This window comes from Leptidea sinapis, chromosome 29, assembly GCF_905404315.1.
Source record: "Leptidea sinapis chromosome 29, ilLepSina1.1, whole genome shotgun sequence".
In the NCBI taxonomy this organism is placed as follows: Eukaryota; Metazoa; Arthropoda; class Insecta; order Lepidoptera; family Pieridae; genus Leptidea; species Leptidea sinapis.
The window spans coordinates 4,987,408-5,131,586 of record NC_066293.1 but is presented as its reverse complement, the minus strand read 5'-3'; the positions used below and the strand labels follow the sequence as shown (position 1 = coordinate 5,131,586).

The window sequence follows — 144,179 nt, the reverse complement described above, 5'->3', positions numbered from 1 at the left end:
TCTATTTTGAATAGTCTGTCTATTTTGAATAGTCTGATTGCTTAATATCACACAAACAAGGTTCAAAAGCACTAATTTAATTAAATGTTATGTAATTGCTACTTTTGCGTGTTAGCATACGCTTAGCCTAAGAGCCGTCAAAATCTGCATGCTGCGCTCAAGTTACTCGTCCGAAACACATAGGTTCTGGGCATTGTCAAATGCTACTCTTGGTAACTTGGTAACTAGCATTCCTGCCGCCACTGCATATGAATGACATCCTGGCTCCTAAAGCTAGGAAGACAACCGAACACTGACAGATATCATATTTTTTAAATTCATAATACCTATGTAGGTACTGTATGTATGTTGATTCGACGATTCCTTTTATTTATCTTCGCATATTGTTACGTAGTCTTGTATGTTTGAATTATTAATTGTTCGAAACAGTTTAATATTAATGGGAATAATTCCGTAATACATTGTTCTTATATAACTTCATTGGAGATTACGCGGCGAACGCTAGTGTAAAGATCCCAGATGACATAATGTTTTCTTTTATAATTTTTTTCAACCGCTATTTATTTAAATATTTTAACCATACTACAGAAAAACCTTCTACGCCTGTCTAAGGCTTTGTCATCGTTGTAAGCCTTCGTAAGACTACAAATAAGATAAAGTGTTCCCTTCTTTTTCACTCGTCTGTATATACATCCTCTTTTTCTTTCGTTGCGTAGCTTTCTTTTGTTCTCGTTCGATATATGTGGATCCGATTTACAAGTAATCTTATAGGCAATTATTATGTAAACTATTCAAAGAATTTACAAAATTAAAGAAACAATACAAAGCAGGTAAGTATCAAAATTTTAACTTGGAGTATAGTGCACGTTCACCTGTCATTAAGCAGCTATTTCAAATAGAAACCACTTTAATGACAAAAATCATGGAGTCGCCAATACCAAATAATATTTATTCATGCTTTACATGAAAAGAAGAAAGATTTATTCTGGATTAAAAAAAGTTTTCTTTTTTCCCTTTGTTATTCAGATTTATAAATTTAAGATGAACCAAACATCTTTTAGTTCCATTTTCAGCCTCTCCATAATATATATTTATTGTATTGACCGAGCATTAAAAATTATGACTTTAGCACTTTATCACTTTCGGGAGGATAAACAGGGCTTCCCGAAATATTTGGAGGCATATGTGAAAAAACTAGAGAATTGTAAGCTTTCCCAAATTTTTAAACAAACTCAGTTTGATATAGTTCATAAATCTGATCTCATATTTAAATAATAGGATACAGAGGGTCGATGTGAATGGCAGGAGATCTCCTGGGACTCCTCTCGGTATGGGGGTACCACAAGGGTCTATTCTTGGACCCTTCCTCTTCCTAAAAAACAAGGTGGTATTGTTTGCGGATGACACTTCTCTTATATTCAAAGTGAGACGAAGCCAAGTTTTATATGACGAAGTAACCAATGCTCTATCTGACATCGTGTACTGGTTTAGCGCCAATAACTTATTGTTAAATAGTCATAAAACCAAATATATTAAATTTACCGCGCCAGATGTCAAAAATGTAGATGCGGATTTTTTATTAAATGGAGAGGTGCTAAAACCAGTAGAATCTGCTGTATTTCTTGGCATTACTCTTGATTCCAAATTGCAATGGGGCCCCCATATAATCCTGCAGATTGGCGAATAGGCTTAGTTCTGCATCATATGCGGTTAAGAAAATTAGACGGTTAACTGACATAGATACGGCCCGATTAGTATACTTTAGTTATATTCATAGTATTATGTCCTATGGTATATTGTTATGGGGCAGTGCGGCCGATATTAATACAATCTTTGTGCTGCAGAAGAGGGCTGTAATAAATCATTTTTTGATAATGTAACTGTGACATTCATAACGTTAACATGAGGAACAAACATAAACTTGTTATGCCTACTACTCGGTTGGGTCGAGTTAGTAAGTCTTTTGTTGGGCGATGTATATGCTTCAACAATATGATCCCAGAAAATGTACAAAACAAATGTGTTACGAAATTTAAATGAATTGTTAAAAAACGTCTGTGTTGGAAAGGTTACTGTAATCATAAACGATTTCCTTAATGACACCACGGACTGAGAATACAGCGAACACCCTCAGGCTCTTTAATTATAAATGTTTATTGTACGATATCACATTGTAATCCATATTTTTATATAAAAAAGCCCGCTGAGTTTCTTGCGCCCATTCTTCTCAGATCTGAGGCAGTCTCTTTTGAATGGGTGTTAGTTTTTGACGTTCAATAAGTGATTTTGAATTCTATTTTGAATAAAAATATTTGAATTTGAATTTGAAAAAAATAGTTGATCATTTATATAATTTTATGATTATAGTGTCCAGACTTTTATATACTATATTAGCAATTATATAAATACCTACATCAAGAATCCAAAAGGCCCTAGAAATAAATATAACATATTACGGAAGTAAAGCTTATCGTTCACACTAAGAAAATACAATATTACATTAAATATTCATCAGTGTTCGCTAATCCTCCAGTCCGGGAGACTCCTTTGCAAAGGATGCCGACATGGGTACTACAACGGTTGTGTTTCAGTCTGAAGATCGCCACAGCTAGTGAAATTTCTGGACAAATAAGACTTAACATCTTATGTCTCAAGGTGACGAGCACAATTGTAGTGCCGATCAGAATTTTTGGGATTTTCAAGAATCCTCAGCGGCACTACATTGTAATGGGCAGAGCGTATCAATCACCATCAGCTGGACGTCCTGCTCGTCTGGTCCCTTGTCATAAAAAAATTCCTAGTCAAGGAAGAACTGACCGTGTCAACACATGGCCACACTGATGAGCTATAGCATCTCATTGGTCATTACAAAGCACAACTAAAATGATCTAAGGCTTAGTGTAATGTGATATGACCCCGAACATTAAATTCGCGCCATCTTGATACTTATGGTAAAACGTCTAATTTGCCTGTAATGGCAATAGCGTGTTTATTATAACCCTTCAAACTGTGACATTAGTTCATTGCAAACAAAAGAAAGATTTGGATATTTTTTTAAAGATCCGCGCCTCTCGGGCTCCGTTTGAGCCAACCGTCCGAGTGAAGACGTGTCGTGAGAGTTGAGCAAGACATACCAATATTTTTGTCCTCTCGCGGCGCTGCGATGTGAGTCGGTCGGGTGCTTGTGCATCGTAATTCGTAAACATTAAATCTAAGTACGATGTCTAATTACCAAGGACTAAAATTGAACGAATTTCTTACTTTTGTTCAAAATAAGATTGATGTGCTTGATGAGTTAAGCATAGTGCAAATATGTTGTTCAAACTATAGTGATAAAGAAATCGAATCCGGCAAGTCCATATTGTATGAAACGATTTCTGATGGATCGCGATGCGTGGTAAGAAAGGGCGAAGACAAGAATAAAAAGAACATAAGGGACGTTATAAAGCTTTTAAAAGAAGTGGACCCTGACAAGGTGCCAGTGTGTGTCGCCAAAGATTTAAACCGTCTGCCGCCGGTCACATTTGACCACGTGGATGTGACCCGCCTCTTGAAGGATATAACTTTGCTCAAACACGAGTTGCAGAACTTACGTAATGACACTATTTCCAAAACGGAATTAAATAATTTTAAAAACGAAATTGTGTAAACAATTGACAGAATTACGTTATGATAAAACTAAAATTAACAAAGTCAGTTCCCATCATCACTCTGACCGCATCCCAAACGTCAAAATGACGAGCAATCAACATTGCGTAAATACTCAAGGAAGCGATGCTACGACGGCCGGCACAGCGGAACGCCTGTATCATACTGATAGCACGCTCGCGTCGCACGCGCCAGCTGCAATCGTACATACCTACAGGGATATTGTATCGCATGACTCACGCATACTTACTCAAACTTCAGACTTAGAAACGCGAAGCATTATTGACGAAACTGAACCATTCACGTTAGTGACAAAAAAAAAGCGCAGTAATAATAGAATGAGAATTAATATGCGTGGTATTTCGACAGGTAATTGTAATATAGAAGTGGCTGAGTCATATGGTGCAATATATGTATCACGTTTAAAGAAACACATAACCGCCGATAATATATCAGCGTATATCCAAACTCAAGGTCAAACATGCACTAACGTGGAGCTTTTAACTCCTAGCAGAGAGACACTGTTTAACTCTTTTAAGATTACTGTGCTACGTACACGTACGTACCTATATTTTTGGATAAGGATTTCTGGCCAGTAGGTTCTGTATTCCGCCGTTATTGGGAGCGTAAAAGGACAATTAGCGTCCCCACGAAACCTAATAAACATAGAACATGAACAGTACAAACAAAGATAATACTGCTATAATGGCTTCGTTTAACTGTAAGTCTATAAAAAGAACGATTCAACACATAAGATCACTCTGTAAGAGGGCTGACGTCATAGCCATTCAGGAAACGTGGCTGCTTCCGCATGATCTTAATTTCCTAAATGAAATTGACGATGATTTTGGGTGCACGTGAAAATCATCGGTTGACACGAGTGTAGGAATCCTGAGAGGGCGTCCCTACGGCGGGCTGGCCATCATGTGGCGCAAGTCCAAGTTCTCCAGAGTGACTATAGTGGAATGTAGTAGTGATCGTTTATGTGCTGTCCGTGTTAATACAGGTGCCAGTGAATTTCTAGTCATTAATGTGTATATGCCAGTGGATTGTTTAGACAATCTTCCTGAGTATACTGATGTGTTAGCTAGCATGTATTTCATAGTGGAAGACAGTGGTCTGGAAGTGTCTTACGTACTAGGAGACTTCAACTCACATCCCGGTACCAGATTCGCTGATGAAATGTTATCATTTTGTACGGAACAGCAGTTGCTGTGTGCGGATATGGAGTTTCTAGGATCTAACTCTGATACCTTCACGTTTATGAGTGACGCCCATGGCTCACGACGCTGGCTAGACCACTGTCTAACTACTTATGCTGCGTGGGACACTGTAACTAAAGTACAAGTAGACTACAATGTTAATTGGTCAGATCATTTCCCACTATTGATGTATTGTAATAAGAATGTAATCATATCAAAATCTAGAGTGACCGATGTGCCAAATATTATTAATACTAAGATAAAATTGGGTAAAAGAAATAATGAACAAATTGATTAGTATAATAAAACATGTAATTATAATTTTATGACTATGTCTCTGAACTGTGATAATTTATCTAGTGATATATGTTTTAATACGTGTATTGACACTTTTTATGCTAAAATTATAAATGTACTTTACACTGCATCCATTTTAACTAGTGGTACTCGCTGTGATCGTCAGAAAAACAAAAAAGTAGTGGGCTGGAACTACCACGTTCAACAAAGTCATGCAAAAGCACGCCAAGACTTCACATGTTGGCTTAATAACGGTAAGCCTAGAATCGGTTTTATATTTGAAAGAATGTGCAATAGCCGTAAAATTTTAAAGAAAAAGTTAAGGTGGTGTCAGGATAACGAAGAATCTATTAAAATGAATATTTCAGCCGAAAGCAGAAAGAATAAAAATTTTGTAAAATTTTGGAAAGATACTAGAGGATTAAATGGTAAATCTAGTGCGCCAATTACAGTTGAAAATTTGGAAAATCGGAAGGATATTGCAGACCTGTTCTCTAAGCATTTCAAGGTTGAGTCATCAGCTCCCACCCACACTGCTTTGTCTGTGACTGAGGCAGCCACCGACGGGGCTGTTCATATACCTCCGACTTTTTCACCTGACGACGTCGCGACTGTAGTGCGTCAAATGAAGCGGGGAAAGTCACCTGGCTTCGACCACCTCAGTATCGAACATATACAGTGTGCGGGTGTTGAAATATTTAGAGTTCTTTCTGAACTATTTAATGCATGCCTAAAATATGGATACCTGCCGTGCAACCTTATGAGAACCGTGGTGGTTCCAGTCCCTAAAAATAAAACTGGTGATTTATCTAAATTAAATAATTATCGCCCTATTTCACTTGGAACTATTATTGGTAAGATACTCGAGAGACTGCTACAACCCGCACTGGTAAGGGAGATCGAGATAGATGATGCTCAATTTGGTTTTCGTACTGGTCTCGGGACAGATTCCGCAATATTTAGCTTGAAGCATACCGTTAATTATTACGTTGCTCGAGAAACCTCTGTATATGCATGTTTCCTAGATCTTAGCCGTGCTTTCGATCTTGTAAACTATGATTTACTTTGGTCGAAACTTGCTAAAACGGATGTTGATGGCAGTATTGTGGATCTGTTGCGGTACTGGTACGAGAACCAAATTAACAATGTTAGATGGGCCGACACGCTCTCTAGTGATTATAGGCTAGCTTGCGGTGTGCGGCAGGGGGGGTTGACCTCTCCCGACCTTTTCAATTTGTATATAAATGACCTGATCTCTGAACTGAGGAGGACCGGAGTCGGATGTCATATCGGGGATTTGTGTGTAAATAACCTGAATTACGCTGACGATATGGTCCTCCTCAGTCCATCGATCAGAGGTCTCCGAAAACTTCTTGGTGTATGTGTTAAATATGCTGAATCACATGGTCTTAAATACAACGCCAAGAAGACAGAAATGGTGATATTTAAATGGAAAAGAGGCCCGGAGAGGATACCGGAAGTTTGTTTAGATGGCACGCCAGTGCGAGTTGTAGGGTCCTTTAAATACTTGGGGCACATACTTACCGATGATTTGAAGGACGACCAGGACATGGAACGGGAAAGGCGAGCCCTGTCAGTACGGTGCAACATGCTCGCGCGGAGGTTCGCCAAATGTAACGATCAGGTTAAACTTACTTTGTTTACAACTTTTTGTCAAAATTTTTACACCTGTCAACTTTGGTCATCATATAACAGAAAATCATATAGCTCACTCAGAATACAGTACAATAACGCTTTTCGAATATTAATGAAAAAACCTCCCTACTGTAGCGCATCGGGCATGTTCGCCGAGGCAGGAATTGCCGATTTTTTTGCGATAATGCGTCTCCGCATCGAGTCGTTCTGGAGTCGTCTGCGCGGCGCTCAGAATCGTATCCTTCGAACCATCGGTGATTGCCCGGATAGTCATTTCTTCAGGCATTGGTTGTCCGTGTACCACAGCGAGATGCAAATATGACCGTGTGTAATTTTATTATTTTTAATTGTACACTTTTGTTTTATATTTTATATCTTATGTTTTAAACTTCACTTATATTTAAGTACATATATCTTATTTGTAATTTTATTTTGTGATATGGACTTGCTCTGAAATAAATGATTTATTATTATTATTATATTATTATTTGTCGATGGTTGACTCAGTTGGTAAGAGTGCTAGGACCGAACCCGAGAGGCGAGGGTACGAGTCCCGCATCGTCTATGAATTTTGGTACAAATTAAAATTGTATATTAAATCCCAGATGAATCCCTGATTTGAATATATAAACTGATTATCTTTTCAAAGATTTATATTATCTTAACAGGATTACAATAGTTTATTGTGTAGAGCAGGTGTTGTGTGCAAGTAGTTAAAGTAGAATGTAATCAATGAATGTTGTATTTCACAGTAAGATGAAGAATGAAGTATACCTAGTATATGACATAATGGGTGATAAAGTGTTATTTAAGTCATTTTATCCACACCCATGCCTTAAAAGTTTAAATCCTCTACTAAAGATTCTAAAACAGTTAGCTTATTGCCAACATTAAAACACGCAATGTCCTAATAACCATTACATCATCCAAATGAGTGTTGTAATGAAATTCAGTACAACATTATATATTCATAATAACACTCCCATTACTAGGACTGGCTGTTTTAATGTTAGCTAACTGTTTTAGAATCTTTTATAGAGGATTCATATTATGGATAAAGTCTTGTATGCAACTGTTGATAAATAGGTATTAAAACACTCATGTGATACTATTATCACCCACATTCGTGTTTTAATACTCCTTATTACACAACAGTTGCATAACTATGATTGGTCAAATGTATTGCTCAATATAATAATATAATAACTCCTTATGTTAAAGGTCGACGATGTGCAATCTGGCGTTGATATTCGTTCTTTTACAGCTGAAAAATGTGTTTAACCAGTACAGCTCAGTGATGTCGAATGCAGCCAACCTCTGCAACAAAACAGTGAATACACAAGAGCACTCGACAGTAGCGACAACTTCATCAAGATGGGGTTAATTATACGAGATACAACTAAACATTTATGTTTTATTTTCATGAAATAATAACACTAACAGAAATAATTGTTTGTAAATGATTCTCGTAAGTTTAGCTCTCAGTATTGGCTGGAATCTAAAGTGTAAGTAAGGAGTACCAGTGGGAGGCTCCTTTGCACAGGATGCCGGCTAGATTATGGATACCACAACGGTGCCGTAGTAGTGCCGTGCCGGTGTAGCAATAATGTGTAAACATTACTGTTTCCGTCTGAAGGGCAGCTAGAGAAATTACTAGGCAAATGAGACAACATCTTATATCTCCGGGTGACGAGCGCAATTGCAGTGCCGCTCAGAATTATTGGGTTTTTCAAGAACTGCGGTACTGCATTGTAATGAGCAAGGCGTCTGAATTACTATCAGTTAAACGTCCTGCTCGTCTTGTCCCTTATTTTCATAAAAAAATTACATTATACACTTAGTTTAAACTAGCGTATAAAAGACATGACAGTCCGATAATGCGTTAGCAATTTTGATTTGTCAATGTGTTTGTTAACTAGTCTAATTTTCTAAATACTAATGAGCTGATTTCATCATGCAAGAGAGAAAAACTCCCTAACGGAGGTACAGCAAGATAAAGAAAGGAAAGCGAATCTTTTGTTACTACTACTACTAACCAATTTCGATTGGCAAGTCGTAAACAGTCCGCCACGCTAAGTAGTAGTATTAGCTCATGAGTGTTTTGAATATTAAACTAATTGAAAATAAGTAAAACTAAGTAAGCGACACTGAAGTGGCAGTGAGGAGGGCACATAGTTCGACGGGCAGATGGCCGGTGGGGCAGAAAAGTACTCGAATGGCGACCACGTACAGGAAGACGCAGTGTTGGTAGGCGGGGGCCTACCAGATCGTCGGAATACATTGGATGAGCGCAGCGAAGGACCAGTGACCAGTGGACGTCTTCCGGCTGATGATGAAAACTAATTAAGTTCAAACCCACAAAATAAACCCTACAGCGCAGCATAAACTTTTCATTTAAAAACGCTCAAAAATTAAATTAAAATTTGAAGAAACAGTCGTCTCCATGGTTTTGACGATCAAAATTACTCTGTCGCTCATAACCCGATCCAATTCACGTCACTAAGCGCCAATCATATCACACGGCCATACTTCTTTCTACACTAGTTTTTGCGCACGTATATGTTTGACTGAAATGTGGCTGCATACATTACGGAAATCCTTTGGAATACGAAAATAGCCACATTTATCTAGGAAAATTACTGTCATTTAGAGAAAACAGCGAGGAGGAAGAAGTTTAACGAAGGGTGAATAGAAGCTGGAATAAATTCTGGAGCTTAAAAAAAATTTTAAAAGGGTCATTCCCTCTGCATCTCAAAAAGATTGCTATGGACACCTGCGTTCTACCGACTCTCAAATACGGCTGTCAAACGTGGACATACAATACAAAAATAAAAACAAAACTAGCGAAACCTGTCAGAAAGCGATGGCAAGGAGTATGTTGAAAATCAGAAAAATTCAAAAGATTAGTAGTGACAGCATTAGGAAAAGGACAAATTTGATAGATGCTCTGGAGTACGATGTAACACAAAAGTGGCGCTGAACAGGTCATGTGGCGAGATTCATAGACAAAATATGGACAGTAGAAACGACAATTTGGGAAGGTCTATCTTGCAAAAGAAAAAGAGGCCGCCCAAGAAACAGATGGGTAGATGACATGATAAAAATAGCAGGAAAAGAATGGAGAGGAAAAGCACAGAGGAGGGATACATGGAATAAGCTGGAGGAGGCATATACCCGCAGTGGGGTTCCAATAACATAACTTTTATATTTTATATTATACGCGTAGTGTTAAGATTATATTATTATGTATTTTAACGTTGTTGGAATTAATTTACGTCTTATTATTATTATTATATATTACGTCAAACAGTCAAAATATTACAGCCAGATCTTGAAATCGGTTTAGTTCATTTTATAAATACTTCATCATCATTTCAGTCAGAAGACGTCCAGTGCTGGACCTTTGTCATGGAGATCTTTGGGGGAGGCAAAGACCTCCCCCAAAGATCTCCATGACGATCGGTCCTATTCAACCTATTCGTACCAACCTACCATTTTGACCAGATCGTAGGTCCATCTTGTGGGGAGGCCTACCAACACTACGTCTGCCGGTACGTGGTCGCCATTCGATGACTTTATTACCCAAACAAACATTTAATAAAAGCTGATACACCACTAATTTCTTATAACAGCGAAAACTACAATTTATATACTTATCATAGAATAATAGCCCTTATACGACTATACCTGATTCGGTATAGGTAAATAATAAATTAATAATTATTAATGCTACCTACATCTGAAGTAGAAAAACAAAAGACGACTATTAGACACCACTAAACCTAATTGTGCCAATTTTATTTAATTATGATCTCTCTCTAGTCTTTCAGTCTCTCTCTCTCTCAATATTGGGAAACCCAACCTCTAGCAAATTCGAATTAGCAAAATTTCCAAAGGATTCTAGCTATCCAACGCGGAATGATTCCAGTATTCTTGGTACACTTTTTCTTAGGAATAGTTTTTACTTTATGTTATCATATTGTTGAAGCATTGGCTAACAGACTAAAAGCGAGGAGGTCCCAGCTTGATTTCAGAACGTTTATTAGCTGTCTTTTATTGTGCACGGGTTGGTTTGTGCTTCGAACACTGCGTTTCAGTAAATCCCACATGTGTTCAATGGGATTTAGATCCGGACTGTTTGCAGGCCAGGCCAACACCTGTATACCAGCCTCCTCTAGGGCTTCTCTCACCAGAGAGCCCTAGCTGTATGAGCGCGAGCATTATCGTGCATCAGATGGAATCTTGCGCCGATTCTCTGTACATATGAGACCACATGGGGTCTTATGACCTCGTCGATGTAACGTTGAGCTGTTATTGTGCCTTCGTATAGAATTACCAGCTCGACATAGAGATTCCTCCCCATACCATAATATTGGGGCCCCCAAATCTGTCACTTTTATGGATGCAAGCATCCGAAAATCGCTCACCTTCACGCCTCCACACCCTAATGCGACGGTCATCACTAAAAAATTTAACTTTGCACTCATCCGTAAACAATACTGTGCTCCAATCATTCATATCCCACGCCAGATGCTGCCTTGCGAATGATAATCGGTTTGCACGATGAGCACTTGTTAATGGTATCCGCACCACACTCTCCTGGAGAACTGCTGGTCCTCGTGTAAACGATTTCTAATAGTTTGATCACTAACACGTGTACCGGTCGCCTGCTGCAAACGGTTTTGTAACGAACGGGCTGTTATACAGCGTTCACTACGCGCAGTCAAGCGCACGTAGCGGTCCTCCTGTGCTGTAGTTGCTCGAACTCTGCCAGATCCCCGTCTCCTGGTTAGTCTCCCAGTCCCTTGAAAACAATTCCAAGCATTCTGGATCACTCGCCGGGAAAAACCAGCTGCAACGCCACAGAATGCTGCCAATGACTTCGAATTCTCGGCATAACTTTTTTAAAATGTTAATTCAGTCACTAGTCAAACGAAACTAACAGTGTTCCTGAGAGAATCGTCAATTTGACTGAGTTGAAATCCGTCTTAAAATCGGGTAGAATCAAGTGGTTACAATAAATTATCTAAAACTACCCACTTTAAACAATTATGCGGGTGGAAAGAAAAAAAGTGTGTAAACAAATAAGGTAAAACCACAATAAAGTATCAGCTACTTGAGAATGCATAAAAAATAAATTATCGCTAGCGAGGCCAAAAAAATCAAGTGGCCCTTATTTTGTTTTGACTAGTATATATGCTTAACTTGGGGCAAGATAATTTGTGTAAAAAGTGTGTCAATATTATATTATATTGTCAATCTAATATATAAAATTCTCGTGTCATGGTGTTAAACTTTGAACTCCTCCGAAACGGCTTGACCGATTCTCATGAAATTTTGAGTGCATATTGGGTAGGTCTGAGAATCGGACTTGCAGTTTATTGTGCTTGCAAATAAAAGTTTTTTTTAATGGAAATAAGGGACGAGACGAGTAGGACGTTCAGCTGACGGTAATTGATACACTATGACCATTACAATGCAGTGCCGCTCAGGATTTTTGAACAACCCAAAAATTCTGAGCGGCACTACGGTTGCACTCGACACCTTGAGACAATAGATGTTAAGTCTCTTTTGACCAGTAATTTCACTAGCTACGGCGCCCATCAGACCGAAACACAGTAATGTTTAAACATTACTGCTTCACGGTAGAAATAGGCGCCGTTGTGGTACTTATAATCTAGCCGGCATCCTATACAAGTTGTCAGGTTAAAAAGGTTGAACACGGGATAAAACAGTGCGGCTCATAGAGAAGTAGGGGAGGGTTGGGCACTTATTCACAATTTAATGCATAAAAAATCAGATTTTATAGATAACCAATATTTATTGCTAATTCTTATTGCACCACACATTTGGCTAGATATCTTAGAAAGAACTATCTTAAAATTATAATCAGTCTCAACATTACAACATAATTTCTGATATAAGTCAAAAATGCCCAATGGTCGCTATGGCAGGGAGGTTTGCACACACCCTATCCAGGGAAGCTTGGGCATGACCTACAAATCACTAAATATGTATGATAGAATCCAAAAATAAATGTTAACATCAAATAAAAAACATCTTAAATAGTATCTTAACTTATCTTAGATTAGGTATAACCCATAAAGATTTATCCGATGTGTACTTAGAATAATACAGAGAGTTATGGAGATATGAAATGAAACGATTACCAAAATGAAATAATAAATGATATATTTCTATTTATTTCTATTTTACCGTTTCTTTTTACTACTGCCTAATAACACTATAGCATCAGAACGTATTTCAACTCTAATTTGAATCCTGGATGACTTGCATGAAATAAATATTGCTGGTAATAGTGTAATAAAAAGCGCGTACACCTTCCTTAAAGGCCGGCAACGCTCCTGTTATTCCTCTGGTGTTGCAAGAGAAAGTGGGTGGCGGTGATCGAACTGAACACCAGGTGACCCGTACACTCGATTGTACTTCTTTTCCATAAAAAAATAATAGGTTACTAGTATTCTTCGGTCTTTTACTTCTTCCACAAGTTATTTTGCAGGCCACTTGCTGAAGGACATTGAAGAAAGCAACAACGGACGAAAGCAAGTACTTGTGGAATAACTTGGCAGTAACTCTTGCTAATCTAAGCCCCGCTTTAGTTCTGCAGCATATACCTACGGTTAAAAAGATTAGACAATTGACTGACATAGATACCGCGCGACTAGTATACTTTAGTTATTTTAATAGTATTATGTCCTATTATTTCTATGGGGCAGTGTAACCGAGGGGGCTATTCGCGGTATTTATAACTTAGGCCCTAAAGAGAGTTTACCTGTGGGAGGCATCCTTTGGACTGGATTCCGGCTAGATATGGGTACCAAACCGGCGCCTATTTCTGCCGTGAAGCAGTAATGTGTACGCATTAGTGTGTTTCGGTCTAGAGGGCGCCGTAACTAATGTAGGTACTGGACAAATGAGACTTAACCTCTATCGTCTCAAGGTAACGAGCGCAACTGTAGTGCCGCTCAGAATTTTTGGGTTTTTCAGCGGCACTGCATTGTAATGGGCATTGGCAAGGTGACTTTCCCAATGGCCTTTGACAAATTAATAAAAACAGCATGTTTTGAGCAGAATAAAGGCTGTCCGGTAGTTAGTAGTTTATATAATTTAGACTTATAAGTAGACAGAAAAAAAATTCAAATTCGCATATTTATTCCCAAGGATCCCAACGAATAACTGTGAAATTCTTACACAGCATGAGACGTACCTACGCGCATTTTTTTTTAATTAAATATCTATACCATTATATAAATTTAACGTTCATTTCTTCAAAATTTTAATTCTGCTAAAGTTCGCTAGATCAATTTGAAACTTTAAAACAAAGTATTATCCTAATTTATTGAAGTAGGCGTTACTTTGCGGAAATCCATAATTATATAAATGATTTGAGTTTTCTTTAGTGTTTATTCCGCCAATATTTGTTTTTAAACAATTCGGCACGTGTTTCGCCTCTACACGATGCATCCTCAGGACGTGTTGTCTCGCCAAAATCTTAAAAATACTTTTTAAAGGACAGTAGTGTTTGATTTTTGAGAAATATTTAAATTTTGATTATTATTTCATTTATCTCTTTTTCAACTTTTACACAACATCAGGGTCAAATATTGAAAATAGTTTTTTATATGTCCGTTTAGATATAGAGGACCCACAGTAAAGAGGCCTTGTTTATGTAGTCTTTTGTTATATATATCTACCCCCTTATTCATAATAGTCTGCTAACTTAAAGCATTGCTAATTCTCACTCTGTCTCCTTCTATTGACCTAAGTCAGAATGAGAAAAAACACTCCTAAGCGGCTGTTTTAAGTTAGCGGACCATTATGAATAAGGGGGTTATTATATAAAATTCTCATGTCGCGGTGTTTGTAGTTAAACTCCTTCGAAACGGCTTGATCGATTCTAATGAAATTTTGAGTGCAAACCTACCCAATGGTATGTTTGAGAATCGGACATCATCTATTTTTCATCCCCCTAAATGTTAAGGGTGGTCCACGCCAATTTTTTTTATTTTTTTTTAAATTTGTTTGATTATGAGTCGGCATTAAAAAATACATACAACTTCAAATTTTCACCCATCTATGATAAACAGTTACTTTTGTATCGCGATTTTATTATCGGCAATACAACGTTTGCTGGGTCAGCTAGTATATATAATATATTAGAGTCCCACAATTACTTATATTTTTGGAAGACCAGTGCCATTAAGTATTGTTTTTTTTCTTTTTTGCTTTTTTATTTAAGATTAAGCTAATATTTATTTAATTACTTATTATTAGTTACAGTTTTTCATCCGAAATAAATTCATTTTCATTTCATTTTCATACACATACATACATACACACACTCACGCCTTGTTCCCGTCGGGGTAGGCAAAGACAATAGAATGCCATTTGCTTCTATCCTTACAAACCTCACGCGCTTCCTCTACATTCATTACTCTTTTCATACATGCTCGCTGGTTGCGGGTGCTTCGGACCTCTCCTTTTCTCAAAACGTCCCCAATTTAGTCGACGAATGTTCTACGAGGTCTCCCGCGACCGACTTGCCCACACACACTTGCCTTATATATTTGATGCGTCATTATTTCTTCACTCATTCGCTCCACGTGTCCAAACCATTTCAGCATTCCTTTTTCAGTCCGTGTCACAATATCCTCTTTCAAACCACAGCGCGCTCGTATTACCGCATTCGGAATTCTATCAGTCAGTCTTACCCCACACATACTACGCAGTGATCGCATCTCAACTGCGTTAATTCTGCTTTTGTGCTTCTTCTGCCATACCCAACTCTCACTTCCATACATTAACGTGGCGACAAGCACTCCATTATGTACAGCCATTCGCGCTTCTATTGGCACTCATTTTCATATTATTCTTATATTACGTTTCAGTCTAAATCACCGATCATACCATGGCCTCAAAAGAATGCCGGCAATTACAAAAGTCATTACTAATTCAAAACTGCTATTAGAAGTAAGGACAGTGAAAATTAGGGGCGGGGCGTATCGACCAATCAGCACCGTGAAAATTACCTAACGGTTACCCAACTACCAATCAGAACCCGTGGAAACTTACATAAGTTTTCTACTATTTGTATAACAGTAATGTTAGTGTTGGAGACGCGACGCGGTAAAAAACTCGTGTAAAGAACGAGTGGACGCGGTGAAATTTGATTTTGAATATTTTTTTTTGAGTAATTTTTTTTCTTTAGAAATATAAAATTACTAGTGGACTTCGCTTCACCTGAAAAAAATTTATTTAAACAAAACTTCATATCAAAATTTTTAATCTGTTTTGTTTATTAGGAAATTTATAGTACCTAGTTCTATCCTAACAATAATTATTTGGTTGTTACGTTTCCATGTCACAGCAGAACTGTTTATTTATTAAAAAAATAATCTAATAATCTTTAAAGAACCAAACATCAAAATTCCAGATATTTTATATATTATAAATTCCGGCGCCAATTTCTGCCGTGAAGCAGTACGTAAGCATTACTGTGTTTCGGTCTGAATGGCGCCGTAGCTAGTGAAATTACTGCAAATGAGACTTTACATCTTATGTCTCAAGGTAACGAGCGCAATTGTAGAGCCGCTCAGAATTTTTGGTTTATCAAGAATCCTCAGCGGCAATGCATTGTAATGGGCAGGGCGTATCAATTACCATCAGCTGAACGTCCTGCTCGTCTGGTCCCTTATTTTCATTAAAAAAAATACTGCGCTTGATGGCTTAGTGCCGCGCTCATCTATATCAAACAATTTTATTTTTGTTTTACCATAATATGTATCCTCCTACGGCCGTTCCCAATATACTATCTTTTTTTTTATGGAATAAATGGTCACCTGGTGTTAAGTGATCACCGCCGCCCACACTCTCCTGGAACACCAGAGGCATCACAGGAGCGGTGCCGGCCTTTAAGGAAGGTGTACGCGCTTTTCTTGAAGGTACCCATGTCGTATCGTCCCGGAAACACCGCACAAGGAAGCACAGGAAGCTCATTCCACAGCTTCGTAGTACGTGGAAGAAAGCTCCTTGAAAACCGCACTGTGAAGGACCGCCACACATCCAGATGGTGGGGATGATATCGTAACTTGTGGCGTGTCGTGCGAAGGTGAAATTCGGCGGCAGGAATCAGGTTGAACAGCTTCAGAACACTCCCCGTGATAAATGCGGTAGAAGACACACAATGAAGCGGATATCTACGGATAGAGATAAATTACTACCTTCTACTGTCAGTAATTAGCTGGCAATAATCTGAAGCTGTTGCAATATACCCGATAAGTCATTCTTATCGCCTTATATTGGGACATGTGAATTGCAATTTCCATACAAACTTCTATCGCTCGTAAGCCAGACGTCGTCCCATTGACAGACAGCGTGTACGGATAAGGTGAGTTACCGTCGATAAGTTTATTGGGAAGAACAGTCAACGATAGTTACGATTTTTATCTCAGGTAAGAGATAGACTGAATATTGGGAACGGCCGTTAGAGATTTCGTATCTTATGTAGACAAGAATTAGTAATAAACAATTCCTTATTTTTTGTGTTATAGTCACAGTTAAATAAACTTTTATTCAATTAGGCTTAAACTAAGCACTTTTGAATCATCACTATAAATATTTCTCTAAAACTACTGGCCCCCTTATTCATAATAGTCTGCTAACTTAAAGCATTGCTAATTCTCAATCTGTCTTCTTCTATTGACCTAAGTCAGAATGAGAAAAAACACTCCTAATCGGCTGTTTTAAGTTAGCGGACCATTATGAATAAGGGGGTTATTATATAAAATTCTCATGTCGCGGTGTTTGTAGTTAAACTCCTTCGAAACGGCTTGACCGATTCTCATGAAATTTTGAGTGTATATTGGGTAGGTCTGAGAATCGGACAACATCTATTCTTCATCCCCCTAAATGTTATTAAGGCTGGCCCACGCCAATTTCTTTTTTAATTTTATTGACTTTTTTTTTTAAATTGTTTGATTTGAGTCAGCATTAAAAAGTGCAAACAACTTCAAATTTTCAACCATCTACGATCAACAGTTACTTTTGTATCGCGATTTTTATATTGGCAATACAACGTTTGCTGGGTCAGCTAGTCTAATATAATATTTTATTGGCTGTAATATACTTACAAAACAAATTAGTTTGTAAGGTGATGCATTCAATATATGAATCGTGTTTATTTCATTCATCTTACATCTTTAAACGAACTATTCTTGTATATAACTATATATATGATCGGAATCTCGGAAACGGCTCCAACGATTTTAATGAAATTTAGTATAAAGGTAATTTCGGGGGTGAGAAATCGATCTTGCTAGTTTCAATTTTAAAAAAATGTAGTTTTATCCGTGTTTTAGTGAGAAACTGCTACAATAACATTAGAATACAAAAGTAAATTTCGCCACCATATATACAAGACTATAATAGCTCAGATGGGACATTGGGTGATCCGGTAAGCAGATGACGCCGGTTCAAACCCAGGAGTCCTTCAAGATTTTTTTGTACAAGTTTTGCAACAGAGCAAGGCTCGGTCACCCAGGTACTAATAAAAAAGAATAATCTGTATAATTATAAATAATTGTCCTTTATTGACGACCTATATAGCCGAGTGGTTAGCGATCCTACCTACAAAGCTAGAGGTCCCGGGTTCGAATCCGGGTAGGTGCAAGCATTTATATGATGGATGTTTGTTTCCGAGTCATGGATGTTTAAATGTATTTATGTATGTTTATATGAATTTATGTATGTTTAAGTAAGTATATTGTATTAAATATATCATTGTCTTGTAACCCATAACACAGGCTATATATATCCTTAACTTGGGGCAAGATAATATGTGTAAAAAGTGTGTCAATATTATTATTATTATTGCATGCATCAACCATTGATAATGAAAATCAAATAAAAAGATCGATTTATGTGAACGTATACATTCTAACAAAGCGACCATCTCCCTTTCGCTCAGTTGGCAAATTCGAGAGTGTGGCCCGGTATCCACCAAAGTGGAGAGGAGAGGAGAGGTGATGTATTTTGATAACCAATCATTGGGTCGGCCTGCGCTCGCCCACTTTGCCACCGTCTTCTCCCCGCGTCTCGCACACCTGAAAGCATTGTTATAAGCACAGCTCACATCTCCTCTCCGCTTTCGTGGAAATAATCTGAAAGCTTCGTGGCTTATCTCCTCTCGTCTCCTCTTTGGTGGATACCGGGCCTGATTGGACGGTGGTTGAACCGGCTCACCGACTTTTCACGCTTCGCTCAAATGGCGAGGTGGCCGCGACGTATAAGCGGAATCATAAAAAAAATCTAATAATTAAAGTAAATAATTGAAATTTGAAATCAAACATGCAATTGTTCATTATAAAACAATATTTTAGTCATCCTTACGTGGGAGTTCTGAACACCCACCGCGCGGCGTAGAAGAAGCAAGCGTCATGCCTATAAGATCTATTTGTACATCTCGCTCTAAAAAGCGTACTTAAACTTTGCTAAGACTTTACTTCCGTAATAGCTGAGTGTGATTTCTTTGATTTAGTTTTTGTAGTTATTTGACAGCTGAAGCTAACACAGCCCAATACAAGAGTCACGTTCGCATTTTATCATACTCAGCTATGTCTAAATAAACTCTATAGACCTCAGCTTAGTACCAATAGCGCGCGGCTACCACATAACAGGTTGTTCCGAAATGAAGATATGGCATTTTTTATGTGCCTTCCCAAAAACTATTTTCATTATCCCTAAGGGGTCATACTTCTTACATGAAATCAGATAATAAAATGCCGTACGTCATGATGCTGTTCAAACTGGTCGTGGCAACATAAAGTACCAACTGCTGTATAGAAATGTAAAGGTAATGAATTAATTAATAACTAGTGTTTAATTTACTACATACGCGCCTCATAGGGCTACTGGAAACCCAAGCGCTGGCAATTATTTCGGTCAACGGATCAGCATAGCTTTTAATTAGCTTAGCATATTTTCTTCGTAATGATAGTTTTAATTTAATGTTATCATAGTCTTCTCTTCTTAGTGGTTTCTTCACTGCATCGTGAATCGCATTAAATTCGTCAACGAGCTGTCGCCTGATGGAGTGCGGCGCTCATAGGGATCTTCAGATTTTCGGAGATTTTATTTTTTTCCAGTCTCCATCAAACCCTCAAGGTTTTCGGCTCCTCTGCGTGCATAATGGTGATCAACAACAACTCTCTAGTGAATGCCGACAATCTACCTCTGCCCCCATCACACCACAACTTCCCACTTCTGTCGCCTAACTATATAAATAAAATGATAGAGGTTTTCATTTGTCTTCATCACGGACTAACTACTGGATTAAATTTTTATGACAATAGGGGATGAGACGAGCAGGTCGTTCAGCTGATGGTAATTGAAACGCGCTGCCAATGCAGAACCGCTCATGATTCTTGAAAGACCAAAAACTTCTGAGCGGCACAAGAATTGCGCTCGTCACCTTGAGACGTAAGATGTTAAGTCTCATTTGCCCTGTTATTTCACTAGCTACGGCGCCCTTTAGACCGAAACACAAGAATGCTTACACATTACTGCTTCACGGCAGAAATAGGCGCCGTTGTGGTATCCATAATCTAGCCGACATCCTGTGCAAAGGAGCCTCCCACTGGTAAAGTTTTCTAAGTTTTATAACATACACACTTGGCCCTTATCTAACAAAAAATATTGCGAAATCTTCATTTAATATAAAGTTATTCAAGTTTTAAGAGAAAACTAACCACTTATACCAGCTGTTTTAGAGCCAAATGGCAAGCGTCCTGAAGGAATGACCCTGGTGACACTCTGGCTCCTTCTCATGTCCAAGTTACGTCCGTTGGTGCTGGGGCTGTTGCTTCGACTGCCGAAGACGGCAAACGTCGCAAATATGGTGGTCTCAATGAGTCTTACATATTTTTGCCGTTTGGTGTCGAGACACTTGGCCCGTGGGGCCCAGAGGCGCGGAGAAGGTACAAAGTACTATCTTCGCCTCCAATAATGCTACGGTTCCCCGTACTGGCACCCCAAGCACTGGCAGCTATTTCAGTCAACGGATCAGCCTAGCTATCCAACGCGGAAATGCTGCCAGTATTCTTGGTACGCTTCCACGTAATGATAGTTTTAATTTTATGTAGTCATAGTATTGTAAATATAGTTAGAGCATTCGTTTTGTTTGAATAAATACTAACTACTTTTATAACCAGCGATAAATTGTGGTTTTGGATGGGGCTTCATCACCAAATGCAGAAATCATCCGGTCAACACACTGTTTTTGTGTTAAACCACTTCGAAAGTCATAATAAATCATCGCTCTAGAATTTTCTCGAGTCAATTCCATTTTCTCAACGACTACACAAGTTTGACAAGACCTTGTGACAAGGCCGAGAATCTTTTTTTAAATAAATAAATGGTATTCGATTTTTAAAACCAAGGAGTTTTCAATTAAAAATATTTTAATATGACAGGAACAGTGGAAATATTCCATTCCCGATACTTTTAGTGCAGCCTATGTAATATGATAAAATTAATCCATTTTTCAATTTGCAAAATAAGATTTTTGTTAATTTATATAATTTTTCCATCTTTTGTCGATAGGGCAGGAATTGATGTCCATTATAAATTTCAACCAAAACATGTTCTTAAGTTTTTTAAAGTATTTCTTTTATTGAATTTCAAATTTTATTTCTGTATCAAATAATTCCATGAAATAAATTTTTAATGCAATTTGACAGTTCTGTTGTGAGATTATACATTACTCGCAGACCGAATAGACATTGTCCTGTATTTCGATTAAGCTGTAATAGTTTGGACCGTTTTGATGTTTTTTTTTTTATAAAAACGTAATTTCAATATCAACCTTACAATGTTATATTTATTTTCGCCGCGGCTACTATCGGGACACACACAAATTAAAATTAAATATCTTTGAATATTTAACACTGAGATCGGCAGCGCTTTCTGCCGGATCCAATATGAAACATTCCGAGATCAACAACAATTTATAAAAAAATAATAATTAAATAAACATTTTCCCGTAGACTGGAACGTGAACCGGAAAAAATCATCAAAATCGGTCCAGCTGCTTAGGAGGAGTTCACTTACATCGGCATAAGAATTTTATATTATGGGCTGAACTGTGATCTAAGCCATTCTCGAATTCTCTCCAACACACCAAAAAATTTCATCGAAATCGGTCCAGCCGTTTAGGAGGAGTTCAGTGACAAACACACACACAGAAGAAATATATATATTCCTTTATATATAAAGATAAAGTTAAGAACAGGGAATACCGAAATATATTTTGTCATTTTGTAATTAAAAAAAGATTTCCAATTTTGATATGAACTTTTGTATATTTTTGTTATTTTGTTTAAGTGAAGCAAATCGGTTAACACCTAGTTATATAGTATATTATGAAAGTATCATAGATTTTATTAAATATATTATAGTTTCTTTGAGTTATAAAATGTGTATATCTACAAAAGTACCGTGTAATCCAACATGATAATGAAGAAAGTTAAAGTGCAAAGTTATAAACATTTCCCCGTTCTTGAGAAATAAAGACTTGACCTCGAGGATCATAAGGTGTGAGGAATGGACCAAACTCCATCTTTCTATGACCTGGAGCCTGTGAGCAGTGGCCAGCACACCAGCGCCATTGCAGCTCTGCGGTTATTACGGAGCTACAACCACTTTGTGGTACCACCAGGTAAAGTGTAAAAAGCATTTTTGTGTTACTTATTTAACTACAATACTAAATGTAGTGTAGATTTTTAAAGTGATAACTTCCTATGGGTAACCGCTTCTCTAAAGCATATGACAGCGGTAGGCAGGCTTATCCATATTCATCTTAAAAATATTTGCACCGGGATTCGAATCCGGGACCTCTAAGTGGGTAGGGTCACTAGCCACTGGGCTAAATGTGTCGTCATATTTGAAACAAATATTTCTCTTACACGCTAATAGTAAGTGATAACATATTAAGATAAAAATGTTATTAATATTTATTTATAGGTTAAATGTGACCAGTTGATTCTTCCGTAACTATTGCAGACATCAAAAAACTTAAACGGGCGTTTTCAATAACCTATCTATCCTTAGTTTAACTTACTAGAGGTAGGCAAATCTATCCTTTTACGCTTACTTACATTTCAATAACCTATCGACTTAAAGCATTGGACTATAACTATATAGGACATAACTAAGAATAGATAAGATCTTGTCATTAACAAATTCAATTATCAAGAGGCTCACGGGATGGGGAGAGGTGAGGCATCCGCCCATGGACATCCGCAACAACAGGTGTGTCAAGAAATGCGTTGCCGGCCTTTAAGGTGGGAGTATGCTTTTTTCTTAAAGGTCCCTAAGTCGTATCTGTTCGGGAAGACCGCTGCCGGTAGTTGATTCCACAAAGTGCCTGTGCGAGGCAAGAAATTACGAAGAAAACGCGCGGTTGTGGAATGCCAGACGTCTACGTGATGCGGATGGTACTTTGCACGTAATGTCTGATGGTGGAATTCGGCCGCTGGAATCAACCCGAACAGCTCCTCAGCACTCCCCGTGATAAATGCGGTAGAAGATGCAGAGAGAACCCACATCTCTACGCAATGCTAGAGAATCAAGCCGATCGGAGATGACTTGATCGTCGATGATTCGAGCCGCTCTTCGTTGTATGCGCTCAAATGGAAGAAGCTGGTACTGGGGAGCACTCACCCAGAGGTGAGAACAGTACTCCATGTGAGGCCGAATTTGCGCCTTATAAAGTTGCAGGCGGTGGCTTTTAGTGAAGTACTGTCTCCTTGCCTTACTGAGTACACCAAGCTTTTTAGAGGCCAGTTTGGCCTTCTCTTCCAAGTAACCACGGAACTGAACGTCTCTCGATATATCGACGCCAAGTATGCCAATACAGGCTGTGGCAGTTAGAGGAGTGATCTCGAATCGAGGGGATACGACAAAGGGAGACTTTTTAGTGGTGAACGCATAAACTTGTGTCTTCTTGGGGTTGAATTGGACTAAATTTTGTCGGCCCCATTCCGAGACTTTGCAAAGCATAGTCTCGATTTCAGACACAAGTTTGATCCGGTTCTCGTCGACGCTATCCCGGGACATGTTGGCACGGCCGGTGTAGGAAGCATACCCCTGCTGTCGTCTGCATAGCAATGAATATTGCTGATTTGCAGCATATCATTGATATGCAGAAGAAACAGCGTAGGGGATAGCACACAGCCTTGCGGGACACCAGAGGGTTTTAAGTCGGAGCATGAACCGTTGATAACAACCTTGATGCTCCGATCAGCCAAAAAGCTAGTGACCCATTTGCACAACTTCTCGGGAAGTCCATAGGATGGCAGTTTCGCTATAAGCGCTTTATGCCACACCCGATCAAAGGCCTTCGCTATGTCCAAACTCACCGCCAACGCCTCTCCCTTCGACTCAACCGCTTGCGCCCATTTATGGGTGAGGTACGCAAGAAGATCACCAGCTGAGCGACCCTGACGGAAACCGTACTGGCAGTCGATCAGCTGGTGCCCCTCTAGGTATCCCAAGAGCTGACGGTTGATGATCGACTCCATTACTTTGGAGAAAATGGAGGTAATGGCAATGGGGCGGTAGTTGGACGGATCTGAGCGTACACCTTTCTTAGGGATCGGGTGCACTAAAGCCGCCTTCCATAATTTCGGGACTACGCCTGATGAGTAGGAGAGCCGGAAAAGACGGGTAAGGACCGGCGCCAGTTCCGGAGCACATGTCCGCAGCACTATCGGGGGAATGCCATCGGGCCCGCTCGATTTGTGAATGTCCAAGGTGAGAAGCGCCTTAAGCACGGCACCATGCCGGATTTTTACCTTCGGCATATATGAATCGCACCGCGGAATATGCGGTGGTGGTGCACCTTGGTCATCCAGAGTCGAGTTGGACGTGAAGAGGGAGCCCAGGAGATCAGCTTTCTCTTTCACGTCATGGGCCAGCGAGTCATCATCCCTGTGCAGTGGCGGAATGGCTGGCTGGCAGAAGTTTCCTTGGACAGCCTTGGCGAGCGACCAGAACGCACGAGTTCCCGAGGGAAGGCGTGCAAGTCTCTCGCCAATTCTGCCAATGTGCTTCGACTTCGCGTCAGCAATAACTCTTTTGAAGGACCTGGAGGTATAGTAGCGGCGCCTTCCACTCGGATCCGAGCAAGCGTTCCGTTTATTTTATATAGTCAGTAAATTGCCGGCGTTTGAGACGAGTTAATGTTGCTCTGTGCGGCAACTCTGGCAATATAGTCGACTTACGAAAACGAGTATACATTTATCCATACGTATTTTCAAACATTCATATGTACGAAAAAATGTAATCAAAATTCGCCTATAGAAGTATTTGCCATAAGTAGGTATTATTTTTATTTATTTTGTTGGCAGTGAATGTTTAAACGGTGATAGCAATATATCCCCAGAGATACCTACGTCATTGAAAACGGCCGTTAATTAATATCGAAAGTACGTTACATAATCAGCAATATGTCATCAATAACTTTTTAAGGTCACTGTATCGGCCAACCAGTACGTCACTTCGAATACAAAATTTTGTATTTACTAAGAAATAAATAGTATTCAATCAAAATATAGTTTTATTACTTTGTAAGGTTAGTAAAGAGTTTCCTTTAATATCAGTACTAATCTAAAATAACCTTTTAAAATAAGGAAACTAAAAAAATTCTACTAATCCCACGCGGGAATGTTTAATATAATAATAATGTTGGAAACTTTTACGATACGTTTGATTTAAAAAAAGTTCATGTTGTCATTTTACTGATTAAGTAACGTAGGTACCTACTTTTGATATCAGTTCAAAGTTTTTTTAATATTTCTAATAGTTTGTGTAACTGACCTGTTCATACTTAACGATTACATATAAGGAATAATATATTACATAAACTATAAGTATATAATTTTTTTATGAACGTTGCGGGACTCGAACCGACGACCTCCGGCGTTCCGTACCGGTGCTCTAACCAACTGAGCCAACCGTTCGAGTAATGTATCGTTATAAAATCTTGTTTGCTTTGTTCAACTCTCAGGTTGTGTGTATTAATACTAGAAGTGAGGGTTATCACTTTAGAAATATAACATCCTATTAATATTATAAATGTGAAAGTTTGTATGTCTGGATGTATGTTTGAACTTCTTTAACGCAAACACTACTGAATGGATTTTGATGAAACTTTGCAATAATATAGCTTACACACCAGAATAACATATAGGCTATAATTTATAGAAAATATTGTGTGAATTATCTATACATTGAAATAAAATTGGAGTGTCTGTTTGTAATATTGAAATAACCGTTTTTTACTAAATGTATATTATGAATACATATACGTACCGTATATGCACTAAAATAACAATTTTTAAAATTTTTGTCTGTATGCCTGTCTGTTTGTTCCGTCTAATCCGGCGACTTTTATTGGCAGGTAGCTGATGTAATAAGAAGTAACTTAGGCTACTGTTATTTTAGAAAAATAAAGCAATGTCCAAGAAACGGTCTAACTCTAAAAATAATTTAAATGGCAAAATAACGTTTGCCGGATCAGCTAGTATTACATAAAGTTCTTTATTAACATCAATAATTTTATGTTAACAATAAAATTAATTTTACAGTTGATATAGAATTAGTCCTTAAAACATAATAAATAAATATTTCTAAGCATTACAACATTAAAGTTATGTCTGAGCATAAACCAAGAATAAGCAAAATGTTTACAAATAGACATTTTGTTTATTATTTTCGGACGTATAACGTTTCCCGCGTTTATTTGCAAGGTTGCTTGACATTCGGAAAACTTCGGAATTATTATCATTGTTTTGACAGTGTTATCAGCGATAAAGTAAACATTCTGCATATTGTTGGTTTATTTTCAGGTATAACTTAATACCAAGTTCATTTGTAAGGCCGTATCACTATTTCGTCAAAACCGTCACAAGTCAGGATGGCCGAGCGGTCTAAGGCGCCAGACTCAAGGGTAACCTTGCCTACATTGTAGGTCTGAGCTGTTCTGGTCCTCTCTGAGGGCGTGGGTTCGAATCCCACTTCTGACAGTTTTTTTTTTTATTTTTTGAAGTTATACTTCTTTAGGCGCGTTATGAAAAAATTATGAGTGAAATTTTAAGATGCGCGCGCATCACTGTAACACAAAAGTAACATGTTGAAGTTGGTTCCTAAAATTTTCTGACGTTTGCGTCATTCATTGTTTTTTTTTATTCCTTCGTCCATTATTAGGACAGGCAAAGGGTTCAAGCCCATACAGCCGTAATCATTATTCAATAATTAATTGTCAAAGCCATCTTTGCAAGATATTTACAAAATTGTTGTTTCTAAAAACGTAGAATAGCACGAGGAATAAATTATTTTTATGATTTTTGCTTCATTAGGCCATAGAAGTATAACTTCTTGCGTGCATACATAAGTACACACACACTCTTTTTTTACAAACAAGCGTATGGATGACCTCATGTTAAGTGATCACCGCCACCCACATTCTTTGACACCACAACACAACTAACACCAATCACAGGAGCGTTCTCGGCGTTTCAGAAAGGCGTATGCAATTTTTTGAAGGAACCCATGCCGTAACGTCCTGTACAGTACAAATTAGGACATTCATCAGCTTGTTATCACTAGAACTAACTCCGACTGCAGATAAAGTGCCAGAGATGCCGTAAACACGGGCCATGAAAGTCTCCCTAGGGAAATCTTCAACCAGTGCCGCAAGAAACTCGGGAATCACCGCTCTTCAACAATACTCTCATAAATGCCGCGCTTAGTACTGGAGTATTACGTCTCGGAAGCTCAAGCTATAGCCAATGCCGCGGCCACCAGGAAGTTAAAGCCAAATTGGTTTCGAAAATGGGGGCCATATATTTATTGAGTAAGGCAAAACTTCAACTCGGCCCACATTCTAGTGCACAACGCGCAGTCCGGTCACATATGGAGTATTGCTGTCATCTCTGGTCTAGCGCACCCCAGTATCAGCTCGATTCATTTGACCGCGTGCAACGCAGACCTGCTTGAGTCATTGCGGTATGATAGGTTGGGTCCATTTTGTGTGCAGTATAGAAGCTCGGAACATTTCTGGGGCGTGGTTGTCTCGGTACTTCTTCAGTATTTATCACAAGGAATGTTCCAAACAGCTTTAAAACGTGAAACCTGCCACTGAATTCCCTGCGAAGCAGGACGCTACAATCTTTTTTTAACATAATCCTGCCAACTGAATGTATGGCGTTCTGCGGTTTGCAAGGAACTTTCTGTCACAATCGAACTGTGCAATGAGGTTTCTTGCACGGTGCTACCAGGATGACACAACAAAAGTCTTACTACACAACTAACAGCACAAATATTACAAATGAGTCTTAAAAATAAGTGTACATAAAATAGCCAATTACATAAACAAAAATTCAACTAATAAGTTTTCAACTTAAATTACTTTAACTTATAAACAAAAAAAAACAACTTTTGAATTTCAACTTAATCTACTTTAACATAATAATATGTATAGTTTAAACATTATAAGAACAATATCATGCGTATGAATGCGAATATATATTATTTTTATATTATGTTATAATCGTTTATAGTGTTTATTTTATGTTTGGATGTGTATGTGTGCGTGTAGTGTGTGTTAGTGTATATGTGCGTGTGTGTATGTACCTATTTGTTCGTCTTAAATTGCTCCAGTAACATTTTTCGTATCGTGTGTATTCATTAATATTTTAATGATTTCTTTTTTGAAGATATTTTTACTGCGATTATGAATGTCGACATTCGAATATACTTCGTTGTAATGCTTACAAATTCTGTTAATGGGAGAATTTTTATCATAGTTCGTAGTGTAAAATGATAATGAAAAAAGAGGCGTATTTCTCGTTCGTTTGAGTGGTACATTGAAGTTGATATCGAGTCGAGTTTGGCCACCCAGGTACCATTTTATAATGTAAATATGATTGTTATTAGCTGTTGTTCATACGACCCCGATAAACTTCCCATTTCGCAGTTTGACCTGTCTCGCGTGCCGCGCAGTGTCTGACTAATTAAGTGCAATTATCGAACCCCTGTTACAAACCCCCTATTTTGACGCATCTCTTTAACAGCTGATATAAGTTCTAAACAAATTACTTATTACAAAATGACGACTCGTAGTTTTTGAAGTAGAAACTTCTTTAGCTGCGTAGGCACTTTTTTGGTAGGGGAAAATCTCATGGGTCCGCGTCGCAGACATACTCATGAGTGGCACACGCGTTAAAAAAATAATTAAAAATATACAGGGTGGACCAAAAGTCCGTTTACATTTGAATTGGTTGCCGCGTCTAGCAGCGGCGGCGCAGGAAGGTGGAGGGGTTACGCATTGCAAGAGCGGCCAATGGGAATTTAGTACCATGGCGTCGTTTAGCGGTAGTCAACGTGCATTTTGCGTACGCGAGTACTATCAAAACAACGATTCTGCGACCTTAGCTCAACGAAAGTTTTCCTATCATTACAAGATACGACACAAAAATCAAGCTCCATCAGGTGTGTTAATTAAAAAATGGGTGCTCAAGTTTGAGAAGACGGGTTCAACAATGGTTTTACCTCGATCTGGCTGGCCTAGAACGTCGAGGGACCCCGAAAACGTGGAGCGAGTAAAATCGTCTGTTCGTGACCAACCTGGACTATCAACTCGAAAGCGGTCTGCTGTCCTTAACGTGCCAAGATAATGATGTATTAAACCGCATTCTCAAGAAAGATTTAAGTCTACATTCCTATAAAATCCAAATGGTGCAGGAATTAAGGCCTCAGGACCATGCCACTAGGTTGCAGTTTGCGAACGAAATGGTAGAGCGATTCACCAGTTTTACAAACATTTTTTCTCAACAAGGCACACTTCCCCTTAATGGGCATGTTAATAGACAAAATTGTTGTTATTGGAGTGACACTATGTCATGGTGATCAAAAACCCCTGCATTCCAGCCAACCAACCCAGTAACTCTTAACGAATTAAAGGATCGTATTCGCACAGAAATCCAAAACATCTCAACAGAAACATGTAAAGCTGTTATCGAAAATTTCCGCTCTAGATTGCAGCAATGCCAGAATAATGAAGGATTGCATATGGATGATGTGATTTTTCAAGAAATAAATTCCCCTTTTGTTTACTATCGAAAACAATAAACAATTTTGATCTACCATAATTAGTTTTTTTAATCATTATTCCAATTATAAACGGACTTTTGGTCCACCCTATATAGCTTAATATATATAAAGTACGTGATACGTTGTTTAACTGCGATGGACTCCTAAACTAATGAACGGATTATGATGAGAGATAGGATAGTTTTTATTTCGATTTGGGACCCATAATTGTTTTTATATTCAATATTTGTTTTGTATGGACATATTTTCTTTGAGAGAATTAATTGAGGCACGGTTTGACAGTTCCGCTGTGAAACAATTTCATTATAACAAAAGGTAGCGTTTTTACGAAATAATTCTTAGTGTTTCGAAATATTATTGGTAAATTCTTATAAAACAGTATTTTTTTTATTATCTACAGAACAACGTCTGTCGGGGCAGCTTAGTATATATATTATATTTAATAAGATACTTTTGTGATGGGTGAAATCTCATGAGATCGCGTCACCGAAATACTTATAGCAGTGTATCTGTAGCTATACAGCTGACGTATTGTGCAACAATAGTGCTGTATATATCATATATGTAATTAAGTGAAATTGAATTTATTTAGTGAAAAGTTCAAAGTTACTGTGTATTGTTGAAATAGTGTTTATTCACCAGTGGGAGGCTCCTTTGCACAGGATGCCGGCTAGATTATGGATACCACAACGGCGCCTATTTCTGCCGTGAAGCAGTAATATGTAAGCATTACTGTGTTTCGGTCTGAAGGGCGCCGTAGCTAGTGAAATTACTGGGAGAATGAATCTTGTCTCAAGGTGACGAGCGCAGTTGTAGTGCCGCTCAGAATTTATGGGGTTTTTCAAGAATCCAGAGCGGCACTGCATTGTAATGGGCAGGGCGTATCAATTACCATCAGCGGAACGCCTTGCTCGTCTTGTCCCTATCCTTGTTTGATAAATATATTATTATTGAAAATAAGTTTTAAAAATAAATTGTAATTAATGTTTTAATTGTTTTATAAAATATCAAAGTTTAATACTAAAAGTTACGAGTTTTCATTTCTGTCGGTAATCTCTACAACTGCCAATATTTTTGGCAAAAGTGGAATCATTCGGTTAAATGAATGAATTCATTGCTGCATTTTTCTTTCATTCCATCAATAATAATGTAGTTTATACGCCAACAATATAACTTTAGTGTGCGTGACAAGCTGCGTCTTACACTAGCGATTTTGTATGACACTTCGTGTTAGTGTGCGGGCATTTCTCAAAATAGAGGTCAACAGTCAACCTCAATTTTTATAGTCGTTCTTTCAGCTGTCACAGTCTATCTAGACGTATTAATGATCTGAGGTAGCACCGTTTCTCGCTTAGTTTCGTTTGACCCTTTCGTCCCTAGTGTTAATCAAACATTAAAATATAAAATCATTTGCAATCAACCCCTAGTAAGGAAGGTTTAATCATTAGCCCGTGTGAATAGCCATCTGCACCAACTAAAACACGTATGACGTGAACAATTTTACGATCATATCGAAATTGCTGTTAGGGTTATGTCGGAGCATAGATTATAGACTTAATAGTGACACTTGATCGAACGTTACGGTGAAAAGCGAGGTGGAAGGATTTCGTGATTGTAAGAAATCACAATTGTATACATTAGAAAAATCACGTCATAGGCAAAAAAAAATTTTATTGAATTAGGCGTTACTTTGCGGAAATCCATAATTATACAAATGATTTAAGTTTTCTTTAGTGTTAATTCCGCCAAGAGTCTCGTGCCAGATTTTGGCGAGACCACACGTCCTGAGGATGCCTCGTGTAGAGGCGAAACACGTGTCGAATTGTTTTAAAAACAAATATTGGCGGAATTAACACTAAAGAAAACATAAATCATTTGTACGTCATAGGCATTTATTTTCTCCATATTGATTCCTTTACCTTACCTTTATTTTGGATGCCATTTCTAATACTACTACCGCTTCGGAAACAAATGGCGCTCTGAGAGAGAAGAAGTGGCGCAAGAAACTCTTACAGCATTATTTTTACGCTCTATCTAATCAAATATACAAAATTATATTGTCATTGCTATTGCTATAAAATAATCATAATCTAGTCCCAGGCTGTCGGTTCACTTATACAGTCATAATATTTATTTCATTAAATTTTTTTTTGAGAGACTGTCTATAACCAAGCTGATATATAGCACGAACAGCTCTCTTTTGCAGGGCAAACACTATATCAATGTCAGCAGCATGACCCCATAGTAAAATACCGTACGTCATGATGCTGTGAAAATAACTGAAGTACACTAATCTAGCGGTCGCAACATTAGTGTACTCTCTAATGTTATTAACGGCGTATGCTGCCGGCCGCAGTGCTGAGTTATCTGCTACTATCTGCTAGTTTTGCAATATGTAGACCACACTAAAGCTTTTTACGTAACGTAACACAAACAAGAAGACCTATAAAAACTATGCCAAAATATGGAACATGCCACAAATAACACCACACTAAGTATCGACAGCTATATCTATACATTTCCGCATTTGCTCCAGTGGTTTACAATATTCTTGATCAATAAGCAGCAATGTAATATATTTATTCAGTTCAGATTTGAGATTGTTTTGATCAGGTGACAGTGACAGTTGACACTCGACTAAGGAGAAAAGTGTGCTGACAGTTGACACAGACTGCGAATGATATGTCCTTAAAGGTCCGTGTGGAACGTCATTGGTTTCGTGTCAAGACTACGGGCTCGGGTAACACCAGCATAATCCTGAAAATAATTACACGTGGCAGAAGTAAGTGATATACTACTCACCTTACCAATAAAATTAATAGTGACCAACAATAACAAACTAGCCTGTAAGTTGTAATATTTCAAGGTATTGTTAATTATTATTATTATTATTAAGCTAAGAATAAAACGTTTTCATTACATCCAAACTAGTTTTATTTGTAGAAACATAGAACAACAAAGCAGACATTATAAGAGTTCTTAAAGTAGGTACTTAAGGATTCTTTCAAGGGAGCGTTCTAGAAAAAAGTATTTGGGTGCGTTCAGAAACGATAATACAAATATACCTACAGTTATAAATTATAAAAACTTACTGATTGTTCAATATGTCGCTCAGATACTGAATGACTCAATGAATCCATCGCGTCTCTCATCTTTTAAAAGACGCGACATAGTTCTAGGTGCTAACTTCATCTCCCGAGACAAAATCTTTTGGTTTCGGACAGGATTTCTTCGATGGAGAGGATTCTTTCCTTTACTTGCTTTGACCACCTTTTTCGTTCGAACACTACGTGGACGGCCAGATATTTTTCTATCACAAACAAAGGAGGTCTCATTGTACCTATTAATGGCACGGTATACAAACATTTTACTAATACCAAGCGTATGGAGAGTTTTAAAAAATTGCATTTTGCTCCATACCTACTTTGTGTAATGCAATCACAGCGATTCGGTTCTCTTTATCACCCCACCTCATTTTAATATTGTACAATGTATTGGCGCCAAAATGAGACTAAGTACCTATATTAAAGCTTCTTTGACAAAGAAGGCTTATCAAAGAAGACTACTAGTTGATCAGACGTTGTTCTGTAGGTATATAATAAATAAAATAATGTTTTTATGAATTTGTCAATAATATATCAAAACATCAAAAATTATTTCGTACAATATGCTCCCAGTTGTTGTAATGAAATTGTTTGATAGCAGAACTGTCAAACCGTGCGTCAATAAATTCTCTCATAGAAAATATGTCCATACAAAACAAATATCGGGGACAAATCAAAGGAAAAACAAAATTGTTGTTTTTATTTAATTCCGAACACTTTCATATATATTAACCTTTTAAGCCTTCCCTGGACTTCCACAAATAATTCAAGACCAAAATTAGCCAAATCGGTCCAGCCGTTCTCGAGTTTTAGCCTAACGAACAGCAATTCATTTTAATATATATAGATAGATAATGATGCATGGTTCTTGTCTGGTTGTGCGCAGGCCACCTAAAATTGTATATTAACATTTAAAGTAGGCGAATTTATTTTATGATTTAAAAGTTGGGCTGGGAGTTTCTTATCAGTTCTTCTCCCCATGTCAAAGCCCTTTACTAACCGATATAGCTTAATGACGTTTACCAAGTTCTGGTGCTATTGCTAGTACCAGTGGTGGCCCTTTTGCACAGGAAGCCGGCTAGATTATGGGTACCACAACGGCGCCTATTTCTTCAGTGAAGCCGTAATGTGTAAACATTACTGTGTTTCGGTCTAAAGGGCGCCGTAGCTAGTGAAATTACTGGGCAAATGAGACTTAACATCTTATGTCTCAAGGTGACGAGCGCAATTGTAGTGCCACTCAGAATTTTTGGATTTTTCAAGAATCCTGAGCGGCACTGCATTGTAATGGGTAGGGCGTATCAATTACCATGAGCTAAACGTCCTGCTCGTCTGGTCCCTTATTTTCTTATAAAAAAAACTCACTGTGATAAATAAATATATTACTATTTCTATATAATTACATTAGCCATTCATAAATCACTGGGGTTTTTGCATACCTAATCACTTTAGTCGCGAGACTTTTTAATTTAATATTTTTTTTAAATGTTTTGTACGAATTGGTTATGTGTGTGTAGGAATCGATAGTGTTCACAGACCGCTGTAGCGAGTTGTTATTATTGGTATAAGTAATTATAGTAGCATCACCGACAGGTGTACACTCCCCCTTGCAATTAGTACCGTGCGCATAACAAGTCACAAAATGTTACGTATTTTTTTAATGCATCTACTCACACAGTCGTGCCTCTTATATACCGTTGTATTTACTAATAGACTATATTCGACCTAGTAGCATAATCAGATAATAGTCTGTCGTCTTTCAATAAAACAGGTTTTATCAAGAAAAGCCATGCCAGAAAAAAAAATTTTGCTGGACAAAACTCCATAGAATAGAAAACTTTGTAGTTACATGTAAATATATTATTGAATTAAAAAGTAAAACACTTCGTCCGATTACGATCATTCATATATCTTGGTATTTTTTTATATATAAAGCGTGCCGCTACAATGACGACGTTAAATAAACAAATACTTAACCGTAATTATAAAAAAATAAATTCAAATCTAGTAGCCGCGAGCTAGCGTAGTCACTGATACCCACTTCTTCCACGCTACGCCATAGCTGTCGGAACTCAAATTCTATCCCATAAAAATACTGTACTCTGTATATTCAACTAAGATAATTTATTTCATCGGATTTGAATATGCCGTCGGTACGCTATTAATAATGAACGCAGTGTCACGAGCGGTTGATCGCGGCCACGCGGCGTAGAGGGCAACCCCAAACGATCGCCGCTAATCGCGACAATATTTGTTTACAGGCAACACTTCTATTTGAGGACTATTTAGTCTCGTTAGAGGTTCATAGAACGGTTTGTCGTCATGGGTAAAGTGGAAGGCATTAGGCCGCGCGGAAAGTCACCTATGCGATAGACTGACCAGATTAATCTGCTGTGGGCGGCCCCGTAACTCAGTGGTCTCTTTGAAATGTATACCTACTTCAGGGCGGAGCGCTAGGATTGATACATACAAAAAGATTGACGAAGTGAACAGCCGGTCTCGGCGGCGTTCGGCGTGACACTAAATAGTATTGTCTTTCCAAGAATGCTTAGCGGTCGTGTATATCGTGTGTATGTGTGCGTGCGTCGGGCGCTCTAGTATGATGTTAAAGTACTGTTCTATTACTGTATTGTGGCATGAGTGCACTCGAATGACGTGTTAGAACAGAGAGAGCTCATTACATCTGCACCTTTTCAATCTTCTTGACAAACAGCTCTGAGTGTATCCACCGAGAAGGAGAATAGAAGCCATATCGAGTTGACATTATGTATTTACGGCCGTTTTCAATAACGTATCTCTAGTTACGGATACATTGCTGTCAACCAACTATCGTAGGTCACTAGTCGGCGTATATTCGGCAAAAAAACCCCGAAAATCCGGCTTTCTGACCTTTTATATATTTGTCAATAAAAATGTGAGCCGTCACGGGACGCCTGGCAGATGTGAAACATCGACATTATTTTGTAAAAGTAATATGCAGAAAAGAACATATTGTGATAGGAACTAAATATGTCATAATGATAAAATAAAATATTACGATTTTTTTCCAGATAAGATTAGATACTGTGGGATCCTACAAAAAAGTGTTATATATTTTATTTATTGCTTAGATTCTCTCATGAGTCTCTTAAAGAGAAAAGTTTCAATAAAGAATTCTAAAGGTGTGACAAGACACAACCAGACACGCAGTGATTGGACAACCGCCGCTCGCAAACTGTGTTATTATTAGTTTACTGACTAAAAAGGCGTTGTTATGATACCCAAAATCTAGTCGACATCCTGTGCAAAGAAGCCTACTGCTTGCCCCCTTCTTCCTGCCTTAATCCTTTTCTCCCCGTATTAATATTAGTATAACTCCCAACAGATCAGCATTCAATGGTACCACTACTGGCAACATTACCACCTCCGTGCCTACCAACCTACTGTCAACACCTCCCTGTACGACCTTCAAGTAAGTTTATTTATTTTTTTTGTAACGCGAGTGTTACACATTTAAAAATTATAACTTTTTAAAGGATTAAAAGGCGTACAATTGTAACTGCTCAAAAGTTACATTTTTATTATTATTTTTGTCAACCCGACATTTCAAGACCTTTTATCCCGTTTTCAGGGGTACCGCATGAACGTAGTGTTTAAATTCTCTTTGGTACTGCAGATGAATTATGTCAAGAAAGTATTTGTCATGGACAGTTGTCATCATGAAGTTTTGCGCCAATTTGGCAATTGTTTTTGGCAATATTTACTAAAAGCTTCCTCTAATTTATTTTACCTCGGTAAGAATCATAAAATTTAACTTTTACGCAATAACGAATGAAAACAACACAATTAAAATTTATTATAAAGGTTTTAATCCTTTAAAACGTTATTTTATTTAAAACTTATTTTTATATTTTATTGGAATCCAGTAGGTACTCTGTGGCAAGAGGGGACTTAGCTTTCTATTATAGTTAGAGGGGTCACACAGTACGACAACAACTTTGTAGTTTATGTACACCATAAACTTACAATATACTCTCGTTTATTTATTAATACGGCTTTTCTCACGTTTTATCGGTGTGGGTACCGACTAGTATAGTAGTAATAAGCACTATTGGTGTCCATCGGTGCACAGAATGTACTCGCAATGTCCACTACGTGATAGACCCACATAGCTGTGCACCCGTGGACGCCAATAGTGACACAGCGTCAATGATTCCGTGCTCGTCATCACATTGCACCCCCCGCCCTGTCCAGCCGCGCACTATGGGTCCAAGTCCGCAGTAAGAGGTGGGACGTTATCGCTTACCCACCACACTCACCCTGATACGAAACTAGTCGGTACCGACAATGATAAAATATGAGTAAAGCCGTATTAATAAATATGTTTTAATAATTTAATATACTATCGTACCGACAAAAAAAGTGTGCGAGAGAGAAGAACCTTGTATCTTGCATACAGCAAGATAGAAAAGAAAAGCTAATCTTTTGGTACTGTAACCGATTTTGATTGACAAGTCTTAAAAAAATTGTTTAACTAGTAATTTATTTATTTACTAAAGAGCAAGCGAACGCACACATTGTCAAATATAAATTGGTCACGCATCATCGGGCTGTCAGATCGTCTATACTCTAGTATATTATAAGTATTTACACACTATTATATCTATAAAAAAAATAGTTAATTAGGCGTTAGTTCGCTGTAATCAAGAATCCTCCGAAAATAATAACAACTCGCCGCCCACACGGCCTAGAGCAGGGGTGCTCAAGCTTGAACTGCTGGCGATCTACCTCAAAATTGTTAGATTACGAAAGATCGGCTCTGAAAGGCTTCAAGTATGTGTGATGAAGGATTGTCGTCTAGGCAGAGTGTCACGATGAAATAGATATTAGTTTTGCGCAAAATATACATTTTTTTAGTCAAGGTAAGTGTAGGTCTGCTCTTAAATGACAATGAAAAAACTCATAAATATTATTCAGAATTGCGAGTTTATTGGTTCTAACAAAACAAACGCGTTCTAAAGTTCTAAGCTTAACTAAAGAGCGACTTTGGATGTTGAAACGTGACACTCCATGTCCTGAGCATACTTTTCGTAAGATGGTACGTAATTACCGATTTTAGTTTATCATACTGGATTTTTTTCTCGAGATCAACTCAAAAAGCACTCGCGATCGACCTGTCGATCCCGATCGACCGTTTGAACACCCCTGGCCTAGAGTTTAGGGTGCAACTCGAAAATGGTGAAATACCTACCTGACATCCACAGTTTATCTGTTTGTAATTGGAAATCTAGTTTGTATAAATTCCTTTAATAGTTTAAATTATTTTAAAAACTCTTAATATAATAATAATAAGCCTTTAATTAATTTCAACAACCTTCAAATACATAATATAATCTTAAAACTACGCGAATAATATAAAAATATAAAAGTTATGTTATTGGAACCCCACTGCGGGTATATGCCTCCTCCAGCTTACTCCATGTATACCTCTTCTGTGCTTTTCCTCTCCATTCGTTTACTGCAATTTTTATTATATCATCTACGCATCTTTTTCTTGGGTGGCCTCTTTTTCCTTTTGCAAGATTTGCCTTCCCAAATTGTCGTTTCAAACGTCCATCTTTTGTCCATGAATCTCGCCACATGACCTGCCCAGCGCCACTTTTGTGTTACAGCGTACCCTCTTGAGTCTGCATCTGTCAGTTTTCTCCTCTTCCTAATGCTGCCACTTCTAATCTTTTGAATTTTTCTGATTTTCAACATACTCCTTTCCATCGCTTTCTGGCAGGTCGCTAGTTTTGTCTAAAGTCTTAATATTCCCTCACCATAACTATTCATGTCTATTTGTCCCAATATATATTTCTTGTCTTTTTCTTAATATTACATTACCTAAAGCTAGTTTTAAATCGCTATTATTATGGTATTTTAAAAGTTATTCATTTATACTAAACATGCTGTGTACACACTCTCGAGTAGTTGCAGCCTATCTTGTATTTAGCTGATAGTTTTTTGTTATGTATCTGTTGTAATTTTGTTGTGTGTACCTATCCAAAACAACGCGATCTACGCCGAAGAATCGGCTCCCGCTGAACTCAAGACTGGGACGGATCAGGTTACCAACTAACCCTTATCTATAGACTATAACATATAAGAAAATCTTTTATTGTGGTTATAAAAATATTGTAGTTGTTTTTCTAATAGATACATTATTTATCTGTCCTTATATCAATGCGTATTTTATTTATGGACTTAAAAATATTTCAGTCGTACCCGCAACTCAGATCACATCTCTATGTGATGAGGCTCGGCGCCGCGGTGAGAAACGACCCATTCCCAGCGAGCTGAAAGATGAGAAGTACTTCGAGAGGAGAAGACGTAACAATCAGGCTGCTAAGAAGTCTAGAGACGCCAGGAGAATGAGAGAGGATCAGGTACAACATACATACATACACTCACGCCTTGTTTCCGTGGGGTTGGCAGAAACAATAGAATGCCACTTGCTTCTATCCTTACAAACTTCACACGCATCCTCTACATTCATAACTCTTTTCATACATACTCGCCGGTTGCGGGTGCTTCAGACCTTTCCTTTTCTCAAAACGTCCCCAATTTGGTCGAGGAATGTTCTACGACGTCTCCCGCGCCCGACTTGCCCACACACACTTGCCTTATATATTTGATGCGTCATTTTTTCTTCACTCATTCGCTCCACGTGTCCAAATCATTTCAGCATTCCATCAGGTACAACTATAGTAATAATAATAATAAAACTTAATAACAAAACAAAATAAGTAATTATCTAAACTAAAGTAAACTATACTAAATCGTTTAAGTGTTTGAACTTCTTAGACTCTAGAATGTCAAAGAACGAAAGCCAACGAAAGGAAGTAAGAGTTTTTCTCTTCTCTTTTAGCGGAATCGCTAAAAGAGAACGTAGTTCACGTTTAAAAAAACCTAACCTAACCTAATAGAGATCTAATTTAATACGCCTCTTATGCAAATCTTATACCTTTAATATTAATAAAATATTATTATTTGTATGTGCTACCCATTGATAGGGCATAAGTCGGTGCGTGCCCGCTTGGGTTATTTGGTTCTAGACAAAGCTATCCCGCTCAAAGTCACGCGTGGCGAGTGTCGGTACCTACAAGTAATAGTAGCTCATCAAAGCAATAAAACGAGCCTTACAGTAGTCGCATATTATGATGACATATGATGATATGACATGTTATTATAGAAAATTGAGATTAAATATTATATTATGTGACGTTGTTGAAGTTGATCTGCTGATTGGCCAATCGTAAGTGACCATTTATCCTCGGTAAGGCATCCTCTGCACTCAGGACTGTCCGTTACGCCGATTGTGAAAAGGTGCCTATTTAGTTATGCGTGACCCGTTAGGGTTCCCACCATGATTCGAATGTCTGTGTAGGCTGATATCACGACGTGTCAGTTTGAGCGATAGTGAGCCGAAATCGCTTCTTTCGATTGTCTACAGCTTATCCTTTGGGTGTTGTGTAGATTATTTGTGAGAGAGCGTATTCATGAACGCATTTGGCTGAAGGGCAGCGGCAGGAGTGGAAATGGGCCAGACACTTTGGTCACTTATTGCCTTGCAAGATAATCCACTGCATCATTCCCTAACGAACTACTGTATCCCTTGATCTATTGCAGAGTTCCCCTTTTGAGGCAACTCGTTCCAGGATTTGTTGACACTTGCATATACATATATATATATACAAGTACCGCCATAGATTCTTCATTTGGGCTATATACATTCAATGTTTCATCTACCCATATGTTAATTTAACATACATATTACTGGGACGAAATAAAGAATATTATGTGTTTTTACTTTATAGAAGTCAAAATGAGGAAGGAAATTATTCTGAATTTTAACGACATTATTGCCATCGGTACTAATAATATCTCGATGATTAATATACATAGATTAACAATTTTGAAAGTTGAACTAGCCAAAAAAGATAACATCCCGTGACATGGTACTTTTACCTTAATAACAGAGAAATATTTGTACATTAGCAGAACTTTATGTTTTACAATAATTTATCTTTTTTTGTGGAAAAGGAGGACGAACGAGCATACGAGTCACCTGGTGTTAAGTGATCACCACCGCCCACATTCTCTTGCAACACCAGAGGAATCACAAGAGCGTTGCTGGCCTTTAAAGAAGGTGTACGCGCTTTTTTTGAAAGTACCCATGTCGTATCGTCCCGGAAACACCGCATATGGAAACTCATTCCACAGCCTTGATGTACATGAAAGAAAGGTCTATGGTCGTTGGGTGGCTATCAGTAGTGATATGGTGGTATTGATGGCGATTTAATAAAACTAATTCAATTCTAACACTATGACAGTTTAATATACTTTAACAATTCACACACACATTAAGTAGACTGATACACATGAAGTTAAACCATTACAATATAGAAAGAAGGAGAAAACACAGTAATTAGAGGTACAGATATTACGACACGACAGTTGCAAAGTAGGTAAATCTTATAGACAAGCGACACGGGCTTCGCGGAGAATGATCAAGACACGACTGCTGTACCGGCGCGGGCGCGGGTCGTTGAACGATATTCGTTCTGCGCAGGCGCAATATTCACCGGTTACAAGCGGTGGATTTCCACTGCACAATACTGAATATTTTATGTGGGATTATTGTTAATATTAATCTGTATGTTTGTGTATAAGTGTGTTTTAATTAATATAGTTAAGTGTGAATATTAATATTGTAGTTATTGTAGTGTAAGACAATATATATTATAGATAATAATAAATAGTAAATAGATAGTAATAACAGTTATGTGTTGTGTAAATGTATGTAGGTATAGTGTACGTGTTACTGTATGTATCGGCCACATCACTCCCCCCCAGAGACCGTCACTACGGGCGATAATAATCTGGAAATCGGACTGTGCGGCCTGAACGAGTCCTTTTGATGTCACCCTGAGCTGAGGCACTCTGCTCTATAGGGTCAGGGTGAAGTACAGGGCTAGGTTGGTGGTTGTTGATAGGAGTGGGAATAGGAAGAGGTTCGTTAGAGGGGTTCATCAGTATATAGGCCGGTTTGAGTCGGTCTATGGATACCGTAACGTTCCCTTTGACTTGTATTTTATAGGTCTTTTCACCCCGTTCCAGAACTTCATAAGGCCCGGTGTAAGGCGGCTGTAAAGCACCACGTACTGTGTCGTCTCTTAAAAATACATGACTACACGAAATAAGGTCTTTGTAGACGAAAATTTTGTCTTTACAGTGACGAGAAGCTGGAATCGGTGTTAACTTTGCTGTAAATTGGCGAAGACGAGAGGTGAAATCCGAAATATCCGTGCTGTTAAAAGAACCAGCCTGGAAAAATTCTCCAGGAAGGCGTAGTGGCTCACCATACACTAGTTCGGCAGAAGATGACTTAAGATCGTCTTTGAATGCACTCCTTATCCCAAGCAGGACTAAAGGTAATGTGTCTACCCAATTACAATCAGCGTGACACATTATAGCTGCTTTGAGTTGGCGGTGGAATCTTTCGACTAGCCCGTTACAGGCTGGGTGATACGCGGTTGTTCTGCGATGCTTGAATCCGATCATTTTTCCAAGATATTGGAAAAGTGACGATTCAAACTGTCGACCACGATCAGTGACAATATCAGTAGGACATCCAAACCTGGATATCCACGATATTAATGCCTTCCCAACCGTTTCAGCGGTAATATCCACCATAGGTGTTACTTCAGGCCAGCGAGTGAAACGATCCACCGCTGTTAGGCAGTACCGATACCCCTGTGAAATGGGCAGAGGGCCTATGATGTCGACATGCACAAAAGCAAATCGAGCGCGGGGAAGATCAAAATTGCCCAATGGAGAAGTAACGTGGCGATGCACCTTTGCCCGTTGACATGGCACACATTGACGAGACCATTCACGACAGTCTTTGCGTACTCCAGGCCAAACGAATCGCTCGGAAACAAGTTTAGCCGTTGCGATAGCGCCTGGATGGCTGAGACTATGAAGACTATCGAAAATTTGTCTCCGCAAGTCTTTAGTGACAAAGGGCCTAGGCGTTGTGGTGCTGATGTCACAATAAATCTCCATGTGAGAGTTTGGAAGCTTCAACTTTTTCAGACGAAGTGAAGAATCTTTCAAAAGTTGAGTCAATTCCACGTCTGACTCTTGCGATGAGGCCAAAACATTTAAATCTACTGGCATCTGTAGTTCTTCGACACGCGACAGTGGGTCAGCGACGACATTGTCGTTGCCTGATATGTGTCTGATATCGGTCGTGAACTGTGAGATGTAGTCGAGGTGACGATATTGCCTTGGTGAGCAGTTAGCTTTCCTTTCATTGAAAGCGTAACTGAGCGGCTTATGGTCAGTAAACACTGTGAAATGCCTTGCCTCTAGCATATGACGAAAGTATTTAATGCTGTCATATATAGCTAATAGCTCCCGGTCATATGGCGAGTACTTTTGTTGAGAAGGACTCAGCTTTCTCGAAAAGAATGCGAGAGGTTCCCATATGTCATTTTTGTATTGTTGCAACACTGCACCCATCGCCTGGTCGGAAGCATCTGTTACTAGAGCAAGATCCGCCTGACAGTCGGGGTGCGCTAGCAATGCTGCATTGGCCAGACTTTGCTTGCACTCATTGAAAGCTAATAGAGCTTCTCCTGTAATGTCGACAGAATGCGAATTTTTGACGTTGCCAGTAAGTAAAGCGTTTAAAGGGGCTTGTATGGCAGCTGACTTGGGTAAAAATCTTCTATAGAAGTTGAGCATCCCTAAAAATCGCCTGAGTTGTCTGACTGTCGCAGGTATGGGGAAGTCTATTATAGCCTGAACCTTAGAATCTAACGGCTTAATGCCAGATGCAGATATTCGATAACCTAAAAACGTTACCTCTGGTGCACCGAAGACGCATTTTGACGTGTTGACGAGGACGCCGTACTCCTTCATGCGGTTGAAAAGCTGATGAAGGTGGGCTTCGTGCTCAGCTTCGCTCCTTGAAAAGACTAAGTAATCATCAAGGAAACAGTAGCAAAAGTCGAAGCCTCTCGTCATTTCATCAACAAACCTTTGGAAAGTTTGACCAGCATTCCTTAGACCAAAGGTCATAAAGGGAAATTCATACAAGCCAAAGGGAGTAGTGATCGCGGTTTTCGGTATATCCTCCTTAAAAACGGGAATCTGATTATAGGCCTTCATTAAGTCAATTGTCGAGAAGACAGTACATCCAGAAATAGCGTGGGTGAAGTCATGGATGTGCTTAATAGGATAACGGTCAGGTATGGTCCGTGAATTAAGCATCCTATAATCACCACAAGGTCGCCAGCCGTTTTCCTTCTTGGGTGCAAGGTGTAAGGGAGAAGACCAGGGACTATCAGAGGGACGCGCTGTACCATTGCTAAGCATGAGTTCAAACTCCTGCCTGGCGATTTTAAGTTTATCCGGTGCCAGTCTGCGAGGGGTACATGAAATAGGAGGGCCGGGTGTGGTCCTAATGTGGTGTACCGTATTGTGCTTTGGAGACGCAGGCGTACCTGCGGGACGTGTGATTTCCGGATACTTACTCAAAATAGCGTGAAAGCGCGTGTCGCCTGTTGGAACCTTAACAGAAAATACATTATTTTTAGCAATACAAGCATTTGCTGACAAGGTTGTAGTATTGTCTAGTAAGCGTTGATGTCGGCAATCTACTATTAAATTATAAAAACCAAGAAAATCAACGCCTATAATTGGCTTGGTTACATTAGCTACAATAAATCTCCACGGAAAATTGCGCCGTAAGCCTAGATTTAAGTTGAGCTCAATAAAACCAAATGTATCTATAACAGACCCGTTGGCCGCGGTGAGCTCGAAGTTACTTTTGGCTCGACGTTCACGAAGCGCAGAGAGAGGGTAGACACAAAGATCACTGCCGGTGTCCACCAGAAACTTGACATTCATACTGCGGTCGGTGATGAAGAGGCGACCCTTATACGATGGACAGTCGTTTGTCGCCACTACCGACTGCCGGCGGCGTTTCCCGCCTTGTTGTAGTCGCATGGTTTCAGGCACTTATGCGCCTGTGCTCCGAACTTGCTATGGTACCAGCACACAGGGAACTTGCGATAGCTGGATTCTGACCGGTTCCGGTGTCGCGATGATGAGCGGCGACGGTCACGTGGTCTCGAGCGGTCCATAGAATAGCAAGAAGTCTTAGTGTGCTCTTCCAGCTTAAGAGTCAGGTGCTGAACCATCTTCTTTAACTCCGCAATCTCATCTGACTGGTTCGATGTATATGCCCTGCTTGAGGAAGCAGCAGCGACGTTACATGGTGACGTGAGCTCATGGATACGGTCTGCCAGGTCTGCCAGCTGCTCCAGAGATTGGGTTTGTTGTGACGCCAGTACTGTTTGGATATTGTGCGGGAGTCGGTTGGACCAAATGGATTTGAGAAAGTCATCAGGTACAGAAGGGCCAGCCAAGTCTTGCAAATGTCGCAGAAATTGTGAAGGTTTTCTATCACCGAGCTCCTCGTGCGTCAACAATTGCTTAACCTTTTTCTCGTGCGAAGCGGATAAGCGCTTAATAAGCTCTGTCTTAATCTTGTCGTACTTATTGTTAGGTGGAGGGTTAATAATTACATCCTTCACATGTTTTGCAAACTGCACGTCTAAATTATTAGTCACATTATAAAATTTTGTGACGTCATCAGTAATAAAGTGGCTTAGAAACTGACCTTCTAGAAGTGCAAACCATAATTCCGGATCCTCGGGTGAAAACGGGGTAACTTTAATTTTTATAATCTGCATTCCTTTATTTTCACGCTCAGTGGAAACGCGCACTCGTCGAGTTCGTCGCGTTGTCACGTTGGCGTTCTTACGCGAACCAACAGTTGTTACAGATTCACTGCTATCACTCATAATGGTACCTGTATTATCTGGTATACTCGTGTTCTTCAGGGGTCACCAGTTATGGTCGTTGGGTGGCTATCAGTAGTGATATGGTGGTATTGATGGCGATTTAATAAAACTAATTCAATTCTAACACTATGACAGTTTAATATACTTTAACAATTCACACACACATTAAGTAGACTGATACACATGAAGTTAAACCATTACAATATAGAAAGAAGGAGAAAACACAGTAATTAGAGGTACAGATATTACGACACGACAGTTGCAAAGTAGGTAAATCTTATAGACAAGCGACACGGGCTTCGCGGAGAATGATCAAGACACGACTGCTGTACCGGCGCGGGCGCGGGTCGTTGAACGATATTCGTTCTGCGCAGGCGCAATATTCACCGGTTACAAGCGGTGGATTTCCACTGCACAATACTGAATATTTTATGTGGGATTATTGTTAATATTAATCTGTATGTTTGTGTATAAGTGTGTTTTAATTAATATAGTTAAGTGTGAATATTAATATTGTAGTTATTGTAGTGTAAGACAATATATATTATAGATAATAATAAATAGTAAATAGATAGTAATAACAGTTATGTGTTGTGTAAATGTATGTAGGTATAGTGTACGTGTTACTGTATGTATCGGCCACAGGTCCTTGAAAACTGTGGCAGTATGCCACTCGTCCAGATGGTTTTGGCGTATGGTGCGATACTGGAATTCGGCAACAGGAATCAGGTGAAACAGCTCTTCGGAACACTCTCCGTAATATATGCGATAGAAGACACACAATGATGCGACGTCTCTACGCAGAGACACAGAGCACTGAGTTTACAACAATTCCAGCAGCTCTGCATATCATCACACAGTAATGAAAATAAGGGTAATGTACCTACTTTCTGGTTCCAGATAGCGTGGCGCGCGTGTTTGTTAGAACAAGAGAACGCGTCGCTTCGTGCGCACGTGGCAGCCCTGCGGCAGGAAACAATAGCGCTGCGGGCGTTATTGGCGGCTCGAGACGACGTACAAGCACCACTTCCGTCTTCTACCACAGATTAATTTTGGACATTTTAATTTTTTTTTTCGGGGCTCAATGTCGGGGTCGGGTGTTAATACTGACTAAAATCCTCCTTTGTGATGTTAGCCCTTTTACAGCGAAGCCAGGGGCAGGGAAGGAGGAAGGAGGCTCGAACCTCGGACTGCCTGCTCACTCACTAGGCTGGATGGAGAGAAGATCACTAACGATCTAATATATCTGTTAGTCTAATGGACTCTACGTTTGAAGATACTAGACATTTTATGTTGGGCGATGTATATGCTTCTACAATATGATCCCAGAAACTGTACAAAACAAAGCGTTACGAAATTTAAAAGAATTGTTAAAAAACGTTTGTGTGGGAAAGGTTACTATAGCATAAACGATTTTCTTAATGACACTACGGACTGGGAATAAAGCGAACACCCTCAGGCTCTTTAATTATAAATGTTTATAGTACGATATTACATTGTAATCCATATTTTTATATAAAAAAAAGCCCGCTGAGTTTCTCGCGCCCATTCTTCTCAGGTCTGAGGCAGTCTCTTTTGAATGGGTGGTGCTTTAGACGTTCAATAAGTGATTTTGAATCCTATTTTGAATAAAAATATTTGAATTTGAATATGCTCTCAAATTGTCAGAATGCTTACATCGCGGACGTGTCAACCAAAACCGGTTAAACTAATATAAATTCGCTTTCCTTTTCCATCTTGCTGTATCTCCGTTAGATATGTTCTTCTCTCTCTCTAGCAATCTCTGTTTATCTATACGCTGATATATATAAGTCTATAATATATAGTATGTCACAGCCGATTGTTCCGCCTAATTTTACAATTCTTTCTATCTTGCATATGTTATAGTATACTAGCTGACCCAGCAAACGTTGTATTGCCGATATTAAAATCGCGATACAAAAGTAACTGTTGATCATAGATGGGTGAAAATTTGAAGTTGTATGTATTTTTTAATGCAGACTCATAATCAAACAAATTTAAAAAAAATATTTCGTGTGGACCACCCTTAACATTTTGGGGGATGAAAAATAGATGTTGTCCGATTCTCAGACCTACCCAATATGCACTCAAAAATTTCGGAGGAGTTCAAAGTTTAACACCATGACACGAGAATTTTATATATTAGAAAGAAAATTAGGATATATATCAAAGGAAGGTGATATGTTTCAATAGATGATTCCCTCGATTTTTTCAGTAAATATTAATTTCAGATATTAAGACAGTAGCACTCGTCGAACAATCTATGTAAGTAAACGTGTTAATTCTTGATAAAACTTCTAAAAATATGAGCGATGGTCAGTTTACAGAACGTCATTGGTAATGGCTAATTCGATTCGGAATGACATCTAGAAAAATGTATCAAAAGTACTACACGGCCTGTCTCTGGACCTCGCTAGAACTTGAAGCCCCTCCCGTTCCCCTCTCACACCCTCGCGCTCGTCCTGTTGCGTCAGTACGGTTTGCAGTTTCATTATCGTTCGGTACATGTCGTGATATTTTCGTGCTATTTATTTATTTTATTTTATTCGGAAAACTTACAGTTTACACCGATACAGTTTTCACATATTAACAAGAGCAATTATAACTTACAAGTTAAATACAACAAGAATTACCTATATAATACTAGGTAAATCTATTCAAGGATCAATTAAATTAAATAGGGTTTCTTACTCTAAACTACTAAAGAATATAAATTAAGGACATGAACATAAAATAATATTAATAGTCAGAACATTGGGTCAGAGTTATAGTTAATTCAAACTTACATTATAATTTGCTAAACCAATATTTTGAAAGTAACGATTTAATAGTGTTAGGCTTAGAGTTAAATATATCAAACGTGTTGAAGTCAGGAAAGTCAATTAAATTGTTAAAGACACTTGCAGATCGTATAAAGAATGAGTTATTTCTATAATTAGATGAGAACTATCACCGCTTTATTTTTGAAGTATTCATTGTTATATTTTGACTTTTATTGTTAATAGTTCTGTAGTTTATGTTGTTCTTTGTCGCTATAATAGTAGGTACCTTACAGAAAAATAAATACTTTTTTACTTAACCCAGGTTCTTTCATTGATTTTTCATCATTAAAATAATACTTATAATCAGTATCACAACACAGCACCTTTAAATCAATCTATAATACTGAAAAATTTAATCGTTCTTAATAACAACTGACCCGACAGACGTTGTTCTATACATCTAAAAGGCATAAAAGGCATAAAAGGCATAAAAGGCATTTATTTTCTCAAAATTGATTCCTTTAGAATTCTTTTTGATGTCATTTCTTATACTACTAGATACTACTACCGCTTCGGAAACAAATGGCGCTCTGAGAGAGAAGAAGCGGCGCAAGAAACTCTCCCAGCATTCTTTTTTTTGCGCTCTTTTCAATAAAAATAAACAATATTGTACAGTTGCTATAAAATAATCACAATCTAGTCCCAGGCTGTCCGATCATTTAGATATTCAGCAGTGGAGTAATAGGATTTACGACAGAGCCATTTTTTTATAAAACATTTAAATTTATTTATAGACAATGCCTGAACAGTGGCTGGGACTTTATTGTAGAAGTGTATACATTTACCCTTAAAGCTATTATGTATCTTATGAAGCCTACTAGAATTAGTTACAAGCAATCCCTTATTTCTAGTGTTATAATAATGAAAATCACTATTAAGAGCAAAAAGGTGACGATTTTTGTGAACTTATATTAAATTTTCATAAATGTACTGACAATAAACAGTCATAATATTTATTTCTTTAAATTTTTCTTTGAGAGACTGTCTATAACCAAGCTGATATATAGCACGAACAGCTCTCTTTTGCAGAGCAAACACTATATCAATGTCAGCAGCATGACCCCATAGTAATATACCGTACGTCATGATGCTGTGAAAATAACTAAAGTACACTAATCTAGCGGTCGCAACATTCGTGTACTCTCTAATCTTTCTAACTGCATATGCCGCAGAGCTGAGTCTATCTGCTAGATGGGTAATATGTGGACCCCACTGAAGCTTTTTATCTAACGTGATACCCAGGAAGACCGTAGTGTCCACAAGTTCCAATCTCTGGTCATTTATAAGTACGTTGGTTTGTATATTTACATACATATAAATAAAATTGGAGTGTCTGTTTGTAATATTGAAATAACCGTTTTTTACTACATGTATATAATGTAGTACGGTACGGTACATACACCAAAATAACATTATTTACAATTTTTGTCTGTCTGTCTGCTCCGGCTAATCTCTGAAATGGCTGGACCGATTTTGACGGGACTTTTATTAGCAGGTAGCTGATGTAATAAGGAGTAACTTAAGCTACGTTTATTTTAGAAAAAAAAATTTTAGAAAAATAAAGTAATGTTAAAATGTCCAAGAAACGGTCTAACTGTAAAAATAATTTATATGGCAATACAACGTTTGCCGGGTCAGCTAGTAATAAATAAAATACTGTTTTTTATGAATTTAATATCTTAAAATTTATCAATCTACATATAGTTGGTTGTCAAATGTAAAATATTATGGTTGCGAAATTTAATATGTGACAAAACTTAAGATTTAGCAATATACATAAAAATAATCTGATAGATAGTTAACATCTGTAGTTAATCTACCAACTATAGTTAGCTAAAATTAAGTTTAAGTTTATTTTTTACCTCCTGAAAAACTCAGAATGATATAAAAATTCTAATAAGTATTTAAAACTATTCTTTCAAATTGATTTCTGGACGACAGGGGACAAATCAAAGGAAAAACAAAATTGTTGTTTTTATTTAATTCCGAACACTTTCATATTTACTCACCTTTCCTGGACTTCCACAAATAATTCAAGACCAAAATTAGCCAAATCGATCTAGCGGTTCTCGAGTTTTAGCGAGACTAACGAACAGCAATTCATTTTTATATAGTACATACTAGTGGACCCAACAGACGTTGTCCTATACACACGTCTTAAATTTGAAAAATCTGTCCAGCCGTTAGGAGGAGTTTACTAACATACACATGAGCAGGAGAATTATATTATATGGACGTAATTGAGAATCTAAACCAATCTCAAATTCACTGAAACAAACAAAAAGTCATCAAAATCGGTTCAGCCGTTTAGGAGGTAGTTCAATTGGGAATCTAAACCATTCTTGAATCCACCCGAAGACACACATCAATCTCAAATTCACTGGAACACACAAAAATCTCATCAAAATCGGTCCAGCCGTTCAGGAGGTAGTTCAATTGTGAATCTAAACCATCCTCGAATCCCCTTGAACTCACACAAAAAATTTCATCCAAATCGGTCCAGCCGTCTAGGAGGAGTTCAGTGACACACACACTCACACAAGAATTATATATATTTTTATATTATATATATATATATATATATATATATATATATATATAATATAAAAATATATATATATATCCTAGTGATGATTGTTGTGCACACCGTAACAAAGCGAAGATGTGTTTTCAGTGTTTAATGTAAATGTTGTTACTTATTAAAGTGAAACTTTTATTCAATATTTTTAACCAGGGCTAAGACACAGAGTTCAATAAAAATATTAATTGGAGACTTAGTCTACTTTTATTATTTCCCATTATCATTCCAATTTTTCAAGTATAAAATTAAGATTGATTAAGCGATTTTTATACCCTTAATGGAATATTATTCCAAAAATTTTTAGTTAAAAAAAAGTATCACTTTTACCGAGGTTTCATAAAACCACACAATCTATTTTTCATTATTATCTCAAAAACTTTTAATATTAATTAAGCAATGTTGAAGCATTGATCCTTAAAGAGCAAAAAAATTCCAATACAAAAGTTCAAATTTTCGGGAGTTTATCTCTATTACTAATAATTTTAATTCAACGCCGAAAATGCGGCTGAGCCCCGCCTTAAATGACATGGACGCACTACCGCTAAAGACAGTGCCAAAATTTAATTTTGTTTTGGTAATTGAAAAAAATTTGATTCAAAAACATAAATTTTAATTTACTTTTATCTCGTGATCTTGTGAAGTATGTGTATAACTAGCTGATGAGTCAAAAGGACATATATTTAGGATTTCGGCTAGTTGGGGTTAGATAGCGGTGCCGTTTTGTACCATGAAGATACTGCTTCTGCTACTGTTAATAATGCTTGCTTGAAGGGCGCCGTAGCTAGTGATCATGGTAAAATTATTATGGAGGTAGATGTAGGGAGAATACTAATGAACCATGAAAATATTGATATCTTATGTCTTACAGAACACTGGATTAGGAAATATGAGTTCATTTTTAACTCCAGTGGTCATCAGGTGGCAAGTGTGTTTAGCAGAGAAAAGGCTACACGTGGCGGCTCTCTTTAACTTATAAGTAAATCATTTAAATTCAAAGACCGTAAAGATATTGTTTGCCTCTGTGTTGAAAGTACCATTGAAATAGCCGGTTTCTTACGCCTGTTCTTCTCACGTCTAAGGCAGTCTTTATTGAATGAGTGATCTTTAAACTATCAGATTGATTGAAAATCTTACCACACACATTGCACGAGTAAAGTTTATCACCGGTATGTATTCTACTATGTGCCTTCAAATGACCAGATTCAGTGAAGCTACCATACATATCGCACGGGTAGTAGTTTTTGAAGTTCAATATGTGATTTTGATATCTGTGTATATGAAACAAAAAAGGATTGTGTGGTTCTATGAAACCACGGTAAAAGTGGAACTTTTTTGCACATTTTAGACATTAAACTAAACATTTTTGGAAAAATATTCCATTATGGGTATAAAAATCGCTTTATCATTCTTAATTTTATACTTGGAAAATTGGAATGATAATGGGAAATAATAAAAGTAGACAAAGTCTCCAACTATTATTTTTATTGAACTCTGTGTCGTGGACCTGGTTAAAAATATTGATCGAAAAGGACTAAAAATGAGGAAATTTGAATACATTCAATTCTTTTTCATGTATTTATAGATGTAATTCAGATTACATGGGGTGACTGATTCCCAATACTTTTCAATCAATATTTTTAATCAGGGAGAGTACGACATACATAATACATAACAATTATTTAGATTATATACACATATTTTATTTATTTATTCAAGGTCCACCAACACAGAATACGCAAGACAGTTAATAAGATTGTAACATAAAGTTTAAAAAATCGTGTTCCTGCAATTACAGGTGAACACATCATTAATAAATCATATCATCATATTAAAAAACAAACAAAATAGCGTGGAGCACTGGCGCAAATGAGTAATAGTCTATACACTTCACGGTCAGCTGCTACGAACTATAGGCGCCGCCCGACAGTCACGCGACATTCAACATACAGACGAATAAGTTTGAGATGATGTAATAAAAGTTTCACTATTAAAGTGTCCCTCAAAATGCATTAAATTTGGGTAGCGCCACAATAGCATCAGGGTGAATCTTAAAAGAAGCATCTTTCCCTATAATATTTCTTTAAAGTTATATTCAATTTTGTACAACGTAAGTTGTTGAAAATTTACAATAAGTCACTACTTTAGTCCAGATTGTCACGGATTTAGCTCGATTCAATCGAGCGATTGGTCTTGATATCGAGACCCAGTATTCCGATCCAAGGCGAGGCTGTGGAAGTGTTGTCGAAGAGTGGTGATAAAACAAATGGAGTTTTACTGTGGTAAACGCGCAAACTTGAGTCTTCTGGGGGTTACATTGGACAAGGTTCAATTTACTCCATTTCACGACCTTCTCAAGAAAGGATTCGATAGAAGACACAAGTTTCTCCCGGCACTGGTCGACGATTTCCCGAAGGAGACCTGCATGGCCCGTGTATATGGCATCTCCAGTGCTGTCGTCTGCATAGCAATGTATGTTAGAGGTGTCCAACATTTCATTGATATGCAGAAGAAACAGTGTGGGAGATAGCACACAATCTTAGGGTACTCCAGCGTTCACGGGTTTCGGGTTTCAGCAATAACCGTCGACAACGACCTGTATGCTGTGCCAAGTGAGCAAGCTGGTGAAGGTCCACTTGCATAAGCGCTCGGGAAGCTCAAATTAGGGAAGTGTAGCTGTACCTAAAACCAATAATATCAATTAATACAAATGTCTAATATCTAACTTGTAACGTAATACCTTCGTAGCATTATAGATCGTAGAAATATAAATCGTGCATATTAACTGTAATAAGCGTATGCCGAAAGATTCGTTCTGAAAAGAACATTTTATTTTATATAACGTAATATTAGCTCTGATAAGAACCATTTCATAATGCTGTACATCAACTCATAGAATCATAAAGATCACCAGTAGTCACCTCATTGAAGTACAAGCATCGTCACGTTCTCTCGACGACCGCAGATATACTCACGTGATGAGTCACATGCTCCGCGTTACACAACCGCACAGCAAGGCCGAACGTACTCGACTGACGCGTCGGGGTCGTCGAGTTTTCTTCTCACCCCCTGTGTGAGGGCGTCAGGAGGGTGTCAGGGCGGGGCCCTATACCCTGGCACTTCTTCTCCCAAGACGTTGGAAGAGTCAGTTGGTTATAGTTGGAGTCGTCGCTACTTGCTTGGGGCACAAAGATTTTTTTTTTTGGTTTTTTTTTTTTTTTATTGATTTTTTTTTGTGCCTTAGCTCGTAGCTTAGTCGGTCAGTCTGTCAGTTTTCGAATTTTCCGGGGTCTTGTGGAGTTTTCATCCTCCTCTTCATTCACGCAGTCCCTTGAGTACGCCTTCATTTGTCGTCTACCCTCCTCGTCTGGGGGTCTTGCATGTAGCGGGGCAATTCCGACCAGATGAGGGTGTGACGAGGCGTCTGTTCGCCGGAACATGTCTGTTGTAATACTTCTTACGAAGGCGTCTAGATGTTCAATTTTCAAGTCTTTGGAGATTGTTGCGTTTCGTACGTATCGCGGTGCCCCCACTATGGCACGCAACGCGAGGTTTTCTTGTGCTTGCAGGCGATCCCGGTTCCACGCTGTGAGATACGGGTACCAAGCTGCTGCTGCATAGGTCAGTCTGGACCGTATGTATGTTTTGTATATCATCAATTTAGTTCCTAGTGGCAGCTTGGACCGCAGGATGGGCTGGAGCTTGGCGCGAGCACCCCTCGCCATCCCGATGGTGTTGTCAATGTGCTTCTTGAAGCTGAGTCTCCGGTCAATGGTAACTCCCAGGTATTTGACGTCCGGCCTCCATGGGAGTTCCTCCGACATCAGCTTCAAGGGTGAGGGTAGTTTTGTATTTCCGGTGATGATCGACTGCGTTTTCGTTACGTTCACAACTAATCGCCATTTCTTCAACCATTCTGGTAGCGCTTCTAGTGTTGGTTGGAGTCTTTTCACTGTAAACTCAGGTCTGTAGGAGGATGCGTAGAAAGCTGCATCATGCGTGTATAGTGCTAGCTTAGCCTGCCCAACGACCGGGATATCGTCAGTATACCAGGCATAGCAGTGCGGAGAGAGACAGCTTCCTTGAGGTACTCCGGCTCTCACTGGCCTAACACTCGATTGGCAATCCTCCACACAGACAAGGAATCTTCTGTTTGTGAGAAATGCACCTAATATTTTGATTATTTGCACTGGCATCTCAGTTTTGATCATCTTGTACAGCAACCCCTCGTGCCATACGCGATCGAAGGCCTTCTCCATATCTAGCAGTACGGCTGCGACATATTCCTTCTTGTTGTGGCTCACGGCCATCTCGTTTAGCATTCGTGTGATTTGCAAGGTGGTGGAGTGTTCCATGTTTCAGTAAGACTCTCTCGAAAAGTTTGGAGAGAGTGCTTAGCAATGTGATGGGTCTGTAACTTTCCGGTTTGCGGGCGTCCTTCCCTGGTTTTAGAAGCATCACCACCTTGCCTGTTTTCCAGGCGTCTGGAAAATGGCCGGAGCGGAATATGCCGTTCAAGATGCGAGTGAGCGCGACCACACTCTTCCCTGGCATGTTGCTCAGTGCTTTGGTAATTTGATTGGTAATTTGGTCCAGACCAGGTGCTTTTCTTGTAGGTAGGCGTTTGATAAGCCTCGACACCTGGCCTGGAGTCACGAACAACTGGTCTTGGTCGTTTGTGGTCTCTCTTCCTGCTAGATATGCCTCCACAAGTTCCTCCACCCTTCTGGTGTGCTGGGGATCCAAGTCTGGATTTGGTGCGAACTGTCGCTCCAGACTGTCGGCCAGGATTTCCGCCCTGTCTGCCGCTGCGAACTTCAGAAGGCCTTCGCGATCCAAAAGTGGTTGGACTGGTTTGGGGCTCTCCAGCAGGAGAGCTTGCATAGCTTGTGGACTGAGGGTACTTCTTCATTTATTTTTAGAATGTGACTTTCCCACCCCTCGGCTGCGTACTCATCCAAAGCTATGCGTACTTGCTCTATGAGATGGTTGAGGTGGCGTTTGGTTTTAGGACATCTTGAATTTTGCCACAGTTTCCTTGTCTCTCTCTTATCGTTTATTAGTGTCCGTATCTTCGCCGGGAGCTGTTCTTGCTTTTTGCCCCGGCTTAGAGGTGCGCGTTGCTTACTTGAGAGAGAGCTGGATGGCGTTCGTGAGTGCCTCGGTTTCATTTTCTACGTCTTTGCTTGTAGTTACAGGCCCTGTTGTGCTTCTTGTATGCAATTCGTTTCGGAACACTTCCCAGTTGATTTTCCGTCTCGCAGGGGGATGTGAGACCCTACTGGGAAGGAATTCCAGAGTGAGCAGTACCGGTCTGTGGTCAGAGTCGAGTTCGTGCAGTACGCTCAACTCTGGAATTGCGGTGTCGAGTCCTTTGTGTAGCACCAGGTCGATCACGTCACCGCTTCCGTCAGGCATATAGTGGGTCCACGATGTAGGGCCTGTGACATCATAGCGCTCCTCAACCATCTCCTTGTACAGAATGCGCCCCGTCGTGCATATCTTGCTTGAGTGCCAGGCGGTGTGTTTGGAGTTAAGGTCGCCTGCCACTATCGTTGGAATGTTCCCGTCGAATAATGACCTTAACTCCATCTTATCTAGGCTTGTTCCGGGTGGCCTGTAAATTGAATAAATACGCATTATTTTACCCGCCACATTGATAAGAATTCCCAATGCTTGGAATGTTCCGTTTTCTGCGACGGGTATCAACTGGTGTATCACTCTTCGCTGAACTAATACTGCTAGTCCTCGGTACACCTGTCCCGACGGCGAAACCTCATCTTTTCTATATATGTGATAGTTAGGTATTTTAAATATATCACTAGGCCGCAGGTGTATTTCGCTGACTAGCAGTATGTCAGCTCGATAATCTTGTAAGAAGGTATTCACCCGACGCACTTTACCTCTGAGGGTACTTGCGTTCCAATATATTATTTTTAGTTTACCCTCCATTTCCATTTCAATGAATCAGCTGGCTCAAGCCCTTAAGGGTGTTCCTGTCCTCGTCAGTTAGCGACTGAAGCAGCTTCATCATGTTTTTCAAGACATTGACGTTCTGCCCCATCTCCGCCGATTTTGTTCCGGAATGTCACGAATAATGCTCGCATAGTGTACGGACCTATTGTTAAGTCGCGAATCGCTTTTGTGTTCAAGTTTTCTAAGAAAATCTCTGCATAGAAGCACCCGTTGTTGAGGCAACGGAGGGGAGTGTCTGCGCAAGCCGAAGCCGGACCTAACATCACGCATGGTTAGGCACCCAAGGTCACACGCATACGTCGAAAGAAGAAGCTACGATGGATCCTCTCGAGGAACCACCACCTGGCCCGTCACAAAGCCTAACAACAGAAGATAAGGACGCAAAACGATGATGAGGGTACTTCACAAAAAGTGCCCCCCCCCCAGCACACCCGCCGCTGACATCCGCGCCGAGAACGCCATACCGCACCAATTATCGCCGACAGCACTTTATGAGCGTGATATCCTCACGCTCTCTCAGTTAATGCTAACTGAGGTGCTGTCGGACGGTATGCTGAGGTGGATGGCCATATATCTGCGCATCCAGAAGGCCGAACAAGAAGGTACGGAGCTTTCAGTAGACGACCAGGTCACACTTGAGTTCGCGCAGAAGTCTATTCTTACACTGCCGCCAGTAGCTGCCAAAATGTCGCCGATGCAAATAATCGACGACAACAACCATACGTCTCGCAAGCGACCTCTGCGACGCTCGATATCACCAGCGCAGCCAACCCGCGGGAAGCAGACAAAAACCGACGTGTCTCCGGTTTCGTCTCGACCGTACACAGAAACACCGAAACCACAGAGGGTGACTTTCGCCAAGGCGACCGCTGCACGCCCCACGCAACCCTACGTTGCCCGTCCAGCGCCGCCAAGCGCCGCTCGTCCGGCACCGCTCAATGTCGCCAGACTTGCGCCATCCAAGGGCGCCGGGCAAGCACCGATAGCCGCAACCCGCCCATCGCAGCCCAACGCTGCGCTTCCTACGCCACCCGCTCTAGAAACGCAACCCAAGAAGCCTCGGTACCCGCCAGTAGTGATCGAAAGGCTGGAAAACTGGTCTAGCCACTTCAAGATACTAGCGGGAAAACTGAATCGACCGCCAAACGGCCGCCCGTATAAAAACAGATTCCGATTCCTGCCGGACGACGAGACTGAGTACAGAATGCTGCAGGCCTATTTCTCGGATCTCGAGAAAGAGACAGGGCTCGAGTGGCATTCATACTCACCACCCGAAGAGAGAAATGTAAAGGTGGCTATCCGAGGGCTGCCAACGGAGACTTCTACCGAAGAGATCACTGAAGCCTTAAATGCAAAGCAGTTTGACGTTGAGCATATTAAGAACATTAAAGGCAGACAAGGACGTCCCGGCAGTATATTTTACGTGTCACTTAGAAAGACACAAAATATACAATCGATATACGGGGTGACTGAATTACTAAATATGCCGGGGATCACCATTGAAGCTTGGCGAGGCAAGAAGGGCCCTTCGCAATGTCACAGATGCCAAAAGTTTCGCCACAGCTCCCACAACTGCCACCGACAGCAGGCGTGTGTGCGCTGTGGAGAGCCTCACAGGGCCATCGAATGCCCTCGCCCAAAGGACGAGGCCGCCACGTGCAGGAACTGTGCCGGACCGCACCCGGCAAACTATAAAGCCTGCCCGGTATTTGTAAAAGAGATGAAAAACAAGCACGGTGGTACGGTACCCGAAACAAGTCAACCTCGGGGGAGAAAGGGCACTGTACTGACCGTGCTATCGACGGTGGAAGAAACGGCTCCGACCTCCCTAATGGCCCCAGCAAACCCATACGGCGGTTCAGTTGATAAGAAGAAGCGGGGCAAAAAGACAAAGTCAAAACCAAACGCAGAGGTACCAGCAAAATCGCGTCGGGGCGTCGATCACTATTCATGCAATGTTAATCAGTGAGCGACAGAGTAGGTGCTAAATGCTCATTAACATCGAATGATCGAGGTTGGACGCGAGTTTACACAAGCCCGCGCTCGCTGGCCGGTTTTGTGCGATAGCATTAGTTTTAGAGCGAGATAGAACACATAATATTATTCTCAATTCTTATTGAATGAAACGTTTTACTATTGGTCAAAATGTAAGCTTTCGTATTGGTGTGTATTTTCTAAACTTGTAAATATTTTTTAAGTAACAATAATTGTAATTGGCTAACTAGTTTTAAAGATTTTGTATATATATCATGTAACTTTCTAATAAATCATCTTCCACATATTCCTCACAGTCAAGCAGTTGTTTTATTTAATCTCCAAACGCTCAGTTTCTAAAGAAGTTTTGAGAGAAGTGCCTTGTGCCATACACGATCAAAGGCCTTATCTTATGATTAATGGCTATATCCAGGCTAACTGCCAGGCTTTCCCGCTTGGCTTTCCAAGGCCGCTGCATATCTAGGCGTTAGGTATACCAGAAGATTGCCTGCCTACCGACCATGGCGGAAGCCGTACTGTCGGTCGTTGATCAACTGATGACCTTCTAGGTATACCAAGAGCTGGCGATTAGTTATGCTCTCGATGATTTTCGAGAGCAGTGAGGTAATGGCGCCTGTGGTATGCCTGATCCGAACTGTCTCCTATTTTTGGATCGGTTGGACAGGGACTGACTTCAAGTTTCAACTCAGGGGCACACGTTCTGAGCACGATTGGAGAAATGCCATCCGGCCCGCTCGACTTCCTAACGTCCAACGAAAACAAAGCTCGCCGAACAGTTTTCTGTATGAACTGTACTTCAGGCATAGACCTCTGACACCGAGGGATGGTCGGTGGTGAAAAACACCACCGACCTTGTCTCCAAGAGTTTAGATGGAGGCAGAACGATCGGCCTTCTCTTTTGCCGTATAGGCCAGGGTGTCAGTCCTCATGAGGGACGGCGCCAGGGACGGCTGGTTGAAGTTACCAAAAGCAGCTTACGACAACGACCATAAATTGCGTGTTCAAGTCGGGTAACTGGAAAGATTATTATCGGTTTTGTCAACGTACTTCGATTTCGCATGGGCATTTTGCCGCTGAAATTTTAGATGTGGCAATATTGTTTTACAATGTCTTCATGAGTGGGTCTAATAGGCTTGTAGTCTGTGACATTAATAAAAAAAAACCCTTATGTCAACAATCAGAATTATTCAGAATGTCGGAGAAGAATTAAAAAAAAACACTTTCGAGTTTCGCGAAGTTGCGTCATCCACATGGTTTCAATCTGAAGAGATATAAATCTTAAATTTATTATAAGTTCGTTTATAACAAAGCTAGAATGCTGTCCGCGACGCGAGTGATCAGCCGAAAGGCTTTGGAATACACAGGAATTGGAACAGACTTTTACACACATAGAAATTTCTCGACCATCCTAAAAAGTGTAAGTAACCATTTTTTTTATTCATAGCGATTGAAAGCCGATTGTCAAATTTTCAGAGAATAATACATAATTATATAATACAAAAGCAGTGAGTGATTATTATTCAATAAGGGTAATCTATTAAGAATATAATTATCAAACGAATATATATAATATTTTGCCGAACGGCACGTGTGGGTGTCATTTTGTGTCCAAATCTCGACGATATATCGGTTTTCTTTGAATTTCAGACTGCAGCACCTACAGTCCCTATCTATCAGCGACATGGAGTACAATATAGGCATAAGTAAGTGTCTTTTATTCCTTTATCTTTTCAACATAACCTATCACCGACCTTTGCATATTTCCATAATCCCAATAGGATACATAAATATCATAAATAAATTCAAAGTCCGAACAGTGTTCCTTTATTATACGCAGTTAATAATTGAACTCATATCCATTTTATATAAAGTCTTTGTTTTTAATTATTGTGCAACATTAAGTCACTTATTTTTATCATCATTTTTAGGTAATTCTTGTGTATTATTTAAATAAAAAGGTTGCTATGTATTCACTATGATTAACCTTATCTTACAATATTACAACAATTATTGTGATGTAATCTAAGCACCTTGTGAACCTTGAACATAAATTTTTCCTTGTCTTATACACATACACACAATACCATGTAGAATGATGTAAAATATGAGTAGGTGATCACCCCTGCTGGTTATATCCTTAATAATGTGGTGCAAGATATTTTTCTGTCTGGATGGATACTACACCAGATTTTGCAGCCATAAATCATGGTAGAATATGCAGTACCCAGCTCTTTAGTGAATTGCAATTCATCTTTCAGTTAAGAATGATATGCAGACATTTAGAAAATGCTAGAAAAGTTAATGATAAAAGAAATTATAGAATGCAATTTTATCATATGAGAAGGAAATTTTGTAACTATTTCAATAATCACAATTAACATACACCACTGTTAAAGGTTTGAAAATAAATAAGATTTTATTCATCAGGTCTGATGGAGTACGTGGTGCAGTCATCGGTATTGATCTGGGAACTACAAACTCATGTGTGGCTGTTATGGAAGGAAAGACACCAAAGGTAATTACTATACATCTCTATTTTGTTTTTTTATCTACAACATATTTTTTTCAGTACCAAAATTTTATTTTTTATTTATGCAAATGGGCAAAGGGTTATGTTTTGGGTCACTACAATGCAACCACATAAGGAGATCTGCACACATGATGCCATCCTTAAAGGTTAATGGAATATGATCTCAGCTTGAAAGTAAGTAAGTAAGTATATCTTTATTTGGAACAAACACTACAAATACACGTGAACATTTATGAAATAATATGAAAAAACTTATCTAAAAAATTACTATAATATGCCTAATCTAATTAAAACTAACATACATTAAAAACTAAAGTAAGGCTTATTCTATATCAACATAATAAGGTGGTGTTTGCAGTGTTTTGTCCCAAAAAGGTTTGCTACTCAGCATATTAGTTGGGTATCACAACACTGATTTTCAGTAGCTACCTTCAATAAGGCAGCTGTCCTTAATCATATTGGTTTTTGGAACTGTTGCCGGTAATTGAATCCACAAAGTGACTTTCTGAGGCAAGAATTTCTCTCAAAATACATATAGGTCAAATACCAGACCTCAACATGATGCAAATTTAATAAAGATTGTCTTTATTTGTGAAAAATTAAATAAAAAATGTTAATAAATTAACAGGATGAAAATAGCAAATCATTCAGAAATTTCTTTGACTGTTATTGTGTGTACAGTTTATAAATTGTAGTAATGCCCAACCCTATCCTGGCTGCATTATGACTCCCCCCCCCCCCCCCCCCCCGACCCTCCACAGGCAGGATTCTTAAATTGATACACTTCATTATTTAAAAAAACATCTATTCTTCCTACTGTGACTTTTGTGGAAGGGGTACCACAATTCAGCCAATGCCATATATGAGTTTTTTTCATGTTATACCTGAAACAAGTCTACATACTGTTAGATTATATTAAACAAACACAGATAATGTTAGTGATATTAAATATTTAGGGTGTTATGATTAAACTTGGTATAAATTTATACCTGAGAATATACCAAGAATATATAAAATTTTTACTGTACAGCTGAGAACTTTATCAATACAATGATAATTCCAAAGTTTTACGAACATCAAGCAGCTTTGCAAATAAAAGCGGGAAACATCATACATCCGAATAAACCAATCATAAGCAAAATGTCTTTTATAAACATTTTGTGTATTCTATATCCAGTTTATATGTAACGCTAAACCTCTGTTAGATATAACTTTACATTAATTTATTTAATATAAGTAAACTTCTATTTAACTCACCACAAGTTGATGTCTACGATTATCTTCTGCAAATATTTAAAAATGTATAACCTAGGTCCTCAAGAACCATTAAGAGAAAAATTTAAAGAAATAAACAATTTCACTGTTGCTACTCAATATATTCCTGATAATCTTCTATACAATTCATAAGCACATTGAGGAATTTGCTAGAAACTGTGACAATCATAATGTTAAATAATAACAAACTTGTTATGCCTACTACTCGGCTACATAGAGTTAGTCTTTTGTTGGGCGATGTATATGCTTTTACAACATGATCCCAGAAAATGTTCAAATCAAAAGTATTACAATATTCAAGAGAATTGTTAAAAAACGTTTGTGTGGTAAAGGTTACTATAACATAAATGGCTTTCTAATAATTCCACAGATTGTGAATGAAGCGACCACCCTAAGTAAATATTAAGTTAATTGTACAATGTTACTTTGTAAACATATTTATTGATGAATAAAAATCAGCTGTTTTTTCTCAGATCTGAGGCATTCTCTTGGGAATGGGTGGTAGTTTTTGACTTTCAATAAGTGATGTCACATCCTATTTTGAATTAAAATATTTGAATTTGAATATATATACTGTTGGTATACACAGAGTGTAATACAAATATATCCTAAAAGTGTGGTGTTGAAATTGCACCATGATTCTGAATATATTACGTACTGAAAATTTTCATGATAAAAGAGATTTTGGTGCGGATTTTTTTTTTTGGAATAAATATTCAGTGGAGGCCATTTTTTAATCTCGTTAGGAATATATTGCATCGTCGATCACTGTGTGCGCTATTGCGTATTCGGTTTTGCATCGATGCTAGAGTGAGACGCAGAACCAGCTAGTCTAGACATTGTTGTTGTCTATGGCTTTCCTAGATACTGCGTGACATTTTTTGTGCACATTGTATTTTCATTGACTTACACATTGATTTACACAAGATCATAATATTCAAATAAAATACTTTGATAGGGTTAAGATTGCAGTATTGTAATGCAATGTAGAATATGTAGGTATGTAATTAGTGTTAATGTCGCTTGACACTTTGAATGCTGTCAGCTTGCGGCGAAATAAATTACTGCTTTTTAGTTTTTTAAAGTTTTAGGGACTAATAATAAAGATAATTAAATACCTACGGTGGCGAAACGGATAGTAGTCCATTTATATTGTAAAGAAAAAATATATTCTGCATCACATAATTTTTTCATTTTGGAATTTTTCAGTGACAATATTTTCAGAATCATAGTCCAATTTCAACCACTCACTTTTAGGATGTACCTAGTAAAATTATTAAAACTTTCGTCATTATTAAATTATTAATTAGTACGGCTTTACTCACGTTTTTGTCGGTGTCGGTACCGACTAGTTTCGGACCATTCGGAGGTCTTTCACCAGGGGTGAGTGTGGTGGGTTCGCGATAACGAACATATTATTTGCAGTCAGATAGCGAACAAAAGTGTGCTTAAAGACAATGTAAGCACACTTTTCTCATTGGTTGTGTGTCAACTGTCACAGACCGAATCACATCTGAACCAACCAAGTATTATGTTTTATGTAAATATGTGAAATATAATAATATTAAGCTGTAAATATGCAATGTAGAGTGTTTTTTTTTATAATATTGTGTTGCTCCAGGCTAGAAACTAACCATATAAAATAACGCTATACTCAAAGAACCTGCCACTTTTAAATTATCCAAATTAGATTCATACAAAATTTCCATTCATAATTTGTCTCTTTAATTCCACTCGACATTGGCGGAATAATTTGCGCCCGAATGGTGCACCATATCACAAAAATTCAATTGAACCAAGTATTTATACTTAAGTTTTACATTGATGCTTATTGACCAAGAATATTACTGTATTATAATATAAATATCCGGACGACCGAGCCTTGCTCGGATTTTTAAGAATGTACAAAACTTGAACAAAAAAAAAACTAATAAGACATCTGGATTCGAACCGGGGTCTTCTGCTTTCCGGATCACCCAATGTCCCATCTGAGCTATAATAGTCTTGTATATAGTGGCGAAATTTACCTTTGTATTCTAATGTTATTGTAGCTGTTTCTCATTCAAACATGGATAAAACCATTTTTTTTAAATTGAAACCTAGCTAGATCGATTTACCAACCCCGAAATCCCCTGCATACTTAATTTTATGAAAATCGTTGGAGCCGTTTCCGAGATTCAGATTATATATATATATATATATACAAGAATTGCTCGTTTAAAGATATAAGATATTGACACACTTTTTACACAAATTATCTTGCCCCAAGTTAAGCATATATAGCTTGTATTATGGGTTACAAGACAATTATATATTTAATACAATATACTTAATAAAACATACATAAATTCATATAAACATACATAAATACATTTAATCACACATCCATGACTCGGAAACAAACATCCATATTCATCATATAAATGCTTGCACCTACCGGGATTCGAACCCGGGACCTCTAGCTCAGTAGGTAGGATCGCCAACCACTCGGCTATGCAGGTCGTCATTATATTATTACTGATTTTTTTTTAAGCACTGCGTGCTACTGTTTGTTGACCCGAATAAATAAAATATTTTAAACGACTGGAGTGAATGTGGCATTGTATGGATATATCAGCCCAAGACCCAATTAAGCGGTCTAATTGCGGAAACAGGAGCCCTTTACCTATACCAATATCAATGGATATATCAGTGGAAGCTTGTTACGGTGACGTGATTTGTCTATCGCCCTGTATAGTACATATTTGTGCTGCAGAAGAGCATTTCGAGCAGTCTATAAAATGCGTTCAAGGGATTCATTGAGAGAAAAGTTTAGTGAAATAAATATTATGACAGTACACCGCCAGTACATATACGAGAACCTCCTATACGCCCATAAAAATATTAGCCAATTTAAAAAGAATAGTGATGTACACAGTGTCAATACTCGAAACAAACATAAACTCACAATTCCATCTACTAGGCTCCGTAAAATTGCTAAATCTTTTAAAGTGGATTGTGTTATATTTTATAATAAACTCCCAAATGAAATTAAAATGTTACCTATTAAAAAATTTAAATGTATCGTAAAAAATGAATTGACATCTAAGGCCTATTATAATGTGAAAGATTATTTGAATGATAAAGATAGTTGGAATTAATGTTCTAAATTTTGTTAATGAATATTGTTGTACTCATTCGAATGCTATTGTAACTTTTGTACTTCATCCTGACTTGCACTAAATAACTTTAAAGTTTTACAGTGAATAAAGATTTTTTTGACTTTGTCTTTGACTAATTAATCAAAGTTTACAATCAACTCCCTTATTCAGGTGGTTGAGAACAGCGAGGGCTCCCGCACCACACCTTCACACGTGGCCTTCTCAAAGGATGGAGAGCGTCTGGTCGGCATGCCAGCGAAGCGACAGGCAGTCACCAACAGTGGCAACACGTTCTACGCGACCAAACGTCTCATCGGAAGACGGTTCGATGACCCAGAGGTCCAGAAGGATATGAAGAACCTGTCATATAAAGTTGTGAAAGCTTCCAATGGAGACGCTTGGGTGCAAGGTAAGCGCTTTTGGTGATTTTATTTCTTTTATCCCAAGTTGGACATGGGCTGTAACAAAAGCTTTCCTCTTAACATTCAATCCTTCAATCCTCATGGCATAAAAAGAATAGGGAAATCCCAGACCCAATGGGCATTTACCAGTCCATGCCTGCTAGATTATAGGTATCACAACAGCACTATTTTGTGCCGTGAAGCAGTAATGTGTAAGCATTATTGTGTTTCGGTCTGAAGGGCGCCGTAGCTGGTGAAATTATTGGGCAAATGAGACTTAACATCTTATTAAGGTGAGACTCCAGAAGTTTTTAGTTTTTCAAAAAGTTTAGATTTAGATTATTGGTGTTGAAATGGTATACGAGTGTGCTCATTGTGTCACAAGTGTGTGGCATTGATATAGTGTTTGCTCTGCAAAAGAGAGCTGTTCGTGATATATATCAGCTTGGTTATAGACAGTCTCTCAAAGAAAAATTTAAAGAAATAAATATTATGACTGTCATTGTCAGTACATTTATGAAAATTTAATATAATCACAAAAATCGTCACCTTTTTGCTCTTAATAGTGATTATCATTATTATAACACTTGAAATAAGGGATTGCTTGTAACTAATTCTAGTAGGTTTCATAAGATACATACTTACTGGTACTTTAAGGGTCAATGTATACACTTCTATAATAAAGTCCCATCCACATTTAAGTGATCCGACAGTCTGGGACTAGATTATGATTATTTTATAACAATAGCAATGATAGTACAACATTGTATATAACTGTTCAAAAGAGCGCAAAAAAAGAATGCTGGGAGAGTTTCTTGCGCCGCTTCTTCTCCCTCAGAGCGCCATTTGTTTCCGAAGCGGTAGTAGTGTCTAGTATATTAGAAATGGCATCAAAAAGAATTCTAAAGGAATCAATTTTGAGAAAATAAATGCCTTTTATGCATTTTTTTATGCTCCACTGCATAATGCTATTCACAGAATCGTGCTATGAACGTAATAGGAACGGAAACGATACTGAGTATTATTGCCACTAGTGGGCCACACAACATTAATGGTGGGTGATTCAATATTAATTGTTTTATATGAACATAAGGGATGAGACGAGCAGGATATTCAGCTGATGGTAATTGATACGCCCTGCTCTCATAAAGCATTGCTGCTCATGTTTATTGAAAAACCCAATAACTCTGAGCGGCACTTGAGACATAAGATGTTAGGTCTCATGGGCCCAGTAATTTCACTAGCTACGGCGCCCTTCAGAACGAAACACAATAATTCTTACACATTACTGCTTCAAGGTAGAAATAGGCGCCGTTGTGGTACCTATAATCTAGCCGGCATCCGGTGCAAAAGAGCCTTCCACTGGTAAATGATTGAATGGTATAGTGGGTTTATATTTTTCAATACAAATAATCTTTTATACTTAGATCATTTATACGTCTAGATAGACTTGTTACACCTGTGAATACGGCGAAAAAAATTGAGGTTGGCAGTTGTTAACCTCTATTTTGAACAATGTACGCACACTAACAAAGTGTCATACAAATCGCGAGTTAAGACGTAGCTTGTCACTCACACTAAAGTAATAGATCTGGCCTGTATTCATCAGTTGTCTAGCAGCAAGACGCTATATCTAGATTCAAATTACTTTAAAGGGTAGGGTACAAAGGATCTGTTATTCATTTTGCCTATATTCATATAATATTGCATCGTCGATCACTGTGTGCGCTATTGCGTATTCGGTTTTGCAACGATGCTAGAGTGAGACGCAGAACCAGCTAGTCTAGACATTGTTGTTGTCTATGGCTTTCCTAGATACTGCGTGACATTTTTATGCTAAAGATATAATTGTATTAATAATAGCCCTATGCTTCCCCGGGGCATAAAAAGAATAGGGAAGTCCCAGGCCCAAGGGGGCACATTATCTCTGGTCCTTGCTGGAATGTGAAGCCCCTGTTCCCTTTTCTCCCCCTCACGCTCGTCCTGTTGCGTCAGTACGGTTTGCAGTTTCATTACTGTTAGCTACATGATATTTTCATACATTTGACTTTTGTTGTTAATAGTTCTGTTGTCCTGTGTTGCTATAATAGTTCTGTCAGAAAAATAGATACTCTTTGTACTTAACCTAGATGCTTTCATTGATAGTGATCAACATCACAACACAGCACCTTTTCATGAATCAATTTAGAAAAAAAAAATTGTAGTTTATTTATTAATCATAATATTAGATACTAGCTGACCCAGCAAACCTTGTATTGCCATATAAAGTAATAAGAAAAAAATAATAATTAAAATTTTTGGGGATTAAAAATAAATGACGACTGATTCTCAGGCCTACCAAATATTAAATCGTACATTAAATCTAACAACTACAGGTAGCTAAAATTAAGTTTGTTTTTTACCTCCTGAGAAAAATATAAAGATTCTAATTAGTTATTAATTATAAACTATTCTTTCAATTTGATTTTTTCACGACGGGGGATATATCAAAGGAAAAACAAAATTGTTGTTTTTATTTAATTCAATCGAGCATTTTCATATTTATTCACCTAAACCTCTGGACTTCCACGAATAATTAAAGACCAAAATTGGCCAAATCGGTCCAGCCGTTCTCGAGTTTTAGCGAGACTGACGAACAGCAATTCATTTTTATATATATACTAGCTGACCCGGCAAACGTTGTTTTGCCATATAAAGTATAATTCACGCGATAGTTTTATAAGTAATAAAATATTGCCTGTATAATAAATAGCCTGTACATCATTTTGTTCTATTGTCAATAGTTTTTGCAGCGCACGCAAAAATAGGTTTTCGATTTTACACCTTGTGTTACAAAATAGCAATTTATTACGGATCCCTAATTTTGAAAAAAAAAACATAGCCTTCCTCGATAAATGGACTACCCAACACTGAAAGAATCATTCATATCGGACCAGTAGTACCAAAGATTAGCGCGTTCAAACAAACAAACACTGCAGCTTTATAATATTAGTATAGATATATATATAGATTATCTAGTGATGCTTGTTTTGCACACAGTAACAGAGCGACGATATTGTGACGTCATCGACGTCAAGTCCAGAATATCTCTGGAACTCTCTGTAACTGGGTATTACAAAAAAATCGCCGATTTCACCCTCATTATCCCATACATGTTCCATTCAAGGAACCCGCATAGTTTGCTTAATTGATTATTACAATTTTATTTGTATTAACACTTACAGGCACTGATGGCAAGGTGTACTCTCCGAGTCAAATCGGTGCATTTGTGCTGATCAAGATGAAGGAGACTGCGGAGGCCTACCTGAACACAACGGTCAAGAATGCCGTGGTCACTGTGCCAGCTTACTTCAACGACTCGCAGAGACAGGCCACCAAGGATGCTGGTAATTATTACAAAACAAAACTTACATAAGGCTGAGTTGCATCATATTAGCTGTTATAAGTAAGGCTTTAAAATTTGACGTTAACAGTAACACTGACTTTAACATAGACTGTTGAATGTGTTGCACCATTGTACCTCTCTGGGAGAGTTTCTTGCGCCGCTTCTTGTCTTTCAGAGCGCCATTTGTTTCCGAAGCGGTAGTAGTATCTAGTATATTAGAAATTAGATCAAAAAGAATTCTAAAGGAATCAATTTTGAGAAAAAAATGCCTTTTATCCCTTGGTATAGTTAAAGTTAAAAAGTGAAATATTAAGTCAATATGGAATATTTATTTGAAACTTTTGACAAAATCAAAGTTCCTTATTTGCCAGAAACATTCACAAGTTGTTACAAATTTAAGAGCAGGCACATGTTTCGTCATGACAGACATGCAAATATTTTTGTGGTTTCACTTCACAGTATTATAAACCTAACACAATCAATAATTACTGCTACATTTAATTTATTTAATCAACGTAAAGCCTACTAAAAGACCCTACAATACACAATTACAATAATTAATGAAACGCTAAGAGATAATGTAGTGAAAATAATCACAACAAAATATCATATTATTGGTAAAAATAGTATTGGTGCCAGTTACCACTTCGTTTGATAATATTCATTTATTGAGTAAAAACAATATTTTTTTAACAGTGTTAATAATTTAAATTTAAATCTATTTAACACTGCCTCCTCTCTTATTTCTTTTGATAATGTATTAAATACTAGTGGACCCGACAGACGTTGTTCTGTTATAAAAAAAAACTCTGGAATTTCTTAAAATCCTTTCTTAGCTGATTCATTAAAAAAAAATAGACTCAGATTGCATCGTCGATCACTGTGTGCGCTATTGCGTATTCGGTTTTGCATCGATGCTAGAGTGAGACGCAGAACCAGCTAGTCTAGACATTTTTGTTGTCTATGGCTTTCCTAGATACTGCGTGACATTTTAATTTTATATTTCGTCTAAATGAATCCTTTTATACACATTCAAACAAAAACATACACGACTTTCATTAATTCTAAAAAATATGTTATATTTTTAAAGTGATAAAACCCTCACTTCTAGGATTAATACACAAATAAAATAAAATTGAAAAACAAAATTTTATGATCGATGCGGGATTCGAACCCACGTCCTCCGGCGTTCCGTGCCGGTGCTCTAACCAACTGAGCTAACATTTCGAGTACCGCCTCGTTATAAAATTCTGTTTGCTTTTCAAGTTTATTAACCGCATTATAAGTTTTTATATATTATAAATCTTAATATATATATAAATAACGTGACACGTTGTTTGTCCTCGATGGACTCCTAAACTAATGACCTTTTTGCCCTGTGCTGCCCCGGGGCGTAAAAAGAATAGGGTAGCCCCAGGTCCAAGTCCAAGTGTCGTAAGAGGCGACTACGGGCTTTTTGAAAGTGGGAGAGTCACGCTGCCGTCTTATGACGTCAGCACAATCGGGCCAGACTCGTCCGGGTTACTTACCACACTCGCACAGAATACCGGCGTGAAGTAGCGGCCTAGTGCCGCTATGTTTCGCATAGGTTAGTGTCGAGGACCGGAGGCCATCAGCTGAGCATCCGGCTCGTCTCGTCCCTTATTTTCATTAAAAAAAACATACAGTGTTATTACATTTTTGATTGTTGTTCCCAGGTCAGATTGCTGGTCTCAATGTACTCAGGGTGATCAATGAACCGACGGCCGCGGCTCTCGCCTACGGCATGGATAAGACTGATGATAAGATGTAAGTCTATATTGTTTGTTAATAAAAATAAATTTATTAATTCTTTATTGCCATACAAATCATTACAAATATAAAATGAACAATTAGGATACGCGATGAAACCACCTTCGCACGACACGCCACAAGTTAGGATATCATCCCCACCATCTGGATGTGTGGCGGTCCTCCACAGTGCGGTTTTCAAGGAGCTTTCTTCCACGTACTACAAAGCTGTGGAATGAGCTTCCTTGTGCGGTGTTTCCGGGACGATACGACATGGGTACCTTCAAAAAAAAGCGCGTACACGTTCCTTAAAGGCCGACAACGCTCTCGTGATTCCTCTGGTGTTGTGGCGGCGGTGATCACTTAACACCAGGTGACCCGTACGCTCGTTTGCCCTCCTATTCCATAATAAAAAAGAAACAAAAGGCAAAAGGAAAAGGCTAAGCTTCACCTGACATGGAATCATGGATTTATGTTTCCATTTAGCGCTGTTTTTCAGCCATTCCCTCCTCCCTAAGGTGTTGAGCGGGATGGATGTATTGTGGCTCCCCGATTACCTACTTAAGCTATCTTTCCTTACAAGTGTATGTAAGTGTGTGTGTGTGTGTATTTTAGAGAAAGATATTTCCAGTGGAAGTGGTTCAATTTCTCCGCAGCAAGTTGCTTTTTTAGTAGAGCAAAACGGTATTTTTTTTGTTATCTTTAACTTTTTTTTTGGAAAAGGAGGACAAACGAGCGCAACTCATTCCACAGCTCGAAAGGGCTCAGAATATTTTCATCAATACCTTTGAATATTGAAAATAATTGATATACAGGGTGGTTTTTTTGAGATGGGTGGTGATAGCCAAGTCGGAAACTACGAGAATTAGAGGAAAAGTGGTGAACGGAGTCATGCCCTCGATTTATTTAAGGAACCAATAATCGACCCGTGAAGCTTTTTTTACATTTATTATCTCGTCTTTTTGGCATTACTATTATGATGTTGCATATGCACCATGCACAAGCTATGACCAGTTGTACATAGTGACTGGTCAAGCGAGGGTGTTCCACCGGGTGCCATATTAATCTGGGGACATATTCGCTGCTCGCGTCTGTATGCGTTCAGATTATAATCTCACAGACATTTCTATTCAACCTGTATAGCCGAGTGGTTAGCGATCGTACCTACTATGCTAGAGGTCCCGGGTTCGAATCCCGGTAGGTGCAAGCATTTATATGATGAATATTGATGTTTGTTTCCGAGTCATGGATGTTTAAATGTATTTTTGTATGTTGATATGTATTTATGTATGTTTAAGTAAGTATATTGTATTAAATATATCATTGTCTTGTAACCCATAATACAGGCTATATACAGGTGTCCCAAAGTTATGGGACATGAAGGGAAAGTACCTTAGAGTCTGTGATTGGCGATTTGCGTAAGACAAGAGGGATCACATTTTGAGCATTTAATTAATTGATTTACAAAAAAATACCCACTTAATTGACTCTCCTGTCAAACTTGGCTCTGATGTTCTACCAGATTCTGAGAAAGTGAAATACCTAGGCTTTAACTTAGACAGAAGATTCACCTGGATTTGTCACATAAAGCAGAAACGGGATGAAATTAATCATAGGGTAGAAACTCTGTCCTGTCTACTGACAATAAGCTTCTAATCTACAATGCTGTATTGAAGCCCATCTGGGCCTACGGAATCCCACTGTGGGGCTCTGCCAGCAAAAGCAACATCATGCTCATCCAACGTGTGCAAAATTACATCCTGCGTACCATCACAAGTGCCCCATGGTTTTCCAGAAATGACGAGATCCATCAATATCTTGGCGTTCCCAGTGTTCAGTCGGAAATTGATAAATTCAAAAGGAAATACGCTGATCGCCTCTCGGTTAATGATCTCCTAATCCGTCCCAGAGCGATGAAAAGGCTGAAAAGGAAGAATGTGAAGAAGGAAGGCAGATGAGACACTGGTCTCTTCGTCTAAACGTCATACTCACCCAACTCATCCGCTTATAGTCTTGTGACTGATCGCAGATCCGACTTAGATAAGAAAAAAAAACTTAATTGACTACTTTCTTTTAGAATACTATGTTACTTAAGAAAAGTTATTAGTTTTTGGCCATTCTTTCGATTGGCATCATAAGAGTAGGGGTGTTTTTTAATTTTTAGAAAATCTTTGAATGAAGAATTACTAACTTTTAATAATAACATAAAGTCTTATTTCAGTAAAATAGCCTATCTTCGATGTTTAAGGTACTTTCCCTTCATGTCCCATAACTTTGGGACACCTGTATATGCTTAACTTGGGGCAAGATAATTTGTGTAAAAAGTGTGTCAATATTATTATTATTATTCAACAACAAAAATAGTTATGACAGATTTAAATACGTTTTCTACGTTTGTTCATACACCACTATTATTTCCGAAGTAAATTTATTCTGTCATATTAACAAACGCTGTGTAAAGTTTAGTTTACTCCAAGTTTAAAATTACTCCTCTTTTTAATGTAAGTGTGTAGTGACAAAGGTAAGATAAAGACAAAAAATGTTATATCTGGAATAACTTTACTCCACGTTTATTAATAGTAGTGCCGCTCAGGATTTTTGAAAAACCCCAAAAATTCTGAGCGGCACTACAACTGCGTTTGTCACCTTGAGAAAAAAGATGTTAAGTCTCTTTTGGCCAGTAATTTCACTAGCTATGGGCCCTTCAGACCGAAACACAGTAATGCTTACACATTACTGCTTCACGGCACAAATAGGCGCCGTTGTGGTACCCATAAAGAGCCTGCCACTGGTAAAACTCAGTAATGGTCTTTATTTTGTCTCGTTGGTCTTAGTATACTTAGTATGATCCTTACCGCCATTTACTTTTAAGTGCCAATTGTTATGTATTAAATATTGAATACCATTCCAGAATTGCCGTGTATGACTTGGGCGGTGGAACCTTCGATATCTCCGTGCTGGAGATACAGAAGGGCGTGTTCGAGGTGAAGTCCACCAACGGTGACACCCTGCTGGGAGGCGAGGACTTTGACAATGTGATCGTTAACTTCCTCGTGGATGAGTTCAAACGTGATGTGAGTAAGAGGAACTACAATACTCAACCAACCCTCTCTTGATTATAAACTAGCTGACCCGGTTGTTAAAGTTAAACCGTTTCTTGGACATTGCAACATTACTTTATCTTTCTGAAATAAAAGATTTTTTCTAAAATAAGCGTAGCCTGAATTACTCCTTATTACATCAGCTACCTGCCAATAAAAGTCCCGTCAAAATGGGTCCAGCTATTTCAGAGATTAACCGGAACAATCAGACAGACAAAAATAAAAGCGTCCTTTAGTCCATTATTAGGATAGGCGAAGGGTTCAAGCCCGTACAGCCGTATTATTCTTTATTTAATAATTATTAATTATTGTCAAAGCCATTGTTGCAAGATTTTTACAATATTGTTCTTTCTACAAATTGTAGAAATAATTAATTAACACAAGGAATGAATATTTTTTGCTTTGTTATATGTTATATAGTTGTATAACTTCTTGCGTGCATACATAAGTGCACACACACTTTAAAATAAAAGATCACCTTTAATATATGCTGTGGCGACACTTGGTAAATCATAATGATGTGTACTGCAAAAGAGTCATAGTGTTCGAAGTAAATCCATCGAACAGCAATCTATTACAAATATTGCTAAGTAGATAATATTAATTACTTAAACCATGTGTTGCCTTTAGTAAGACAGTACGCGAGTAACCATTGATCGGTCCGGTCCTAGTTACCATTAACCATTTGTCTATAACCATTACAGGACTGGTCCGAGTAACCATTTTAACCAATAGAAATCCGCGTACTCACAATTAATAGAACCCTTAATTATAGTTATTTACCAAGTGTCACAGATTAATTTAGTATCTTAAGTAAATAAATACTTTTACCATAAAACCAATATATATATCTACCCATAAGTGCACCCCCTTTTCACATAGTACATTATTTTATTCTATCATCAAAACTTTTCGCAGCACATGATGTAAATAATATTGTTTTTTACACATTAGGTTACACTGTTGCTGTTTTAAAAGATTGTTAAGATCCCTAATTTTTTTTAAATACTATATAGCCTACTAGCCGTTCCCGCCCGCTTTGCTGGGCTAATTTAAAAAGGAAATAAAATCAAGAAACATTGGAATTCGAAAAATAAAAAGGAGTACATAGGTTAAATTTAGCATCGAATGGTGGTAGTTTCATGTTGATACGAATCCATGGTTTAGGCGTGATTGAGCATCAAACAAAGACCATTTTCTTGATATATATTAATACTAGCTGACATGACAGACGTTGTTCTGTAGATAATAAAAAAAAAATACTGTTTATAGGAAGTTGCCAATAATATTTCAAAACATCTGCAAATATTTCGTATAAAATGCTCCCTTTTGTAATAATGAAATTGTTTCACAGCGGAACTGTCAAACCGTGCGTCAATAAATTCTCTCATAGAAAATATGTCCATACAAAACAAACATTGGAAATAAAAATAATTATGAGTCCCAAATCAAAATAAAAACTATCCTATCTCTCAAGTTGGACGAAACTGCACTACATGAAGTAATCCCCATTAAAATCCGTTCATTAGTTTAGGAGTCCATCGCGGACAAACAACGTGTCACGTAATTTATATGTATTAAGATGTATATACTTGGTGACATCAAGGGATAGTGTAGCTTCCCAACAGTGAAATAATTTTTCAAGTCAAGAAAGGTTCAGTAGTTTCGGAGCCTATTCAATGCAAACAAACAAATAAACAATCAAATCTTCCCTCTTTATAATAAAATTATAAATACATTTTACATATAGGATAGGAAAAACGATTGTCTATTAGTGGCAACTATTTACAGAAATTGCTAAACCGTTTTAAATGTGAATATCGCAGGTGTATTGTGTTGAGCTCCCCATAAGATGTGTCTATTCGATTCCATTTTGGTTTAAATATGAGCTGATATTAAATATAATATTACTCTAACAGCAAGGACTCGATATCCGTAAGGATGCTATGGCAATGCAGCGTCTGAAGGAAGCGGCTGAGAAGGCCAAGATTGAGTTGTCCGGCTCTGTGCAGACCGACATCAACCTGCCCTATCTCACCATGGACTCATCTGGACCTAAGCACATGAACTTAAAGGTTTGTACACAGCCAGCTTTTACCTTATCCAGCCCTTACCTTTTGTAATGATAACAGATTATTACAAGGCCCATTAAAACAAAATGGGATACCAATAAATATATGGATATATACATATTTATTTATTTATAATCGCTTATAAAATGCTCACAGAATACCTTTATCTATTTATGGTGTATGTGGATGATACAGCTACTGTACTCAATAACTTTTGTATTAATTTACATTTACTTTTTTGACTTACTCATGTAAGACATTGACTATTTGACGTTTGAGTGTGTCTGTTGCATCATTTTACATATTATATTGTAATTGAAATGATTTGTAAATCGATGTAAATGTAAATCTTGATATAAAAGAGTGGCAATGAGTTTCTTGCTACTTCTTCTCATTAGCTCAACACTTTACGAAGTAGCGGTAGATTCAATAAGTTTTTTTTTTTTTGACGTTCATAAGTGTCATTTCCGTGACCTACGCGAATAAACTGATTTTGATTTGATTTGAATATAGGTAGATGTAACACCCTACAAGTTTATAGCAACATTATAAAGCTTATAGAAAAGCAATATTAGTAATTAGGAATTTCACATACAAATATATACAGTATGACTGAAATAATTTATATATATACATAGAGCCTCTTGCTGCGCGACAACCAATGAAAACAGGCCCAGTTTATTACTTTAGTGTGTGTGACAAGCTACGTCTTATGTTCGCGATTTGTATGTCACTTTGTGTAAATATAGGTTCACAGTCAACCACAATTTATGATAAAAATTATCTAAAATACTTACGCAGAGTATTTGGTACTCTATTCATGTTCTAATTATATAATAAAAATTTATTAATATTTGAAACTCAGATATATATTATTCATAAATTTTTTGCTCTTTAATATTGCATCGTCGATCACTGTGTGCGCTATTGCGTATTCGGTTTTGCAACGATGCTAGAGTGAGACGCAGAACCAGCTAGTCTAGACATTGTTGTTGTCTATGGCTTTCCTAGATACTGCGTGACATTTTTATATGTTTACTGTTAATTTTTGATCACTTTGTTATTTCGAAGGTCCCCAGTTTGTTTTTTTTTATGACAAAGGACGGGACGAGCAGGATGTTCAGCTGATGGTAATTGATTTCAGAATTCTTGAAAAACCTAATAATTCTGAGCGGCACTACAATTTTGCTGACCATTGCCCAGCAATTTAACTAGCTATGGCGCCCTTCAGACCGAAACACAATAATACTTATACATTACTGCTTCAGAATAGATAGATTACTGCTTCAGATATAATAGGAGCCATTGTAATACCCATAATCTGGCCGGCATCCTGTGTTATCCTTGGGCCTGGAGCTTCCCTATGCACAGGGCAAAATCTGAAAAAAAAAATCATCAAGTAACTAATATAAATCAAACAATGATAGGTGTGTTCTTTGTAGATGGCGAAAAGTAAACTAAAATTATCATTATGACACCCGTGGGCCTCGGACTTTACTTTATTTTTAATGCCTTGGGGAAGCACAGGGCAATCGTTGTTGTTATTTTCTTTTATTTTTATTCTATTCGGAAAACTTACAGCTAGGTTATTAACAAGTAGGTAAGCATATAATTAAGTACTGAAGGCTAATTACAAATTTTCACTTATAGTTATGTAAATAAGATTAAAAATTAAAACAAAGGAATTAAATTAAAGAGGTGAGGAAAGTAACACTTAAAATAAATAAGAATAATCACACATATGTTATTAAATAATTGATTATAATGTAAGAAAGGTATTGCTTCGCTTGGTTATTTATGCACGTTTAAAAAATTATCATTTAAAAGTTTCTTAAGGCCATGTACAGGCGTATTAAAAAGTCGACATCTATTTCATTAGAAAGGTTGTTATAACATCTGCATGCTCGTAACATAAAATTATTTTTTCTATAGTAATTGCATTTTACGTTAGGGACATGTAGAAAATTGGGCCTTCTAAGGGTGGACAAGGTGTCAGTGGTTATGTGGACAAGGTGTCAGTGGTTATGTGGACCAGGTGTCAGTGGTTATGTGGACAAGGTGTCAGTGGTTATGTGGACAAAGTGTCAGTGGTTATGTGGACAAGGTGTCAGTGGTTATGTGGACAAGGTGTCAGTGGTTATGTGGACAAGGTGTCAGTGGTTATGTGGACAAGGTGTCAGTGGTTGTGTGGACAAGGTGTCAGTGGTTATGTGGACAAGGTGTCAGTGGTTATGTGGACAAGGTGTCACAGTGGTTATGTGGACAAGGTGTCAGTGGTTATGTGGACAAGGTGTCAGTGGTTATGTGGACAAAGTGTCAGTGGTTATGTGGACAAGGTGTCAGTGGTTATGTGGACAAGGTGTCAGTGGTTATGTGGATAAGGTGTCTGTGGTTATGTGGACAAGGTGTCAGTGGTTATGTGGACAAGGTGTCAGTGGTTATGTGGACAAGGTGTCAGTGGTTATGTGGACAAGGTGTCACAGTGGTTATGTGGACAAGGTGTCACAGTGGTTATGTGGACAAGGTGACAGTGGTGTGGTTGTTGCAGATGACGCGGTCCAAACTGGAGCAGCTGGTGGGTGACCTGATCAAGCGCACCGTGGCTCCGTGCCAGCGGGCGTTGCAGGATGCAGAGGTGTCCCGGGCAGACGTGGGTGAGGTGCTCCTAGTGGGCGGCATGACCAGGATGCCCAAGGTATGTTGTCTTATAACTAAAAGCTTCCTTAGACACAATTGGATATTATTCCAGAAAAATGTTCCAAACCACAATGTCGAAATTGAGTTAAGAACACAAAACTGGTCACGTGATTCATATTAACGGACTGTCAAAAAATGCCAGCCCTACTGTCACTCTTTAGTAGACAGAGACACTCTGTAGTAGACTTAGTAGCCCAACCCACACGTTTGGAATACACTAATGTTTGTTAAATTTTAAACTCGAATTCCTTAAAATGTGATGTTTGTGGCTTGGAACGTTTTTCAGGAACTACGTCCAATGTTTCATAGTTTATTATGATATTATAATCCTTCACTAGATTTCGAGATTCAGTATTCCGATACTTTAAAATGCTTTAAGGGAGGTGTTGTTGAGTATTTTTGTTGCATCACTTTACATATTATATTGTAATTGAAATGATGATAAATGTAAATGTTGATTTAAAAGAGTGGCAATGAGTTTCTTGCTACTTCTTCTCATTAGCTCAACCCTTTACAAAGTAGCGGTAGATTCAATAACATTTTTTTTTTACATTCATAAGTGTCATATCCGTGAAACCTACTTCATGTAGGTTAGGTGATTTTTGATTTCTGAATAGCGGTGATACTACAAATGGTATATTTGAAGTGAAAACTTCTTTAGAATTGTGATTTTTAAGTCAAATGAAACGGAAAAGCAACCGATAAAAGAGACTAACACATAAATTCATAAGATTTAACGTGGGAGAAAATGAGAGAGGAAGCATTACTGTATAGTGTTTTGGTAACAGGCGATCATAGCTGAAGAAGAGATTGTCTTATGTAGCGAGTAATAATAATAATAACCTTAATATATTATGACGTCATGCGCACGGCGTATTGTTGCATAGAAACCAGGAGAACATAAATATGGTAGTGGTGATAGTAATGTCTTTCATAGCGGTTGAAATTTCATGTCATTCTAGCAACATGTACCAGGACTTCATATGCAGTTTAGAGGTTCACGCATAAAGCATGTTCACTTGTGATGTGTATAGGTTACTTTGAACACACAAAATATTTTTTTTTGAGTTAAACAGCTTGCCGTCTCTGATCTTTAAATAAATTTAAAAGTAATTTGTATTCATAATTTTCGTAATTATTATTAGTATTCCATATTTCTATTAATATTTAATCCGTATCCATATCGATCGATATTGTTTTTACGTGTTACCTGTAATTGGGTCTGCATCTCTATATATAATATGAATGTGAATTCTGGTCGTAACTAAGTATTGAACCTGTTGGCAAATCTTATAAATAAACTAGCTGACCCAGCGAACGAAGTATTGCCGATATTAAAATCGCGATACAAAAGTAACTGTTGATCGTAGATGGGTGAAAATTTGAAGTTGTAAGTATTTTTTAATGCTGACTCATAATCAAACAAATTAAAAAAAAAACGTGTGGACCACCCTTAACATTTGGGGGGATGAAAAATAGATGTTGTCCGATTCTCAGACCTACCCAATATGCACTCAAAATTTCATGAGAATCGGTCAAGCCGTTTCGGAGGAGTTCAATGTTTAACACCATGACACGAGAATTTTATATATTAGATAAAAATACATAGTTGAGTCTTCATGGGGGTTAAATTGGTAGACACAATGAAGCGACGTCAGGTGGTTGAGCCGTTGATCTTGTGTCCAGGTCCAACAAACCGTCCAGGAGATCTTCGGTCGCGCCCCGTCCCGCGCCGTGAACCCCGACGAGGCGGTGGCCGTGGGAGCTGCCGTGCAAGGCGGAGTGCTCGCCGGAGACGTCACCGACATCCTGCTGCTGGACGTGACGCCGCTGTCACTGGGCATCGAGACCCTGGGCGGAGTGTTCACCAAGCTGATCACGAGGAACACTACCATCCCCACCAAGAAGAGCCAGGTCTTCTCCACAGGTATATCATGTGACACGCCACAAGTTAGGATATCATCCCCACCATCTGGATGTGTGGCGGTCCTCCACAGTGCGGTTTTCAAGGAGCTTTCTTCCTCCTACTACAAAGCTGTGGAATGAGCTTCCTTGTGCGGTGTTTCCGGGACGATACGCCATGGATACCTTCAAAAAGGCGCGTACACCTTCCTTAAAGGCCGGCAACACTCTTGTGATTCCTCTGGTGTTGCAAGTGTATGTTGGCGGCGGTGATCACTTAACACCAGGTGACCCGTACGTTCGTTTGTCCTCCTATTCCATAACAAAAAAAAAATTAGATAATCTGTGTTAGGAGAGAATCGCTCATTGCAAGTTATACAAATCAATATTAAAAATTAAAAGTGAGGAAGTTATTGTCTCTAATGAATTGGATTATAAACTAACAGAACCAGTTATCTAGCTCGCCTGATCGCACGCGAAATCAGTCATTAATTTCAATGTGGATCAGGTTATATTAGCATCATGCTAGCCGCAGGTACTCAGCCGGACGACCACATAAACATGGGAGTTAAGATTATGTCCAAACAATTCATTTATTTTTTATGATATAAATAAAGTTTATAGTAAAAATATACCAAACATTGTATTATTACTTGTGTTGAAACACATGATACACACACACACAGTACGTTCATATTATAAATATATGAACATAAACTTATTTAGTTTATTGAACTTAAACTTGTTTAGGAACGCCTGCAGACTGCTGATTTACACTACAGTTCTGTTACTTGTATTGTGGCACGACTAAAAAAGTGTGTCTTCTTTGGCGTAAGAAAGGAAAAATCATAAAAAATTACTTATTGCTATTATATGTTTGTAGAAAGAACAATATTATAAAAATCTAGTAACCGATGGCTTTGACAATTAATTATTAAATAACGAATACGGCTGTATGGTTTTGAAACCTTTGCCTGGCCTAATATTGGACGAAGAAACCAAAAAAAAAAAAATAACGAATGTCGAAAACGTCAGAAAATTTTAGGAAGCAACTTCACCCTGTTTCTTTTGTGTTACAGTGATGCGCGCGCATCTTAAAATTTCTCTCTCACTAATGAAGCCCCGCGCCCTTAGGTGGAACTGACTTTTGTTTCAAGATGTTAATCAATTTATTAAGACAATAAAAACCAGCCATTGACGTACAATAAAAAATTTCTTAAGCAAAACTCTGCCTACGCGTCTATTCGGCAGAGTTGTCGTTAAGTTGTGTTTTGACCGCGCTTTGAATACAACGCCACGCAATACAGTACACAATACTAGTGTTCAGTAAAAATCTGTGCCCATATAAGAGCACATCCAAACTTAAAATAGATATAGTGTCGTATTTCAGGTAAGTGCCCCTTTAAATTAACAAAATTATGTAATTAACTTGACGAAATTCATTTTGCTAAATAATTACATTTAAATTGCTAAAACAAGATGTTCATGCCTCGTGTTCGCGTCAGAGCTTCTTATGAGCGTATACAATAGACTTTGAATATTACTGCTACGAAATAAGATGTTAATTTGAATGATTTTTTTAATGTTATCTGTATAAGTTTATATGTATACAACGCCGCTCGGATATTTTTGACGAACTTTTAATAGGCAATTTTGAGTCTAGTTGTTTAAGTACTTCCATAAAATCAACGTTGAAATTATCACATATTGATATTACACTGTGTGTTAATATTCTTATAATATGCACCATGCACAAGCTATGACCAGTTGTACAGTGATTGGTCAAGCGAGGGTGTTCCACCGGGTGCCATATTAATCTGGGGACATATTCACTGCTCGCGTCTGTACGCGTTCAGATTATAATCTCACAGACATTTCTCTTACATAATTTCGCCTATACAGAAAAAAAATTTGCAGTTGTAGACTGCCGATTGAAATGAAAACTTTGAGTATTAAAATTTGAAATTATGATGTTTAAAAACAGTGAATTTCAATTTAGTTTGAAGCTAATGTTCAATAAGAAAAACGTAAGATTAAAATCGTCAAGCTAGTTTAAAGGGTCACTTTACTGAAATGACACATTCCATCCTTTTTAAGTTTCGACGTGCTTTTATTTGGATAGTTTTTCATTAAACACTTTGTCATTGCGCGGCGTTGTAATTAAAGCGCGGTCGAAACACAAATGAACGAAAACTCTGCCTAATAGACGTGTAGGTAGAGTTTAGCGTCAGACAGTTTTTGAGCAAGATTTTGAGTCAAGTTGTTTATTGTACGTCAAAAATTGTCGGTCTTAGAAACTAGCAACTGTGCTTATGAATGCATTACACATGATGTTTCAAACAAAAACATATATCGATCTTTAGTACTACCTCCTCCTCCTCCTACATCTACGCTTTTGTACGGTGTGCAAAACAAGCATCACTAGGATATTGTTATTAATAATATATTTTTTTTTATTGAAGTAGGCGTTACTTTGCGGAAATCCATAATTATACAAATGATTTGAGTTTTGTTTAGTATTAATTCCGCCAATATTTGTCTTTAAGTGCTCGTCTCAGTCTTTCTCGTGCCAGATTTTGACGAGACAGCACGTCCTGAGGATGCCTCGTGTAGAGGCGAAACACGTGTCGAATTGTTTAAAGACAAATATTGGCGGAATTAACAGTAAAGAAAACTCAAATCATTTGTATAATTAATAAAATATACAAAGATTTATTTTGTCAGTATTATAGATTGATGTAAAGGTGTTGTGTTATGATGCCGATTATTATTATTATAATGATGAAAAATCATTGAAATAATCTGGGTTAAGTAAACAAAAGTATTTATTTTTCTGACTGTACTAATACTATTATACTTAAACAGAAACTACAGAACTATTATCAACAAAGTCAAAATGTAACATTGAACATTTCAAAAACAAAGCGGTGATATCAAGAAAATATGTCGACATGTACCCAACGGTAATGAAACTGAAAACCGTACTGACGCAACAGCACGAGCGCGAGAGGGAACGGAAGGGGGCATCACGTTCCATAGAGGTCCAAAGATAATGTGGTCGTTTAGTAATTCCAAAGCGTTCGTTTGCCTTTCTGTACTACAGTGAAATAATATTTGAAATGTTTCCAGCTGCGGATGGGCAGACCCAAGTGGAGATCAAGGTGCACCAAGGTGAACGGGAGATGGCGAATGACAACAAGCTGCTGGGGCAGTTCTCGCTCGTGGGCATACCGCCCGCGCCGCGCGGCGTGCCGCAAATTGAGGTGATCACTTTTATATGGCAATAAGGGACGAGACGAGTAGTACGTTCAGCTGATGGCAGGGGCGTGCATTTCATATAGGCAATTAGGCAATGCCTACCACATTATGAACCTAAATAAATATAGCACTAGTGTTAAAACTAAATTACTACCTACTACGGTAGGCAGTCTTCAGATTGCATATACGAAGAAAACGCAACTACGACTAGTTAGATCTACAGTGTCTACCTTGCTAGAAAACCAATGCACGCCCCTGGCGTAATGGCCTGGTAATTGACACGCCCTGCCCATTCCAATGCTCACGCTCAAGGTTATTGTAAAACCCAAAAATTCTAAGCGGCACTACAATAATGCGCTCGTTACCTTGAGACATAGACGTTAAGTCTCATTTGCCCAGTAATTTCACTAGCTACGGCGCCCTTCAGACCGAAACAATAATGCTTACACATTCCCAAAATTTAGCCGGAATCACTGTGCGCATGCATCGTAATAATTCACTCTGATAATTTTTCCCTGACAATGAATACATGTCGGTACAAAGCATATTATGTGGTTTGTTTCTTAGTACAACTTGTTCAACAAGTACGCATCGTATATTAATTATTATAATTTTCAGGTGACATTCGATATCGACGCTAACGGCATCGTGCACGTGTCGGCAAGAGACAAGGGAACCGGCAAAGAACAACAGAGTGAGTACGATTTTAACACTAAAACTTTAACTTTTTGAAGTGAAAAATTCTCTAGCCGCGTTGGCCTCTATTTGGTAGGGCAAAATCTTATGAGTTCTCGTCACCGACATGCTCATGACTGGCGCACGTGATAAATAATTAAAAAATAAATATTATATAGTTAGACACATTTTGGATGGGTGAAATCTCGTGAGTACTTCTACCTGAAAGGCCGGCAACGCTCCTGTAATTCATCTAATGTTGCAAGAGAATGTGGGCAGCTGTGATCATTTAAGCGGAAACGAGGCGAATCACTCATGCGCAGGGTGCGAGGGAGTGCCGACACCATGTTGAGTGTTGTTGATAAGCCTGACTGACATGTACAAATAGCTAGTGCCCCAATATGTCGTGGCAAGTATTTAAATTAAACTAAATTGAAGAAATTAAATCAAATCAAAATTAAGTTTTATTATATTAATTAAATTAAATTTTATTATATTAATTAAATTGGATTAAGTTAAATTAAAAATTAAATTATGCAATGTTTAATATTATGTACTTACATAGTTTCTAAGAAATACTAACACTTATGGGCCAACAGTCTGAAATAAACAGATTTTATTTTATTTATTTAACGCCAGTACCGTACGCTATTTTGTCATCCTTTTTCATAAAAAAATATGCTTTCTTATGTCAGATGGTCAGTGACAGCATCTATAATTTTGCGTATTCTGTCCTTGTCTAGTCTGATCAGGTTTCGGGCAAACCTCTTTGATGAGGCCGAAACTGCATTTGTTCGCCTTGACTGTTCCTCCATTCTGTTAGGTGGGTTTCTTCCGTTTGGTTGAGGATGGTATTAGAGCATAGTTTCTCAATCTTATTTTGCTCACAGCCCACTTTAAGAATATGTTTTTTTCTAGAGTATTTTCGTGTATTTTTTTGCCTTTTTAGACTATATTTTTTAATCTACCCACGCCCCATCTGCGCCATCTCAATGCTCCCTAATTTTCTCTGGCTCTTCTACTGCCCCCCCGAAAGTCTCAAACGCCCACAAGGGGGCGTTATCGCCCACGTTGAGAACCTATGTATTAGAGTAATCTGTTGTGTCCATTCCAGTTGTGATCCAGTCGTCGGGCGGGCTGTCGAAGGACGAGATCGAGAACATGGTGAAGGCGGCCGAGCAGTTCGCTAGTGCGGACAAGGCGCGGCGCGAACGTGTGGAGGCGAGCAACCAGGCTGAGGGAGTGCTGCACGACACAGAGACCAAGATGGACGAATACAAGGACCAGCTACCGCAGGACGAGGTATTACAACCTGGTCACCCTCTAACCTTTTGTAATGTCTTACGTTGGACCTATGGGTTGGCTGATTGGAACTGAACCCACTGTACTGTGCACTGTTAATATAGCACTTAATATCACATGGTATGGTACATAATAGACATTGGCGAGTTGTGGAGCCCCTTCCACGGAAGAAAGAATAGAATTGAATATCCCAGATCATTGCTGGAAAATAAGGTTTGCGAGTGAGTAAATGATTGTGTTGGATAAATAATACATCTAGATAGACCCTATTGCTGCTAGACGACCAATGAAAATAGGCCAGGTTGTGACACAAATAATGTGGATTTCTATTGGTAACAGAATTTTATAAAATAGGTGCCTTTTTTTTTATGGAATAGGAGGACAAACGAGCGTACGGGTCACCTGGTGTTAAGTGATCACCGCCGCCCACAATCTCTTGCAACACCAGAGGAATCACAGGAGCGTTGCCGGCCTTTAAGGAAGGTGTACGCGCTTTTTTTGAAGGTACCCATGTCATATCGTCTTGGAAACACCGCACAAGGAAGTTCATTCCATAGCTTTGTAGTACGTGGAAGAAAGCTCCTTGAATACCGCACTGTGGAGGACCACACATCCAGATTGCAGAAATAGCCCCTACAACCTCAAAAATTTTACATATGTATATAATATTAGTATATATTATGATTTTTTGAAGGCTATATTGTCACGACATCACCACAAGCAGAGACATGAAAGCGAGCACTATTTTATATTCCGTTATTGTATGTTTCAGTGTGAGAAGCTCCGTGGAGAGATGACGAAGCTGCGTGATCTGTTGGCGCAGAAGGAGCAGGCTGACCCAGAGGCCATCCGAACTGCAACCGGCACACTACAACAAGCCAGTCTAAAACTCTTCGAACAGGCCTATAAGAAGGTAAGCTGAACAATACATTCGTAACCAGGGGTCATCTGATGCCAAAGTCAAATAAAATTTATTCAAGTAGATGTTACTTTTTAAAACAATTAAAAAGAAATGCTTGGTATTAATGAAATTTTATTATTATAACACAAGATAATAAGAGATTTCTTGAATTACTGGCTATTTATAAGATTTCATTTTGATAATGACAGACACATAGATATGATTCAGTCTGTTAATCAATTTAAAGCTTTCTGATAAACTATATTTTTTGTTTCTTGTGGTGCGGTTAGGTTTAGAAATTTTAATTTTTTTTACAAAACTTAATATTTATCAATCTACATATAGTTTGTTGTCAAATGTTAAATAATATTGTTTGCGTTCAGAAATTTCATTTGTGACAAATCTTAATATTCATCAATCTCAATAAAAATAATCTGATAAATAGTTAACAACTGTAGTTAATCTACCAACGATACTTACCTAAAATTAAGTTATTTTTTACCTCCTGAGAAAGTTAGAAAGATATAAACATTCTAATACATTCACATTTACAATCCTTATACATTTTTAACTATTATTTTAATATGATTTATAAACGACGGGGGACACATTAAAGGAAAATCAAAATTGTTTTTTTTTTATTTAATTGCGAGTATTTTCATATTTATCCACGTTTTAAACCTTCTCTGGACTTCCACAAATAATTCAAGACCAAAATTAACAAAATCGGTCCAGCCGTTCCCGAGTTTGAGCGAGACTAACGAACAGCAATTCATTTTTATGTATATTAATAAATATATAAGTAAAAAGCATTTGAAATATACAAATTAAATTTGTAACCAAAATTTATGAACAATGCGGAACTCGAACCCACGCCTCTCGATTTCCGTCCAAGCGCTCTTACCAACTGAGCCAACCGTTTGAGTGACGCACCGATCGTAAATCTTGTCACAGTCAAAGAATAAAACTACAAATTATAATTATCATATATTGGATACATCAACCTTTAGAGCTTGAATTCATTGATTGTGTAAGGATGCTTCGTGAACATGATGGTCGTGATTACTGTCATAATTAGTAATCACATCAAGTGATCACTACTGATAACATATAGAACAACTGGTGCCTGTAGTTATACTATCATCTTATGTCAATTTGCATGATTTTGAGCTGTATGCACATCATGTGCTGTCGGTCAAGCATTATGCTACAGAACCGTAGAATTGGTAACTATTGTCATTGTTATTCAATGGTACAGTTACCAAACCTACTACATTATTTCAGGTTGTAAATACAAAAATTAGAAATAATGTTATGTCTATTCTATAATTAATTAATTAAGAATCTTAGGGTTGAGACTTGACTTATAGACTTTCTAACTAACACCATAAGAATAAAGCTGTTTAAATGTACAGAAATTAGCTAGATCAGTTATATTTCTTTCTTCTCTGACTCTGTCCCTATATGATGACTGTAAAGATTCGCATACAGCATATTGGTGTGCATATAAGAATATGCACACACTGTAAAAGTCCCCAATATTTAAAGAAAAGGTTTGTTCATTGGAGCGATTCTAATGAGCTAAAGCTGCGGCCTGAAGCTAACTGAATTTTATGTGTTCCTCATAACACCACCTTATTTTCAAATTCATTTGTGGTTGAGGCTATCAGACTGTGGAATTGGCCCTACCTATTTATGAATAGCTCAGCCGCTCAATTTATTCAAAAACTTAGACTGATTTGATATATAACTATTTTATCAATTTATATTTTATTGATTTATAAATCTAATTTCTTTTCCTCCTCTTTTGTTTGTATATCTAACAGCATAAATGTAAGTTGGATGTATTTCAATATGTGTCATGTGTATCCTAGAGTATGTTAATTTATTGCTGTTTGTCAAGTTATAAAAAAATCTACACCTTTAGGTTACCCGGAAGAGATTGCTGCATAGCGATAAAGTTGCCTAATAATTGTGCTACACCATAACTTGCACAAATTTTATCATTTTGTTTTGAGTGCAATAAATGCAGTTTTCATTCATTCATTCAATATGTAGTCAATTTGAAAAAAATCACTTTAAACGGTTCATGTGTCTGTCAAACAGATGGCGGCTGAAAGAGAAGGACAACAACAGCAGCAGACACAGAGCACTGATGCGCAGGATGACAAGAAAGAGGAGAAGAAGAACTAAAGATTGGTGGGTGATACTTCTTCCTATTGTGAATATTTTAGTTATAGCGATGCTTATGTTTGTGCTGTACCAATTGTGCATTCAAGGTTCCTAAGGGTATTCAGATGTTTGCATTATTACTTCATGATTTAATATTTCGTAAAATATTTATTGAATGCATGATTTAATTGTTTACTTTAATAAGTGATGTCTCAGATTGCTTGTACTTAGTTTTAATAACTGTCCAATGAGGTGCCTGTTCCGTTTCATGACAGAGCGATATTACTTAGTATTGGGACATTGTAATATACTTTACTAATTTTTCTGAGTTTGCTTGACACTGCCCCACTGTCTTTCGTCTTCTAGAATGGTTACTCCAAGCAGTGCATGGTTGCAAACTTATATTCTTTTGTTGTCAAGCATGAAACCATTTTTGTCACTCTACAATAGCTTCAAGTTAAAAAAATAATAATTTAAAAATTTGTTTTTTACCATTTAGTTGTAGCTTAAATCTCTTTTCAAGTTCAATTAAATACTATTCAAAAAGGCTTAAACAAACCACTTCTGACGCTGAAGTCCTTGGCTTGACTTTGTGCCTACAAACTGCATGCACCCTTATAGAAATAACTTACATTTTTATACACTGGGGCAACTTATGTATATTCTCAAAAGCATCTGCTTGACTGGTGATAGAGTAAGCTTTAGAAATTAGAATAGTTTTATTATTTTAGTGCTTAATAGAACCAGTATTTGATAGTTTTGCCGAGAAGTTGTGTATTTTTCTATTGTAGTGATTGAAGTAAGCGAGATCATTAGTCCGTGAAACTGATTTGAGAAGTAACGCATCAGAAAGCGACACGGCGCTAGTACCGCGATACGAGTTGTTACGTTATAAGTATTTGTAAAATAATTTTTATTATTAGGTACATATCTTTTTATTGTTCAAAACTGCCACACTTCTCTGTACCTTTCCCCATACTATAACAGGTACACTCGTTAGGTCTTTTATCAAAATCGGTCCAGCTATTTTTTTTATTATGATCATATACATGTCGATTCTTATATTATAACTAGCTGACCCGGCAAACATTGTTTTGCCATGAGAAGAGAGATAGACCCGTTTCTTGTACATTGCAACATTACTTTATTTTTCTGAAATAAAAGATATTTTCTAAAATAAACGTAGCGTAAGTTACTCCTTGTTACATCAGATACCTGCTAGATCACGTCAAAATCGGTCCAGCCATTTCAGAGACTAGCCGGAATAAACAAAATTACAATTGACACTCGCATTGATCAAAGAAAATGCTTCTTAGTTTTGATAACTATAAAAGCGTGTTTTTTGCAACCATTATTTTTTAAAGATACTTCGAACATTTCTCGTCTTTAAGCTTGATGCTTATCGTCGATATACAGGACACGCCCTAAATCAATCCCGACAATTAAATAAAACGGCTTGATCACAATGCTTGCTGTCCCAATACGCGGATGAATTGTACAGAAATGTCCTTTTCATTGATGAAATAATATTCACAATTGAAGAGTCAAATTATACGCCCATAGCTCTAAATAATTTTCACACGTAATATAAGAAATATTATATGCACCAGCTAGCAATAGGTTTTTCAATAAATTAATCCTTATATGAAATGCGCACGCGTAAAAATAGGGTCTGAATAGAGGTGGGCGCGGAGGCGGGCTAAAAAGGTTGAATCCAATACTCAGTCAACTTTGGTACAATCGCGCTTAGGCTGGGCGTGCAATATTAAACTACCAGATATTAATAAATTGGTATTTCTTAAGCATCGTGGGAGGCATTATGCAAATCATGTTACCTGTTAGTCAGCAGCAAGATAAATACACCTTGCCCAGTCTGTCTCCGCCAGTTTGCTTAGGTTTACGATACGCCAGTAAAGTACGATTATTTCTCTGACCATTAAAGGGGCCGAAAGCCGACGGAATCGGCGAACCTTATGCTATTGTTCTAGTTTTGTAAATATTACGTAAAAAATTATCGCATTCGTTTATGAATATATTACATGTAAATATTTTTAGCTCAGTAAACATTGTGTTCTGACTTGGGAAGTAAATGTGAATATTGTGTAAGTTATAATTATATGGGTACTTGTGTAAGTATGTTTAAAGATATGTTATTAATGAGGTATTTAGGTACCAAATAGGTAATTAATAATATACCTAATGTTAAAATTGTCTGTTACCGTTTATAGGTTGTAGGTTAGTAGGGGAGACTAATTTACATTGACAGACAAAAATTGTAAAAAAAAAAGTTATTTGGTACCGTATATATATTCATATACATGTAGTAAAAAACAGTTATTTCAATATTACAAACAGACACTCCAATTGTATTTATATGTATAGACTAGAAGAATTAAGTAAATGTACCAACATATTACATGAATTTTCTTGGTCGAGCCTCATGACTTAATTGGCTTGAAGTTTAGATTTAAGGAACATGATGTATTTAAATAATATAACCGATACCTAATATTTTCAGGTAGTACCTGGAGGAGCAGCCATGTTAGTTTCCAAGTCCTAGGTTATCAACAGCCAAAATTCCAACTCGAACATACATGGAAACATACTGACTACATTAGTCTGTGGAATAAGTGATTTTGCAAGCATTTCTTTTTATTAACTAATGCTGTACCATTTTGAATGTGATGGATTGAAGTGTTAGCTTAGAACGCCATACCTATAAGTGTGGCTTTATTATTATAAAGCGGTTTTTGTGGCTATTTTTTTAATTAGCGCCTTATTTGTGGCCCTAATGTGCACAATTCACACGGCGTATTGCATTTTTTTTATACAAACTCTGTCAGTCCAATTATTATTATTAAATATGATAAAAATGAGTTGATTATTTTATGTAGATTATAATAGTTCTGTGTTTATCTTGTGGCGCCAAATTTTTGTATATACAATGGTGTTTGAGAACGATTTTATTCATCTGAATAGTTTTCTTTTAGGTTTAGTCCTGTATGTGAAATGTATGCGGTATTTTGAAAATAGGTATTGTTGGCCACCATAGAGTTGTGAGTTCTAGAGCGCGCTTGATTGACTTTTTCAGTTGGGTTTTGTGGTGTTATATATATGTATACCAAAGATTTTAAATTACACGGAAAATTGATGAGCAAAATATTATGGATTTTTTAAGATGTTCATCCGCCTCACACACAAACATTTATAAGCTGTGCCAATAACTGCTTTTTTTTAATTAGTGATCGCAAAATATTGTCCTTTTAAGTCCATATATCGTATAACATATTAGTATACCACGTAGAGGTGCATGAAAAAATTATAACAGTCAGTTGAGTGATTTAATCTGTGGTGTTTGACATGTTAAATGGAATATATTATTTTCTTGGCACCAATCACTACCGTAAACGGTGATAAGTTCGTTCAAACCATAGGTTCTTAACGTGGGCGTTAACGCCCCCTTGTGGGCGTTTGAGACTTTCGGGGGAGGGCAGTAGAAGACCCAGAGAAAATTAGGGAGCATTGAGATGGCGCAGATGGGGCGTGGGTAGATTAAAAAATATAGTCTAAAAAGGCAAAAAATACACGAAAATAACATATTCTCAAAGTGGGCGGTGAGCAAAATAAGGTTGAGAAACTATGGTTTAAACTGATCAAATACATACCCTAAGCTTGGTGGTCTACTGAAATGTGACATTGGCTGAATTGTGGTATACCTTCCACAGAAGACACAATAGGAAAATAGAATATATTGAAAAGATTGTCATTTGGAGTGGTAGCTACCATGGGTATACAATAAGAAAATAAAACTTGTTTCAATCTTTAGCACCGATCACTACCATTTAAAATTATAAAACGAATGCTCTAAGCTTGGTGGTCTACTTAAACGTGACATTGGCTATCTTGTGGCATACCTTCCACAGATGACACAAAAGAAAGAAAAGAATAACATAATACTTGTCAAACATACCGCAGATTAAATTACAATCCAATATTTGTTTTTTCCTTATGTATATATAATTAACTAGCTGACCCGGCAAACGTAGTTTTGCCATATAAAGTATAATTCACGCGATAGTTTTATAAGTAATAAAATATTGCCTATATATATATTGTACATCATTTTGTTCTATTGTCAATAGTTTTTGCAGCGCACGCAAAAATAGGTTTTCGATTTTACACCTTGTGTTACAAAATAGCAATTTTACTACGGATCCCTAATTTTGAAAAAAAAAACATAGCCTATGGCCTTCCTCGATAAATGGACTACCCAACAATGGAAGAATCATTCAAATCGGACCAGTAGTACCAGAGATTAGCGCGTTCAAAACAAACACTGCAGCTTTATAATATTATTAGTATAGATTAATTAGTGACAGTTCTTAATATTTTTTTTTTTTGTTTTTTAGTTTCAAATAAACAGGTTGCATAATTTCTCATAACTAACGGCTTGTCTATTGTTCAATAATAATTAATGCTAACTTTGATCAAGTGAAAAATTACAAACTATCAAAGTAGCTTAAATTTAAATGACCAATAGTGAAAGACTTGGCTTCAGGCACGCTCTAAATTGATTTCACTTTACAACTCTATGGTTGTGCAATATGTTTGAATGTTATGTTTATCTTACGCCAGTGTTGTGTATGTTAGTTAAATTGTATATGTATATAGTATCTCTGTTAGCGGTTGAGTATAAGTATTGTTGTCTGTATGGTTTACGATTGGGTCAAGCGGAGTGTCTGACTGTTAGATTAGTTAATATATATTATTATGGAAATTTTGTTTTATTTGTCTACCCTCACTAACAATGTGTTATTTTAAAGTGATATACACCTGTGGGATTAATTATAATTTAAATAAAATAATTAAATTCCCTCTAAAATTACTTAAAGAGTGGCATCTCAAGTCAATTTCCTAATATGCAATTATTGTGGCTGAGCAGGTTATCTGTGAAGTAGATCCTGAGGTAGCCATGACCTGAGAGTTGAAAAAAGCATGCAGTTTATCGATGATACGTCACTCGAACGGTTGGCTCAGTTGGAAAGAGCGCTCGCACGGAACGCGAGAGGTCGCGGGTTCGAGTCCCGCATTTGGTTTCAACAAACAAACTTTAAAACAAAACAAACTGTTTATAACTGCAAGAGCGACATCTCAATTCTATTTCCTAATATGCAATTATTGGGGTTTTGAGCTGGTTATTAGCTGTAAAGTAGGTCCTGTAGATGGAGCCACAACCTGAGAATTGAACAACATTTACGAACTATGCTTCACTCGGACGTTTGACTGAGTTGGTAAGAGTGTTTGGACAGAACCCAAGAGGCGCGGGTTCGAGTCCCGCATCGTTCATAAATTTTGGTTTTCTTTAAATTTTATTAGTAACCTTACTCTTATATAAGCCAAAATTTTAAATAACATTTCACTCTGCGATTTGATATATATATTTTGATATCCATTGATACGCACCAAGAATTCCAGGATTCGGCATTTTTTTATGTCAGGTGTAGACAAGTGTATTTTTTATGTAGGGTTGTCAAGCGAAGTCTAGGGCTACATTTCACTGGGACACCATGTTTGCGCAACCAGTCCGTAAGATACCAAACTAGACACCAGAAACATGCGTCCGAGCTGGTAGGCAACAAGTTGGCTGCACAACCAAACGGACACCAGATGACCAGTGGAAGGCTCCTTTGCACAGGGTGCGGGCTAGATTATGGGTACTACAACAGCGCCTATTTCTGCCGTGAAGCAGTAATGTGTAAACATTACCGTGTTTCGGTCTGAAGGGCGCCGTAGCTAGTGAAATTACTTGGCAAATGAGACTTAACATCTTATGTCTCAAGGTGACGAGCGCAATTGTAGTGCCGCTCAGAATTTTTGAGTTTTTCAAGAATCTGAGTGGCACTGCATTGTAATGCAAGACGTATCAGTTAACATCAGCTGAACGTCTTGATCGTCTGGTCCCTTATTTTCATAAAAAAAAACAAGATGGGTAACCTGGTTGCGCCACCGTGGTGTCCTGGTGAGATATAGCTCTAAACTAATGCGTATTGTAATTTTTACATACTTTTTTCATTCAAGTGAATTTTATATCGTCCTCAAACTTGGATGTACTCGTGTTGTATTTTTGGCAGAGCATGACTTTTTGTTAGTTGGGCGTATATGTGGACCCCACTTAAGCTTTATATCTAACGTGATACCCAAGAAGAGAATAGTGTCCACAAGTTCCAATCTCTGGTCATTTATAAGTACGTTGGTCTGTTCTCGCTTTCGGAATCGGAGAAAATGGCGAGAACCTGCGAATATTATGTGAATCGATACCAAATTCGCTTTTCTAGTGTTTTACTCGCTTTCTCGCGTGAATGCGGGCTTAAGAGGGCCAACACACTCGACGGTCGTGGCCTTCGTGATCGTATAACTGTGTAAGAAGCCGGGATCGTGACAAACTCAACAAGCGGCAGTTTGTATTCTGATGTACGCCGCAGGCAACGGTTGACGCTGGCCGGGATTTGAATTGTTGAAACCAATTAACTAGGTTATGTCATTACTTATAAATTACAAAAAACAACAATTGCTTAACAATAATTTATTAAATCTTAACATTCAATTAACCTAATTTAGGTAAGTACTGAAAATAACAAATCTTCTAAACATTAACATCCATGGGAAATGAAGTCACGCCTACATCTACCTGTATTCAATTATTTATCTATCTATTTGAATGGCGCTTAAAGGTAACTTTTGCTGAGGCCTAATATTTAAGAAGACTAAATCAACATATCTGCCGCGCTGATGTCGCTGGTACAACAGCCAGTACGTTAAGGATGATAACTAAACATGATCATCTTATGAATAAACGCAATGTAAAGTTACTCCAAGTTTAAAACTTATCACACTATTTAATAGCCTTGTACGAAGCAAGCTCGAGTATTGTTGTCAAGTCTGGTCCCTTTAATATCCACATCAAAAGAATAGAAAGTATCCAAAAAAAAATCTTACGATATTTAACCTAAACCTTTACCTTTTACCTTTTTTAGTACCTAAATAAAATACCAGACTTGGACATTGGTGCAGATGGGTTTACAATATTTATATAGGCCAATAAAGTTGTAACAAAAACTCCCTGTCATTTCAGTAGTGACAAAAGTAATATAAAGATTTAAATGTGGAATAACTTTACTTCGCATTTTATAATAAGACTGATTATAAACTCAAAAATTAGTGTTTCGTTCTCGACTATTTCACCCTCCAAAACTTAAAAATCGAAATGAATTTTTTAGGGTAAATTCGAAGGATTTTTTTCGATTTTTCTGTTTATTGTTGTCAGGTTTGTATACATGTTTTAGAATTTTAGAATTACTCCTGTGTTAATTAAACATGTATAGATTAATAAGTTATTATTATAAATCATTCCTTCATCATGTTTTTTTACCACATGGTAACTTATTCTTAACTATACAAATTAAAAATATATACTGATTTGATAGTAAATTTCACAAAGAAAACTGGTGTTGTGACATGAAAACATCAAACAAGCGTGAAATTTATTTCATGTACGTTACATGCCTAAACACTAGTACCGATTTGCAGTGGAACGAGACGGTGCGATATAATAATAGGGTACTTATACCTATTAAGAGATATTATGCCGAGCCGTCAGAAACAATGACAAGCTGTTTTCCGTGCGGGTCATCGAGCTTGTCGTTCGACTTGCAATCATAAAGAAATCCAATGCCGTACATAAGTATGGAGAGACACATAGCGGTGACCATGAGTCCTGCTAGAATACGAGGGTTGAAGTAGGGACCGCAGTGTATGGCTGGCCCGAAACCCGAAGTTCCGTTGCCAATTGTGGTCTGACCATCCCACGTTGAGTTATTGTCTTCACGAAGAAACGCCGTGTTAAATGGTTGGATCTGAAAAAAAAAACCGCGCTATTTACATAACTCTTATACAACAAGGAGTCGTTCTTTTTGTCCTAGGTAATTTTCAGCCTTTGAACTTTAAAATTAAACTATTTTGAATATTCGGCGGTGATTTGACGTAAAGCTTTTATAACATGATCCCAGAAAATGTACAAAAGAAATGCGTTAAAAAAAATTAAAATAAAATAGTAGAATTGTTAAAAAACGTTTGTGTGGTGAAGGATATTATAACATAAATAATTTTCTGGTACCACAGACAGGGAATGGACCGAACACCCTCAGATACAATAAGTGATTTTAAATCCTATTTTGAATAAAAATATTTGAATTTGTTCACAAAATGTCTAAGCCCCATATTCTAGAGGTTGGTATAATTTAGACCAGTGACTAAGTAATGTATTTGTGGCAATCGCAGACACTTTTAATTTCTATTGGCAACACTTGTCCAGTATGGCTGACAAGTCATATGAAATTTAGAGATTTAGACGCCTACAAGCTCAACAAGGTCGCTTACCCGGAATCCTTCTAAGGCTCTTAAGTTCTAGGCTTACGGTTATTATTAGTTGTAATTACTCTATTTCTTCCAGATAAAGTTGGCAGACCTGGATAGACTTCAAAAATCTTTGCCTTTTCAAACGCACTTAAGTAAGTTATTATACTCGCAGTTTCCTATTAAATAATATCTCTGATTTTTTTTAACTGTGTGTACATACTAATAATAAACTGAGAAAAAGAAATCTGTTATTTTGTTTAACTATGGCGGTTTTTTAATTTATGTACACCGTTATTTTAAAATTGCTATAAAACCCGGTTTATTACTTACACATTTATGATAAAAACTAATACCCAAATAATAATACCATGAAAATAGGATATCATTGATTCTTTCAATTCACAATTTTATTTATAAATCGATTTTTCCTCGCCCTCCTCCAATGGCACTATATTCATACACTTTTCAAGCATTAAATCCATAGCTTTAGGGAGGTTTTTGTAAAGTTTAATTCGTAAGTGTATTTAATTTTGGGTATGTTTTGAGTATTGATGAACTTGCCTGATACTGAGAGATCACCACGGCGCTTCCATCCCTGGTGTTGACGAGCACCAGGGGTTCTCCGCAGACGTACGACCAACCCCAGGGCGCGCCCACTGCCATCTTGGTACGACCCACCTCTTCACCCCATTCCATCAAGGATACACTATCTGGAAGTCCATATATTCATGTAGTAAACGACGTTCAAAAAATATTGACTTGAATCATGCATACCTGTATTATATATTAAAATAAGATAACGAAACAGTAAGAAGCAGAATTTCTTCTTGATTGATGTGAACAAAGATACTTAATTTAAAAGCTTTAGCTTACTTTTCAGTCAATCTCGTTAGTAACAAACCTATCATAGCTTGTTTTAAAAAAATGGAAAAAATTGATTTTTTTTGAGATATTTTTTTTACTTTTTGCACTATGCATCCCCGGGGCATAAAAAGAATAGAGAAGTCCCAGGGGAGGCGAGAGAGAGGCGCCAAGGTCATTTACCAGTTGGAGGCTCCTTTGCACAGGATGCTGGATAGATTATGGGCACTACAATGGTCCCTATTTCTGCCCCGAAGCAGTAATGTGTAAGCATTATTGTGTTTCGGTCAGAAGGGTTCCGTAGCCAGTGAACTTACTGGGCAAATGAGACTTAACATCTTATGTCTCAAGGTGACGAGCGCAATCGTAATGGGCAGGGCGTATCAATTACCAGCGACTGAATATCCTGCCCGTCTCGTTCCTTATCGTCATAAAAAAGCAAAAACAAAGCGCTTATGGACATTCGCAATATCAAAGTTCTAGATGGACATATGAAGTGGGAGAATGCTCTATGCTTGATTATTACAGATTGCAATATACCTTCTTTTAATTCTTCTTGATCAATACTAAACAGATAGTCAATCCTCACCAGCAATCCAACAATCATCTTTGAATGAAAACGAGAACTCGATCTCAAAGTCAGTGTAGGCCATCCTTGTATTGAGGCGTCTTCCAGACCATGTTTCTTCGGCCACCAGCGGAATCTGGCTGAATGTAGCCTTCCGATCTCCCACCAACGAATAAACACCTATATAAGTTAAAATCCAATAAAAAGAAATCTGTAGAAATATTTTTTTCGAGTTTCCGTGAATGGATAGGAGACCATACAGATTTGCACTCGGAATAACTAATAGAAAAAATCTATTGTATTTTGTTTATATCATTTTTTATCTGTTATAATTTATTGCTTTGTATTCCGTGGGTTTGCATTTACATAGACTTACAATACTCACATTAGCGTATAGACAGATACAGCAAGATAGAAAAGGTAAGCGAATCTATTGTAACTGTAACCGATTTTGATTCATAAGTCGTAAACATTCAGCCACGACTCAACTCCTTGGTATTTTGAATATAAAACCAATAGCACAAAGATGCCCTTGACAGACGGGACAGTGAAATGATAATTTGATATTTCTTGTATTATTTTTGGGTGTTCTTACGGATAAATCCAATATTTAGGTACGGATTTAAGGGCTAAAAGGTATTAAATCTGGTAGAGGTTTTGCCCCCGTCCGTCCATCCGAGAACGTAGCCTTTACCAAAGTAAATAATTAGAACATCTTCCTGATAAATAGGCGACACAAGTGGGGGAGAGGTGCGGTGGGAGAGGAAGCCGCCAACTGCCGGCAGATCAGTCAGGGTTACTTCTGAGATTTTAAATCATAATAAAATAATTTTGTTTCAATCTGCCTATTAATTTATTATAAATAATTTTTTAAGTCAAATGTCAAATTTATTTTTAAAAGTAATTATTTTCTGTTGTGTATTTAGGTACTAGGTAGGTGCTGCTATTATTAAAATTTAATTGGTGACTTTTTATAAGGTGAAGTCACTGTAGTGCTCAGCAATTTGTCCGTAGATGCCATGTCAACAACCCTATTCGCGCTAAACTTGCGGGTATCGATGCTAGTAGGGAAGATGTTCCAATTAGTAGCACCATGGAACATAAAAAACTAGTGAAAGTGGCATGTGGGCGTTACCCTGTCGCAACTATTGTGTACAAATGTACCTTACTCGAGGCTCAAGTGAGACCAGTCATTTGATGTCAACTGAAGCATAATAATCTTTTAAAAAAATAAAAAAAGAGTTTGCCTATCATCGGTAATCACATTTTTCCGGTTTAAATGCAATTAATATTATAATGTGTTGTGCAAATTATACATACAAAAATGAACCATAATGTTACGATGTATGGTTCATTTATCTTTACGTTTAATCGATGTAACTTATGTTAGAATAATTAATGTAAACAATAAATATATCTTGCTACTCATCAAATGCATGCGTGTACATATCGATATAATTTTATCGAAATAAATTTTACCTTGATAAATTGTATTTAAGTATTGCTCTTTTCCATGCATCAGGGTGTAAGAAAGCAAAATGATTATGATATGGTAATTCATATTAGTAGTTATAATTGTCTCTTAGGTACAGCTAATTATTAATTGACAAATATGACTGTGTAAGATACCAATTAAACTAAATAAGCGTTAATTTTTTGATATAGACATACAATTTTTTAATTAAATTTAAACATTTCGCATATAATATTGAGGTTCCACCGATGAGGTTGAGTCGAGGTCGAGTAGAAGAAGAACCTCATCACATCATGGAGTAGAGGAAATACGTCATAGAATTGTAAAAAATAGATCGAAAACCATGAATTCTGGGACTGTTTGCCATCATTGTAGCATATGTACATCATAATATAAAATATCATAAGACCAACAAGAATATTTATACTTCATCAGTACTTTATTGCTTCTCTTTTATTAATCATTCGTTACTGCTTGTTTTAGAATTTTTCTTTCCTCACGCGCTTTACGTATGGAAGCAGTACGGCTTATAAAATCTCATGTATTACTGGTCCCTGGGTTTAAACAGAATAACGATGAATACTTATTTTAAAAAACCATGTTTATGCGTATATTGCTTCCCAGGTAAATATAATATTGATATGTGGAATGTTACTTCCATGACTATTCGTGTACGCTGTCTTGATTTTATTTGAATTGAGCTCAATATTGTCCATTCTTTTAAATAAAACTATACCTAAGAAAAGAAATTGGCCTATTATTATTTTAGGTCACTACGTACTTTATTGGTCATATATATACTTTATCAACCCTGATTACATCATTTCTAGTTTTCACTAACGTATCGATATGTTTATTCATTTTCGTACAACACTAGGTATTTTGACAGAAGTCAAATATATGGTTACAGAGTGCCTATTACTTCAAGTTTTTATATGTTATTTGTCGCAATTTAAGAAAAAGTTTTGAGGTTGTCATAATCACTTTAAGAATATGAGATTAGTGTAATTGTATTAAGTTCGAAATTGATGTAAATAAATTTGTAGTTATGTCTTTTCGTGATTGTGAATTTAGGCCTATCGCGAAATTAAGTGTGTGTATCACATATTTAATAGATAAATATGTGAGTTTGGCGACATCGGTTTCCATAGTAAAATGACATGATGCCACTTCTACTAGTTTTTTCTGTTCTGTGAGTAGCACCGCGCGCTCCAAGTACTTTAGACATTGAGTACTAGTGACGTACACACAGAAGGATACCCTTCAATTTCGGTGTACGTCTATAAGTGAGCGTTTGCTCAATGAAATATCCCCGTCCCACTCGCGACGTACTGGTTTATTTGATAAACGGTTAAAAAATTTATTTCTCATAAGAATTTGACAAATTCACTTTTAGAGAAAACAATATGATAACTTAATTATTAAAGTAAATGCCGGTAAGCTTAGTTTAACTATAGTTAGTAAAATTATAAATCTAAATATTATTATAAATATAATATAACTGTAATTTGTTAAGATATCGTATCAGCGGGCGAACGTAGTCTGGCTCACCGTGGCCGGTGCGTACTCGTATTTAATATTTGTATTTTTTTTTTGCTATTTGTCATGTATACCAAATAAGTTTGCATTTAGTGAATTTTTTAAAATTTAATTAGTGAAGTAAATTGCCGTGCATCGACATCTTATAGAATGTTTTTTGTGACAACCCTTGCATACTTTTAGCGACTAACTAGTCTATACTACTTTTTTTATATAAGTGGATGCAAACGGGCAATAGGCTCACGGGATGGGAGTGGTGACCCACGCAAGGACATCTATGCCGGACTATTAGGTGGGAATAAGCTCTTTTCTTGAAGGCCCCTAAGTCGTATCGGTTGGGAAAATCATAAATAATACATGGAGAGCCTCTTTTTCTACGATTATACTGCGAAAAATACTGAACAGATTGGAATAATACTTAAACTATAAGATGCAGCGTGTTTCGGAGAAGGTTTTAGTAAATGATATGTTGATGATTACTGATGCGGAACCTATATTTTTTTTAAAAGATGTACAAATTCGCAAAACAAATAATTCAGTTAATGACATTTCACTACATAATATGACAATTCATACAATGTGTGGGTACGGGGTACTAAATTATTATAGCAAAACAACGTTTGTCGAATGAGACCTTGTACAAGATACATTATCATATTAATTTATAAGTGTTAAGCTGCCGTCGAGTGTTGTAAAGATATCATGCTAACAAACCAAATATATCACAAAGCTCTGTAAAAACTGTCTTTTTACTACTGACTTGTCTACCGAATCTAATGCCATTGCTTGTAGTGCCGTGAGCGGGTCAATCCTTTCTTTAAAACGTCTCCACGGGAGCGACGGCTGGTCCAAGCATTATCCTCGCGATTCGATCTTTGCTGCAATATTACCTTATATCCGATCTCTAATTTTGAATTGCATAGTATATATAAAACCGCCTCTTTATTGTCTCTGAAACTACCAATATTAATAAAATAAAATAAATAATACGAACCACTAAGTTTAAATATACCACCGGTACTCGTGATGGTAACACCGGGCGTGGCTTTGATCGGCGCTGGCTTCATAGAAATAAAATTCTGCCGATCTAAAACAACTGGATTTGTTTTCCCAGTATAAAATCCAACAATAGGTCCCGCTGCTATCTGTCTAATCACAAAATAGACCTCCTTCATAAGTACATCATGTCGCCTCAACGCATCAACTCGAGTCTCGTTCTTGGAATCCTTAAAATATATATAAAAATGCGTGTATCGGCCGCTATATATCTGAATTTTTTTGCTTGTGCTGCTAAGGTAAAATACATTGTGCGACTGATGGGGAAATATACTCTTCAATGTCCTATAAGGTTCTATGACGCTTGGTAGATACTTGACTTTATCATCGGTCAATCCTTTGTGCAAGTGATGGTAAGGCGAGCCCAAATTGTCCTTTAAGCTCGTGTCTTCTGTGGAGAAGGTCTCTTCGACAAATATCACAACAATCTTGCTATTTCTTCTGGCTTCTTCTATCACTTCGACGAATTTCTCTGGTACGGTTTGTTGGAATGGGTTTGCTCGAATCACAACCTGGCTAAGCACGCTGTCAGCATCCAGTAAAAATACTGGGGAAAAGTCCATTACTGCTTCGTTGTAACTAATGGTTATAATTAAAAGTAACTGGATCAACCACATTTTGAAAAAATGCAGATTTCAATTAATTTCCTTTTCAATACTGATTGACAGTTTTACACGAATATACCTGTAGACATTATATGGACAGCACAGCATATTAAAGAGTTTTTATATGTTCGTTCTGTAAAGGTTTCGTATATTTCCTCCATATCTTTCATTTACATTTAAATGCCTAAGAGAACAAAGTTTCACCTCAATAATATTATCATACAGTATGTATCCTCATCCAAACGGTTGGAACGCAAGTTCTATTATGCTTTCATCGCGAAATTGTATTATTCAAGGCATTGATATTATATAGGTGTATTAAAATGGAACTGATATTTTCGTTAGCTGTAGTTGGTACAGATAATGGCCCTTATCTTTTATTAAGAGTTACGAACCCTAAATTTCGTCAATTATTTTCTGGGTTTTCGACTCTGCATCAATGTCGTATTATCCTGGAAACATCGCGTATGGAGACTCATCAGTTTGTTTGTCCGTGGCAGAAAGTTCTTTGAAAACCATATTGGGAGCTTCAAGACCCTAGTATTTTAGGGTTAACATAACGCTGTTACAACATTTACCCGCCTTTGAGAAGTAAATTATCACCAAAATATTTCAATAGCCATCCATTTATGTGTTAGTTATACCAAAAGATCGCCTGCCAATCATCGATTGGGACAATTGTATTATTTATTTAAATAAATATAATAATAAGGTATAAAAAAAATTAAAAATCTCTACTAATGCGAGTAACGCCATAAAATTAATATATGAACTGACATATAATTATAATAATAATATTATATTATTATCAATAATATAACTAACAGTAGATAATATTGTGGGATTTATTTATAATTATTAATTTTATTTAATTGTTATTTAGCAAGACTGTTATTTGTTATTGTAACAATTGTATACTCTACACCTAAGAAAATAAATAAATATAAGTAGCAAACTTTTAATTGTACCATTTTGCTTAATTTGAATTTGATTTTAAAATCTATAAATACTTATATACTTAATCATAATATAATTACATAATCGTTTGTTATCATAGACAAATTTCATGTCGTGAATATCTATTTATTTACTGGCAATATTACAAATCATAGACAAGCGTCAAATCAATCATATGATCACTTTTCACATGACCGATGGTTATTTGTAATCGCCCATTTTTTCAATTTTTATGACCATTTTGGGACTAAATATTACTTTTAGTCCGCAACGTCCATTAGTATAGTTCTTAAAATGGCGTTTTGCCGTATAGTGTTACCTCTTTTAGTGCTTAGTGTTGTGAATAGTCTAGCGTCGACATCGGTGCCTGTATTTTTCTGGGGCGATATTGATGGTCCTACCATCAAGTCTAACCCATTAGTGGAAGTCTCCGAACTTGAATTCAAAAATATATTAGAAGACAAGCTAAAAGATGACCAATTTACTGTAATATTTGCTGATGAAACGTTGTCCATTGAAGATTTATCACGTAAGAATTCCCAAGGTGAATCTGCTTTTCCATACCTCCATTCTAATATTGGGGACGTGCTTTACTTACCTTCAGTGGAAAACCCTATTAAAGTACTAAAAAAACTTGAGGACTCCAATAAAGTTGATCATGTGAAGCTAACAGAAAACGGTTTGTCAGCAGAAATTGAGAAGGATGATGGTAAAATTTTGTTTATAACTTTGAAAGACGCTCGTGAAGGCGAATCTAGATCAGCCTTACTACGTCGTCACAATGATTTCATGGAAGACATGGTGTCTAAACTTCAAGAACACTACAGCAAGGTAGTGGCCATTTACACAGCAGAATTTCCTTCATGGACAGTTCCAGACACCCATTCAAGAGTCCGCCGTCAAGTTCAATCCGCTGCTTACCAGACATTTAACCTAAATGGCTTGCGAATGTTCACCAAGAACATAATTCTGAGCTCACAGGCTGGCGTAGTATACTTTTCTGCTCCAACAAACACTGAAACGGTAATGAACGGAACATTGTTGAATGCTACTCTCTCATTTGGTGACAAGTCAATCACATTAAATTTTGAGGAAAAGAGTGGATACTGGTTCTTTGGTAAGTTATATTTTACTTAAAAAATAATGCTCATATTTCTAGACTTCTTAAGATCTTTATTTTCAACATTAACATGTAGGTATACAGTTTGTAATTAAATAAAAGGCATATAATGAAACCCATCAATGGTTGGAGCAGATCAGAATGATAAAAAATGTGTTTAACACTTGAGTTTTGGACTTAAAAAGAGTTTCCAGATACAAGTGATTAAATTGCTAGAATTGCCATTTAGAAAGGCACAATTTCTATGTATTTCTGTAAGATGTAGAGTAAGTCGAGTAAATAAAAAATTCACTTAAGTGTTTTTATCTTCAAGTTGTTTAAGAATTTTTAGATATTTTTAATAATCTTATTTTCAAGCAAACATAAAAAACAACAACAAAAGAACACAAACAATAAAAGAAAACATACTTTTTGGATCGTATTACTGTGAGCTAAGGTTTATTTATTACTCATTCCATGTAAGATATCATATTTATATTTTACTAACTTTAACTTAATTGCAGCCTTTATTCATTTAAACTATGTTATGTTAAGTGTCCCAGAACATGTTAACAATGTCAATCACCTGTGAGGAAATATGAATCTAAATACTAGGATTTACTAACCAGTTGTAAGATATTTGTCCTACTAATATATTGTTAATCGTATACCTTTAAACAAGCAATTCTTGTATATATATAATCTGCATCTCGGAAACGGCCCCAAAGATTTTAGTGAAATTTAGTATATTGGTAGTTTCAGTGGAGAGGTAGCTAGATTTCAATTGTAAAAAATGTAGTTTTATCCGTGTTTCAATGAGAAACAACTACAATAACATTAGCAGTACAGCTACAATACAAACGAAATTTTGCAACTATATACTAGACTAGAAAACCCAGTTTGAATCCAGATGTCCTATTAGTTTTTTTTTGTTCAAGTTTTGTACATTCTTAAAAATCTAGTCGTCCAGATATTGATACTTAACTGAAATAAACTTTATAATAAATTTTATTTGTGTCCTTTAAAGTGATAACCCTATAAGTGAGGGTTATCACTTTAAAAACATAACAAATTGGTTAAACTTTATTTAATTTTTTATTTTAAAACACAGGCCCCAATCTAATTAAGTACCTTCTACTATAATCTCATTGTTTCCTCGGTCAATATTTCATATTGTGATAAACTATTTTGGAGTTTATTTGATTATTTTTATTTTACTTACAGACACAGTAGTCTACACTGAATCAACAACAACACCGACAACAGAATTCCTGTACGGTAAATCAGAAGTCTACGCACTAAGTGGCTTCTCGTACCGTTGTGGCCAAAACGCTACCTTCACAAGCAACAACAGCACCACACAGTACACCCTTACCTTCCAAGACCTTAAGGTATGTGTTGGATTCGAAAGCTGTAAAGTTCTTTGTTTGATTGTACTATTCAATGACATTCTATACTCATATAAGGCTTGTTTGAAACAAATCTGAACTGAATTAATGTTTGACATTGCTTCTTATTGACCAAGAATATTTTAAACAACTGATGTGGCAATGTATAGATAATAGCATTTGCAGTTTCTAATGGTGTAATTTATTATTTATTTAAAATCACTTTCCGTTTTGCTATCAGACTGTGAATGATATGTCCTAATATGTGTATAAAACGTCATTGATTTTAAGGGAACAAACATTCATATCTATACTATTAAAAACAGTTTTTTTGTTTAGTTATATTATGACACTACTGAACCGATCGGAATAATATGTTGCAGTGTGTTTTGGAGAAGACTATTATATAATTATGTTGGTGATAACTTATCCGGACCTATTTACCTTAGAAATACCTAAGTATGTATACATAACTAGTGGACCCAACAGATGTTGTCCTGTACATACGTCTTAAATTTGAAAAATCGGTCCAGTCTTTAGGAGGAGTTCACTAACATACACATGAGCAGGAGAATTATATTATATGGACGGAATTGAGAATCTAAACCAATCTCAAATTCACTGCAACAAACAAAAAAGTCATCAAAATCAGTCCAGCCGTTTAGGAGGAGTTCAGTGACATACACACGCACACAAGAATTATATATATAAAGATTACATCATTTGCCGGGTGCAAAATATATCTGATAAAAATAGTTAAATCTAATTAACCGAAAATAGTCCCAAAAATTACTAGCAGATATAGACAAATGGAAGCTTTGTTTGTATTTAAACATAATAATTATATTACAGTCAACTTCTTTCTTATATTTAATCAAGAAAATTTATTGAATAAGGCGTTACTTTGCGGAAATCCATAATTATACAAATTATTTAAGTTTTCTTTAGTGTTAATTCCGCCAATATTGGTTTTTAAACAATTCGACACGTGTTTCGCCTCTACACGAGGCATAATCAGGACGTGTTGTCTCGCCAAAATCTGGCACGAGACTGACGAGACTTTAAAAACAAATATTGGCGGAATTAACACTAAAGAAAACTTAAATAATTTGTATATTTAATCAAGTTTAAGTGAAAGTGAAAGTAAAAAATATTGACAATAAAAAGATTGCTTGTCAACATCAATCACAAAAAATACAATTCAGATACATATTAATGCAATCCCTTAATGCAATCTTCTCTGCACAATTATATACCCGCTGAAGTCCCCCGTCCAACCTCTGTTAAATGTCTCCTCTCCCTAGTTTACACTCCTTTTGTAAATATATTAAAATAAATAAGATTAAGTTGTAAATATTATTTAGTACTTATATTAATTAATTATTTAAGTATTTCTATTTGTGTATGTCATTTATAGTCTTACAAGCATGTATATTATTTGTTTCAGATATTATTAGAAAATTAAACTTTATGTAATCTGAACACCGATTATTACCGTTAAACTTAGAAGACACATACTCAAAGCTTGGTAGTCTAATCTAACGTGATTCTGGCAAATCTGTGGTATATCTTCCACAGAAGCCACAGTAGGAAGAATAGAATAGAATAGAAAAGTTTAAACATATACATTTCTTTAAAAATTATTTTAACTATTATATTAGCAATCCAGTGAAATGATTCAAGGCTGAACCATTAAAAAAAACAACCTCATTTCCATATTGTAATATCGTTTACATAATCTTCAATACTGTAATAAGCCTTCCACATAAGTCTGCATTTGATAAAAGATTTAAATTTATTTATTGATAATTCAGATACACTTTTAGTTAATATATTGTAAAATTTAATACCTTTGCATGCAAAAGAATTGTTTATTTAAAAAAAATATATCTGTGTCTCAAAAAGTGTTATTGTAATAACTGCATGAACAATTTACAAATGAGATCCGAGCATATGTGTATGAGAGTATTACAATTAAAATGATTTTTTAGAACAACGTAATAATGTTTCAGATTCTAAATGTTTATTAATTATTTTGAAATGAAAGGTAGAGGCATTAGTCTTTCTTAACATCACAACTTAGTAAAACCATCTTCGCACGACACGCCAAAAACTTTTATCTACACCCATGCTTTAAATCCTCTATTAAAGATTCTGAAACAGTTAGCTTATTACCAACATTAAAACACCCAATGTCGTGTAAAAAAAACGTAGGTTATTCGAAACCCCCGCCATTTTCTTGAAAAAATGAGCGATTCAAGTTTTGACAGCACACTGCCGGATATTTTAAATGCTGCAGAAGAACATAATATTCAAGTCAATTTTAATAATTGCACTATACAAAATGTAAATTACTACTAAAATAAATAATTCTTTCAGTAATACTTAGTTTATTTGTATATAATCAGTAATGGATGATATTAGGTTACTACTAGGACTGGCTGTTTTAATGTTAGCAGTAAGCTAACTGTTTCAGAATCTTTAAGAGGATTCATATTATGGGTGTAGATAAAGTCTTGTATGCAACTGTTGATAATTAGGTATTAAAACACTCATGTGATACTATTATCACACTCGGCTTCGCCTCGTTTGATAAACACACATTCGTGTTTTAATACCCCTTATTACACAACAGTTGCTATTATATCATACCCACCATCTGGATGTGTGGCGTTCCTCCACAGTGCGGTTTTTCTTGAGCAGTGTCTCCACGGGTATCGGGACATGGGTATCTTCAAAAAAAAAAGCGCGTAGACAATTAAAAGTCAGGCAACGTTCCTGTGATTCCTCCGGTGTTTTTGGTGTGGGCGGTGGTGATCATAAATGGTGATGACACCAGGTGACCCGTACGCTCGTTTATCTATTTAAAGAAATAAAAAATAAAACATGAAAAACAAAATTTTATGAACGTTGCGGGATTCGAACCCACGACCTCCGGCGTTCCGTGCCGGTGCTTTAACCAACTGAGCCAACCGTTCGAGTACCGCCTCGTTATAAAATTCTGTTTGCTTTGTTCAACTCTCAGGTTATGGCTTCATCCTATCACTCCTATCCTTTTCACTTTAAAAACATAATATATTGTTTAGATTTAGAAGAGCGACATCTCAAGTCAATTTCCTAATATGCAAATATTGGGGTTGAGCAGGTTATCAACTGTAAAGTAGATCCTGTAGATGAACCTGAGAGTTGAACCAGAATATTATAACGAGGCGGTACTCGAACGGTTGGCTCAGTTGGTTAGAGCACCGGCACGGAACGCCGGAGGACGTGGGTTCGAATCCCGCATCGTTCATAAAATTTTGTTTTTCAAATTTTATTTGTGTATTAATCCTAGAAGTGAGGGTTATCACTTCAAAAACATAACATATTGTTTAAATAAAAAATAAGTATCAACTCTTTAAAATACATTTTTTTTTTCAGGTACAACCATACTTCAAGGACACAAATTCTACAGAACCTCCCAAGTTTGGTGACTCTTACAATTGCGTCGGTTTCTTTTCTGTACCAATTTGGTCTTGTCTCTTTGTTACCTTCATCCTACTGGCCATCACTTTCTACGGTATCATGATGATGATGGACATCAGAACCATGGATCGCTTTGATGATCCCAAAGGCAAGACCATCACCATCAACGCTGGTGAATAAAATGCATAAAAAACACTGTATGCACTAATACTTTCCTAATTGAATTATATTTCAAAGTTCGTAATACAAGCTTCAATACCTACCATTTTGTAGTAAATCTATGAAGCTGTTATTTGATGATATTTTATACCGTATATTTGGAAGAAATTAGTACAACTGTGTATTTATTCGTTGGGGAAATATTAGTTTATACAATGATAGAAGTATAATGTCCGATGTAGCTCAAGTGAAATAGTTTTAGTAATTTACAAATTGAAATTGTTGGAAGCATTTTCTAAACGTTCGAATTTCCAACTCCCGTAATTTTGTATCGGGCTTGTGGTGAATACAGTAAGATTATGGTAGAATTTTGGGGATGGCAACATACCCTTAAAATGACTTGGGCCTATGGACTTGCATCCCGTGCCACAAAAAAAAATATGTCATGACTTGCTGTCATATACCACCTGCCTGGGATTTGACAGATTATACTGGTGCTACCAGTTTTAATAATTCCGAAAGTTACTATGAAACCGAAAACGTGCCTATCTTCAATCATATAATAATATATTTGTGATAGTTAAAAGCTTAAGGGATACTATAATCTTTGAAGTTTTAAGAGATGTAAGCACTTAGATGAATTAGAATGCTTTATGGCCTACCAGATCATAGACAACGATTCAATTTTGAGCTTCGTGCATAGTTCTATATTTGAAATGTTAATATTGAAATGTGTGCCCTCCATGCTAGTGCCAATTTCATTCCAATAATCGAAAAATGGTATTTTTAATATTTAAGAATGTACAATTAAGTGACCTTCACAATAATATAGTAACCTATTCTAAAATGTAACACAAATTAAATAGTTTATCAATTGTTATTTATTTATTATAAAAGAGCTTTTACATAAGCCATTGTATGGACAGATTCAGGCTTTAACAACAAACAAACGTCAAATGGGGATGACGTAAACAAGATGGCCGACGTATTATTTCTTGTTGGAAGTAGATGTAAGCGTAAATGTATTATTATTGCAAATCTTTTGATTGTTTTCTTTTTGTCATTTGAATCAATTATTGTAAATATATTTTTTGTCTATTAGTTTACTGCGTATAATTATTGTTGTTTTGAACAAGTATTAAATTGCGAGACCAATAGAGTTGTTTTATTTATTTATAACATAATATTTCAAAGTGCATAAAGTTGTGTAAACTGTAACTTGGTCAATTAAGTATGTGGGACACAATGACGTACAGTATTCAACTAGACTCACAATAACGCTCAAAAATTGTCTGCAGCAAAACTCTGCGTACGCGTCTATAAGGCGAGAGATTTCGTTCAGTTGTGTTTAGTCCGCGCTTTGAATACAACGCCGCGCAATGACAAAGTGTTCAGTAAAAAATTTCCAAATAACAGCATATTCGATCTTAAGAGGATGGGATGTCGTATTTCCGGTAAGTGCGAAAGAGACGTCAATCAATGATCTTATAAGCGTATAAAACAGACTTTGAACATTACTGCCACGAAACAATGTAAAAACAAATATAATTTGAATAGAATAGATGCATTAATGTTTCCTGTATAAGCTAACACATACGCATATACAACGCCACTCGGACATTTTTGTCAACCTATTAATGGGCGATTTCAGATTTGGAATTGTTTATTATGCGTCTACGGCGGGACAGGATTTGATGTGAAAATGTACTTTAACATCAACTACTTAGTACTGTAATTAACTATCAAAGTTTTATTTAATTATTTCTTTTATTTATGAAAAAAGTACAAGAAACTCATTGCCTCTCTTTGAAATCAACATTTATAGCTTCATTGATTATTAAATTATTTAATAATAACAAAACATAAGTGTATGTAAAGTGATACAACGTCAAACACCAAATGCCTTTAAACGAGTAAGTCAAAATATATGTTCAGCTGTCACAGTCTATCTAGGCGTAGAAATTATCTAAGCTATAAATATATTAAATATTTCATCTATCCAGCTGGAAGATTCAAATAAATAGGCATTTTTTTTAATCAGTATAAGTATACAAATTAAATTTATAACCAAAATTTATGAACGATGCGGGACTCGAACCCGCGACCTCTTGGTTTCCGTCCGAGCGCTCTTTCCACCTGAGCCAACCGTTCGAGTACCTACGCATGGGTTGTAGATTTTGGTATGTGTTTTTCAACTCTCAGGTTGTGGCTCCATCTACAGGATCTACATTTACAGTTGATAACCTGCTCAACCCCAGTAATTGCATAATATATGCAGGTAATTGACTTGAGATGTCACCCTTTCAAATCTAAACATTTTGGTTGGAAATTTAATGGGGGACGAGACGAGCAGGACGTTCCACTGGTGGTAATTGATACGCCCTGCCCATTACAATGCAGTGTCGCTGAGAATTCTTGAAAAACCCAAAAATTGTGAGCGGCACAACAATTGCGCTCGTCACCTTGAGTCATAAGATGTTAAGTCTCATTTGCCCAGTAATTTCACTAGCCACGCTGCCCTTCAGACGTGAATCACAATAATGCTTACACATTACTGCTTCACGTCAGAAAAATGTACCGTTGTGGTACCCATAATCTAGTATAAGTAAGGGGTATCACATTTAAAATAACAAATTGTATGAGTATTTATTTTATTATATCAAACAAGTATATTTTAATACGTGTAAGGTGTATTGTCAACTCCTCGTTTGCGAAGTGCTTCATCAATCCAGTCTCGGAACATGGCAACATTGACGTAGGCCGCTGGTACTCCGTCACCTCCACAGCCAATACCCCAGGACACGATGCCAACCTCGACATATCTGTTCTGTCCCGTCTGTGAAAGAAATTATTTATCAAATGAGAGCAAAATATAAAGAAATAAACAAATTTCACTGTAACTGTCACTAAAATTATTACGCATACTACTCGGCTAAGTCGAGTAAGTAAATCTTTTGTGGGGCGATGTACCTATACAACAAGATCCCAGAAAATATTGAAAACAAATTTATTACGAAATTAAAAAAAAAAACGTTAATCTGACAGAGGTTAATAAGAGTAATAACTTAAATGACTTTCGAAATGATACCACAGATTGTGAAGGGAGCGCCGCCGTCAGGCTATTTAAATTATAAATTAGATTTTATCGAAGTATTAAATAAAAAAAGATGAAGCCGCTGAGTATCTTGCGCCTGTTCTTCTCAGGAGTTTTTTAGTTTCAGTGATTTCATATCCTTTTTTGAAAAAAAAAAATATTTGAATATAAAAGCATAACCAGCAGTTCAAAGAATTAGTGTCATATGCAAAGAGAATTTAAACCACTACTTTGAGTCATAAGAAAAATTTAATTTTTGACAAAGAGTAGATACACAAAAGACAAACTCATTGCCAAGCATTTTGTACTTAACCTGCTATTTTATATTGTCATTGTTATCGCCGCATGCCGCAAGAACTGGTAAAAACAATGAAATTATTTTGTAGATACAGTCTTCACCATAATTTTTTTTTGTGACAGTAGGTAAGGGACGAGACGAGCAGGACGTTCAGCTGGTGGTAATTGATAATAATTGGGAGATTTCTTGCGAAACGCGCGGTTGTGGAATGACAGACGTTAACGTGATGCGGGTGGTACTTTGCATTTTGACGTAATGTCCGGTGCTGGAATTCGGCCGCTAGTATCAACCTGAACAGCTCCTCTGGACACTCCCGTGATAAATACGGTAGAAGATGCAGAGACAAGTGAATAATCAAGCCGATTGGGAATGATTTGATCTTCGATTATTCGAGCCGCTCTTCGTTGTATGCGGTCAAATGCAAGAAGCTGGTACTCGGGTGCACCCGCCCAGAGGTGAGAACAGTACTCCATGTGAGGCCGAGTTTGCGCCTTATATAGTTGCAGGCGGTGGCATGTAGTGGAGTACTGTCTCGCCCGAGTACACCAAGCTTTTTAGAGGCTAGTTTGGCCATCACTTCCAAGTGATCACGGGGTCACCTGAGCCTCACTCGATATATCGACACCAAGATTGGTGAAATTTGACAGTGTGTATTTATTAAATTATGCGATGGTGGCATTCAGAGGCATGTGAAGATTCTACACTTAAATAGGATTTATCGTTTAATTTAAAATCATTTTTATTAGTATCTAGTAATGGCATATCTAATAGGCAGTGCCGTTTTTGTACGGCGCGTTCACTACCAACGCTCTAGCTGCAACCTTTCCCACTAACGGTGTTCCAAACATTGAATTAAGACGTTCGGTTGACGCAACTCGCTTTACCGATACAAGTGTTTCATATTTTTAACCATCCGTAGATTAATGAGGTTCATAAACATATATAAGTGTTTGCTCTGCAAAAGAGAGCTGTTCGTGCTATATATCAGCTTGGTTATAGACAGTCTCTCAAAGAAAAACTTAAAGAAATAAATTTTATGACTGTTCATTGTCAGTACATTTATGAAAATTTCATATACGTTCACAAAAATCGTCACCAATAGTGATTTTCCTTATTATAACACTAGAAATAAGGGATTGCTTGTAACTAATTCTAGTAGGCTTCATAAGATACATAATAGCTTTGAGTGTAAATGTATACACTCCTATAATAAAGTCCCAGCCACTGTTTAAGCATTATCTATAAATAAATTTAAATGTATTATAAAAAAATTGCTCTATCGTAAATCCTATTATTCCACTGCTGAATATCTAAATGATCGGACAGCCTGGGACTAAATTGTGATTATTTTATAGCGATAGAAATGACTGTACAATATCGTATATTTTTATTGAAAAGAGCGCAAAAAAAGAATGCTGGGAGAGTTTCTTGCGCCGCTTCTTCTCTCTCAGAGCGCCATTTGTTTCCGAAGCGGTAGTAGTATCTAATAGTTATTAGAAATGACATCAAAAAGAGTTCTAAAGGAATCAATTTTGAGAAAATAAATGCCTTTTAAGGACATATAATTCGCAGTCTGATAGCGGAACGGAAACAGTGTGCTTAAAGACAATTTAAGAACACTTCTCCGAAGCTGCGTGTCAACTGTCACTGTCCAAATCAAATCTGAACTGAATAAATGTTTTACATTGACATTTTTTTAACAACAGAAGCAAATGTAGCAATGTATAGATAATATTATAGCAGTCGAACCTTATTACGGTGTAATATTTGGCATGTTCCGGCTTGTTTTAATATGATGTGATCTGTCAATATTTGGACGTCATTGCATCTAAATCGCTGGTTGAGAAACTATGATATTCACCCGATAATTATTGAAGTTAATTTCGTAATTTGTAGGCACTGCTTCCTATTCAAAATTTCATAAACAGTAAAGTCGGTATGTACCCAAGGCGTGACTAACTATTATAATATAACATACACTTAATATGAATACTATTAGACACCCTACTGAAAGTTTAATCACACACATGACACTGAAAAAATCAGCGAAGGCATAAACAACCATTCGACTACGTTTCCCGCGTTTTTATTAATTTGAGGTAATAAGATAACTTCAATCGTTATCTGCGTAAAGAGTTAAAAAACTAAGGCTCTGAACGCACCCCGGCAACTCAATCAAGTAATTGTCAGCTTAACATATTATAAATATCACGTTAAATATATACCTGTATAGAACACATAAGAGGTGACCCTCCGTCTCCCTTGCACGCGTCTACCCCCTTTTGGGATCCCGCACAAACAAAGCTCTGGTCAAGTCTGAAGTATCTTCCAAGCCTTGTGTTTCGTAAATCTGACTGACATTTTGATCGATCAACAAGCGGTAACTCCACCTAAATATAAAAAAAAGTGTTTGTGTATATGCACGCAAGAAGTTATGTACTCTTTGGCCTAACGAAGGAAAAATCATTAAAATGATTTATTCCTCGTGTTATTCTACGTATTAAGAAAGAAATTTTTTGTAAAAACCTTGCAATGATGGCTTCGACAGTTATTTATTAAATAATGAATACGGCTGTATGGGCTTCAACCCTTTGCCTGTCCTAATAATGGACGAAGAAACCAAAAAAAAATAACGAATGACGCAAACGCCAGAAAATTTTAGGAACCAACTTCAACCTGTTACAGTGATGCGCGCGCATCTTAAATTTCACTATCATAATTTTTTCATAACGCGCCTAAAGAAGTATAAGTTAAATAAAATAATCTAAAGATATAGGATAAAACTTAATTTCGTATCATACATAAAAGCGCGAAGAAGTAATACTTCTCTCATTATTTGCGTACTTAACAAAAGAAAAATTTAAAAAAAAATCCACGTGCTGTTTTAAGTTTGTTGAAAAAAAATGTTATAAGTAGATATTAAATACAACCAATGAAAATATTATTAAACCATATAATTAAGTTAAATAGCGTTTATTTAAATTTATTTAAGAATCATTAAAAGCGCAAAAAGAAGTACAAAAATATCTTAAATTCAAAGTGATTCTGCAATTATTTGAGTTTGACTTTGCAATTATTTTGAGAATGTCTCGTGTAGGTTTTTACTTTATGGTTTCGGCAGGGTTTCACATTACTAACTCCTAGGTATCGGTCAGTCTTGGTTCCGATTCATCGCTGGAGGACGGTAGTTGGTAGACTAACGCAACTTAGCGAAATTTACACATTTGAGTTAAAATTTCATCTTAATCTTACCTTAACCTCAGATTAGGGTTAGGTTAAGTATTGAAAGAGAGATAACTCCCAAACTACGAATATTGACACACTTATTACACAAATTATCTAGCCCCAAATTAGGCATATATTATATAGCCTGAGTTATGGGTTGCAAAGACAACGATATATTTAATACAATATTCTTTACTTAAACATGTACAAATACATATAAACAAACATAAATACATACAGACATCCATGACTCGGAAACAAACATCCATATTCATCATATAAATGCTTGCACCTACCGGGATTCGAATCCGGGACCTCTAGTTTAGAAGGTAGGATCGCTAACCACCCGGCTATACAGGTCGTCAACGACGTCGACGAATGAAACTACCGTAAGGAACATTGCAACAGTGACAGTGGTGAGCAGCAGGAACTAACACAAATAATTTTTGCTAAGTTCCTTCATGCGTATGTGCTGTAGTTGTGTCATGTTATTGACACAAGATGGCGCTTAGCACAAAAATTGTTGTATATAATATCACAGGGTAGGGATGGGTACTTAAGTATTAACCTTAACATTTATAAGTTTTGTTTAGATACAATATTTATACCTTTTTTAAAACATTTTGGTAGCGGCCTTGTTTCCCATATTGGTCCAAGCCCCACCCGGATGTGATACATTTCGAGTCGTAATTGAGTACGAAATTGACCGGAGGCAGGCAAGCCAAGCCAACATTGGGTGCCAATTTCATCTGAGATGCCAGAAATAAAAGAGCTATGTCGTTCCTAAGGTTTTCTGTAAAAATGTGAAGGAATTCAGATTAAAGAATCAAGGATTAAAAATACCTGCAATTTAACTATAAGCATATGTCCAAGAGTGGTAGTGTTGCCTCGCCCAGGCACTGATCTACAAGTTCATGGAATAGGGAACTAAAAGTGGGCTTACGGTGACCCACCTGATAGTATATTATGCACACCCATGTCCTACTCTTTTGCAACACCAGAGGCACCATGTAGGTGTTTTTTGTGAAGGCCTCAACCTGGGAACACAGTGGAAGGAAGTTTTTGAACGCTGTAAACCTTCTCCCTTGTAAAGGGACCATTAATCTTAGAGCAAACTCCCCACCTGAAACTCCGGCATGGCATCCTTTAGATCTCTGATTGTGCGGATGTCTATGCGTCGATGTTTTATTTTGTCCATCTCGTGAGTCACTTGCAAGATTGCCCCCTTTTATATAAAACAGAGCTGTGCATATTATTATTTGTGCCAAAATGTACGGACGATGACGATATTATGTACCTGCCCCTCTGGAGTAACAAATTGTATTAAAAGGTGACTGGCAAAGACCTGGCATACAAAGGTTATGTTCTAGAAGTAACGAGTGTTTATTTTATGAACCTGGGAATTCTTCGTGTAGTTGATCCGTGCACAGTGTAAACTGGTCACCAATTGCAGGGACGTGCTCTATATCTCTGATACAGATGAGGTCGCTTATATGGCCAGGCCGTGCCGGGTAGCAGTTGTTCAGCTTCAGATAAGCCCTATTTAATATATGCGAACATGTCGATGTGAGTTGAACTTACGTTAGTAGTATTGGTGATGTCTTGTCCTTCCTTTAGACTTAGGTCATTTAAAAAAAATCTAAAGTACTCACTGTTATTAAAGTCTTCATGTCTTACGATTTGAGCCACATTTCTGTCTTGATAAGGATAGTTTTCATCCAAGTTTTGCGAGTCCCATTCACCAGCTCTGGCGACGTAGTGGCTATCGTCGCTGGTGACAACGTGAGCTGCCGTCAGAACCACCTTAGGATGGATGAGGGAGCCCCCACCAGCATACATATTCATCAGACCACTGTTTGAGTCTTGAGGGTTTATAGGAATGAGCCTGAAATTTAATACCCATTAGGCTACTCTCCTATAACGTTTCCTGCGTTTATTTGCAAGGCTGCCTGATATACGGAAAACTTCAGAAATATCTATGTATTGACAGTGTATTCAGCGATATAATCAAAATTTTGCATATTCTTCGTTTATTCTCAAGTTATACGTTTACAGCAAGTATATGTAATCCCGTTAGGGTACAACTCAAATCGATTAAAACGTGAAAAATCATCTAATTAAATAGCTGCACAAGACCCGTCAAACCCCTCGGTAATGCAGAATGAGCAGGACACCATAATCAGGGCATAGAACTAGCATTTATTTTTCTCCTGGCTTAGCCTAGGGCCGCTGCCCATAAGCCATTGACTCAAGAGGGTTCCAACCTAAGTAAATGAGATTTCATGGTCAAGGGTAGTAACTTCACCAACACGACATCGTTGACGAGTAAGTAAATGCAGTAAGATATGAGTCTTACTTCAATAGGGCTATCATCCAGGGTAGTTCACCGAAGTTGGCTTCGCCGCGGTTAACTGTTCTATTTGGGCCAACTCCGTTTGGATGCCGCCAACCACAACCTGAAATCTATATCAATGACTATTTTTTTAATGGAAAAAGAAGGACAAACATGTGTTCGGGTCAACTGGCGTAAGTGATCACCAACGCCCACATTCTCTAGCAACACCAGAGGAATCAGAAGAGCGTTGCCGGCATTTAAGGAAGATGTACGCGCTTTTTTGAAGGTACCCACGCTGTATCATCCTGGAAACACCGCAAAAGGAAGCTCTCAACAAAACTATGTATTTTTAATATACGTAAGTACGCTTGATATTATTTTGGATTTATAATATGATCGTCTTGACACAAAAAAGAATCTGACCTTTATAATTTCGGGTGATAGAAAAGTTTAACTAATAAATTCTCGTGAAAATTGTTAGTGAAATAACTTGGCAAATGAGACTTAACATCTTTTATCTCAAGATGACAAGCGCAATTGGAGTGCTGCTCAGAATTTTTGGGTTTTTCAAGCACCCTGAGTACGGCACTGTATTGTAAAGGGATGGACGTATCAATTACCATCAGGCCTGTTAGATTAGCCCCTTATTGACCTAAACGAAATCTCGGAAGGAATGTTAAAATAAATATTGCGGCGGCAACTAAATATAATTTTCATGAGTACAAATTTTTTACTCGAAAAATTTATAACTCTAAGGTACTAAATACACTGGGTATTCAAAAATAAGTTCACAATTGTTAAAATACATAGTGATCGAAACCTATTCAATACCGAAAACTGTTTATATTTTGGTTTCGGGGAGCGCGCGGCAGCTGCCAGTTGCCACTATCATAAAAACACACACATTAGTATACTTATTGTGCGACAAGTTGTCGACCACTCAAGCCAGGGGTGGGACGGATGCCTTATAGTGACGTTTTCAGAAGACTGTAGTGCCATCTGTTAGTTGGCCCGAAAATGAAAGCTTTGGCAGCTGTCACTCGCTTTGAAACCTTTCAACTTTTCTTTATAATTGTGTTACTGCCCACTGGTCATAAAATGGCGGCTACGTCTAGCGTTTGCGCATGTATGTAGCTCTCGTGTTCCATTTGCATATTTACAGTACTAAATCTATCTTTTATGTTCTATGTTGTTAATTAGATAACTAACTCTACGGGCAATTTCAACATGGTAAAAAATTGCAATACCTAACTTAATAAGTAGAGTTAGTTATTTAATTGCGTCAGAACATTGAAAATGAATTTTATAATTTCGAGCTTGTATATAGTTATTTTTGGGTTCAATCTCGAGATGGCGCTAGTTTTTAAATAGACAGCTCATAATGCGTAGAGAGGGTTCTCTTTTCTCTATATATTATTATACTCTTTGACTCAAGCGAATGACCGTTCAACTTCGCTTTCGTGGGCCATCGACAACGTCGCACGAGTTGCATATATTATTCTGTATCACAAATGCGACGATTTATATATTATTTCCGACTCCATATTCGTTTTAAACTTTTGTAACCTAAATTATAATTTTATTTATAAAATTAAACTGTCAGACGCAAACCAGTCTTAATATTTTGATTGTGTTTTTTTTTGTTATTATTTTTTTTTTGCAATTTTATCTGAATCTCCGTGTGCCAAGTATAATTTGCGTGCGACAAGTAAACTTTTCGCACTCAAAACAACATTTGTGTGCAACAAGTACCTAAACTTTGCGCACTCAATGCACGCACATAATTTTAAAATGGGCAAACGGCTCTTTTTCAACCGTAACAGCGAGTGCATGAGTAAAATATTACATTAATAAAACAAAGTCCCCCGCCGCGTCTGTCTGTTCACGATAAACTCAACATATAAAGCATTGCTAATTCTCACTCTGTCTTGTTCTATTGACCTAAGTCAGAATGAGAAAAAACATTCCTTAGCGGCGGTTTAAAGTTAGCGGACCATTATGAATAAGGGGGTAAAACTGCTGCACCGATTTTGTTCCTATTTTCACCAATGACGGTTCTCTGGTTGTCATGGAAGGTTTTAGTATATAATTTGTTAAGTTTTTATATACATTTTTTTATACAATAACGACATTTGTTGGAGGTGGCAAAAAGGAGGTGAAAAAGATGTCTAAGCCCTTTGCGATATAATAAAAAAATGTGCCTATGGTGGAATTGTGTATCTTATAAAGGTCTACAGAAAAGTCCGCGAAGGCATATGTTTAACTCTTAAGGTTAACATACTACCTACATCAATTTTTTTACTTTAAAAAACTGACAATTATACAGGGGTAAGTAATGTAAAAGTTTATACAAATACGATATTAATGCTTATCATTTTGTTACTACATATTATAAAACCATTCGGAAATACAAGAAATAGTTTCATTTTTAACTCATTAACTTTGATTACACATTTTCGAGGGCTGTAGACTACATTATTCCCGAATACTTATATATTATTATACTTACAGATTTTTGTTTCTATTGACAGAACAGCGTCTGTCGGGTAAGCTAGTGTAGGTATATATACGATCCTAAATCTGACGTTCTCGTGTAACGCTAGAAAATCTGACGGGTAGACAGCCCGGGCGGCGAGTTGTGCGAAAGTCCGTATAAAAGCTTCGCTTCAAGAATTCGTAAAAAACCTTTATTTTAATAATCCAATATAGTGTTATGTTTACCTTTTTCTCGGGTCTCTGAATACTTGATTTATCTTGCTCGTCCACTTGGCAACACGTCTCATACATCGATGGACATGAATCTCCATACCTAAAATATAATTAAGTCATTTAATAGTCCCCGCGCGTTGAGAATGCAATAAGCCGCCATATTAGTGACGTCAGCACAAGGCAGACATTTCAAATATTAACCAATAAAAAGTGTCGTTTGCAAACTGACATTAGCATACTTAATGACAAGGTTACGTCTAAGTTCCAACGCGCGTTCGTTGGTTATATTTCAAATGATTCTTTATTCCAAATATGTACCGTCAACAAAATTGATTCATGACCAACTCTGCAGACAATCCTTTTAAAATGATGAAAATCGTTAGGTTTATATTTGGACGAAAAAGATTGTATGACAATTAGTGGATTGTCAGTGTCAAATAAAATTATAATAGTTACTTAGTATATGTATGTTCAAGCTAATAATATCGTGCAATAAATTTTATTATTTAATAGCCTGACGGCGGTCGCTCCTTTCCAAATCTGTGGTATCATTAAGAAAGTCATATATGCTGTTATTGCAACATTTACTACACAAACGTCGTTTAACAATTCTTTTGAATTTTGATTTATACATCGCCCTAAAAAAGACTTACTGGACTTTTTTCAATGAAAATAAGGGACGAGACGAGCAGGACGTTCAGCTGATGGTAATTGATACACCCTATCTAGAATTTTTTAAAAACCCAAAAATTCTGAGCAGCATTACAATGCCGCAGTAATTTTTAAGTTTATACATTACTGCTTCACGGCAGGAATAGGCGCCGTTATGGTACCCATAATCTAGCCGGCTTCCTGTGCAAAGGAGCCTCCACTGGTAGAACTTAGCCGAGCAGTAGGCATAATTATTTTATGCCTATGTACATACATAATATTATCAAGAATATATTGAGAGGTAACAGTAAAGATGTTTATTTCTTTAAATTTTGCTCTCAATGATTCTAAGGAGCTAATCAAAATGTGGGTTACTGCTTACAACTTGTCAATCGAAATCGATTGGAGTAACAATGGACTCACTTTCCTTTTTGAAGTTAAGTATACTTCTTTAGGCGCGCTATGAAAAAATTAAGAGAGTAACACAAAAGTAACTGGATGAAGTTGGTTCCTAATATGTTCTGATGTTTGCGTCATTCGTAATTTTATTTTTTGGTTTTTTCGTCCATTATTAGAACAGACAAAAGGTTCGAACCCATACAGCCATATTCATTATTTAATAATTAATTGTGAAAGTCATCTTTGCAAGATTTTTACAAAATTGTTCTTTCTAAAAACGTAGAATAGCACGAGGAATAAATCATTTTAATGATTTTTGCTTCATTAAATCAAATCAAATCAAAATAAGTTTATTTACGTAGGTCACGGAAATGACACTTATGAATGTTCAAAAAATATCTTATTGAATCTACCGCTACTTCGTAAAGGGTTGAGCTAATGAGAAGAAGTAGCAAGAAACTCATTGCCACTTTTTTATATCAAGATTTAAATTTACATGGATTTACAAATCATTTCAAATACAATATAGTATGTAAAATGTAAAATGATGCAACAAACACACTCAAACGTCGAATAGTCAATGTCTTACACGAATAAGTCAAAAAAGTAAATGTAAATTAATACAAAAGTTATTGAGTACAGTAGCTGCATCATCCTCATACACCATAAATAAGTAAGGCCAAAGAAGTATAACTTCTTGTGTGCATACGTAAAGTACACACACACTTTTTTATATTGATTTATCTCTATTATAGATGTTCTTCTCTTTCGCGCTATGTTAGTATTCTTTCCGTTCCGGGACACTGATCGCGCGGTATGCCCCACATCGGCGCGATTGTGGCGCGCGCGCAGTGTTCTGTCAATGTGTATTATTTTACGTGTAGCAATCGATTGCTTATAATTAGAATGATTTGACTGAATGTATCAGAAAGCTATTGAACCATCTTATAAGCTAAATAAGGGTCTTAACTTGGTGAGGGAGTAGGACACCTCGGTTTTGGTGTATCTGAAAAATCTAGGGCACTGGGGGCACTGCCGATTTGGGAAGGTTATATTATGCTAGTATATAGTAACTGCCTTATTCATAATAAAACGCTTTTCGAAGGTATAAAGACATATTAGTTAAAACGTGTTTTAAGCCTATCGAAAGTTCGATAAAATTCCTTATTCATATTCGTTAGATAAATCATCCCAATCCCATAACTAATACGTGTCTATACTACGCAATGTTGCCATTTCGTACAAAAAAAAACATGATTTTAACTAATTTATTGAGGAACTGTCAATGGGAACAGACCTCTTTTCAATGTCATATGGTTTGTCAGTTGTCAAAAGTCTATGTCAAAATATTTTCAAACTTCAAAAATCAAAGCTTTGAAGTCTGTCGGTTGTCAATCTATGACGGATAACCAAAAACTTTGAGCGGGAAGCCTTAAAACACATTATTTAACGAATTTTATACAAAACACTTGTACGATCACAACTTGAATATGCTGTTTCTATTTGGAACCCACATTACAGTAAATACATACAGTATCTTGAATCAATACAAAAAAGATTTTTACGCAGTATGCATTACAGATGTACAAAAGCCAATATTTCGTATGATCAATTGCTTGAAAAATACAATATTCTAGATTTCAAAGCCAGACGTGAAAAACTTGAAGTAATGCTTCTATATGATATATGCCATAATAAATATGATTGCATTGATCTAACACGCAAGCTGTATTACCGAGTTCCTGTACGTCATCTCTCTAGGGCTACACGAGCGCACTTTTTGCCTTAAAAAAGTGTCGTACAAATGCGCTCTCCAATTCATAGGATGGTCTCATCTTATAACCAAAACTTCCTTGACATTGACATACTAGAAACAAGAGTGGGTACCTTTAAGAAACTGATATTTAACAAGTTGCATTAAATAATTTCGTAATCTTTGACTAATATTGGTTATATAATGTGGATAAGTTTTAATATATATATTTGTATGATTCTATGTATGTGTATATGTATGTATTTTAAAACCTTTGTGATAAGGTGAGTTTAGTGAATTTGTTTCTCAAACACAAATAAGTAATCTGTGAATAACGTAGTTGATTATACATCTATTTATATTGTAATTATTAAGTAAGATGTCATGTATAGTTGTTTGTCGTTCCCAATAAATAAAATAAAATAAAAAAAAAAGTCACGTGAGCTTTATCGATTAGGTAATGTGCGTTTTAGCTCTAATATGCGATTATGTATACCATTGTTTAACAAGCGTATATAAGCGATGTTTTAAATCTCCGCTAAGTTATTATGAATAAGACAACAGTATAATGCTTACCGAATGTCAATAATGCCAGCGCCATCTGTGTTCACACTGTTGTTATCATTACATTGGTAGTACATAACACACACACCAGGTTTGCTGTCACTCGTCATACATTTATTACCTGAAATTGTTTTGAATCTACAATGCTGTGCTCAAAGTCAAAGTCAAATAAACTTTTCAAATTGCAGCTTTCGAATCATCATTTTAATTTATAAATTAATATTTTCTTAATTACTGAATCTACCATAATTATTATGTTCTGAAAAGTTGAACTGGTGAGAAGAACACACAAGAAACTGAACGGCTACTCTTTTCAATTTACACTCCACTCCTGACTACATTTTACTACCCCCCATAAAATAGCGGCGCTTTCCAACACAAGCCATAAGAGACACCTACCCCCTTATTCATAATGGTCCGCTAACTTTAAACAGCCGCTAAGGAGTGTTTTTTCTCATTCTGACTTAGGTCAATAGAAGAAGACTTAGTGAGAAGTGAGAATTAGCAATGCTTTATGTTAGCAGACATTAATAACAGATGAATAAGGGGGCTAGTGTTTAAGTAATTTCGTTAAAGAAATAAACAAATTTTTATTTAATTCCTTTTAATTTAAGAATTAATTGCTTGCATTGCAAATTTGGTAATAAGTCGATGAGTAGTTAGTTATACGTACAAGACTTTCTTACTTTCTTTAGAATTTTATTTAATCTAATACGTAGTGTATTTCATACATAGGCACAATCTTTTTTGAAATGAAATGATTTATTTGTATGAATCGTGGTAACATAGTTGTTAACAATTAATTGGTGTACAGCACAATTCGCCAATATATCGGCATACAAATATTTGATTGTCAATATTGGAATTTTTATATTTATTCGTCACTAATAAACATTACATAGCTTTAATTCAATAATATAATATAAAATAAACATTAGTTTGTAGGTACCTCTCAAATCAATTTAAATACTATTATTTTTGGCTAAAGAATTCTTTTAAACTATAAAATCATTTATCTATTAGCCATAAATTTTCTTATGAAAATAAGGGACGAGACGAGCAGGACGTTCAGCTGATGGAAATTGATATGACTTGCCCATTACAATGGAGTGCCGCTCAGGATTCTTGAAGAGCCCAAAAATTACGCTAATATTGCGTTCGTCACCTTGAGACATAAGATGTTAAGTCTCATTTGCCCAGTAATTTCACCAGCGGCGCCCTTCAGACCGAAACACAGTAATGTATACACATTACTGCTTCACGGTAGAAATAGGCGCAAAATAAAATCATATTCAGACATTTTTATTCAAAATATGATTTTAAAATCACTTATTGTTAAGATCGTAGATTTAAAATATGCTATCGACAACCTGACAGCCCGATGATGTGGGATCAATTTTGATTAATTGTCAATGAGTGAGTTAGATAGTAAGTCTAGAATTCAAAATAAAGAGGAGCTAATACAAGCGTTGCTATATTTACGACCCGTCAATCATAATTGGTAACAGTTATCTAAAATAAAATCTCTGTTCTTTTCTGTCTTGTTGTATCTCCCTTAGGCCTTTCGCAGACGACAGACTATCCGTGACGCACTTTTTTGTCTGTGACAATAAAACATATAGAATTATATGCAGTACCGCAAACGGATCGTAGATCTGACAGACCGCGCCGCACCGCGCCACACCGTACGGTACTGAAAGTGCGCCAATAATATATAATAGTAATAATAATATTGACACACTTTTTACACAAATTATCTTGCCCTAAGTTAAGCAAATATAGCCTGTGATATGGGTTACAAGTTAATACAATATACTTAAACATACATAAATTCATACAAACATACATAAATTCATATAAACATCCATGACTAGGAAACAAACATCCATATTCATCATATAAATGCTCGCACCTACCGATTCGGATTCGAACCCGGGACCTCTAGACATATAAACTTCGCTTTAACACGCGCTAACGATCTCAGCGGATACTCCATAGGGAGTGCCGCTTGCGCCGCTCTCTCCCTAACAGAAAGTCGCCTTCGATGAAGGCTTAGAAGGCACCTGCCCAAAGCCAACCTCAGGTAGTGTTTAGTGAGTAGGCACCTAGGTTTTACGCGAGTCCCACATAACCAACGCAGACTAAGGGTGCGTTGGTATGCATTCACCACCGTCCCGTCGTTGTCCCGGAGGGTGGCCCTTTCCCTTTGTATGGGCGCAAAAAAAAAACGCGCTAACGCAGTCGATGCTCGCTTTCACTGTCGTCTGCACTTGCTAGTGATTGACGTGTATCATGGCGCTAAACATCGATGTATCGATGTTGATACAAGAAATAGAAAACAGACCAGCACTGTATGATACATCTGTGGCAGAGTATCATGACAGAAATTTTAAAATGAAAATTGTGGAATGAAGTGTGCAAATTTATTTGGATATAGTTTTAGAACTGAATGTTTAATATGAAACAGTTCCTTTAAAAATCGTTCTGAAAGAAAAGGATGAACCTAAAATTATTTCTCTATTTCTTTTTTATATCTCAAGTCCGAAATAATACACCGCAATCTCTGTACTTCCATTGCGTGTACATCCATACAGTTCTGCCGACAAAATGAGCGAAAGTGTACGTCGTGTATGTAGAGTCTGTGAAATATCTGCCAAAGACATTTTGCGCGCAATGCAGACTTTTTGTGTGCCGTAGACTCAATAGCGACTAGATAGACAAGTGTTGTCAACTGCGACAGGCCTTAGAGATGCTCTTCTCTCTCGCGCTCTTTGTGTGTCTATACGTTAGTCTATGGTTCATACGGTACTCACCTTCAGTCGAAGTGTCAGGGACATCTTGCATATTGTTAAGACCATTTGTATAATATATCTCAGTCATCAACACAATTAAAACGGGAAAAAACATCTGAAAATATTAAAAACATACATTTTAAATATTATAAGTAACCGAAGGAAGACGGGACAGAGCGTGTTCTCTTTTGGCCGTGACACAAATGTCGGGCTTTTGGTTACAAGCGTTGCCTTCTGCGCCGATTGGAACGCTACTTGAAAAATATGACATTGTCAATATGCGTATCAATCCGGCTAGGTATAAAACTGAATGAACCACATCAATGTAGATGTGGCATTCATGTAGATGTCCTTGGTGTTTTACCTTGTATTATGAGTGGCAGCATTATAATCGTGGAATAAAGCTCTATCAACTATAATATTTGTTCCTTCCTTATTCGTACTTCGCGGTAATTAATTTTAACCGCGGACTTTAAGATGGGATGTGTAGTAAGTATGCTCTTTTCTTGAAGGTTCCTAAGTCGTATCGGTTCGGGAAAATCGCAGCAGGTAATTGATTCCACAAAGTGCCTGTACGAGTCAAGAAATTTCTTGAAAAACACGCGGTTGTGAAATGCCAGACGTCAACGTGATGTGGATGGTATTTAGCATTTTGACGTAATATGCGGTGGTGGAATTCGGTTGAAGATGCAGAGAGAACCCACATCGTCGATGATTCGAGCCACTCTTCGGTGAATGCAGGCAAATAGAAGAAGCTGGTACTGGGAAGCGCCCGCCCAGAAGTGAGAACAACTCCATATGAAGCCGAATTTGCGCCTTATATAGTTGCAGGCGGTGGCATGCACTGTCTTGCCTTACTGAGTACACCAAGATTTTTAGAGGCCAAAATTGGCCTTCTCTTCTAAGTGAACACGGAACAGAACGTCACTCGATTTATCGATGCCGAGTATGTTGATATACAAAAAATCTATTGATCATACTGAGATAATTAAAACACTGTTAAGCTAGTATGTTGCTTGCAGAAGAAACTGATGAAAAACCACATTGATTTCATGTATATTATTAACGTATTTATTCGTTTAAAAAAACTTTGGATTTTTTTCTATGGTATTGAAACTTTTTTATGGAAAAGGAAGACAGATGATCGTGTCACATAATGTTAAGTGATCACCGACGCCCACACTCCCAACACCAGAGGAATCACAGGAGCGTTGCCGGCCTTTAAGATGTTCGGTTTTTCTGCTTTTGTTTCTTGCAACTGGTCATAACCTTTTAGGCGTTATAAAACATGCGTTTAGCTCCAACATAAAATTAAAACTATCATTACGGGGAAGCGTACTAAGCATACTGGCAGTATTTCCGCGTTGGATAGCTACGCTGATCCGTTGACAGAAATAGCTGCCAGCGCTTGGGTTGCCAGTAGCCTTAATGAGGCGAGAAGATAATACTTTGTACATTTTCCGCGCCTCTGGGCCCTACGGGCCAATTGTCTCGACACCAAACGGCACAAAGATGTAAGGTCTCATTGAGACCGACATATTTGCGACGATTGCTGTCTTCCGCAGTCGAAGTAGCATCCCTAGCACCAACTGAAGTAACTTGGACATGAGTGTGAATTCCGCTAAGTTTTGTCGTTAACCAATTTCACCTCTTCACGACGCATCTTTAGGAGATGTTGATTCGCCAAACTCCGGCGTGATAATTTAGCAACACTCAATAAAAATCACGTTTAGAAAGTTTAAGACAAATTTTTGATTATATTATATATCAGATATTGTAATAGAAGCCGAACAAAGTGAAGCATACATACCGTACAATTTGATAGTATTTATATTAAGTATATGTAGACAAAAGAAACCATATCCCGTTTGTAAAACAATAACTATGATTTCCTATTCATATTACTCATTATGAAACGAATAGCAACACGGCACGACCAGACAAATTCACCAAAGACGAACTAGTACTTAAGTTAATGGGGATCTTAATAACATTTTAATGTGCGACACATTCAGGAAAATACTTCGGTTAGTTACACTAATTAATTTAATACTAATCTTTCATTAGAATGAAACCCGAATTGATCTATTAGGAAATTAAATGCGTAAATACCCTCATATTATAATAGAATATGCACAATTAAGTTCAAAATATTATGTCAACCACTTAGATCGAGTACCCATAGATTTATTTATTCTCCGTCTACGGCAATAAGAAATATCTGAGTCATTGTTATAGTTAAATTATAATAATTACCATTTCTATACTGGTAATATTAATAATTTATTCTAGAACAATAATTGAAGTTATATGTACTTATTTTGGAGCGTTAGGGATACATTATCAGAGTTAATTTATACGATGTAACAATAATAGTAGGCTATGGTATAGTCGATCAACTAATGTCAGGGTGTCCATTTTAAGTTCATAAGTCTACTAAGCTGCAATGAATGGACGAGAATTAAATAAATTTCAACAGAATAAAAGTTGTAAAATAAAAATGGATTTCTTTCTAATTTAACTAATTGAATTATGTTTAACTTAACGTTATTTACCTAAATTATGCGCTGTAATAATATTTTTATTGGTTGTATTTAATACTTTCTTAAATACAATTTTGTTTTTTCTTCAACCTTCAATAGAATGAGGAATAAAAAAATTTAAAGAAAGAAAGAAAGAAAAAATGTTTATTGACGTCATTATTCATTCTGATAACAGTTCTTAAAGTTATACTAATCTAATTATCATCTAATAACGCCAATGGGCCCCCAACTCAGCATAGTTGTGGTTTCGAAAGAATCCACATCGCTGGTCTTCCGTGGAAACCCAGAGAGCGCTACTAACGCACAGTCCTGTCACACGATGGTGTACAAACTATAAATTTTCTCTTTTTTGTCCTCTTTTGTAAGCATATTTGTCTTTTTTACTCCAATGGAGTTCTTCTTGGGTGCGTACTTCAGTGGACACATTTTATTATTATTATTAATGTGATCCATTTTCATTCAGCCGTGGCCCGTGACCAGATAGGCGAAACTCTAAACTCGAAAGTGCTTTCAATCAATTATCAAATCAAAATCGATTTGTCGAACATAGTATTTTCTTTGATTAGCGCGAGTTTTACATATTTATTTCAATAAAATGCTTTTTAAAGAATTGAAACACGTATAATAGAGTATATTTTATAGTATAGAATATACTTTAGGAGTGGTAGTGCCATGTTGGGTCCTCACGGACACAACCGAATTGGGCCGGCACGCCCGGAGAAATACCACTCCCCCACTCGAAACCGGCGTGAAATAGCGGCTATGCCACTGTGTTTCGTCCGGTGAGTGGGGTATCCGGAGGCCTACACCCCCCCTCCCAAATACAAATGGCAGCACAGACTAAAACGAGACTACTCCAGGACAGTACCAGGCTATGCAGCCCTGGAGAATCCATCCCTGGGCGTCCACAATTAGGGCCTGTACCTAACAGTGGTTGCCCAGGCTGCCCCGCGTATTCTGGAGGGGGCAAATCTGCGCTGACTCGGGGCAAACAGAGCAGGAGGCTCAAACCACCCTCCTCCACACTCGCTGTGGACTTTTGCAACATCAGGGGGCTTCGCTCAAATTTAAATGCCGTCCACTTTCACCTGGAGACCTGCTCTTTTTAACCGAGACACAGATATCCTCCCTGGCTGATTCATCTTACCTTTCCTACCCGGGGTATAATTTGGAACACTCCTTTATACCACGGGCTGGCGTGTGCGTTAACGTCAGGGAGGATGTCTGTTCTCGACGCCTGAGTTTTCTTGAAGGACAGGACCTATCCATCATCTGGCTGCGTGTAGACTGCGATGACCATCCGCGAATCTACCCATGCCTGTACAGGTCCCATAGCGGTAACGCAGAGACTGACCGGCTCTTTGAACACATCCAAATGGCTACAGATTCCGTGTTGGAGCAGATCCCCACTGCAGAGATCGTGTTTCTTGGGGATTTTAACGCCCACCACACCGAATGGCTAGGCTCACGTACCACCGATCATGCAGGGAGATCTGTTCACGACTTCGCTTTAGCATATGGTCTGACGCAACTGGTTATTGCGCCAACGCGAATCCCAGATGTGCAAGATCATACACCTTCACTGTTGGACCTTCTGTTGACCTCACATCTGGACGGCTACCTAGTTTCCGTTGACCCTCCTCTGGGATCGTCGGACCACTGCCTGATCCGGAGCACCGTGCCGATCACGCGCCTAACACGGCCCCGCTTCTTAGGCTGTCGCCGCGTGTGGCACTATAGGTCAGCAGAGTGGGACGAGATGCGGTGCTTTTTTGCATCCTACCCGTGGAGGCAGATCTGTTTTTCGCTGGGAGATCCAGATGCCGCTGCTGACGCTGTTGCTGATGTGGTACTGCAAGGTATGGAACTCTTCATTCCATCCTCCTCTGTGCCTATCGGTGGCAGGTCCCAACCATGGTTTGACCGCTCCTGCAAAATGGCCTCTCGCCGAAAGCAGGAGTGCTATCAGGCTTGGGTCAATGCGGTGGTATCTAAGGATGTGAATTCCAGCGAATTTAAAAAACACTTCAATCATGCCTCCAGGTCCTTCAAAAGAGTTATTGCTGACGCGAAGTCGAAGCACATTGGCAGAATTGGCGAGAGACTTGCACACCTTCCCTCGGGAACTCGTGCGTTCTGGTCGCTCGCCAAGGCTGTCCAAGGAAACTTCTACCAGCCAGCCATTCCGCCACTGCACAGGGATGATGACTCGCTGGCCCATGACGCAAAAGAGAAAGCTGATCTCCTGGGCTCCCTCTTCACGTTCAACTCGACTCTGGATGACCAAGGTGCACCACCACCGCATATTCCGCGGTGCGGTTCTTATATGCCGGAGGTAAAAATCCGGCATGGTGCCGTGCTTAAGGCGCTTCTCACCTTGGACATTCACAAATCGAGCGGGCCCGATGGCATTCCCCCGATAGTGCTGCGGACATGTGCTCCGGAACTGGCGCCGGTCCTTACCTGTCTTTTCCGGCTCTCCTACTCATCAGGCGTAGTCCCGAAATTATGGAAGGCGGCTTTAGTGCACCCGATCCCTAAGAAAGGTGTACGCTCAGATCCGTCCAACTACCGCCCCATTGCCATTACCTCCATTTTCTCCAAAGTAATGGAGTCGATCATCAACCGCCAGCTCTTGGGATACCTAGAGGGGCGCCAGCTGATCAGCGACTGCCAGTACGGTTTCCGTCAGGGTCGCTCAGCTGGCGATCTTTTTGCGTACCTCACCCATAAATGGGCGCAAGCGGTTGAGTCGAAGGGAGAGGCGTTGGCGGTGAGTTTGGACATAGCGAAGGCCTTTGATCGGGTGTGGCATAAAGCGCTTATAGCGAAACTGCCATCCTGTGGGCTTCCCGAGAAGTTGTGCAAATGGGTCACTAGCTTTTTGGCTGATCGGAGCATCAAGGTTGTTATCAACGGTGCATGCTCCGACTTAAAACCCATAAACTCTGGTGTCCCGCAAGGCTGTGTGCTATCCCCTACGCTGTTTCTTCTGCATATCAATGATATGCTGCAAATCAGCAATATTCATTGCTATGCGGACGACAGCACGGGGTATGCTTTCTACACCGGCCGTGCCAACATGTCCCGGGATAGCGTCGACGAGAACCGGATCAAACTTGTGTCTGAAATCGAGACTATGCTTTGCAAAGTCTCGGAATGGGGCCGACAAAATTTAGTCCAATTCAACCCCAAGAAGATACAAGTTTGTGCGTTCACCTCTAAAAAGTCTCCCTTTGTCGTATCCCCTCGATTCGAGATCACTCCTCTAACTGCCGCAGCCTGTATTGGCATACTTGGCGTCGATATATCGAGCGACGTTCAGTTCCGTGGTCACTTAGAAGAGAAGGCCAAACTGGCCTCTAAAAAGCTTGGTGTACTCAGTAAGGCGAAACAGTACTTCACTAAAAGCCACCGCCTGCAACTTTATAAGGCGCAAATTCGGCCTCACATGAAGTACTGTTCTCACCTCTGGGCGGGTGCTCCCCAGTACCAGCTTCTTCCATTTGACCGCATTCAACGAAGAGCGGCTCGAATCATCGACGATCAAGTCATCTCCGATCGGCTTGATTCTCTAGCATTGCGTAGAGATGTGGGTTGTCTCTGCATCTTCTACCGCATTTATCACGGGGAGTGCTCAGAGGAGCTGTTCGGGTTGATTCCAGCGGCCGAATTCCACCATCGGACATTACGTGCAAAGTACCATCCGCATCACGTAAACGTCTGGCATTCCACAACCGCGCGTTTTCTTCGAAATTTCTTGCCTCGCACAGCCACTTTGTGGAATCAACTACCGGCAGCGGTCTTCCCGAACAGATACTACTTAGGGACCACCTTAAAGGCCGGCAACGCATTTCTTTACACACCTGTTGTTGCGGATGTCCATGGGCGGTTGCCTCACCTCTCCCCATCCCGTGAGCCTCTTGCCCGTTTGCCCCCTCTCATATAAAAAAAAAAGTATATTATGTATGACTATTAAAAATACTTAAATTTGATTTTTTACAAACTAAAAGTTATTAAACCCATCAAATTATTGATATAAACATACTTATTGAATTAAAAATAAATATTCTTTTCGGGAAATATATATCGACGATCCAAACGCGCCATTTTGCGCGGGGTTTCTGTGACGTCAGAGTCTATATCTAGAATCTTTATTGTATTAATAAATGTATGACCGATTTTCTCTTTCGGTTATACTGCGAAGACTACTGAACCGATCGGAATAATTCTTGTAGTGTGTTTTGTGTGCGTTTTATTATATGATATGTTGGTGATTACTTATCTGGAACCTATATTTTTTTGAGTTAGAAATACCTATAAATTCGCAATACAACTAATTCAGTCAATGACATTTCATTACATATTGTGATAATTCATACAATGAGTGGGCGCGGGGCATTGCCGGGTCGCAATGCACGCAAGAAGTTATACTTCTTTGGCCTAAGAAAGGAAAAATCCTTAAAATTATTTATACCTCGTTCTATTCTACGTTTGTAGAAAGAACAATATTGTAAAAATCTTGCAACGATGGCTTTGACAATTAATTATTAAATAACGAATACGGCTGTACGAGCTTGAACCCTTTGCTTATCTTAATATTGGACGAAGCAACCTAAAAAAAAAACAAATGTCGCAAACGTCAGAAAATTTTAGGAACCAACTTCACCCTGTTACTTTTGTATTACAGTGATGCGCGCGCATCTTAAAATTTAACTCTCATCATATCTTCATAACACGCCTAAAGAAGTATAACTTCAAAAATAATCAGAAGAGATAAAGTATGTCCAAGAACTTGTGTTATATATTCAAGGTACCAATTTCAAAGTGAGTTAAATGAATGTTATTTTTTATTTAGTTTATAATTTTATTGTTTTTTATTTTAAAATGTCAACTTAAAACAGAATTATAATATTGATATGAATGAATATCATAAGATTCTCAAAACATTGGATATAGTAATTCCAATTATATTTTATTTTCTGCATTTATAGATTATGTTTACTTAATAGTTTTTAGCATCATATACGCGTCTATTTTTGAAAGATTATCAGAGGGCCTACCATCAACTTTTAATAATCGATGCGAATCCGATGCAGTTCAGTTTAGGTACCTAAGCTGAATCACTAAAATTCGTACTATGAAGTGCCTTTTACTGAATGGCGTTTGGATTGCATAATGGTGACATCATTTGACACGGCTTAAATCCTTGATACAAATACTTGTTCTTTTGTCCATTTACATGCGTCTCGGCTGAGAACTGAATACAAACTAATATAAATCGCGCGGAATTTTTACCGCAGTGCGTGCTAGTTAAATTTAACTACGCGGATTTTAATCCTCGAAAAAAATCAGCGCGGATTTTTATTCGCAATGCGTGCTAGGCCTAACTAACGCCTAAAGAAGTTTTATTTCAAATATTATTTTACTCTTTGTTCATGTAGCGATATTTTATTTTATATTTAAGTGTTTATTTTAGTTTAGAATTAGAAACACAAAGAAATTAGATTTCAGACTTTGATCCGTAATTATTTAGTGCTGCTTACAAATACTGACCATTATACTTATTGTATATAATATGTATCTGATGTTACATAATTAATTTTCCAAATTCCGTTTTTTTTGTCCTTTTCTTTTCTTCAGTAACTCGTTTCCCCGTTTTTATGATGCACAATATGGGGATTCATCCCTAAATGAAGAAAATTACCTAGGCTTCTTTAGATTGTCAATCAAGAATTCAAAAGCAGAAATTGGCCAGACTTCAACTTCAACTTTGACAACACTCTTTTAATATATAATATACTCTGTGACTACAGCTAACAGACAGGTACCTAACAGCTGAATGACGTAGATGGAACAAATGTACTAACCTACTCTGTGGCTCACAAAAGGAGACAAAGTAGTAGTCTGTGGTGACAATATTATTATATTATTATTTTAATTAGTTTTTTACATCCTCTTTGGTGACACGACAAAAACGCCATTTTGTTTTAGGATTGGTCGGATATGGATTGTTCTAGTTTTATCCAAATATTGTAAACTCAGAAACTCTATCGATTAGCAAATATTCTATTTGTTTTATCTGCTTTTTAATTGGCAATTCGGATTCTGTAATTATTGTTACATAATGTGTTTTGATATACCTACGCAACATAAAACTTAAGTCACTTGAGTGAATGGAGTTTTATAAAATTCCATAGAACGAGTAGAGTTGATACAAACATTTTCAAAGAGTTTTAGTGTTAAAAGATTTCAATCTTATCCTTTTGTTGTTACTTTTATCGGTTCGTTACTTGTTGTTGTTCTAAACTAAGAGGCCTAAGATTCTTATTCTTATGTACCATAATTATTATTCTTGTTTTGTTTCTTCGTACCGAATTCTGTATATGGTAGTAACTCAGTACTGTGATAAATTACATATTTACGAACCTTAGTAAACGAAAAAAAAAAACGAGTCCTAGAAAATCGAAGTTCCTCTAGTAAATTTGCTAAATATTGTCTGTGTTATATAAACATTTATCTAAAACATTTAATGGTTCTTTGTCTTTCATAATAATTTTATACGTCTTAATTTTTTGGAATGGATGGTATTTGAGACAGTTGTACACTTATAAACTTGTTCTAAGTTCCATAAAACTTCTGCCCGGCTGTGAAATCTGATATATCAAATGCATAACTTGCTATCTATCTCTTGAAATAATATATATTAATAATAGTCCAGTATTTATTTATAATACCACTGATCTAACAAATAAATAATAACTAAAAGAAACATACTTAAAACAATATACAAAAACAAATTTATTTTCCTTCAACATAACTTAAAGTTTTGTATAATGCCCTTCATTTCGATGTGCCTTAGTGCACAGGTCACATCTAGCTGCTTCCAGCGTCTGACGGTTCTATCCTCCAATTTTTCTGATTCCGAAGGTGGTCCCTTGTATACCATAGGACTATTGGAGTAGAAAGGTCATAGTTTATTTGACTATGCAGCATGTGTCCCCTCCAACCTCATTTTAGATGTGCAATGTGTTGTAGAATACTACTTTGGATCTCTATTGGTTGTCTGAGTTTCTCATTTTATCTAGAATAATATTGAAAGTCTTTAATTCACTATGTATGTTTAGTATTTTGTTCTCCTGTTAACATCCTTGGACATTGGATCTTTTGGAGGGATTAATTGGCCTAGATAAACATACTCCTGTACGTATTCTAAAGTATTTCCCTGTAGCTCAAAACCCACCTACGGTAATAAATTTGTCATCACTTTGGTTTTCTTTGTTCACTTCGAGTCCAAATTCTTTGCTTTTGTTTGTTAAGACTTGTACCAGGATATTTTTATATATTATTGTTGCGATATTTAGTTTTCCTCATCTAGTTGTCAAGAGACTGTCTCCAGCACCACAATAAACAATTTAGATGACAGAAGATCTCCTTGTCTGACCCATCTAATTATGGGAAAAGGTTTAACATATAATTCCAATTTTATTAAAAGGCATTTGTTTTCTCAAAATTAATTCCTGTAGAATTCTTATTGATGTCACTTCTGGCGATCTGCACGAGAAGAAGCGGCACAAGGAACTCTGCCAGCATTCATTTTTGAGCTCATTTTAATAAAATATACAATATTGTACTGTCATCGTAATGGCTATGTCCAATCCTGTGTAGCAGTAGGATTTATGACAGAGCCATTTTTAATTAATCACTTAATTTTGTATACATGTTCTGGTGTTTCCAGGACGATAGCTGGAACTTGGTTATAAAAGTGTATATATACAAGAACCTTTAAACCTATTAAGTATCTTGTTTATATTGTGCAGGTTTTACTTAAAATCCTAAATAATTTGTTTTAAAGAATTTTGCAAGAAGAATTGTGTCACTGTGATTCTTAGAGAAATAACAATACAGTGTTTGCAGTTGCAGCATTTGTACGATTCCAGTGTTGAAATCTTCTGCCTCACAAATTTGAGTCTTTCTCACAGACTGCAAGTTGTATTAGGAACCTTATTAATTCGAATTCAAATATTTTTATTCAAATAGGATATAATATCCACTCATTGAAAGTCAAAAAACCTGGTACACATACGAAAAAGTATGCCGCAGACCTGAGAAATTGGTGCAAGAAATTCAGCGGGCTTTTTTTTAAAATATAAAAATATGTCGGAACTTACTTGATTAGATTATATTAGTAGAGTCAAGAATAGATTGCGATGTGAGATTTGTATTTGTTGGTTCAGTCGCAATATCTCTTGGATATGATGGTACATTTTGCTCTGTCATCATCTTCATCTCATATTTTTGCACAGTAGTAAATATTTCAGTCTTAGCTAAATTTAAGTAATATTGATTCAAATTCTTCAGTGTGGGTGCAATACCATTTAAAAAAGCATCAACTGGGTGCTCGACGCGTTCAGCTTTTTCTTGATTTTTTTGAAGAACATATTCCATTAATGAAGATGCTGGGGATGGTTTTGGTGTCTCAAAACATATTTAATGCGACCTTATCCAGGGCAAAATTTGCATGACGACAAGCGCATTTTTAATTATCGTTTATCAAGAGCAAGAGGAATTGTTGAAAATACTTTCGGTATGTTAACACAAAAGTTTAGAATATACAATAGACGGATCCAAGCTAACCCAGAAAATGTAGATAATATAGTACTCGCTACTTGTATTTTACATAACTTCATCAAATATTTAAATCCAAATACAACACATGCATCAGATTATGAGGGTAATCAACCTCATACAAGCAGTTTACTGGAAACTGTGCAACCTCAAGGCGGAAACGCCACAGCGGGCGCATTTCACGTTAAGAGAAGTATTCAAAAATTATTTTATTTCTGAGGCAGGATCAGTACCCTAGCAAGAAGATAAAATATGATTTGTACTTTGTCTATTAAACTTACTTACACTGTATTATTTTATTTTAAAACTAGCGGCCCATCTGGACTTTTCACATGTTGTATTTCAAATGCAACAACAATAATATTTTTGCGTCGGATTACTATAAAATCTACTATCTTATAAAATCGGACCAGTAGTTTGTAGGTTCAAACACATAGACAAAAATCTAATCTTTCCTCTTTACAATAGCACTGTAGATAAGTAAATTTTGACTTACCGGTCTACATTCATTTGTGTTCCTATTTTGTTCCATAAATTGTTTTCGTATTTTGTATCCATATACTCTGCATGAGATAAATCATACAAAACAGTATTCTCACAAACTAATTCAATCAACACCTCGTCCTCCATTTTGTTTTCGATGCAGCGGCGTCAGTGATCCGTGATAAAATATCGTCGTCGCCGATCACGTTTAATGAGTGATAACCCTTTCTATTAAAAAACCTTTCCTCATGATTTATAGGTCTGACTATTCCTATATGAGTCCCGTCAATACATCCAACAACTCCAGGCATTTTATTTTTTTCATAAAAGCTGTAATAAGTACAATATTTAATAAATAATTAAGTAGGTATTTAATTAGTCCAATAACATAGGTAAAGGTAAATAAATACCTTCTCTTTATTCTATCTCTTCTATCATGAGTAAGAGGAAAATAAAAATATTTTTTGAATAACTCAACATCATTGAGTGCTTCAGTCACCTGTCGCACTGCTCTAGACACTGTAGGTTGAGATACTGAGTTGAATTTACTCTGACCAACAATGGTTTGGTAAGATTCAGTAGCATAAAATGCTAGTGCTATACCTATAACGTAAAAAAGCACATGATTTTATAGTTTATTTAAGTAAAGTCTTAAATATAGTAAATATCTAATCAGATAAGTAGGTAACTACTAAGATCTACCAACCTAAATAGGAAACTGAGTATTGGAATAAAATAAATTATTTAACCTCATCATTAACGGAGAGAACATCACTCCTACGCTCTCTTGGAGCTAGAGGAACGAGGTATTCAATAAGACCAAGGACTAAATCCTTGGTAAGGCGAAATGTTTTCACGAACTCTGTATCTGTCATTTCGTAAGCAAAATATTTGTTGATCCTCATATTATTTCGGCGTCGACGTTCTCTTCGCCGGTCTTCCCTTTCGCAAAGATCCAAACGTAGCCAAGACAAGCTGATCTTCATGTTTATGAAAAATCTTTCAACAGCCAACAACTGCAAATTACTAACTTCAGTTCAGCGACTTCTCAGACGTTCGATTTAACATTAAACCGTTGGTAACCGATTGTAAAAAGATAGCAGAATACCATCCCCATCGCCATCAGGGTAGCGAGGGCTTATCGCACTGTATCGTATGATGCCGTATGTATTATCACCGCACCCACGCACCAGAGCACGGGATTCGGGGTAATTTTTTAAAGAGGTTTTCTTCCTCACCATCCCGGCGGCTAAGGACGCCTTAGCTGTAAAACTATTTATGAAATCAGCCTAGCTGTGAACTATTTATCAAAATACGAACTACAACTTGTATGGACTGCAAAATATCAACACACCTTCTATTTGTTTTTGGTCATGAAGCGTAGTGTAGATGACATACGCATTGTTCACTGAAATTTCAAACGGAAAAAATAATCGATGATTGTATTTTATTTTCGATCTACGGTCTACTTCGTAGGACACTGCGCTGTCCATTACGACGATTCCTCCCATATTTTATTTTAATGTGACACTATTCTAGGGTATCTCATGCCAATTTTCTATACTGTACCTGCTTGCCGGTATTTCACAGGATCAGTTTAGACAGATGATAGAAAGTTGATCAACAAATCACTGGTCATCTTCATCATCGCTTTTGTCAGCCTTTAAAATTCGTTGGATTTCATATTCTTAAAGCTTGAAACTCCGCGACCCTTGCGAAACGTAATCTGATAGAAAAATAAATAAATACTATCGATATTAGAATGTAACTTATTCCTAATAAATTATTTCTCTCAGCGTCTATAAGGACATCGTTTGTCTCTTTGTAGTTTTCATTATAAATCTTTGTACACAACTTGAATTATGCTTTCATAACTTAGAATTATAACAATTTGCTTACCGGCAAGGAGAATATCATACAAAAAAGTTGAAAATCACTTTTACAACTTAAAAACCTTTTTCAGAACTTCACAACTTTCAGAAGTTTCAAATGACAATTGACGAAATATGCCAAATCAAAAATATGTGGATACATTGTTTGGCGTGTCTTCCACCACACCTTTACATTAGTCAGTCATTAATGTCTTTCAAACATGGGTTCTTCGAGGTAAACCATCACAGCACGTGAATGTGCGATCCCGTTAGGCTGATGGTTTGCCCTTTTTTTGGGTGGTCACTCAAAATAGAACAAGCTGGTCTGCTTGCTGTAGTAACTGATAGAGTAATGTTTGTAATTTCTGAAGAGCTATGTTCAGAGATGTCTAAACCAAACATTCTCTTCTTTGTCTCTTCCATTATTGAAGGATCTTCAAAATATAATTAAAAGCGTTGACCCAAGAATGTAGGTTCTACTTCTAGTTATATTTAAAAAAAGATTTTGTAAGCCCTCTAGCAAAAAAAACACCCTTTCTACCACAGTTATTGCGAAGTATTTCCAAGGCCTTCTAAGGTTTTCATGACTAATAATACAATAAATCATTTTAAAAATCTACAAGGCCATGGAACAGATATACCTTATTGTCCAACATACATTTATATAACTTAAATCTACGTCGAATTTTCGCGACGATGTAAGGCGCGGTTTCAGTAACTTCCGGCGGTCGGCGACGTGCGCGATATTTGCGGAACACGAGCCCCTTCGGCCACAGCTTCACGTCCAGGGAGGTTGATATATGTTCTGTCGGGACGCGAACAACAAAAGAGTTAAAGTCTACTGTGTGAAGCGTCACCAACTTTTCGACTCCCAACCGGAACCACGCTTCTCCATCAAGTACTGTATAATGTCGGAAGCCTTGGTGGTGTAGTGAAACCGAAAGACGTATATATACGTGGCTGGGGTTACGGGACGCAAGAGCTGATACTGTCCTATCGGTGTTGTGCCATATTGATTACGACTAGGAGGCCTCCTCTTCTTCCGCTCCACCTTAATGAAGCCATCCTTGTGGGTCTGGCCCTTAGACACAGTTCTACAAGCGGGTTACTGTCCGCTTTCTGGGTTGCTGGCGGATGGCAGCAGCATAGTCAGGTTGAGGTATTGAATTAACGATAGTAGGCGACACCTCCGAAAGGGGAGGAGCTGAGGAACGGGCGGCAGGTACATTACCGCTTACACGTGCGAGGACAGCGGCCGGTGTCGAGTCGAATTTCGCTG

General features: G+C 37.2%; 5 protein-coding genes, 1 long non-coding RNA gene and 1 other non-coding gene across 7 annotated transcripts; 4 read left to right on the top strand and 3 right to left on the bottom strand.

Annotated features, from left to right (window-relative positions):
- The first annotated feature begins 22,421 nt into the window (after positions 1-22,421).
- LOC126973551 (uncharacterized) lies at positions 22,422-47,046 on the top strand. The gene is made up of 4 exons (XM_050820890.1): positions 22,422-22,536; positions 36,462-36,548; positions 39,338-39,540; positions 46,897-47,046. The coding sequence occupies exons 1-4, from the start codon at positions 22,422-22,424 to the stop codon at positions 47,044-47,046; spliced, it is 555 nt and encodes a 184-aa protein (XP_050676847.1).
- Trnal-caa (transfer RNA leucine (anticodon CAA)) lies at positions 26,791-26,905 on the top strand. Its single transcript has 2 exons — positions 26,791-26,828; positions 26,861-26,905. It is a non-coding gene; the product is annotated as a tRNA-Leu (tRNA).
- Positions 41,435-46,638, bottom strand: LOC126973656 (uncharacterized). Its single transcript, XR_007731399.1, has 2 exons — positions 46,321-46,638; positions 41,435-41,639 (listed from the first exon to the last, which is right to left on the bottom strand). It is a non-coding gene; the product is annotated as an uncharacterized LOC126973656 (long non-coding RNA).
- Positions 47,047-60,588: 13,542 nt separating the features above from the next.
- LOC126973586 (heat shock 70 kDa protein cognate 5) lies at positions 60,589-94,746 on the top strand. Its single transcript, XM_050820909.1, has 16 exons — positions 60,589-60,805; positions 61,036-61,091; positions 61,816-61,903; positions 66,505-66,742; positions 69,959-70,120; positions 71,817-71,907; positions 74,801-74,963; positions 76,910-77,065; positions 79,611-79,757; positions 81,446-81,686; positions 84,791-84,924; positions 85,538-85,613; positions 86,709-86,896; positions 87,669-87,809; positions 89,904-89,996; positions 92,488-94,746. The coding sequence occupies exons 1-15, from the start codon at positions 60,704-60,706 to the stop codon at positions 89,988-89,990; spliced, it is 2,070 nt and encodes a 689-aa protein (XP_050676866.1). The 5' UTR covers positions 60,589-60,703; the 3' UTR covers positions 89,991-89,996; positions 92,488-94,746.
- A 1,791-nt stretch (positions 94,747-96,537) lies between these two features.
- LOC126973603 (uncharacterized) lies at positions 96,538-104,574 on the bottom strand. Its single transcript, XM_050820940.1, has 4 exons — positions 103,821-104,574; positions 99,835-99,993; positions 98,946-99,094; positions 96,538-97,882 (listed from the first exon to the last, which is right to left on the bottom strand). Exons 1-4 carry the CDS (start codon positions 104,497-104,499, stop codon positions 97,610-97,612), a joined length of 1,260 nt encoding a protein of 419 aa, XP_050676897.1. The 5' UTR covers positions 104,500-104,574; the 3' UTR covers positions 96,538-97,609.
- Positions 104,575-105,617: 1,043 nt separating this feature from the next.
- Positions 105,618-112,710, top strand: LOC126973607 (V-type proton ATPase subunit S1). The gene is made up of 3 exons (XM_050820944.1): positions 105,618-106,561; positions 107,768-107,934; positions 111,352-112,710. The coding sequence occupies exons 1-3, from the start codon at positions 105,739-105,741 to the stop codon at positions 111,574-111,576; spliced, it is 1,215 nt and encodes a 404-aa protein (XP_050676901.1). The 5' UTR covers positions 105,618-105,738; the 3' UTR covers positions 111,577-112,710.
- A 1,519-nt stretch (positions 112,711-114,229) lies between these two features.
- LOC126973550 (phenoloxidase-activating factor 2-like) lies at positions 114,230-129,461 on the bottom strand. The gene is made up of 7 exons (XM_050820889.1): positions 129,397-129,461; positions 126,596-126,704; positions 123,229-123,316; positions 120,529-120,635; positions 119,825-120,057; positions 118,781-118,965; positions 114,230-114,391 (listed from the first exon to the last, which is right to left on the bottom strand). The coding sequence occupies exons 1-7, from the start codon at positions 129,425-129,427 to the stop codon at positions 114,230-114,232; spliced, it is 915 nt and encodes a 304-aa protein (XP_050676846.1). The 5' UTR covers positions 129,428-129,461.
- Positions 129,462-144,179: the final 14,718 nt, after the last annotated feature.

Excerpts from the sequence above, each read along its gene's own strand:
- LOC126973551 (XM_050820890.1), top strand. The coding sequence starts at position 22,422 with ATGGACCAAACTCCATCTTTCTATGACCTGGAGCCTGTGAGCAGTGGC. Across the intron at positions 22,537-36,461 it reads CCACTTTGTGGTACCACCAG|ATCAGCATTCAATGGTACCA; the intron begins GTAAAGTGTAAA and ends AACTCCCAACAG. Across the intron at positions 36,549-39,337 it reads CCTCCCTGTACGACCTTCAA|TCGTACCCGCAACTCAGATC; the intron begins GTAAGTTTATTT and ends AAAATATTTCAG.
- LOC126973586 (XM_050820909.1), top strand. The coding sequence starts at position 60,704 with ATGCTGTCCGCGACGCGAGTGATCAGCCGAAAGGCTTTGGAATACACA. Across the intron at positions 60,806-61,035 it reads TCTCGACCATCCTAAAAAGT|ACTGCAGCACCTACAGTCCC; the intron begins GTAAGTAACCAT and ends TTTGAATTTCAG. Across the intron at positions 77,066-79,610 it reads CTAAGCACATGAACTTAAAG|ATGACGCGGTCCAAACTGGA; the intron begins GTTTGTACACAG and ends TGGTTGTTGCAG.
- LOC126973603 (XM_050820940.1), bottom strand. The coding sequence starts at position 104,499 with ATGTGGTTGATCCAGTTACTTTTAATTATAACCATTAGTTACAACGAA. Across the intron at positions 99,095-99,834 it reads AGATGATTGTTGGATTGCTG|ATAGTGTATCCTTGATGGAA; the intron begins GTGAGGATTGAC and ends ATGGACTTCCAG. Across the intron at positions 97,883-98,945 it reads TGGTGATCTCTCAGTATCAG|ATCCAACCATTTAACACGGC; the intron begins GCAAGTTCATCA and ends TTTTTTTTTCAG.
- LOC126973607 (XM_050820944.1), top strand. The coding sequence starts at position 105,739 with ATGGCGTTTTGCCGTATAGTGTTACCTCTTTTAGTGCTTAGTGTTGTG. Across the intron at positions 106,562-107,767 it reads GAGTGGATACTGGTTCTTTG|ACACAGTAGTCTACACTGAA; the intron begins GTAAGTTATATT and ends TTTTACTTACAG. Across the intron at positions 107,935-111,351 it reads TTACCTTCCAAGACCTTAAG|GTACAACCATACTTCAAGGA; the intron begins GTATGTGTTGGA and ends TTTTTTTTTCAG.
- LOC126973550 (XM_050820889.1), bottom strand. The coding sequence starts at position 129,427 with ATGCAAGATGTCCCTGACACTTCGACTGAAG. Across the intron at positions 126,705-129,396 it reads CCCTGACACTTCGACTGAAG|GTAATAAATGTATGACGAGT; the intron begins GTGAGTACCGTA and ends AAACAATTTCAG. Across the intron at positions 123,317-126,595 it reads GCTGGCATTATTGACATTCG|GTATGGAGATTCATGTCCAT; the intron begins GTAAGCATTATA and ends ATTATATTTTAG.